The following is a 141,048-nucleotide window of genomic DNA, read 5'->3' as shown; positions in this document are numbered from 1 at the left end:
TCAGCTGTAAACCAACCAAAGCATTCTTTTCTTGACTTTTATTTTAGGAAAGTTAAGGGCCCATTTCCTGCAGTCATCCCAAGGAGTTGGGCCCACCATTGTCCAAGTGACCCTCATGTTCAAGAGGGACAGAAAAGCCCAACTCTCCAAGGTCCACCACCTCCCTTAACAGGTCATTCAGACAACACACTGATTTATGCCCCTTCCATGGTCTTCCATGGTGTTCCACGTGGCTTCTTAACCTGCACTAAGGGTTTTAGATTGCATGTGAGTATTCGCAGAAACATCTGACAGGCTCCTTTGAAAACGCCCATGAATTCGACTTCATTTTCTATGTAGACATGTTCCACAGTCTTCTTGCAGAAAAGGTGGTGGGATGGAGACCCATCTGGGTGAGATTGTTATGCAAATTACACACAAAACACTATTCGTGAAATTTAGGGCTGGGTGGGTCGACAGAGGGTAAAGAAGACGAATCCTTCCAAGTTGCCCCTCAAAACTGACATCAAGGCCATTGGAGTAAGTGTCCGATCGGCCTTCTTGTAAGTCACAGAGACTCCTCCCAAGGAAATCTGCCAGACAAGGGTACATCACCTGGTGTCCATGCAATTACTTCTGAAAATACACAGCGTGAGGGTTCCATCTTTGCTTCTTGGATGTAAGTCAGGCTGTTATTTACAAACTGTGTGAAGTCAGTATGTGAAGTTGAATGCCGCTTTGTTTTCTGCACTGATGTTAAAGGAAATGGGTAGTTTCCACCCTGCCCTCCCCTTCGCATTCCTACGTTCTCCTGAAGCATGCCCTTGTGTATTGGCTCCTAGAATATTTTGAAAAGTATTTAAGATATTTCTTTGTTATGTGCTACCCCAAATGCTGCTGTTTTTATATATTCCATAAGTGCTTTATCTCTCTCTCCTCTTTGTCACAATTGCTTTTTGAAGAACCAAGTAAAATGTTGCCTAAGCAACTTACGAAGTTTTCTTTTGGTTGAAAGAAGCAACATGTTCACCCAATTCCTAAGTCCGTCTTTGCCTGAAATCGACTTAACCAATAAATCAGTCTCCATGTTGATAAGCAAAAATAAAAAAAAGTAATTCTTTTCAGATTTTTTTTTTTTTTTAGGTCATTCGGTGGAAACAATAGTAACTTCACTTAACTTCAGCAGCAACTGAAGCAGTGTTGTCAATTCAAAAACAGGTTTTGCGGGGCGCCTGGATGGCGCAGTCGGTTAAGCATCCGACTTCAGCCAGGTCACGATCTCGCGGTCCGTGAGTTCGAACCCCGCGTCAGGCTCTGGGCTGATGGCTCGGAGCCTGGAGCCTGTTTCCGATTCTGTGTCTCCCTCTCTCTCCGCCCCTCCCCCGTTCATGCTATGTCTCTCTCTGTCCCAAAAATAAATAAAAAAAAAAAACGTTGAAAAAAAAATTAAAAAAAAAAAACAAAACAGGTTTTGCTGTTCTTCCAGGAAATAACTGTATTTGGGAGGAAGTTTGTCAGCAAATGCTTCTGGAATGTCAGGCTGAGGCTGTGTTCCTGGAGTTAGCGAGTGTGTGTGTGTTTTCACTCTGGGCTGAAAAGATGTGCCAGGTGTTTGTGACAAGCTGTGATGAGGACTGTCCATTGTATTCTTTCTCCTTGTTGGAGAAAGAAAGCTTCTGAGAACAAGCCCTTATTTAAAGGAAGCCCCAGTTAATCCAACAAGGCTTTGAATGAAGTCCCTTTCATGCAAACTGCTTCACGAAGGCCATTGGCCCCCACCCCTACCCCGAGAAACCCTATGAGGCCAGAAGCCGGAATCAACACCCCACAGAGGGTTCAGACAGTTCAAAGCTCAGGACTTACTTAAAATGTAACAAATGTTCACTGACCTTGGTCAGAATGAAAACGGCCCAGTAACACAAGCAGCAGCCTTCTGTGGAACACCGACAGACCTCCATCACCATGACTAACAGTTATTAAACATTTACAGGTGCTGGTGAAGGTGCTGACGCCTTCTCAGGGGCTCTCTGCCTTTGCGGTAGGTTTCCTGATTGTTATCCCCATTTTTCCCGCGAGGAAATGGATGCTCCTTCACATTAGCCAGAGAGCTTAACTCTGTACCAGGCCTGCTGGACTGTCCTACTAGAGAGCAGGCAGGTTGAAGTCCCCAGCAGCATTCGCCGGGGGGCTGCTCCCGAGGGCCCGTGTCGCCCCCAAACTCCTAAAAACTATGTAAGAAAAGCCAACCCTTGTGTACCCTGAAAGGATTCGGGGTTTTACTCTGGAAAAATGAATTCAGGGCTGTGCTGGGTTATGATCGAGAGGGGGCCCGACAGAGATGGGCGGGCACGACTTCTCAGGGTGTCTGGCCTTGAGGGTACACAGGACCTGGTTTCACCCTCCTCGCCCTGAAACCCTAGCACCAAGAGCACACAACACAAAAGACTGTTGTCCTTCTGCCTCAAACAATAGCACGCCTCCTTAGATTACAAAGCACGTTTTATGAGAGAAAGCTTCCACCAGGGGCCACAGCCACGCATCCCACAGAATCCACAGCCTGGGCGAGTGATGGGGCTGCTTCCCGCTTGTTCGATCTCATTTCGAATATTGTTTGAGGATAAGAGGTAATGACGGCACAAGGCCATTAGCTCGCATGATTCATTGGTGGTGACACAGGGGTGTCAAGGAAACTTCTGAAGGCAGGGCCCCGACTCCCACCCTTTTCTTGACACACTTTCCCCCTGAAGGCCCGTCGGTGCTTTGCCAGCTCCATCCTGAGGAAGGGACGCTGGTACAGCAACATGGGGCAACATGGGGCGACACGCCTCCTTTCAGCCTTAAGTGGCACCTGCCACCAGAGGATTTCCACACGGGACTGCCCCAATACTCCGGGGTGTCTCAGGAGGGCTCCAGCTTTCCTCCCTCCCCCTTTCTTACCAGAGCCCCATGAGAAAGCGGGACTGTGGGAGAGATGATTGCTCCCCCCTACTGCCTGGGGAGGCGGGGCTGGGAGGGGACAGCAAGATGGGGCCACTCTGTACAGCTGGTCTGCCACCTCTCGCCACATGTCATCCCTGGCGGGGGTGTCCCCTGCTGAGTTCTGTCCTCCTGGACCCGGTTATTCCAGGGATAACGGATCACGGGGGGTGGGGGTGGGGGCTGCAGACTGCTACCTCCTTACACTGGGCACGTATGATCTCTAATTATATATCAAATGAGGCAAGATGGGGCTGGCGACTTGGGAAGAAGAAGATGTTGGATTGATGTGGCAACCATCCGAGGTAATTATACTGGAGTTCCAGGGTGGTGTGGTTGGGGCTATAAGAAGCTTGGTAAAGCTCTCCCTCAGGGTTTCGTGGAATACCGTGGCCCTGGACAGGCTTGTCCGCCTTGAGGAAGTGAGGCAACTTTGGAAGGTCCCATCCACCTCCAGTGTTTCCCTGGTCTCAGCTCTGGATCTGGAAAGTTCTGCTGGGATATAGCCTTTGAGCTTACTTGAGTGAAGTGTGACTTCTTGATGATGGCCAGGTCAGAGGATTTGTTCCACCGAGCTTTGCTTTAAGCCCATTCCCCACTTGAGACTTGGGACGACTTCAGGGATGCTCTGAACGCTGGGCCATGTCCAGGAGGTCAGCCTCAGGAAAGGTGGAGGTTGAATGGAGGGTGGCCCTAAGGAGGTGCTGACTCCACCTCCAGGGGCTTGCAAGAAGAAGGGGTCCTCGGCCTATTTAAAGGGGCCATCTGTTCACAATAGAACAGGTTCCTGCATACAGAGGGCGAAGGGTTAACACCAATTCTTAACCTGGAAAGGCCCGGTGAGCCCCCCAGGAATTCCAACTATTCATCCATCTGACAAGTTTTTGTTTTCTTTTCTTTTTTTAAGTCGGCTTCTCAAGGCTGGGCTCAAACCCTGAGATCCAGACGTGAGCTGAGATCAAGAGTCAGACGCTTAGCAGACGGAGCCATCCAGGTGCCCTCTGCCAAGCTTTTATGGAACACCTACTACATGCAGTCCTGTAAGCACATTTGTGACTGCGAGCACTTTCCTGCTCTCATCAGCTTCTTGAAGAGGGACCGCAACTACCCCAAGGCGAAGACCCCTGGGTCTGCCCCAGGGAGGGGCTCGGTCAGATGGACAAGGGAGTGGGTTCAGGTGGGGAGCAGGACACCTTATTCTTTGCTTGCTCAGCATCTGTTCCCTGTTGTATCAGCAGCACCCTCAGTTTCCTTTGGGAGAGACAATCACATCTTTGAAATGATGGTTGTCTGTCACTACAAATGACCCCTTGATGGTAAGTTGTACTCACAGGAACAGAGGGATCTAGTTGGGGTATAACTGGAAAGGTGCTGGACTTGGAGCCCGAAGACCTGGGTTCGAATCCTGTCTCTTCCATTTACTAATAGAGCTATTAGCATGTAATTATAGACCTCTGTCTAGCAGGTTGAGTTAACATGCTTCAGGGAACAGTGAAACCACCAGTGGTCTGTGTCCGCCCCCCCCCCCGCCCCCCCCGCCGAGGATCACTCCACGTTTCACGTCCTAGGGTGTATCTGTATTAAGACCGGCATCCGCTGGGCAGCCCTCACTCCATGTGCCACATGCTGGCCGCATCCTATTTTTTCAACCCACTCTCTCTGGCACAGCAGCGATTGCTCCTAAAATCCATCTGTCCTCCCACTTTTCCAGGGCTCCTCACACCTCCCGTGCCTGGTCCTCGCTTCCCTCTTTACCCTGCCCGGAGTGCACGGGCCATCATGGCAACCACTCCCTTGCCTACGGCTCGGCTCCCTTGCCCCTCTCTGACTTTATCAGTTTTGCCAGGCAAATCCCCAATCCTGGCCAGACCAATTCTCTGTCCTGAGCCCCAGGATGACGAAATAACACCTTCTCAAACCCCAGAACCAGCACCGCCACCCGCGCTCTTCTCTCTGAGCTGATGACATTGCTTCCTGTTTCTCTGGAAAAACAGAAGCCATCAGAAGGAAACTCCCTAAGGCTCCCATCATTTCACCAGTACACTTCACTTCGTCACAGAGACTCTCCCTGCTCCTGTCCAACCCCAACCCTCCACCTGTACACTTGACCCCACACCCTTTGATGCCTTAAGGATTCTCACTCCCATTGTCCCTTCTCTCTGTGTCATCAATTTCCTCTCTCTCCTGGATTATTCCTATCAGCATACACATATGGTCTAAAAGCCCCTAGCCTTAAAAAAAAAAAGTCCTCCCTGGATCCCACACCTTTCTCCAGAATCTGCCCCACTTCTCTGCTCCTTTTATAGCAAGATTCCTTGAAGGAGTTGTCTTGTCTTCGTCTGCTCCCACACTCATGCATCGCTCATACATCACACATCATGCCCAGCTGGGCATTTGTCCCCACCATGCTGTGAAATTGCTCTTGTCAAGGTGGCCAGTGACTGCCACATGACCAATTTCAAAGTCAGTTCTCAATCCATAGATTAACTGGCCTATCATCAGCATCTGCCGTAGCCAACCAAGCTCCTGCCCTTGAAATGCTTTCTTCTCCCGTTTCCCAGGACCCCCCCCCCGCCCCCCATGTCTGCCTCCTACCATGCTGGCCACTCCTATCCTCCTTCCTTGCTTCTGCTCCCCTCTTTGACCTCTGTTCCCTGCATGCTCCAAGGCTCAGCCCTTGGCCCTCTTCTCTTTCCACACTTCCCTTTGGGGATCTCATCTGGACGACTGACTTTAAAAATCATCCACATTTTGCTGGTTCTGAAATATGTATGTCCAGACCTTACCTTCCTGCTGAGTTCAGGCTAGTTTGTGGTACCGCCCACCTAGGACACGACCTGGATGTGTCATGGGCGTCTCACAACAAACACGTCTACCACTGAGGTCCTGACTGCCCTCCCAAACCTGCTCCTTCCAGAGTCTCCTCATTTCAGTCGATGACAACTCCATCCTCCTACTATTTGCTCAGGTCAAAACTTTGGAGTGATTCCTCATTCCTTTTTTTTTCCCCCTCAAACCTCACATCCAGTCAGAAAAATCATGTCAACTTCAGAATATGTCTAGAGTCTGAGCATTTCTCATTTCTCATTTCTTTTATTTAAAAAATTATTTTAATGTTTGTGTGTGTGCGTGTGTGTGTGTGTGTGAGAGAGAGAGAGAGAGAGAGAGAGAATGAATGGGGGAGAGGCAGAGAGAGAAGAGGGAGACACAGAACCCGAAGCAGGCTCCAGGCTCTGAGCTGTCAATACAGAGCAGGAGGCGGGGCTCAAACCTATGAACCTTGAGACCATCACCTGAGCTGAAGTCAGATGCTTAACCAACTGAGCCACCCAGGAGACCCTCCCCGTTTCTACCCGACTACTCTGATGCCACATTGCCTCTCTCCTGGATGATAGAAATAACCTCCCAGCTGGTCTCCCTACTGCTACCCTGCCCTCCTCTAGTCCCTCCTTCACATAGAGTGAAAGAAGTCAGCCCCTCTCACCCAGGGAGGGAAGGATGGGGCCCCACGTGAGCTGGCCCCACACACCCTTCATGCAGCTCCTTCTGTCCCTCCCCACTGACTGCACTCCCTCCAGCTGGCCTCTGTTCTGTTGCTTGAATAAGCCAGCCAGGCTCCCACCTCTTGGGCTTTGTTCTGGCTCTTCCCTCTTTCTGGAACGCTCTTCCCCCAGATATTGGCATGATTGCCATCTCACTCTTAGATCTCAGCTCGAACATTCCCTCTTCAGTGAGTCTCCTCTTTTCCTGACTGTCTACTGTGCAGTAGCAGTCACCTCTACAGCTCCCTATCACATGAAGCTATTTGACTTTTTTTGTTTTAATGTTTATTTTTGAGACAGAGAGAGAGAGACAGAGTGCGAGCAGGGGAGGGACAGAGAGAGAGGGAGACACAGAATCTGAAACAGGCTCCAGGCTCTGAGCTATCGGCACAGAGCCTGACACCGGGCTTGAACCCACGAACTGTGAGATCATGACCTGAGCCGAAGTCGGACGCTTAGCTGACTGAGCCACTCAGGTGCCCCTAAGCTATTTTACTTTACATAGCACTCACCACTATCTGAATTAATTTATTTCTTTACGTGGGTATTGTCTGTCTTCCCAACCAGAATGAAAGCTGAATGGTGGTGGGAACTTCGTCCTCAGTGCTAGCACTGAGCCTACCACATGGTTGCCAGGGATGCCATGGAAGGTTGTAAAGGTTGTTCACTGCATCAGAGCTCCTGGCTGGGGAGCGGGCGCTGACATCTGGCCTGTTCTCTGCTCTCCATGCACTGGGGGCATCCAGCAAGTTGCCTTCTGCTATTTTGCAATGTGTGCTGTATGGGCTGGTTGTGGCTCTGTGATGGGTGTTCAATAAATATTCATTGAATACATGACTGATGGATGTGCAGATGCTGTCTCCTTCTGTAGGGCTTCACGCAAATTACCTTCTCAGAGCCTTATTTTCATCATCTGTTAAAGGGATAATTAACATCTATCTCATAGTACAGCTATGAGGTTTAAATGAAATAGTTTATTAAAAATCTGGCACAAATGGGATTTGTGGGAATACCCAGAACAGGCAAATCCACAGAGACAGAAAACAGATTAGTGGTTGCTGCAGGCTGGTGGGATGGGAAAATGAGAAGTGACTACTTAATGGGGTGCCGTTCTGGTGTGATGAGAGTGTTTTACAACTAGATAGCTGTGCTTCCGCAACATTCTGAATGTACTAAATGCCACTGAAGTGTGCCCTGAAAATGACTAAAATGGTGAATGCTTTTCATGGGAATTGGGTTATGTTACACGAATACCTCAATTTAAAAAAGAACCAAGGGCAGGGCACCTGGGTGGCTCAGTCAGTCGAGTGACCGACTTCGGCTCAGGCCCTGATCTCACAGTTTGTGAGTTTGAGGCCCGAGTTGGGACTCTGTGTTGACAGCTCAGAGCCTGGAGCCTGTTTCAGATTCTGTGTCTCCCTCTCTCTCTGCTCCTCCCCTGCTAGTGCTCTGTCGATCTCTCTCTCAAAAATAAACATTAAAAAAATTTTAAATAAATAAATAAATTAAAAAGAACCAGCACTGGGACTGGTCGGTCCCAGGTGGGGACTGGTAGGTGTTCAATTGATTATCTTTTGGATCCTAGGATTTCCTGGATTCAAAATCGAAGCAAGAGCCCAAACCTTCCTTGGCCCCTCACTGCCCCATCTGGGGTAATAATCACTTTCCTCTCATTCATTCATTTGAGAAGCATTTATTACTGCCCTTTTAGACATTGGGGATGTGGAGAGGAACAGGACGGACACAGACCGACCCCTTGTTTACTGGTTCCTAGGGAGGTTGGGGGCACGGTGGGTCCTAGGAATAGAGAACAGTTCGGACTGGAGCTGGTACGGAACAGACAAGGCGGGAGAGTTTGGAAGGGGCCAAGGGCAGTAGGACTTCAACTCCGTGCTAAGATATTCAAGGTCCTGCATGAACTGACCTTCACCTTCCAGGCTCCGTTCTACCATGCTGCACTTGCAAACCCCTGACTGTAGCCCTTGCTCTGGCTGTGCCCTGTGGGTCCCTGTGAATTCTTGTGCCTGCATGGTTTAACTCGTCCTCGTAACAGTTTCTCCTTTAAATATTTACTGAGAACTGCCCTGTGCCAGGTGCAGGGAACCCAGAGATGTCAAAACCTGGCTCCACTTTCACTCCACCAAAAGAAGAGGCAGCACAGGGGGTGCTCAGGACAAGAAGGTGGGGCTTGCAGGGGGGAGGCGGTGCTAGTCCGGGAGGACTGGGAGCTCACGGAAGGTGACTCTTGAGCTGGGTTTATTTATTTATTTATTTTTATTTTTAATTTTTATAAGTGTTTATTTTTGAGAGAGAGAGAGACAGAACACGAGCTGGGGAGGGGCAGAGAGAGAAGGAGGCACAGAATCTGAAGCAGGCTCCCAGCTGTCAGCGCAGAGCCCCGGCGTGGGGCGGGGGCGCTCGAACCCACAGAACAATGAGATCATGACCTGAGCTGAAGTCCAACACTTAACCGACTGAGCCACCCAGGCGCCCCATTGAGCTCGGTCTTAAATGGCAAGGAGGCACTGGGCCTGGGGAGGAGGAGTAAAAAGGGAGAGGTTCAGAGAGCCTCTCTGAAGAGCCTCTAAAGAGAGGCTCTCTGAACTCCCAGTATCCTCTGATCCAGATGAAGGCTGGACGGCTCCATCCCGGTAAACACTCTCGCACACAATAACTCCCCAAGGGCACAGATACACTCCCCATTTACCTCCACACCCCTCTATCCGCCCCCCTCTCTCCATCCTCCCCTCAACTCCTGCACAGGCTCACACACATTTTTGCAGGCAACTTTGAGCGTCCTTGGTCCCCGCGGCTTTGCCAGGGAAGAATTCCCACCTCCTCCCCTCCACTTCCGGCCCACAGCCTTCCCAGGCCTGCAAATCTTCCTCTTCCAACTCTGGACTTTGTACCCGTCACGGGAAATTCACTAGCTTATCAGGGCCGTCAGCCCGGGCAGTTGCCTGCTGAGGTGTCTGCCCGCCCATTCTAGGGCCCGCAGGACCCCTCTCTGGATCCCAGCTGCACCAACACCCCTCCCCTCCCCCCACTTGCTGCACCCGGCGCTGGGGGTGCGGGTGGGGCGTGAGCCAGAAGGTTCACTGCAAAAGCTAGGGGTGAAGTGTAATTAGTCGTCCTGATTGGAGGCGTTGCCTGCAGCCCAGCCCTCCGCCCTCCCTGCGGATTCAGCCCCGCCTGCCGGCTGCGTCCCCAGGTGAGTCAGGTGGTGGTGGCTTTGGCCCACCCACCTGTTCTGGTTCTGCCCGCCCCAGCCGGAAGCTTCATCCAAGGACTGTGCACAGTTCCTACAGGTGGGGAGCAGAAGGGGAAGACCTTGGGGGGCCTGGGAGGGGGATCCCACAGATTCCTGAGGGCTCCTGGGAGCAGAAAAGGAACCACAAAATCAGAGTGGGGTGTGTGTATCTGTGAGATCAGAGGGTGTGTGTTTGTCGGTGGAAGAGACGTGGGGGTAGGGTGACAGCCCGTGTCCTTGGGAAGAATTCACAGGGACAGAGCAGGCAGGAGAAGGATTAGGGTTAAACCTTACAGACCTCGAAGTGAATACAATTCACTTCCAGTTAACAAAATCTTATTTTGGGGGGATCCAGTGCCTAGCGTGGGGCCCAGAGTAGGCATCCAATGAGTGAACGAGTGCTTTAGCTCTCCTTTCTTTACAAAAAAACCCAAAAAGTTTATTTATTTATTTTGAGGGTGGGGGAGGAGGAGAGAGAGGGGGGAGAGAGAGGGAGAAAGAGAATCCCAAGCAGCCTCTGCACTGTCAACGCGGAGCTTGTTGAGAGATTATGACCTGAACTGAAATCAAGAGTTGGATGTTTAGCCGACGGAGTTACCCAGGCGGCCTTAGCTCTCCTAATACCCGCTTCACTCTCCAGCTAGCCCATACTCACCTCTCACCCAGACTGAGCTGCTGAGCACCAAGCTGTCTGCCAGAGCCCGGGCACATTTTAATTGACTCCGTCCTTGCCCCCAGACAGCTGCCCATCCAGTAACTGGCCAATCCTGATGGGTGGTTGACTGGGTAGGCCAGTGAAGGGGTCATCTGAGGGGTCAAGGGACAATCTCATAGGCAGGCATGGTTTGATTTGGCCTTGGGGGATGGGGAACTCAAAATACCGAGAAGGGGTGTCTGGGAAACAAGAGAGTGGGTGAGGTGGGAGGTGTGTGTGGGTGGATCATGGTGGGGGGGGGGGTGGGGACTGTGAGGAAGACAAGATCGGCTGCAGGGCCGTGTGCTAGATTGTGGAGCCTTGAAGAACATGCCGAAGAATCTGCGTATAGCCCCGAGGGCCTGGGGAGCTCTGGAAGGATTTTTAAGCGGGAGACTGATGGGATCAGATTTGGGCTTTAGGTCCACCACTCTGGGGAGTGGACTAGAGGTGGGGAAAGACAGGATGGGGGGGGGGCATTGTAAGAGTGAAGGTACAAGATGAAGGTGGCTTGGACTGGGGCAGTGGCTGGGTGCAGAGGAGGGACAGAGTCATTCCGGAGATACTTAGTTCCAGGAAGAACGGATGGGGCTTGGTGACAGGTTGGAGGTGAGGAGGGAGGGTATCATTAAGATATCAGCATTAAAGAATATATGGCAGGTACTCCCCTAAACCAGATGCTTCTCTCCTAGGTGCTTTCCTAGCCTGGATCCTCCTCCCCAGGTACTCCTCTGATTGAGGTGGTCCACCTGCAATAATCTCCGGTCCTAGCTGTTCCTCTGACAGGTACTTCCCCAGGTACTCCTCAGATTCGGGTGTTGCTCCTCCAGACATTCCTCTGACTCAGCTGCTCCTCCTACAGGTATTCCCATGCCTAGATGGTCTTCTTCCAGATACTCCCTTAATTCAGGTTCTCCTCCCTAGCCCTAGTGGTTCTTACCTAGGTAATTTCCTGATCCAGATGATCTGCATTTGGCTACTCGCTGAAACTGCTTCCCTCTGGGCAGAGGTGGATGGACAAGGGATGTGTCTGAAGAGCTGAGGGTCAAGGTGGGGTGGCAGGGGCTCCTGCCTGAGGAGGAGAGGGGCCCCCTGCCTGGGTAGGGACAGGCACCGTCCTCCACGTGTGGTCTCTACTTTTGTTCATTAGTTCTCAGCCGTTGCTGTTGTCTGACCCCTGGGAGCCAGAACTGCCTCTGTCCCATCTTCCCAACCTCAGCCTATCAGGCAGTGTAGCAGATTGGGCTCTGGGCCCTGGTGTCAGAGACCTGGGTTCAAGTCCCGGGACTTTTGTCCGAGTTGGTTCACCCCTCTGGGCCTCCGAGTCCTCATCTACAGAGAGAGGATAATGTTTATACCCACCTTACAGTGTTCTGTGAGGACATCCCGCCCGGTGCCTGAATCATACGTAGTGCTTAGCAAGTTCCAGCATTGATTTATTTGTTTCAGCTGCTTTCTGAGCTGGACCCTACAGTCTTCCCTTACAAATAGCCAATTTCCAGGTACTCAGCTTCTCTTTCGTGCACAATCGGTTATGGTTAATTGTCCAGTGCCCAGAGTTGGTGCAGCGCCCTAACATGGCTGTGAGTCTGCCCTGGAATGTGTACCTGTGGCCTCCCACGACACCCGCACGTGGTGTATATGTTCTAGGACTCTGTGCTCCAGGGCTGCCTGGCATCTGGGGGGTCTCCTTGGAGCTACGGCTCTTCTGGCAGAAGCTGAGGCTCACCGGTGTCTCCAGGCCCCTTCATGAGTGAGGCAAACCAAAGTGAGTGAATGGGAAGGGGGCTGGGGAGGGGGTTGGGAGAAGGACCCTGTCCCCACACCTTTCGGTCTCCCCAGGGAACCCATCTGGGGCCCCATGCATAATGCTGTCCCTTTCTCTGCAGCCACTGTGGGGCCCTCAGAGCTCTCCACAGCATCAGCCATCTCCCCTGGGCTGGGCACTGGGGCCCGGGCATGGCCTGTGCTGGTGGGCGTCGTGCTGGGGGCTGTGGTCCTCTCTCTCCTCATCGCGCTTGCTGCCAAGTGCCACCTCTGCCGCAAATACCGTGCCAGCTACCAGCACCGCCCGCTGCCCGGGACCGGGAAGGGTGTCTGTCCGGAGGTGGGTGAAGAAGATGACGATGGCTTCATCGAGGACAATTACATTCAGCCTGGGGCCGGCGGGCTGGGGACAGAGGGCAGCAGGGACCACTTTTCCTTCTGAGCCCCCATCTTTGGTCACCCCCCACCCATACCTGACAGCTGAAGGACAGTGGATACCACAAGGGGACCGTGAGCCTCAGGGACGGAGGTGTCTAGGGCGTAAGGGCTCACCAGGGGTAGAGCAGTCCTCCCTTCCCTGACACTGCTGCTGCTCTGGTGACAAACTTTCTCTTGCTCAATCACCCTCGATGACTCCCTGCTGTACTCAGGACAGCTACCAAGGGCCGGGCTAGGGAAATAAGGCCTCTGTCAGCCTCTTGGTTCCCTTTCTTGCCTTTCCCGACACCACTCCCTACTAAACGAATTATTTGTTTTTCCTTCTCTCCTACATGGTGTTTCACCATGCACTTTTTGGTCACACTCTCTCCCCGGCCTATACTGCCCTTCTGTTCTTGCCAATCCTCCATGACTGTGATGAAAGTCCCTGGTCCATCAACTCCCTGTAGCCCGTCTACCTGCTAGCATTTCAAATGAGCCCGATGAGAACATTTTAGCAGGTGCCAGTGTGCCAACTTTCTTGTTGAAAATTTTCCCTATCAATAAAGTGAGTCATCTAAACGGTTACAGTATATTACACTTTCCACGGGTATTAATAAATCTATTTTCATTTTAAACAAAAGTAAAAAGGAGTCCCTGCTTCTCAGTTTTCCTGAGTTGGAACCTGTGCATAAAAGCATTCCTTCTCATAGCTGGATAGAACTGCTCGGATGTCCCCTCCTCCGGGGGACGCCTTTTGTGAGCCCCTCCGTCTCATAACACCCTGTGAGTTTCTCTACTATTCTCTTGTCATGGTTTATTTTATTTTATTATTTTATTTTATTTTATTTTTTTATCTTTTTTATTTATTATTCTTTTTGCCACGGTTTATTTTAATCTGTATTGCAATTTGCACCTACCCCTTACCGTGCCCGTCCCCACAGTTAGACAGTGAACTCTCTGAAGACACAGGCTGTGCCTCATTCTGTGTTCTCATTCTTGCGCATGGCAAGAATGCTAAGTAAGTATTGGTCAAGTTTGTTTAATTACTGCAGGCTGAGGAATGAGTAGATGAAAGGTGAGGGAGTGAGGCGACCATGGAAGACTTTGTCAAGAACTGATGAAGAGGAGGAGGGCCGGGTCATCCTTGCTGTTGGGGAGATTGGGACAAGGGAGGCAGCTTTGTGTTTTTTTGTTTTCTTTGTGTGTGATTCAACAGTTCCATACATTAGTCAGTGCTCACGTACTGATACTTGTATCCTAATCCCCGTCCCCTCTTTCACACACTCCCCACCCACCTGCCCTCTGGCAACCATCTGTTTGTTCTCCGTAGTTAAAAGTCTGTTTCTGGGTTTCCTTTTTTCCCCCTTTGTTCATTTTTCTCTTAAATTCCACATATGAGTGAAAGCACATGCTGTCTGTCTTTCTGTGACTGACGTATGTCACTTGGCATTATACTCTCTACCTCCATCCATGTCATTGCAGATGGCAATATTTCATTCTTTTTGATGGCTGAGTAATATTCCCTTGTGTGTATATATACCATCTTCTTATCCATTCATCTATTGATGGACACTTGGGCTGCTTCCATAATTTGGCTACTGTAAATAATGCTGCAATAAACATAGCGATGCACACCTTCTTTCAGATTCTTTGGGTAAATAGGAGTGGAATTACTGGACCATAGGGTAATTCTATTTTTAACTTTTTGAGGAATCTCCATAGTGGCTGCACCATATCACGTTCCTGCCAACAGTGCACAAGGGTTCCTTTTTCTCCATATCCTTGCCAACACTTGCTTCTTGCGTTTTTTATTTTGTTATTTTATTTTATATTTTTTAATGTTTATTCCTTCTTTGAGAGAGAGAGTGAGAGAGAGCACGAGTGGGGGAGAGGCAGAGAGAGAGGGAGACACAGAATCTGAAGCAGGCTCCAGGGTCTGAGCTGTCAGCACAGAGCCCTACACGGGGCTCAAACTCACGGACCGCGAGATCATGACCTGAGCCAAAGTCGGACACTTAACTGATTGAGTCACCCAGGGGCCCTGATTTTATTTTTTAATTTTTAAAATTTATTTTGAGAGAGAGAGAGGCAGAGGATCTGAAGCAGGCTCTGCGCTGACAACAGCGAGCCCAACGTGGGGCTCAAACTCACGAACTGTGAGATCATGAGCTGAAGTCGGACACTTAACCAACTGAGCCATCCAGATGTCCCTGTGTTTTTTATTTTAGCCATTCTGACAGGTGTGAGGTGGCATCTCATTGTGGTTTTGATTTGCATTTCCCTGATGATGAGTGGTGTTGAGCATCTTTTCATGTGTCTATTGGCCCTCTGTCGGTCTTCTACGGACGAATGTCTGTTCGTGTCTTGTGCAAAACTAAAAGACACCTGAGTGGGAGGAGAGATTTGCAAATGACATATCTGATACAGGGTTGGCATCCACAATATATAAAGAACTACAACTCAACACCAAAAAACCAAATAACCCAAGCAAGGGAGGCAGTTTTAAGAAGGGACAAAGTCAAGCTTCTTTCCAGTTGCAAGCAATGGGAGGAGAATTGAAGGGACAGCTGACTCAGGAGGGCAGGAAACAGGTGGCTCTAGCAGCCTGAGGACAGGAATGGTACCTTTTGTGCTCTGTCACTTGTGGGCGTTAATGACGCTCCATGCTTGGGACTCCTGAGTTCTCGATGGCAAGTTTCAAATACTCCGGTGACAGAGTCTCATCGGCCCAGTTTGGGTCAAATATCCACCACTGGTCCAACCCACTGTGACCAGCAGCAGGCTTCTATAGTGCAAATGTGATTTGGGGAGGCTGCCTGTTGGTTTCAGGTCATTCCCAGACAAGGGGAAGTCATCAGGAACCAGGCGGCCACCCCACAGATGCTCACTGAATGCAATGTTAGCCTCTGAGGAAAGAGCCAGCAGAGAAGGAGGGTGAGGGCAGGACTGATACAGGGAGGAGCTTGAGAAAAAGGCAGGAGGTCAAGGGGGGCTGCCGTGGAGGGTCAAGGGATGCCCTCGGCAGTGGTGAAGTTGAAGGGTGGACCAGATCAGCTAGGGCCATCATGCCAAGATAGCTTGCACTTCAACATGAGAGCATCTGAGGCTCATCTGTGGATGTTTTTGGCCAGGGAGTGAGGTAATCATGATAGAAAAGTCATTCTGGATGCTGTGCCAATGGGTTGGAGGGGAGACACCCAGAGAGAGGTGATAAGACCTGCCTAAGCTGAGGCAGGGAACAGAGAGATTCCGGAGACACGAGGGAGGCAGGGTCGGTGGGCTTGCTGGCTGCTGGCCGTGGGAAGTAGAAAGGAGGTAACGAGGTTGCCCTGGTTTCTGCGTGGGGGTCTGGGCACCCTGAGGAGGGGCAGGCTTTGCGGGAACAAGGATTCAATGCCTGACGTGCAATTTCCAGGGGGAGAGGTCTGGGGACAGCTGGGTGCACCCGGGAGGACTCTGGTCTGCGGTGTGTGTTTGGGACTAGTTGGCAGTGGGGTCACCAAGAGCCAGGAGTGAAGAAGATCAGAAGCCTGGGTGGAGTTGAGGAGGTTCTGAGGACTAAACAGGGAAACACTGACATCTAAGGGCTTGTCAGCAGTGGAGGACGTGGCAGAGCCTAGAGCCCATGTTCCCAACCCCAGCAGTTGTTCCTGAGTCCAGAGACAGTCTGACTCTTGCAGGTCTGGCAAGTTCCTGTGTCTGGGACAGCAGCATAGGCTGCCCCAGCCCAAGACCTTGAGGAGGACGTTGAGGAGCAGAACTAAGGGGTGGAGGGCGTGTGTTGAACAAGGGAGGAGCTGCTGGAAAGTCAGCTGGGCCTGTTCCCTGCCTTTACACTCCCTCAGTGCCGACCTGGGGAGGAGGCGGGGTGCAGGGGGACACTGTCCTGCCTGCAGTTCTGGGCCTGGAAGCAGCTCAGCTGTCCCCGTTGTCATGTATTCTTTGGGACCCGAGTCAGAGCCTCTGAGGGATCCAGGCAAGGGAAGGGCTTGCTTTCCCTGAGCCCAGCACCCAGCCAGGGTCAGCAGGGAGGTCTTCTTCTAGGAACCCGCTGTGGGCATCATGCCTGGCTGAGCAGGCCCCTGAGCAGGACCTTGGACCCTGTCCTAAGAGGCCTTCCTAGATTCCTCTGAGGAGTGATTTCCACTGCGCTCTGAGTGCTTGAGCCCAAGCACAAAGAGGGAGCATGATTTGGGCCCACAGGTTCAAAACTGAGGGATCCTAGACTTTGTGGGATACCTGGGACTCAGCCAGACCTCTCTCTTGTCCTCCCTCCTCTGGCTTCAGGCCCTGGCCCCAGCCTGCCTCTGTTCCTAGCCCTGTACCCTGTCCTGCACCCTCAGCAGCTGCCAGCACCTTCTCTGTCCTGAGAGCCTGACCCAGACAGACCTGACTGTGGAGGACAATTCAGCTTCCCAGCTGTCTTGTCCCACTGCCCCCAAAGCAAGGCCACATCCCTCTTCCTTGTATGGAGGCCAATGATGGGTTCACACAAGCCACAGGCATGAAGTTTAAGAAGCTCAGCAGAGCAGCAAAGTGAGCTGAGAGCAGACTACTTCGATTCAAGTCCCAGCTCTCAGTAACTTGCTGTGTGACCTTGGGCAAATTGCTTACTGTCTCAGGGCTCCAATTTCTTCTCAGTAAAATAGGGATGATAATAGGGCTTACATCATATGGTTGCTATAAGGATTAAATGTTAGTATGTAAAGTAGAACACAGCTACAAACCTATGGGTACCCTCAGGGCTAGCTCCCTACAGCAGGGGGCAGTCTTAATCCTGAAGGAGGAGCTTGCCAAGCCTCCTCCCTCCTCATTCACTCTGGGCTGGGGATTTGAATGTGTCGGTTTCCCAGGACTCAGGTCAGAAGATCTGGTGGGGGCAGCAAAGGCCTTGAATTAGAATCTTGGCTACTGTAGAATATAGTCACAGCAAGAACAAAATCAGCCATAATAGCACCGATGCTCTAGCCCTTCCTCACACGGCTCTGCTGGGCAGGCACCCCCATTTTATAGAAAGAGAAGTTGAAGCTCAAACAAGTTAACTGCAACTCGGCTGCTTCACTTCACAACAACGCCGTGATCTCACCCCAAAGTAACGATGAAACAGATCCAGAGAGGGGACCTTTGGTGGTTGGGATTGCTCCCACCCTGCCTGGGCCGACACCCTCTCCCCTGAGTGAATGGGAGCTGAGAATTTTTAGGGCACAAGCTCCCGGTTTGGGAGGGCAGGCCGTGGGGGTGGAAGTGGTACGTTCCATCCTTGGCTGGGCTGTCCCGGTCTCTGGGGCTGACTTCCATGGCCATGTCCAGGGAGCCTCTCAGGTCCCGAGGAACAGTGAAGAAGGCAGCCCCTGTCAGCATGCAGAAAACTGAGTATGAGGGGGCATGTGTTGGTCACCTGAGGCCCAGAGGAAGCTCCTCCAGAAACCTGAGTGTCCCCAGAAGGCCTGAGGTCTCATGGGAGGTGTGACTGGATATGATGTAAAGACCACCCAGATTGGAACAGATCAGAAGTTTCTGGAACATGTTCTCCAATATCCAGGGGTCCAGGTGACACAGCTGAGAATCTGGAATGTGTTGAGCCCAGGAGGAACATGTGGCAAATGCCTCTCTCTACCTCCCCTGCTGCCCAGTGCGGACCTCTGTCTAGGCCCGGATCACTCCACTTCCTCTCTCATTCTCCATAGCAGCTCTTTAAAATGGCCTCTGCATCACAGAGAAAATAGCTGTTGGTCAGGGCCTCCCTCAGCTTCCTGCTACAGACCCCACAAACTTACCTGTGTCCACGTTCTTCCTTCTCTCCTGTCAAAGTGGCACCGTAAGCCCAACGCCACCATCTTGTGCCCTGGAGGCACCCTCCCTGCCTCTCTGTTCAGGGACTTTAAGAACAGCCTCTTCTCTGCCTTGTGTCTTAAACCTGTCTTTCTATCAACATTCTGTCAACCCTTCACACCTCTCCCATCTTAAAAAGCTCCTGAGTCACGAAGACATGTTGGTCCCACCCTCTGAACGTCCATCGAATCTGTTGTGTTTCACTCTGTCCCAACAGCCATCCCTTTGGTCCCCGTCATTGTGCATCTGCCAATGGCATTCGTCAACCAACTGATTCCCCTGCCTCTGTTTTTACCTCTTCCAGTTAATTCTCTGTGCTGCAGGGGGGAATGACTGTCCTAAAACCCAATTTGACCTCTGCTTCAAATCCTTCCCTGGCTTCCTCTTGACCTTAAATGGTGCCACCTGTACAGAGCCTCTGAAAGAGTGGTCCAGGGTTCCTCCCTGGCTGCCCCTCCTGCCTCCTGCCAGTGAATGTTCCAGTTCTAGCCACACAAACCCTTTGTGTTTCCTTGCAGGAGCCAAGTTCTCTCCTCTCTGGACCCTTCTTCTGCTTTTTCTTCTTTCTGGCACTCTTTCTTCTCAACCTCTCTAGCTTGGCCAGCTGCTTCTCATCCCCCAGGAGCCAGCAGCAATGGCACTTCTGGGCCTGATTGGACATTGCTTCTGATTCTTTTTCTCCTAAGGCCCGTTCCTGGCTCTACGCTGCAGCCAGCTGGCCCCAAATCCTGTTCTGGCCAAAGTACTTCCCTAATTAAAAGCTTTCCATGTTTCTCATTGTCCTGAGGACAAAGTCCAAATTCCTCAGCTGGGCTGACGAGGCCATTCCACAGATAGGAGTGAAGGAGGAGCGATTTGGGGGGAGCAAGGTGAAGGCCTCCCACCACATGACCCTCGTTTTCTCCTGACAGGGGAGGTCACACCATCTGCAGGGGGTGATGCTGAGGTGTGAGGGGCGTGGAGAGAACTTGGGGGGCCCCGCTGTGAAAGCAGGAGCTGACCAGGGAAATGCAGCGTAACTGATGAGCAGAATCGCAGACCAGTCGAGATGAGTGATGAGGAATTCGTGGTGACACCAGGCGGCCTGGCCTAATACCTGGTCACTGGGAGGCAGTAGGTGTGGCAAAAGCAGCTGGGTGAACTTCAAAGGAGCGGGGCGCTAAGGGGTTGGGGACTCTGTGAAGGAGTGGGTGAAATGTTGGGCGATGGGATTTTAACCAGAAGGGAGATGAAGACAGGAGGGGACAGCTTTAGAGAGAGAGAGAGAGCAGAGGGGCCAGTAGTTGGCTAGTTGCAATGTAGACCAAGAGAGGATTCAGTGAGATGCTTTGAGCAAACAAGCTTGAGGTTGGCGGTTGTGGGAAGTCTGCTTTAGAGATCCCGGAAGTAGTAGCATTTCTGCCCTGCCTGTGCCTGGACCTCGCTCTCACCCAGACCCATGTTATAGCTGGGTGTGTGGGTGCTGACTTCCACTGCCCTTTGGAACAGCCCTCTGGGGCCACGGGCCATATTCTTCATCTGGCATCTTTCCCAGGAAAGCTCAACAAAGGCCCTGCCTGCAGTAGCTGCTGATCTAGACATTTGTGTGATGTAACCCGTCCCTTCCCCCTTCTCTAGGCGTCTGTGTTTCTGTTTTCCTTTAGGTGTTTTGTTTTTTGTTCTTTAAGGTTTTTTTTAAAGCGCTCTATTTTATTTATTTTATTTATTTTATTTTATTTTATTTTATTTTATTTTTATTTTATTTTAATTTTATTTTTTTTAAGTAATCTCTATGCCCAGCATGGGGCTCAAACTCACAACCCCGAGATCAAGAGTTGCATGCTCCACGAACTGAGCCAGCCAGGTGCTCCTTCCTTTAGTTTTCTAAAGCAAATATGTTGAAAGAGTAACCCTGTCTTAGCTGAAAAGAAATCGCATTTCACCCCATATTATAGGATGGAGAGGCAGTGTGGGGTTCTCTGGTGGCCCTGTAGCTGGTGATAAAGATAGATTTCTCTTGAGAATTTGTGTGGAGGCAGAAAGATTCAGGGCCAACAGTGGGGACAGTGGCCTAAGTTTCCTACCCATTCCTATTCTAGGTGGGTCTTTCCCTGATCCTTGCATACACATTGCCTTCCAACCAAGCTGAGTCCTTCATCCATGCAGCAAAGCACTTGCTATGTGTCAGGCCCACCTTGGGAACAAGGGGTGTGCAGATGGGCAAGACCCAAATCCCCCCAGGAGGAGCCAACCACCTGATTAAGGAGACAGGCACACAGAGAAAGAATTGCAGACTGGTGTCTACAATTACAAGGACAGGCACAGAAAACAGACAACTCATCAGTTTAGGAGGAGAGGGTCGGGAAGAGGCCTGGAGAACCGGGTCTTGAAGGGTATGGAGGAAAGGAGAAGAGAGCACACAAAGGCCGGGAGAAGTGAGAATATGCGGAGGTCACAACAGTTCCGCGAGGCTGGCTCATGGGGTGCTTGGAGGTGTGAGGGAGGCCGAATCATGTCGGGGATCCTGCACAGTAGCCTGCGTGTGGTGGGGGCCCGGGGAAGGACTTTGTTTTAGGACAGTGCTGGGTTGCAACTTGGAGCTTCCCGGGTGTGACCTGAAGCTGGCCCCGGTGCATGGAGGTCAGGCAGAGGCCGAAGACAGAGACAGGCCACTCCAGAGTGGTGACTGGCAGGTGTAACAGGCAAGGAAACTCCCTTACAGGCTTGTCTTGAGTGGCCACAAGTCGAGTAGACCGCTGCACCTGCCTCTCATATCTTAAAAGTTTACATAGAGGGGCGCCTGGGTGGCTCAGTCTGTTGAGCGGCTGACTTCAGCTCAGGTCATGATCTCGCGGTCTGTGAGTTCGAGCCCCGCGTCGGGCTCTGTGCTGACAGCTCAGAGCCTGGAGCCTGTTTCAGATTCTGTGTCTCCCTCTCTCTGACCCTCCCCCGTTCATGCTCTGTCTCTCTCTGTCTCAAAAATAAATAAACATTAAAAAAAAAAATTAAAAAAAAAAAAAAAAGTTTACATAGAGGCCTTAACTGGGTTCCATCTCATGTACAGTCCAGATAGTCTCAATGCTGTATCATTGTCTCAAGGCTCTATCCTTGGGGCAGCTTCTCGGAGCCAGAAAGGCAAGTGGGACAGACATTCCAAGGACAGGGGAAGGGGTGAGGAGCCTCCCATCACCTGGGTCCGGCTCATGGGTGAACAGGTGGTCATGTCCTTCCACCCCACCCCTCTGCCCGCCAATACCTCCCTAACAGTCACTGTGGCTCAGGTGTACGTGTTGGGCTTGGGAGAGAGGTGAACTGAAGAAGAAAAGAGGGGCGCCTGGGTGGCTCAGCCAGTTAAACGTCTGACTTCAGCTCAGGTCATGATCTCATGGTTTGTGAGTTCAAGCCCTGCATCAGGCTCTCTGCTGGCAGCACAGATCTTTGGATCCTCTTGTCTCCCTCTCTCTCTGCTCACACTCTCTCTCAAGAATAAACCAACATTAAAAAAAAAAAAAAAAAAGCAAAAGTAGGGACCCCAGGCGGGAGGCTGCACAAATGAGGCAGAGATGGAGAGGGCGCTGGGGGGTGAGTGTGGAGGGTTGAGCACCGCACACACATCTGTGGGGAAGTCCGCAGGTGATGTTCACTGGACACAGGATAAGGAGGGAGGCAGGGTGCCGTCTGGGACCACAACCGAGCTTTCTAACCCAGGTGCTGGGTGAAGGGTGCCCTCCCCGCCCCCTCTGGGTGGGACAAGAGCTGGTTCAGGATGAGGAGGGGGATCCGATGTTGAATACGTGGGGTCTGAGATGCCACGGGTCCTGGGGAGAGGTTCCACTGTCCTCCTGGACGTGCCCTCTTCTTCTCACTCACCTTGCTCCCTCCTTGGCTGGCAACACCCTTCCTTCATCCATCTGCTCCGCGTTTTCTCCAGGAGGCCCCCTAGGTCTTGACTCCTGAAAGCAATTTCCTCCTGTTGGAGAACCTGTATCTCCACACTTGGGGCCCCCTGGAGGCCTGTCTGGTTTCCCAGCCCATCTTGGTGCCCTGGCGGGGCTGCATGGCATCTGACCTCGAGAAGCAGGGAGTGATGAAACTAACCGTAGCTCCTGTCCTGGTGGAAGGTGCTGGGTGTCACATAGGCCGTTCTGCACCGTAGATGGGAGATCCTGGGGCTGACCCCAAGCTGGCAGTGACTCTTACCGCCCAGGGGGGGTTTCAAACAACCCTCCCATACCCGGGGTGGGGGCGGGAGGGCCCGGAGGAAGGCCAGCAGGTGCAGCTACTACATAGGCCAGGACGATCCGATTCCAGAGGTGGGGTAGGGAGTGGCAACCTCCAGAGAAACTAGCTGATAAAACCCCGGCACTTAAGACTTCATCTTGAACCAGCACAGGAGCAAATGTGAAGGACTCAGGCCACGCTCCTCCCCACCCCCCTTCCCTCACCCCCTCTCCCCTCCAGCTTCCTCATACCTGTGAGGAGAAATCACAGGCCTGATAGGGGACACGTCAGGGTACCTTTTGTCAGCTTGAGGTAGGCAGTGTGCACCGTAGAAGCGGTGGTTGTCGGGGAGGGGAAAGCCGAGGGGGAGGGGAGGGTTTCTAGGTGAGATGGTGAGGTACCGACAGCGACAGTGACAACGGCCACCAGTTTTATTGCACACCTGCCACGTGCCCAGTCCTTCCTCACAATCGATTACCACGACCACGACCGTGACTCTCTGGAAACTGAGGCTCAGAGAGGTTAAGTCACTTGCCCAAGGCCCCCCAGCAGGTGGGGGATTCCAATCCAGTCCTGTCACATTGTGGAGCCCGCGTTCTTTGCACTTTGTCACCGGGTACTCTCCTCAGTGAAGTCGCCGGTATGGTCTCTGGGGTAGGACAGTCGCTCCCGGAAATCTCCGATAGGTGTTCCAAGGCAGGGTTGGATTTGAGGGGGGCTGGGAACAGGGGCCAAGAATCTTCAGGGGCCCCAGGTCGAGATGGGTAGACTCTGACAGTTCCACGGCCACAAGCCCCCAGTTCCACCTTCCTGTGGCATGGATGTGTGGGTACACGCGTCACGCAATCCCACGGAGGGCCGGACGGTCCTGGGGACACCTACGCACTCACGTGCGCGTGCAAGCACACACTCACACCCACTCCCACCCTGGCACGGCGCCGTGGACGCTGAGGCAGGTCGCAGGCAGGGGAACTCAGGCTCGGTCAGATGAGGCTGGCGATGCTGGACGTGGTCTCATGACGCTGCCCGGCAGAAAACCGTCCGGAGATGCTGAAGATGCTGCCGTCGCCACCGTGGTGGGCGTGGGTGGAGGGGGCGGCCGCACGGAGAGGCGGACAGTGTCCACTGACGCCCACCTGATAGAGCAGCAAGCCCAGCAGCAAGAGAGCACCCGAGGCGGCCAGGCCGATGCCCACAGACAGCATGGCGGCCAGTGGCCGGGCCGGGGCCGGGGCGGCGGCCAGCCCGGCCAGAGTCAGGCCGGTGACCAGCACCACCAGGCCGCTGAGCAGCACGACCAGGGCGTCCACCCCGCCGCCGCTCCGCAGCAGGGCCACGTGGTGGGGCTGGCGGAGGCAGTTCATGTCCTGCACGGCGGAGCTCATCAGCTGCTTGACCAGGACCAGCAGGGCCAGCAGGCACAGCACGGTGCCCGTTGCCAGCCGCCACTCGCCCGAGCGGCTGCTGGTGGAGGACAGCAGCGCCACGCCACCCGCCCCGCAGCCCGCCACGAGCGCCACGGCCACGGCGAAGCAGAGCGCCGAGCGCCGGGGCTGCTGGGACCACCACAGCTCTACCTGCTCCGCCAGAGCGTCCGGGGGCGGCCCCCCGCCCGGCGGGGCTTGAGCCTCTCCTTCCGGCATAGAGGGGGTGGGGCAGAGGACAGAGGTCAGTATCAGGGGTCAGAGGGTGCGGGTCATGGCCTAGAGCCCCCCCCACCAGCTCGGCAGCTAGAGGCCCAGAGTCCTGTTCCTCTCCCAGTCCAGGGTATGGCCACCATCACCTGCGGGGGGGGGGGGGGGGGGGGGGAATCGCACTTGTCACCTCCCCAGCCCGCTCGGCCTTTATGGTCTCTCCTGGGAGCCTTGGGGATGATCCCAGGGAATCCACCCCAGTGTCCCCCGACGGCCTCCCCCCGCCGCCTCCCCTCGCCCCCCCCACTGCCACTTGGGAATGCTTCTCCAATGACCCCGGGTACTTCCCCCACGTAGCACACCTCCCACCCCTCCAGGGAAGCCCCTGGCCCGGCCCCTGACCTCTCCGGGCTCTCTCAGTTGCCTGTCCCATCCCGGCTGGCGAAGGAGCTGGTGCCACAGTGGATGATGGGACCAAGAGCAGAGATAAAGCCTCATTCAGGATCCGACTCACATGGCCTCAGCTGTCACCACTGGCTCCTGGGGGGAGGGCTGTGGGGAGGGAGGGGGCTAATGACTTAACTCTTCTGGAACCAGCAGCCTGACCCTGAATCTTCTCTCTCTCGGGGCTGCGGCTACTTCTCTTGTGGGTCAGGATCTAACCCCTAGATCTCTCCTTCCCCAACATCTCATCTGATTTCCATCCACAGCCGCTGGTGCCCTAATCGCTTTCTCCCTCAAACCTGGATCTCCTTCCTGAGCTCCAGACCCCGAAGCCAATTGTCACCTGGATGTTCCACAGTCACCTCTGATGCAACGGGTCGCATCCCAGGCTCTTAGCCCAGACCTCCTCCCCCTCTCATGTTCCTTACTTCCTTGTGGAGTGTAATCCCAGGGAGGCCACCTGCAAACCTCTCTCCATCCAGTCCCTGTTTCCATCCCCATGGCTCCTGCCTCATCACCCTCTTCCACACCCGTCTTCCTGCCTCCCACTCTTCTCCGTTCTCCCCATCACCAATCCCCCATGACATCCTCCTCCACGATTTCTCTAAAGTGGCGCAAAGGGAGAAGGAGGGCTCTGTGCTGGAACCCCAGCCGCTGTTCTTACCACCCATGGGACTTGGGCAAGGGACCTGACGGTGGTCACTCTTTTAACATGTCCTCTAGAGACCAGTCAGCATGACTCAAACTGGGTGAAATAAAGCAGCTGTGGTCTCTGCCCTCAAGGAGCCCGAGTTTACAGCAGGTGTGTGTATGTGATAAATGCTGGATGTGGGTTAGTCAGAAGAGGGGCTCAGGGGAAGGTCAGAGAAGCCCTGGATGACTTCACCTCTTAGAGCCTCAGTCTCCTTATCTGAGAAGTGAGGACAGTAACATTTTCTTGAAGGATGGGGGCGAGTCAGTTGACACGGCCATTTCAAATCTCCAGTGGGAATTCTTGGGCCCGCACAGATGCCCAAAGCGTGCTTTTTGAATAAGAGAACACAATGTTCTCCTCTTTAATTTAGGAGAGGACTCCTGCTTCATATAGGATGCAGGTCCTGGATCGGTCCCGGAATATGATTAATGTGGCTGTGCATGGGTTACACCTCTGATGAGGTTACTGGTCCTTCGCAGCCCCACTCCAGGGGCTGCCTAGCACTTGAGGTGGGAGGAGCAGGTGCAGATGCCCCCAAGGGAGGTGGGGGAGGGGCCGTGGGAGGGGACCTGGAGTCAGTCCCGGCATTCCTCAGGGCTGTGACTTCACGGGGTCGGAAAGTGCTGGCACAGGTGTGCTGGGACAGTGGGGCCAGGCCGGGGGTGGGGTGGAGGTTGTCAGGAAGCGCCAGTGGGAGAGAGTGGGGGCGGTGGGGGTCAGGGGACCATGGGGCACTCACCAGAAACCTGGAAGTGCTGGATCCGACCAGAGCAGGCTGGGCCAGGCAGGTGGGGCGCTCCAGCTTCGTTTCCGGGGAGGCGCTTCACCTGCCTAACCTGCGTCCAGGTGAGCCTCTCGGGTGTGTGTGTGGGGGGGGGGGGGGGGAGGGGGATCAACAGGTGTTTCCAAGGCAGGGCTTGAGCCGATTGGCTGACGTGGCAAAGCTCCTTCGGCTGGGCTGAGGCATTCCTGGGAAGGGAGGGGCTTCTGTCAACTGCTGTTAGGGCTCGAACACAATTCCCAGATCTGGGTAGCTGGAGGAATGTTGTCTATCTGCCCCAGAGCCTGGACCCTGACCCATCCCCTGGCTCCAAGCCCAACTTAACTTTCATTCCAGCCTAAACCTAACCCCGACCCCAGCTGCAGTTTCAAACCCTAACTAGAATTCCTAGCTCCGGCTGCAACCCCTACCCCACATCTCAGCCCCAACCCCCAGCCCCATTTCCAAATCCAATTCCCGTCCCAACTCCAGATCCCGACCCCAAATCTGGCTTGAAACCTCGTTCCAGTTCCTCACCCCAACCCCAGCTCCAAATTCTGGAATTAGGTCCTAGACCACAACCTTGACTCTTGTCCCTCAATTCAGCCCCCAAGTCCCAGCCCCTAACTAAAATCCTGCCTCGCCCCCAAATTCCAACACCAGCTGGTCCCCAAACCCAGTCCCAGTACACTCATCCCTGGATTGGAGTCCCTACAAGCCCCTTGCTCAGTCTCCTTAAAGCCCCAAGTGTGTGACTGCAGTAGGCTTGCCTCCTGGATGTGGTTCCTGCTGGAGGAGGTGGGATGGGAGCCCCCCCTGAGGAGGAGGAGGGAGAGGAAGAAGAGGGGAGGAGGAGGAGGAAGAGGAGGAGGAAGGGAGGAGAAGGAGGAGGGGGAGGAGGAGGAGGAGGGGTAAAGGCTTTTCAGGAGTACACCAGAGCTCCCCTGCTTAAAACTCTTGCAGAATCAACACTTCAGGATATATGCCACACTCCTTTGCAGGGCTCACACAGCCCCTGCCATCTACAACCAGACCAGTCATTTGCCACTGGCCCCCTGCCATCCAGCCAGATTGCATGTCACGTCATTCAGTTCTGCATGCTCTGTCCACTGTTTTGCCCTTCTGGTTGGGTTTTGAACTCAGAGTTCCCCTGCATGGGGTACGTCCTGCCACCCAGGCTCCGTGTGGCCAACTCGAATTCTTTAACTGTGATGTCACCTCCTCCAGGAAGCCCTCTCGGACTTTGAGGCCGGTTTAGGTTTCTCTGGTGCACCCATGACCCCTGTGCTTCCCCCACAGCTGCTTTTGGTGCATGTGCTGTAATTGCCCCTATTTACTTACTGGTCACCCCCCCACATCCCCCCACACACGGTGGCCTTAGTGTCCGTTTTGCTAACCATCATGACCTTAGAAGCCAGCATTTTGCCTGGCACGTGGGAGGTAACCAATAAATATTTGCTGGAGAAATGAATGTGTGAGGTGATAGATGCAGGGAGCGTGTAAGACAATGCTGGAAGGGCAAGTTTGGCGGGTTGCACAGGGAGGTAGACGCCATGGCAAGGCTCTGGACTCACTTGCGGTGCCCCTGGAGGATTCCGAAATATACCAGAGACGTGGCCAGGGCTCTGCTTCTAATAGGGAATCCAGCACCACCCACCGCACATGCTTTGGGTGGGGAAAGGGTGCCTCCTCGGAGGTGGTTGTAGACTGTCCCCTGTCTCCTGGGTGGAGCCCCTTGTAACACCCCTTATTCTCTCTCCTTCTGATATGGATGGAATAGACAAGAAAAACAAAATCAAAGTCTTCTTCCCATTCTTTGCTCGCAAAATAATTCTTAAAAAAATTTTTTTTTAATGTTTACTTGTTTTGAGAGAGAGAGAGAGAGACAGATTGTAAGTAGGGGAGGGACAGAGAGAGAGGGAGACACAGAATCCGAAGCAGGCTCCAGGCTCTGAGCTGTCAGCACCGAGCCTGACGCGGGGCTCAAACTCATGAACTGAGAGATCATAATCTGAGCTGAAGTCGGATGCTTAACCGGCTGAGCCACCCAAGTGCCCCAACAAAATAATTATTCTTGACCCGTCTTAGCTTCGTTCTGTGGAGATGATGGGGGAGCCAGTCACAACCTTAGAGCAGCACTGTCGAATAGAAATAGAACATGAGCTACATGTATAATTTAAAATCTAGTAGCCACTTTAAAAAGGTAGGGAAAAAAAGGTGAAAATATCTTACAATTTTTGTTCAACCCCCAAATATTTGCATTTTAATATACAAATGATTAAGGAGCTATTTCAGTCCGTTATTTTGTGCATCTCAGTTCAGACTAGCTACGCTGCAAATGCTCAATCACCACATGTGGCTCGCAGCTCCCTTCCTGGACAGTGCAGATCTAGATGGTTCTTCCCCTCAAGGAAAAGTTGGGGCAGGCTGGATCTCAGGGACAACCATGTGACTGTGTCACTTTGTGAAGCATTGTAAAGGTGTCCTTTGCCCTGGGAGGAGCTGGGAAGTGGGGTGGGGGGAGGGGGGCCGGGTAGGGTTCACCTCTGTGTACTCCTCTTGCTCATGTCTAGCAATTATTTATCCTTCTGGTCCCAAGGAGGGGTTAGCCCAGCCAGCCAGCCATGGTCTAGCTGTCCTGGATGGAGCTGGGGCAGGGGAACTCATGAAATTTTCCCTCCCTTTCCCCTGGGAAGTTTGAAAAAAACTTGTTGGGTAGGGGTAACAAAGCCTAAAACTTCCTCATTTTAAACATGGATTGTGTGTTTTTGTTTTCATTCTGGGTCTTATCAAGTAACTCGGAGTTCAAGTGGACAGGCAGGCTCCTTGCAGGGCTTTTGAACCGTGTCCCCAAAGCAGAGGCTGTGGGGGCAGCTCAGATGGGCAACAGTGAAAGCCAAGAGTAGGAGGTGGCCATGGGCACAGAGTGCAAAATGTGGGTTCTAGCTGGTTCATTAGATGGTGGGAGTTCTGAGAGGCCTGCCTCTCAAAAGAGAGGCCCTGTGGCCCAGTCTCCCTGCCTCTGCCACATTCCTACCGAAGGCTACTGCCAACCTGGTCGCTGGAGTGACCCTCTCCTAAGGCAGAGCAGGTAATGTCATTACTGTGCTTGCACGCCTCCAGTGGTCCTCTTCCGCAGAGAAACAGTCCTCCCCCATCCTAAGGCCCTCTCTGAGTTCCCTCCCTGGCTTGCTCATGCTAAGAGACTTTGCACAGGCTATTCCCTCTGCCTGGAATGCTTTTTCTCCCCAAGACTCCTTCCTGCACCTTCCTTCAGGAATGTGCTCGAACAACACCTTCTCAGGGAGAAGGTCTTCCCGGCAACTCTGTCTAAAATCACAGCCTTCCCCATACTTCCTATCTCTTTCCCTTATTTTATTTCCTTTGTTCTCTTATGTTTCTCTGTAGCACTTCTCACTGCCCCGTATGCTATATATTTTTCTTACCTGTCTGGAATGTTGGCTCTCTACTCCCCGAAAATGTAAGCTTCATGAGGGAAGGGATTTGAGTCTGACTCATGGTATCTTCCCTGCTCCTAGAATGGGCTTGGCATATAACAGGTGCTCAGGGAATGCATGTTGAATGAATGTTGGAACAGAACATTGGTTTTGGAGCTAGATTGACCTTGAGGTGTCAAGCCCCAGCTCCAGTTCTGTAACCTTAGAAAAATTCATTCTCTTCGGTTGTAAAACGGGGACAATAGTGCTTAGTTGTGTGTGTGATTAAATAATATAATCAATTCTTCTTTTTTAATGTTTATTTATTTTTGAGAGAGAGAGTGCTAGCAGGGGAGGGGCAGAGAGAGGGAGACACAGAATCCAAAGCAGGCTCCAGGCTCTGAGCTGTCAGCACAGAGTCCGACGCAGGGCTCAAACCCATGAACTGTTGAGATCATGACCCGAGCCGAAGTCGGATGGTAACCGACTGAGCCACCCAGGCTCTCCCCCTGCTTTTGGCATTTAAAAAAAAATTTTTTTTTAACGTTTATTTATTTTTTTGAGACAGAGAGAGAGCATGAACGGGGGAGGTCAGAGAGTGAGGGATTCACAGAATCCGAAACAGGCTCCAGACTCTGAGCTGTTGGCACAGAGCCCGATGCGGGGCTCGAACTCACAGACTGTGAGATCACGACCTGAGCTGGAGTCGGAGGTCAACCGACCGAGCCATCCAGGCGCCCCTGCTTTTGGCATTTTAAAATCAGACTAGAGATTCCATTTCAGCTTTGGGGCATGTACTAATGAGATGCTGAAGTACCTAGCCCCAGCTGAACTGGGGATGGAAAGTGGTCTGCAGAGAAGGGGGAAGGACAAGAGAAGGAGGGGTGGTCCAGCCAGGCCCTGGTGCAAGTTTCTTTTGAGGCCTGATTGTATCTCTGCCTTGAGATTCCCTAAGACCGCCCCCCTTCTCGCCCCCAGCCCAGTGATTTCCCTTGTGGTTTAAACTGGCTGGAGTTGGGTTTTGCTACTTGTAGCTCAAGAAGGGCATCCATAGTTCTTCTGTTCAGAACTGGACTCTCCCAGTCCCACTTTTAATACATTTATTACATCAGTACACACAGTAGGGGCTAGGTTAAGTCCTAGTGGACACCCAGCACCCCTGCCAAATCCCACATGAACAACAGGTACACATTCCTGTATCTGACTGGTCATCGTGGGGGATCGGGAATGTTAGTTCTTCCTGCTGCCTGGCACACAGCAGGGTCACCTCCTCATACATTGGCTCCCATTCCAGTTCAGCTCAGGGGAGTCGGTATCTTAGGTGTGCTCAAAGCATAAGTGGATCTTGAACCTTCAATGGTCTAGAGGAGCTCGCCCCCACACAGCTCCGGGGGAAGGAACCCCACCCCTGGTCCGGACATCCTTCTCTCTGATCTTTCCAAATCCAGAGCAGTGATGGCAAGGGAGTCCTACCTGGACACACACATATGCCCAGGCCCACCGGGGCTCCTCAGGCACCTCCTGGGAGCAGCTGTCGGGTAAGGACTGGTCATGCCTTGTGTAAAAAGCAGTGGGGAAAGGTAGATGCTGATGCTAGGACCTCCTGTGAGGCAGGGTCCTCAGTGCCAGGAGAACAGGATGGTGAGGGGAGGCTTGCTTGGGAGCTCACCCTGTCTGGCCACAGCCGATGCATATGGTCTAGAAGAAGGACAGGGGAGCCAATGGGTGTCTGGGGCTCAGAAAGAGGATAGTCATCCAAAAGCACCAGCTGTCCCACCATAAATGAATGACTCCCTAGGTTAACAATGGACCACAAGCAGAAGAACAAGAGTGGAGTTCGTATGCCGATGCCTAGCCACCTGGGTGACAGTAGAGTCCTCTAGGAGGAGGTGACTGCCAGGCCCACTCTGTCAATGAGGGGGTCAACTGGCTCTAGGGACCCTGTGAAGGGGGAGGTTCACCAGTGGGGTGAGAACCTCCCCTAGAGTCAGGATAGGCAAAGTGAAGGGAGGTCTCAGTGCAGCAGCCACCCCCGTCAGGGCCACCCAACAGCTTGAGGTGGGAACGCACAGGATAGACTACGGGAGGCAAACTGGTGTAGCTAAACCCTGACAGTGACTTTTCTCTTTGTAACAAGAGAGCCTGACTTCTCCTTTGATCTCCGAGGCATCCACTTCACAGAGGACTGTCTCAAAAAAACACATTGGCAGCCACTGAGGTTTCTTTGTCTCTGAGATCTTAGTTGATTTTAATAACTGACCCTTTGAGCCACTTTCCCCGCCCCCCTCCCTACCCTTCAAATTCCCACTCTTGTGTTTTAAATAGTGAGCCCACAAAACCCTAGGCCTCACACTTGACCCCAATAAAGCAGAATCCCAGGCCTGTGAGATGGCTTTCTCTCTCTCCCTCCCTCCTCTCTCTCCTTCCCTCCCTCCCCACGACTTTGCTGTGTGGCCCCAGGTGAGATGTATCATTTCCAGGCCCTGTAAGTAATAAAGCTTTATTTTTTTCAAAGTTTCCTGATGGTGGTTGCTGAAGGGTGTCTTGGGATCATAGTAAGAACCACAAGGGTGAGTCTAGCCACAACGTTGGTTATTGATAGGCTGAGACCAGCATAAAACAGCAAGATTGTACCTCTGGCTGCAAATTTGCCAACAAGAGGCCATCTGCCTGCCCCTGGGCAAGTGAGGAAACACCCTGTTGACCTGCTGGCCCAAGTGCCAGGCTTTGCTGGGATGGGGCTCTCCGTTTCCTTCTGCCTTCACCTCCTTCTCGGCCACTGGACTCAGGGGAGCCTAGTTTGGGAGGCATCAGCTCCCTCTACTTCTGGGTTAGACTTGTGGAGCGTCACACTCCTATGACCTCCACACCTGGTCCAGGTTCTGTCTGGTGCTTCTCCAGAGCAGGCTTAATGTGGTTGGGATGTGGAGGCTGGACAGCCTGGGCTGCGAGTCCGGCCCTGCTGGGATGACGCTGTACCAACTATTTCACTCTTCCTGGCTTTGATTTCCTCATCTGTAACCTAACACATCTTTTTTTTTTTTTTTTTTTTAATGTTTATTTATTTTTGAGAGAGACAGAGACAGAGACAGAGAGAGAGCGCGCGCAAGTAGGGGCAGGGCAGAGAGAGAGGGAGACACAGAATCAAAAGTAGGCTCCAGGCTCTGAGCTGTCAGCACAGAGCCTGACACAGGGCTGAAACTCACAAACTGCGAGATCGTGACCTGAGCCAAAGTCGGAGGCTTAACCGACTGAGCCACCCAGGCGCCTCCCCTAAGGCCCATCTTGTAGGTGAAATGTGATGACTTGATTCTAAGGCATTTTTAGGTTGAAAACTCTGTCATTTGAATGTTGCTGCATCCAGCCACAGTGAATTTCCTTCTGGCTGAAGAGCAACCAGTTTTCTCCGCAGGTGCCTTCTTCCCGAGTCTTCCTCCCTCTCCCTGTGCTGGGTGAACTCCCTCAGTCCTGAAGTCAGAAGAATTCACTTCTCAAGGGCACCTGGGTGGCTCAGTCAATCGAGTATCCGAATTCGGTTCAGGTCATGATCTCATGGTTTGTGAGTTCGAGCCCCGCGTCGGGCTCTCTGCTTTCAGCACAGAGCCCTCTTCAGATCCTGTCTCCCTCTCTCTCTGCCCCTCCCTGACTAGCTCTCTCTCTCTCTCTCAAAATAAATAAACTTAAAAAAAAAAAAAAAGAAAGAAAAATTCACATCTCTGCATCTCTGCTGCCACCATCTGGGTCCCAGAAGCTGTCCTCTTACTTGTAGTTAGCCATGGTGTCTTCCCGACAGCCCCCTGCCTCCACTGTCAGGTCCCTTCATCAATACCCCACCCAAACACCCAAGACAGCTTTAAACACAGACACAGCCATGGAACCAAGAGCCTAGGAAGAGAGGCAGCATCACACCATCAAATGGGTATGTTAGAGTGAAGGTTCTGAAGGTAAACAATACGGTGCGTGTAATCTACATGGGGAAGGAGGGATCAGGGACTACCTTTGTGAGCAAGTGACATTTCAGCTACCATCTGAAGGATGAAGTTCACTGAGTGAGGTGTGGGTACAAGAACATTTCAGGCAGAGAAAACAGTATGTGGAATGACCCAGAGGCAAGGAAGAACTTGAACTTTTATAAGAATTGGAAGGAGGCCAGTGTGGCAAGAGCCTGGAAGTGGAGGGCAGTGGCTCTCGGTGGCTTTGTGCTGGCCTCTGGACAGAGTCATATCTGTAATGCACCTTTAAACCCTGCAGCACCTAGCCCCGCTGACCTCCCTGATCTCATTTCAAGTCAGTTTCTTCTGCAAAGGTAAAGCCAATATGCTAGTTCGGAATGAAATCTGTGTCCCAGAGGAGCCCACCTGCCGGGCATGATAATGTAATGGGCTGTCGTCTCTGTGGTTGAATCAATTAGAGGGTGCCTGAATCTTTCCCTACTCTCTGAGCCTGGTCTCCTAGAGCAGAGGACATGCTGGGTACACAGTGGTCTGGAGGGGAGGAGCTGGCCACTGTGACAGGGTGTGGGCTAGGGGTGGCGGTCAGGGAGTTGCTAAGGAGCGAGTCCCACGTCGACTGCTTGGTAACCTCTGCTGTGAGCCTTCCTTCTGATCTCCCCAGGCTTCAGGAGAGCTTTGCCAGGCGTGACAGCTACGTCTCAGCTCTCGCTGTGAAAACTAACCCAAGAGCAGTGCCCAGAGCTGGGGTAAAGCAGATTGGGGAAGATGGGGAAATGTCTTGGAGATGCCAGGTGTAAGACAGCCAGCAGGGACCAGCAGAGACCAGGGGCTTAAATATTTGCTATTTGGATATTAGAAGGGTGTCTGGCCTCTGAAGGTGGGAGAAGACAAGGACATCTGGGTTATGTTCCTTTGCTCGAGTGCATAAAATGTCACTTTTCCTGGTATGTGTGACTGGGGCGCCCAGTACGGTGGCTTAGGGGAAGAGGTACCCTCCCCCCACCTCCATTCAAATGGAGGAGCAGGGCAGGGCCCTGCAGAACAAGAATGACCAGTGTAGAGTGCACAGAGTGCATGGGTGTAAGAGAACCCTCTGTAAATAGAGCTCTGCTTACAGTCCTCACCACAGGGTCAGCAGGGGATGGAAGGCCTGGGGGAACTCTAGTCACTTTGCCATGTTCATTACTTTACTGTCATCTTTGCACAGATGTACAAATCCTCAGAAAATCTCACTATGCTTCATAAAGGAGAAGAAAACGTCGGTGGCTTTGTCTGGTCCTGACTGGGCTGGCAGGGGAAGAAGCCAGCTCAGAAGCGGCAGGCAGTGATACTTAGGGTAGGAGCAGGCAGCCCCATCCCGGGGGCCCAGAGAGGACAGAGGGGCGGCAGGAGGCCGGGCCCAAGTCCAGTGTGATCTCCGCAGTGACAGGCAGCCCTGTGCCTGGACCGGGACAAGCAGCGATGGCTTGGGATGAGTTGAGCCCCCCGCCCCCTCACTTCCTCAGGGTCCTCTCTCTCTCTACTCGCTCTCTGGCTCCCTAAGCAGAGAGTTGGACCTGGTTGTGGGCAAACATCTTTATTCTGACCACGTCCCAAGTTCCCCAGGGCAGGAGAAAGAGGCTGGTGTGGCCAGTGCTGCAGGGACTGCAGGGCCAGCCCAGAGCCGGCCGGGGGACAGAGGCACAGGGCTTCCTCTGATGCAGCTGCAGATGGCTTACCAGAGGGGGTCACTTGGTCTGCACCTCAAAGTCCACTTCTGACTCAAGGAGGGAAGGAAGCCGGACGACAGAGAGCGGGTGGAAGCCTGGGACCTGCTCTTGCTCTTGGATCTGCTCTCGGAGGCGCTGGATTTCTAGGCGTTGCATTTCGATGATTCTCCCAGTTTCTTGTTGCTCATTCAGTCTCATGGTGGGAGCGATGCTGGGCATGGCCTCGCTGGGCACTGGAAGGGATAGAGCAGGACTAATGTGGGCCTGGGCTGCCACAAAGCTCTTTTGAAACCAGCGTATCCCTCTTTCTTCTCCTGTCTCCTCAAATAGTTATGAGCACTTAAGGGACAGACACTCAGTCCCAGATGCCAGGGGTAGAGATGGGCCATTTCACCGTGTAGCAGACCCGGAGGAGTGAAGAGACACATTTCAGAGTGAGACACAAATGCTGGGCAACACCTCAGCCCAGTCTGGCTCCTGAGCCCCTCCAGTGGCCCCCGCTCATTCCCCTGTTCCCCACTCCCCAAGCAGGGTGGTGCTGTCTTGCTGACCTAGGTTGGCTTCCAAGCCCCCAGCCCTCCTCCTCACATAAAACTCCTGTGCCAGGAGCCAGACTCTTGGCACCTCTTCGGCTGGCCACTCACTCCTGCTCCTTGAGGACTCCCCACCCCCATCCTCCTGTCTCAGGTGCTGCCATCATCTTATGTGATCCTGACGTCCACAAGGGTCCGTGGCTCATCCCGTTCCCTGGCCCCCACAGGCTGAATCTCAGCATTTGTGTCCTCCGGCCTCCACGCCACGTCAACACCCATCCTGTGCTTCCCCTCCCTCATCACGCCCAGGACCCCGCACTTTGACGTCTCTACTCTAGTAGCCCATCAACGATTACCACCCCTCTGACAGCCTTCTCCTTAAGATACCCGTTCTCTGACTGAATGTAGATGTCTTCTTCCTGGACCGCTCCATTTTTGACCTACCAAATGGGTTCCTTTTAGATCCACTCCCTTTTCTATCCAGTTAGACCCACTGTGAGTTTCTTCTGCCATTTTCTTGACAGCAGCCTCGATATTCGAGATGCCTTGTCCTTCTGCCCCATACGCCCTGCACAGCCCAAACCCAAGATTGCCCAACCATCCATTGTCTCCATTAACACCTGGCCTGTTGCGTGCTACTGAAAAAAGTAACATATGAGATTCAAATTCTCGGTTTCCAACCCCAGATGAACTTCCTGTCCACAGTCAGCAAACTCTCAGTGACCCCTCCCTCCCACCGCCCCAACCCACCTGCCACCCTGGGCTTTTGAACTTTGGTCTCTAATTCCTTGTCCTCACTCTTTAAAGAAAATTATGGTCAAATGTAACTTAAAATTTATCATCTTACCATTCTAATTAATTAATTAATTAATTAATTAAAATTTTAGTTAACATACAGTGCGATGCTAGTTTCAGGAGAATTCAGTGATTCATCGCTTACATATGACATGCAGTGCTCATCACAAGTGCCCTTTTCAATACCCAACAGCCACCTAGCCCCTCCCCCATCCGCCTCCCTCCATCAACACTCACTTAGTTCTCTATCGTTAAGAGTACCATCTTACCATTCTCAAGTATAGAGTTTAGCAGTGTTAAGTACAATTTACATTGTTGTGCAATCAATCTGCAGAACTCTTGCAAGAACACTTATGCCAGCATTCTGCTTTCCGTCTCTAAGACTTCGAATGCCCTGGGAACCTCAGATAAGCAGAATCACACGGTGTTTGTCTTTTTTGGGTCTGGCTTATTTCACTTAGCACGATGTCCTCCAGGTCCATCTACGTTGCAGCAGGTGTCCGATCCTTCCACTTTAAGGCTGAGTAATATTTATTTGCATGTATACATCACATTTTGTTTATCCATTCATCCGGTGATGGGTGTTGGGTTGCTCCCGCCTTTTGGCCACTGTGAATAATGTTGCTATGGACATGGGTGTACAAATATCTCTTTGAGACCCTACCCTCAGTTATTTTGGGTACGTACTCAGAAGTGGAATTTCTGGATCCTATGGTATTCTACTTTCAATTTCTTGAGGAAGTGCCATACAGTGTGGCTGCACCATTTTATGTCCCCACCAACAGTGCACTACGGTTCCAGTTTCTCCAGATGCTTGCCGACACTTTTCTCTTTGTTTTGAGAGCAGTCATCCTAACGTTGTGAGGTGGTATCTCATTGTGGTTTTGATCTCATTTCTCTGACGATGAGCGAGGTTGAGCATCTTTTCATGTGCTTATCGACCGTTTGTGTATCTTCTTTGGAGAAATGTCTATTCAAGTCTTTTGCCCAGTTTTTAATCTGGTTGTTTTAATCTGGTTGTTTTGACTGTTGAGTTGTGGGAAGTTGTTACAAATTCTGGTCATTAACTCCTTATCACATATATGGTTTGCAAATATTTTCTCCCACCCTACAGTTTGATGCATGTGAGTTTTCAATTTTTATGTAGTCTATTTTTGTCTTTTGTTGTCTGTGCATTGGTGTCACATCCCAGAAATTATTGCCAAATCCATCCTCTCCTCCACTTTTTTTTTGAGTTTATTTATTTTGAGAGAGACAGAGCATGAGTGGAGAGGAGGAGGAGGAGGAGGAGGAGGAGGAGGAGGAGGAGAGAGAGAGAGAGAGAGAGAGAGAGAGAGAGAGAGAGAGAGAGAGGGAGGAGAATCCCAAGCAGGTTCCGTGTTGTTGGCACAGAGCCTGACGTGTGGTTTGAATTCATGAAACTGTGAGATCGTGACCTGAGCTGAAACTGAGAGTTGGACGCTTAACCAACTGAGCCACCCCGGTGCCCCTGTCCTCTCCACTCTTAACAGATGACGTTGCCACCGACTTCACTGACGGTCTGTGTCTCCAAGTCCCTGACCGCCATCAAGCTTCTCTCAGCAGAAGAGGGGTCTCTTTCCTATCCACTGCCAACCTCTTCCCTGCACACCAGAAGTTAACACTAGAAAAGGACACCTGTTGGGAGCCAAGGAAGAGGGCATTTCAAGAAGAAAGCTGTCAGCAATGGCCAGTGGCCAGCCTCGCCTTACTTCTATGTGGTCTGATGATGGGGCCGGCATTCAGAGTGCTCCACGCATCCCACTCTTCCTAAGAGAAGTCTAGGCCCTTCTCTTTTTGCCTTTGCTCCTTGACTCTTCTTCTTTTGGCAATTCCCAGGCTCTTGATCTTTTACTATTTCTTCTTTTTCTAGCTCTTGACCTTCATCCTCTTGTTGCTACTGGTTGACCCTGATCACCATCCTGTCAGTCAAGCTGTGGACTAGCCCTGAGAGAGCAGCATCCCTGGGAAGGTATAGCACACCCAGGCCTTCAAGCCCCTCTGTCTGTGTCACTTGCCTCTGCCTAGTTTCTGTTTGCCTCTCCACCTGCTCCCTCTAACCTGGTTACCAGCATAGTCTTTGGACTAAGCTCTATGCCCTTCCCATTGGCCTTTAGACTCAGCTACTTACTCAGTTACCATCTTATTGCCCAGGGAGACCTGTGTTCATGAGGCCACGGTTCTGGAGACACATACCAGACAGAGCCCGGAAATATGCCAGCACTTTGCATTCTCCTTACTCTGCCCTGCCACTTGCCACACCATCCTCTCTTTGCCCCAGTGCTTCTCCAGGTGTTCTAAGGATCTTGATGCAGATGGCAGCTTTGAGGTCCTCTAGGCTGGGCAATCACTGGGTGAGGTCAATGGACCTCAGAGGTTGGACACTGGGATGTACTGCACATGTACAGGACAGCTCGGGGTTGACATAGCTGCTGGCTGGTGGCTGGCTGCCAGACGCAGTTGTCTCCAGAAACATGCCCGATCTGGGTGACACTGTCCCATGAATGTTCCCAGGGGTGCAGCTCTGCCTCTTGAGACCAGTTCACATGGAAAATGGTTCAGTGGGCTCAATGTGGGGCTTTGGCCCTTGTTTCTTCCCCTGTCTCCTTCCTTGATCTGTGAGCATCTTGAGGGCATGGGCTGGGCTTTTCCTGTCTCTTCTCTTCACTGCCCCAATTCTCTCCCATCCCTTTGATAATGACCTGCCTGCTCATCAGATTTGGTTCAGTCTTACAGGGTCCTCCTTGGATGGTCCTTCCACGTGCTGTGGTGTGTAAACCCTCCTGTCCTCCTCCATGGCTGTGCCTCGTTAGTTCTCTCCTCATGGCCCCCGCCCCCACCTCGCTCCTCATATCCCCCCAAATCCCCTTGGTCTGTGCTCTGCTCTGACCCTGCCATCTACCAGAGCTGGACAGTCTCCTCTCTGCATCCTGCCCACAAGCTTCCTTTGGGAGATCAAGTTCTGATTTTAAATGATGGAAAAATAAGAACGTGATTACTAATACATTTGCATTCATTTGTACTCATTTCTATGCATTTTATGTTTGTGTCACTTTTTCCTTTCCTTTTTTGTCTTTTCAAAATTTAGTTCCACTCCCCCCCCCCACCCCTTTACTGGTTTGGAAGATATACACACTCTCTCTTTCTTTTTCAATAGTTATCCTAAAAAGTTTAACAAGCACATTCAACTTCAAAGGGTCCAAAGTGACTCAGTATCTTTACCTTCTTGCAAAACGATGCAAGACTTAGAATGCTTTAGCTCCGGGCCCCCTTGTTAAATGCTCAGTATTTTAGTTCTATCTTGTATCATTGCTCATATTGTTTTATACAGTTGTTTAGATTGTACATATTTACCTTTTTTCACCCATCGTTTCTTCTTGCATTCAGACTTCCCTCTGGAGTAATTTTTTTCCTGATATACATTCTTTAAAAGTTCCTTTAATGAGGTTTCGTTGGTGACAAATTCTCTCAGTTTTTGTTTGTTGGAAAATTTTTTTTCCTTCTGTTTCACTGGTTATATAACTCTAGGGGGCAGTTATTACCTATTAGCACTTTGAAGACACTATTTCACAACGTCTACACGGTTTACATTGCTGCTGCTGGGAAGTCAGGCATCAATTGAATTGTTAGTCCTTTATATGCAATCTGTCTGTTCTCTCACTGCTTTTAATATCTCTGTCTTTGGTTTTCTATAGTTCAGATACAGATTTCTTTTTATTTATAGCGCTTCAGCTCCATTGGGCTTCCTGGACCTGATGATTGGCATCTCTCATCAATTCTGAAAAGCCTCCAGCTTTTATCATGTTGTTGCCTTTCCCCATTCTCTCTTTCTCACACTTCAGTTAGACGTTGAGTTGGGTTATCCCATCCCAACTATACCTTTTGTCCCTCTGGGCTGCAATGTGGGTCATTTTTTCATTCCTTTAGTTCACAAAGTCTCCTTTCAGATATATCTAACCTATTGTTCAGTCTGAACACGGACTCTAATTACAACCTGCAGTTTTTATTTCTAGGAGTATTTTTGGTTCTTTTTTCAAATCTACCTAGCCAATTTTGGGAGACTCTTTGTCTTATTTTCAAATTTCTTTTATTTCTTTAAACATGTTAAATATCCTTAAATATCTTTGTTGATTTTATTCTGTTTGATACTTTTTCACTCATGGTGATTTATTTCTTCATGTATTTAGTGATTTTTGATTGTGAGTTCATGTTCCTTAGAATGTTATCTATGGGAATTCTTTGGCAACTAGGTTTAAAATGTATTCTTGCATAGAAAATTTGCATTTGCTTCTGCTTGGGGCCTGGGGACACTACCAGTTAAACTAAACTTTCAGCCAAGGTTGCTTGGAGCAACCTTGTAAATTATGTGTAAATTCTGGACTTAAACCTGCCTGAGTTTGGGCTTTTGTTTAGGAGTTCTCAGGGTGAGATCTTTTCTCTTGTTTTTCCTTTCCTTCATCTAGAGCTAAGACTGAGAGATACTAATCTCATATATCTCCCTCTGTGCGGTAGGTTTCCCCCTCTAGTTAGCCGATAGTTTCCCAATTCATTCTATATTGATTTGAATCCATTTCTTCCTTTTTCCCTCCCTCCCTTCCTTCCTTTCCCTCTCAACATCCTCACCAACACTTGCAGTTTTATGCTGTTGTTGTTTGATAGCAAGCATCATAATGGACCTGAAGTAGCATCTCATTGTGGTTTCAATTTGCATATTTCTAATGATTTGTAATGTTGAGCATTGTTTCATATGCTTATTAGACATTTATGTATTTTCTTTGGATAAATATCTATTCAAGTCTTTTGCTCATTAAAAAAAGTTTTTTGTGGTTATTATTCAGTTGTAGGAGTTCTTTATTTATTCTAGGTATCAGTCCTTTATCAGATATATGACTTGCAAGTATTTTTCTCCCATTGTGTGGACTGCTTTTTCACTCTTGCTGATAGTGTTCTTTGATGCATGAAAGTTTTAAATTTTGATGTAGTCCAATGTATTTAGTTTTCCTTTTGTTGCCTGTGCTTCTGATGTCATATTTAAGAAGTCATTGCCAGATCCAATGTCATAAAGATTTTCTCCTACATTTCTTCTATGAGTTTTATAGTTTTAGCTCTTACATTTAGGTCTTTGGTCCACTTTGAGTTAATTTTTGTATGTGATATAAAGTAAGGGTCCAACTTCCTTTTTTTTTTTTTTTTTTTTTTTTTTTTGCATGTGGGTATCCTGTTTTCCCAGCACCATTTGCTGAAAAAATTGTCCTTTCCCCATTGAGTGGTCTTGGCACGCCTGATGAAAATAATTTGACCATATATGTGAGGGTTTATTTCTGGGCTCTCTACTCTATTCCATTGGTCTGTAAGTCTGTCTTTATGCCAGTACCACACTGTTTTGACTACTATAGTTTGCAGTAAGTTTTGAAATCAGGAGGTGTGAGACCTCCAATTTTGTTCTTCTTTTCCAAAATGGTTTTGGCTGTTTGGGATACCTTGAGATTCCGTATGAATTTTAGAATGGATTTTCTATTTCTGCAAAGAAATATCATTGAGACAGCAATTGTACTATCAGTAGATTGCTTTGGGTAGTATTGACAGCTTAGCAATACTGAATCTTCCAAACAGGAGGTGTTTTTCCATTTACTGGTGACTTAATTTTTTCAGCAATGTTTTGCAGTTTTCAGTGAACAGATCTTTTGCCTGCTTGGTTAAGTTTATTCCTGAGTATTTTATGCTTTTTGATGTTAATATAAATGCAACTGTTTTCTTAATTTCCTTCTTGGATTGCTCATTGTTAGTGTATAGAAACGCAACAGATTTTTGTGTACTGATTTTGTATCCTGCAACTGGCATTTTTTATCCTTTGCACGAAACCTCCCTCTATCCTCTTTAGAAGTTTGAAGGATTTTTTCTTCTGTTCTTTGGTCTTTAAGAACTTAATGATGATGGACCTGATCCATTTATTTTTTAGCCATTGTATTGGATACCAGGTAGATCTAACAGCTTCTTAAAGACTCCCTCCTTTTCAGTCATACCTTTACCCCCATTTCCTGAGATATCTGCTTCTGCTAATTCCTGAGCCTTCGTGGGGTTCTGTGATGTATATTACGTTTCTTTTAGGTTCCCCATTTCTGGCTTAGGAGTCTATGAAGTCAGTTACCACTCATCTATCTGTTTTCCAGCTTTCAAAATTTTGTATCTCTTTCCTTTTGTGTTTTCTTTGATCTTATGGGTTACTTATGCCATGTTAGTAGGTTTCTAATGAGCCATCTTTATTTAGAAGTTCTAATTATGTGGTTTTAGTAATTGAAAAACATGCAGGTTTGTCTATTAGACCTGCTAGTTCGTTGTTATGTGAATGAAAACTTAATACAAATGCTGCTAAAGCTAAAAAAGTGATTTGGGGATGGCAATGTGTCCTGTTCACATAAAGAGTTCTTAAAAACTAACTGAATTGGTCAGTCTTAAACAACTTGAGCATGCATATCTTGAGCTGACTTGTCTTGGAGGCCCATGTTCAAAACTAGAAGTCAGACAGGTTCTTCATGATCAAAGCAGACAGTTGGTAACACTTGTCTTCAACTGTTACAAATGAAATCTTCCTTGAGTAAAACTGTATCACACAGATGATATGATGTTGGGTTTGTTTCAGAATAATCCAAGGTGATGTGAGAGGAAGTAGCAGTAACTGGGAACTATGGATCCCGATGAAGCCAGAGTGGCAGGAGCTGATACTTGTTGAAGTCAGGGAATGGATTCATGGGAATTCATTAGGCTTGTCTCTCATTTCTTTTGCATATGTCTGAAAATTTCCACAATAGTAATAAGACTTGGCTATATCAGACAGTATCCTGAGGAGGTCCCAGTTGATTGTTTGCTAGGATGCTTGGGCATATTTGAAATATTTTTTAAAGAGAAGCTTCACAGGGGCGCCTGGGTGGCTCAGTCAGTTGAGCGTCTGACTTCTGCTCAGGTCATGACCTCACGGTTCACGGGTTCAAGCCCCATGTCGGGCTCTGTGCTGACAGCTCGGAGCCTGGAGCCTGCTTTGCATTCTGTGTCTCCCTCTCTCTCTGCCCCTCCTCTGCTCACGCTCTGTCTCTGTCTCTCTCTCAAAAATAGATGAACATGAAAAAACATTTTTTTAATTAAAAAAAGAGAAGCTTTGCAGTTGTTCACAGGCACATTTATGCTTCACCTTTGACGGAAGATGGTTTCATCTCTAAGAAGTATCTTAGACTTTGTAACACACACTGTGCTGTCATGTCAGTTTTTTAGACCTGATATTGCCACTTCAGGTACTACTCAGAGAGTTTACTCTTGTCTCAACTATCTCCTTGGCTCTAACAAAAAGGGCAGATGAGACAACACAATTATATGTATAATTTTGTGATAGTTTAAGACTGCCAAGAAATTACAAAAATGGTACAGAGGGTTCTTGTGTGTCCTTTAGTCACCTTCTCCCAACGATAACCTCTTAGATGGCCACAGTACACGAGGTGACTGACATTGGAGAGACTCAGTCCACAGCCATGGGAGGTGTCCATCCCCTGAGCTTAGGTTTCTAAGCTCTATTCCTGAGTGTAAGCCACCAGAAAACAATATACTTGAACTGCATTGACTTAATTTTCCATAGAAATGCCTTATACTCTTGGTTTTTATCAACTGTCCAGATAAGAAACGCCTACCTGAAGAATGATTTAAAAAATTTTTTTGTTTGTTATTTTTGAGAGAGAGAGAGAGAGAGAGAGAGAGAGACAGAGCATGAGTGGGGGAGGGTCAGAGAGAGAGGGAGACACAGAATCCGAAGCAGGCTCCAGGCTCTGAGCTGTCAGCACAGAATCTGATGCGGGCCTTGAACTCGTGAACTGGGAGATCGTGACCTGAGCTAACATCAGATGTCCCACTGACTGAGCCACCCAGGCGCCCTGTGAAGAATGATTTTTTTATTGTCTGAAGACCTACAGTTAAAGGCTATCCATTGTGTTATTCAACATCCGTTTAATAAGGATCCATGTGATAAGTTTCTTACAAATTGTAAGGTTTGTCTTCCCTAGGAAAAAAGCCAAAAACCTTCTTTTGCCATAAATGAGGACTATGTAAACTCTCATATTTCTTTGTTTCTCTTTTTGCCTCAGCTGTCAGAAATTCAGAGGAACTTTAGGATATGATTGCAGTAATTAACTCATTTAACATTTCTAATGTCATTCTTTCCTCTTTCCATTTAAGTAGTTTCTAATATTTCTTCTTGTCTTTATTTTAACTGTACAGGTCCACAATCCCTTATCTGCAATTCTCAAGTGCCAAAAGCTCTAAAAATGTAGAACATTTTAAAATTTATGAAGTTCAGTGTGAATATTCATGTTTCACTACAGAAATACGAATGTGTTTGATTTCAGGGACCTGCCTCAGACTCCTCTAGGGATGTTATATAATATGCAGTAGATAGTAAGCTCTTTCTAAAATTGGAAAGATTCTGAATTCTAAAACCAGAACTAACCCCAAGGATTTTGGTTGTGCACATGTTTGAATGTGGCAAGGGCCTCAAAGATCTTTTGGACAGCAGGTGTGCGGCATAGAGAGGTTCCCAGTAGGCCATGGGGTAGATGTGACCTGATACAGGAGGACACTGGGGACAGGCAGCTGTGGAAGCCAAACGGAGATCTGCTTGTGGCTGCCATTGGTCCCTTGACCCCCAAGTTCATCTCCCTTGGCCACTGGTGACGTTACCTGTCTCTGGAACATCTTGTGGTCGGATTTTCTTGGTCAGTTTCAGAGCTGCTTCAAGGTCATAGACTTGGGAGCGGGTGAACTTCAGCTCCCTACGGAGCTCATTGATCTCCTTGATCAGGGAGACATTTTCCTGTAGAAAAGAAAGAAGAGAGAGTGAGTATGGATGGATGAGTGATGAATGGGCCCAGGGCCTGCATCTAGACCCTTTCCAGCATCAACGATGTTTTTCTAAGCACTTCATATGAATTTAAATGCATTGAAGTATCATAATAACCCTATGAAGAGATTCTATTATAATCACAATTTTATAGAAGAGGAAACTGAGGCATAGAGAGGTTATGTAATGTGCCCAAATTACATAGAGAGCAGGTGGCAGAGCCAGGATTCTGACTCGGACAGTCTGGCTCCAGAACTCTGAGCTCTTAAAATACTGTGCTATCCTTTATTCATCTTTCCCCATTCATTTGTTGAATCTACGTTTTTTTTTGTTTTTTTTTTTTTTTGTGTGTTTTTTTTTTGAGAGAGAGAGACACACACACAGTGTGAGTGAGGGAGGGGCAGAGAGAGGGAGACAGAGAATCCCAACAGGCTCTGCAGTGTCCGTGCAGAGCCTGATGCGGGGCTCGAACCCACGAAACTGTGAGATCATGACCTGAGCCAAAACCAAGAGCCAGCCGCTTAACTGACTGAGCCACCCAGGCACCCCTGTTGAACCTAAATTTATATGGTATTTGCTATGGCCCTGGGATGAACATAGAAATAAGAAATGGTTTTTGCCTTCAGCAGCATACTGTTTACTGAGGAGCACAGAAAAGCAAATGAATAATTAACATTTGCTATATCCATTGATAGTTCACTTCTCTTGTGTTTGACAAATATCCATCCATCCATCCATCCATCCATCCATCCAATATTTACTGAGTACTTACTGTGCTGCACTGTGCTGATCTGAGGTATACAGAAAGTTAAGACCTGGCCTCTGCTCTTGAGGAGCTTAGGGCTTAGCGGGGGATCTAGGCGTAATTGAGCGTGGCAGCCACCTTGATGCAATGGAGGGGTGGGGCACAGAACTCTGCCCGAATGACCAGGGAAGAGTCCTAGGAATTGACCCCTGGGCTGAGGCTTGAAGGAGCTACCAAGGAGAGGGTAGAGGGGGTCGCACACAACTGGAGCAGCAAGAGAAAGGCACAGAAGTAGGACATGGCTGGTGTGGGGGGACCTGCGGTAGTTCCGTATCCCGGACACAAAGCGAGAGGCAGGTGCAGAGGAGTGAGGATGTGGAACCTGCTGGGGGCCTGGGGTGAGGGCTCTGCACCTGGGACCAAGCAGTCTCTTCTCTCTTCCCTCCTCACACCTCAAATCTGCCTTCCTTTTCACACTCAGCCTGCGGGCATCGAGGGCGGCTCCATGGAGATGTCCTTGTCATCATGGGCCCAGAGAGGGACTGGCTACTTTGCTTTTAGAGTACTCTTTGCTCGGCTTGTCTTCAGCAGTGCCTCTCACGTGACAGTGCAAACGAATCACTTAAGGATCCTGTTAAATGTGGCTTCTGACTCGGTAGGCTTGGGGCTGATCCTGAGATTCTAAGTTTTGAGCCAGCTCCTAAGAGAGGCTGCGGCTGGCCTGAGGGCCAGGCAATCCATGGGTAGCAAGGCCACTGAGGGTTGGAATGCCAAAAAAGGCCAATGCAGGCCACATAAAACGGACCTGTGCCAGGAACAACCACCACTTCGGACACTGTCTCCATAGCGGGAAGCATGGAGTCAGCCCAGAAAACAGGGTGACCCCAAGCACTGTTGTCTGTGAGCCATGACAACCACTTTTCTGTTACGGGGATATGCCTGTGGAGCCCAAGTGGGAGCAGGGCCTGAACTGGGGAGACCCTAACATATTCTTTCCCTCCAGAGCCCCTTTATCTGAGCATGTCAGATATACCTTCAGATTTTCAGTATATCACTTAATTTCAGTATTCCTCATTAAAAAAAAAAATTCTCTCCCTCTTGGATGAGATGCCCAATTATTGCTGATCCCTCGTTTTCAGGCTGGGCTTTGTGCCTTTTTTTCTATAAAGTCAGCAGATTTCTCCATCTGATCTTTTACTATTTTAACCAACCCAGGCTTTAGTGATGAATCTCCCACACTTCCTTTCCAGATGCTCTCCAGCAAAACTCTCTGCCAGTTTCCTCCCCTGAAACCTCTCTGCGCTGACTTTCTGTCATGACGTGATCGATTAAATATGTATGTATTTGGTTCCAAGACCTTGGACCCTACCTTGCATGTAAGAGGCGCTCAATAAATATTTGTGGAACGGATAGCAAATGAATAACTAATGCAGCAATATCAAGCTGAATAAGAGGAGATTCTTACTAACAAGGAAATTACAAACCAGGGGGTAAAGGTTGCGTAGGGGAGAAGAGACAGACGGGAGACACAGGAGGGCCCACGGGGAACTCAGGCAAACTTGCTCTGGCTCAGGGGTCTGTCCACTCCCCTACTTCATGGGCATCACTTAGCTTTCCCTTCTCTTGCCTCATTCGGTAAAGTAACAGTAATCAGATTGAAGATTAGAGACTGAAGGTACCATTTGTCCAGTCCTCTCCGGCCAGGTCTTGAGGTACTTCTGCATCATATTCATCCATTTTATCACTAAGTCCTGTCGATTCTGTGTCTGAACTGGATCTCATGTTCACCTTTCTTGCTGTCCATTTGTAACCCAGCTCTCAGCATCTCTCCCCTCTATTACCATAAACGGCCCCAAGTGGAGCCCTTGCCCTAGTGTCTCCCCACCCCTCCATCCTTGACAGTCCTGCTTGGGACTTGGCTCCCAGTACTTTTTGGTGTGAATGCCTGTTTCTAGCCCACTGCCTCCGTGATGCCTGCCACCCTAATGGGCCTTTAGGATAAGACCCAGTTCCCACTAGAGTGTGATCGAGACCCATGAGTTAATGCAGCCCGGTTCCCCATTCTGTTCACTCATTTTTTTCACTCGTTCATTCATTCACTGACTCTGAAAGCCTACTATGCACTGGTCACCGTGCCGGGCAAAGAAGGTCCAGCTTGGATGCAATGCTTAGAGAGGCCATGAGAGTCTGAAGAGGGGCGCACACCCAGTGGGAGAAGGACTTCCTGGGGAGTTGGGGGAGAGAGAGAAGACTGTTTCAGGCCTGGAACCAAGAGGGAGCAAGCAGGATTTGAAGCAGTAAATGCTGGATGCTGCTGCTGCTGCTGGTAACAAGAGTAATCATAACTTCAAGAGGTGACCGGATCCCTGCACCACGGCAAATATTTTGCATGCAATAACTCATCTAATCCCCGGGACAACCTTATGAAGAAGGTGTTATTAGACTCATTTCCCTATGAGGAAACTGAGGCCGAGGCAGTGCTTCAGTGGTAGTAGAGGTGGGATTTGAATCCGGTCGTGTCTGCCTCCGAGTGCTTGCTCCTCTACAACTGTTGTCTCCCGGACTCTCCTTTCCACCTGTGATGGACATCACCCCATTCCAACACCTCACGTCAGATGACGACCATGGGAGCCCCCAAAAAGTACAAGCTGGGCTCCCTAAAGTGGTTTCTGGGGTGGTCTGTGTTCTGGAGAATCCAGAGGTCACACTGAGGTCCACTGTATATGCCTTGGGTAGCTGTGTGAATTTAAAATGTGGACGCAACAGGTTTGCTGAGTCTTCTGTTCCTGATCCCTCCTTGGTCAGGACCACCTACAAAAGCCCCTCCAACCCTCCAGCCCCCCACCCAGCTCCTCTCCTGCGGGAAAAATGTGACCTGGGGTCCATCACATGCCAGGTCTTGGGGTCTGTAAGAGTGACTGGCTAGGGAATGCTAAGTCCATTTCTATAGACAACCTTCTAAACAAAGGAGCTACACAGAGAGCCCTGGCAGGAACGGACCCTGACGGAGCCTTCGGCCCAGAAAGGAGAAGGAAGGGAATACCAATAGCACCCCCTACTGGCCTTACCTATGTTGGCAGGGCCTGGCTGTGTGGAAGAAGCAGGCAACAGATGTGCTCCGTGGCCTTGGAAGCCCTGCGTCAGTGGTGTCCTTCCGGAACCCACAGTTGGTGGGACGGACATCTGCCTAACCGCCCAGATGAGGCATCTCTCTGCTCCTCTTTCAGTCTTCCTCTCACATCCCACTTCTACTCTGAGTTGTTTTTTGATATCACAACTTACCCCTTCTGAGGTCTTCTCATTTCCGCTGAATGGACAGTCATCTCCAAATGGGGTGCCCCGCCTCCTGCCTTGCGCCAGCAGCCTGTCCACCCTGCCTACCCTGCTACCTGCTTCAACCTTGGGTGGCAACTGCTTCTAAGATAAACTTGCTGCTTCTTGGTGTGGCAAGGAAAGCCCTCTCCGGGGACCCTAAGCTACTCACTCTCCAGTGGGCTTTTTCTTCTTGCCCCGGTGCTCTGCAATAAAGGAGGGTCTGGACGCCCGGGTCCCCAGACACCCCACAGGCCTCACTCTTCCCTGTCTGTTCTCAGGTGTTCTCTCTGCCTGGAAGCCTCTTCCCCCCACTTGCTCCCTGCTGCTTCTACTTCCTGTTCAAGGCACAGCTCAAATGCCTCTTCCCCTAATTGAAGACTGCCTCTATGAGGGGCACACGGCACTGGATATACCATACTAGCAGTGCTTATCTGTATCTGGTTTCAGTTTCCTACCACGAACTGTTGAGGGCAGGTGTACTACCCCATTCATCTTGGAATCTTCCATGGCCGGCACAGAGTGTGGCACGTAAGAAGCCCTCAATATTGTGTCCTGAATGAATGTGTGTCCTAGTTGTTTGTATTCAAAGCAACTCTTATTTTCTTATCGGCAAGCATGCTGGAGAACGAGTGGAGAGGCCCTGCACTCCTGTATGAACATATAAATGAGACAGTGACCTCATTTTCTGTGTTTTCTAATGAGTATCTGCCTTGGCCTTCCTTGACCTCTTTGGACTGAAGCCCCAGGGCCTTGGTATCTGCGGATACAGGTCCTTACCAACGCAGAGCAAGGCATCAGGTCCCCAGGCCACCTGCCTGGTCCAAGCTGTGATGGCCTTCCAGGCTCTCCCACTGATTTCTGCCTTGGTTCTTCAGTAGGTCTTTAGGTTGGAGGACAGGAAGGGAGATAGCATTTTGGAGCACCTATTCCATACCAGGCCAGTGCCTAATGCTTTACATTAGCTTTCTCATTCAATCCTTGCAGTAACTCACTGAGGCTGGCACTTTCTTCCCCAGTTTATAGACAGGAAAGGAGGTTCCTGGAGAAGTTAAGGAATTCCCCCAAAGTCTCCCAGTAAGAGTGGTTGAGGCAGGATGAACCGGGTTTAGACAGTGTCCATTCTTGTTTCTCTTGCCCTGACACCTTGCCTGGTCCTGGCCTGGACCCTCTCCTTCAACTTAAGATCAAAGAAGGAAACAATTTTTGTAAGTAAAAAGAGTAGCTTTGAAAGTCTGTCTCCCTCCCTTTCCTTCCTTCCTTCCTTCCTTCCTTCCTTCCTTCCTTCCTTCTTCTCCTTCTCCCTCTTTTCTCCTCTCCTTTGCTTTCTTTTCTTTCCACCCTCCTTCCCTTCCTTTCTTCCAAACAAACTCTGACCCAGAGCCCACTATGATAAGCAAGGAGTCTCCTTGGTTAAGGGGTGGGGACCCAGAACCCTGCCTGCTGATCCTGTCTTGCTCCATGCAGTTATCCGGGGTATGTTTATGGATCCACAGGGCTCCACAGCACATGAGTTTACAATGCTTCTCCAGAAAACGCTCTTCTGGGGATTCCCCTGGCTGTTGGCTCCCTCCACCAGCCCTCAGGGAGCAGTAGGGCTGGGCAGGGGCCCTGCTGTGTCTCCTTGCCCCTTCTACCATCTCACCCTGCTTCACAGGAGCGGGCACGTGGCCTCTGGGGTACCTGGGAGCCAAAGACCTATGCCTGACCTGAGTGGCCTCGTGCCAGTGCTTGCACCCTCTGCCTGGCTGGCCTGTGGTCTTCACTTTCCTTTTCCTTCTCCAGGGACTGGCATTTGCTTTACCCAAATCCGCTTGGCGTGGAGAGAGGGACCCCACCCCTGGAGAACCCTTCAGGCCTGTGCTCTGCTGGCAGGGCGCAGACGAAGGCACAGTGACGCCACCGGCTGTCACCTGCTCCTGTAGTCGCCCTGGTCCCACTGCCCAGCATGCTGCACTCCGGGGCTCCAGTGGGCTCTCCATGCCTGGGGGGCCTTGACACCACCAGCCAGGGCTCAGTGCATCAGCTGCTGGTGCCAAAAGGGTGCCACCAAATGGATGCGCTCCTCTCTCTGGGCTTCTGACCGCTCTCGCGGCCAGGAGCAGGGCAGTGGTCTGATGGTGTCGGGGGCTGGTTGTGGGATGGACGGCACAGACCCACCACGCCTGGGTCCCACCGGCCTGAATCACAGTGCACCTATGTGGGGACTGGCTGAGCTGGGAACTGGTTTGTTTCAATCTGCGGCCCATCCCCATCCCGGTATTTTAATTATGGCATTAAAGCAATATAAACATAAAAAGGTACGTGCCTTATAAATGTGATTCTGATGTTCTCTTTTGATATTAAATCGCATTAATTGCCTCAGACGATACTGATACTCAAACAGAAATCTGGCAGAAGAATCCTGATCGGCAGTGCTGATCAGTGGAGGCGGCAGTAATGGGGTCAGGCTCTCCGGAGAGCCTGACGAAGGATCCCCGGGGAGGTGGGTGTAGACACAGTGAGGCCAACACGAGGGGTGGGTGTGGTTGGCTTCGGACCCAAGAGATAAGGGAAGGGACCTGAGGCCCAGAAAAGGTAGAAGAGGTGTGGAGATGGGTGTGTCTCGAAATACAAGCAGCAGAATAAAAAGCAACAAAGGAAAATCAGGTGAAATAAGAGTTGGAAACTACAGAAAAGAGGAGAGAGTGACTCTGGAGAGCTGGATGGAGGGCCGGAGCGGGGCAAGGGGGGGGGGGTGCAGGACACAAGAACACTTTGGGTAAAGAGGGGCAGAAAAAAGGAACGGGTGCCTGGTGAAGTGGTCGGGGGGGAAGGGTGATAGGAATGAACGGGTATTGGCGGGGCAGGGGTGGGCATGGAAACACCTAGAAAAAACAGGGAGAGGCTCTTGGCCATGGTCACAGCCAGGTCAGGCTCCGGGAGGTCAGAGGAGAGGGCTCAAAGAGAAAGGTGTAGAGAAAGCTACATCTGGGGGATGCGCACGTACCTGCATGATGCGGACATAATCGGTGCGGCGCAGCTCGCTCTCCTTGACCACCTTTTTCCTGAGAGTGGCCAGGTTTCTCTCCAGGTGCTCCCGCTGACGGGCGTACTCCTGCTGCAGGTCCGTGTTCAGCCCTGCGATCTCCACCTGAGGGGCCAGCCGGGCTTCTTAAGGAGGGAGCGGGGACCCGGGAGAGAAGGGGAGTTGGGGAAAGGGAGGCAGAGCTCACCATGTCTGCCCGCTGCACGTACTTCTCAAAGAGAGCTCGGACCTTCTCCTTCAGGAGCCGGGGTTCCTGGATGTACGCTACGCAGTTGTGAAGGTCTGTCTTAAACCGTCTGACCAGCGCCTCCAGGTCCCGCTCCTGCAATCAGAAGGACTTAGTCTGGCACCACAGGGGCTCTGCAGGGAGCGGGCAAGGGCGCAGGCAGAGGCACATGGCAGCAGGAAGACAAAGGACACCTCATCTGGGACTCAACAGTTGACCGCCAGGGCCCGCAGTGGACACAGACACCTAGGGGGGTGTGTAGCCGAGAGGCAGACGTACTAAAACTCGGGGGCAGCTGCCTGGACAGCCTCATGTTTAAAAGGCCGCACGGCAACTCCTGGATTGCCTCTGGGTCCCTTTCAGGACCACACCTTAAAAGATGAAAGGCAGCGTGAGTGGTCACCCTATTCCTTCCTGAGCCAAGACGGATCGTATTGCTTCTCTCTAGTGGTCCTTAGGCCAGAGCTCCCATGTCCCCCTTCTTAGCTCACCCAGGGTTTATTCTTCCAGACAGTCAGGAGGGCTGCTGTGAGCGAGTAGTGGAAACATGACCAGATTGGGCAGATCGGTCCAGCTGCAAACTTGGGCCAGAGGCTCGTTCTCCCACCCTCCTCTCGCTGATACCCATCCTCCTCTACCCCTGACCTGGAGGGTCTCTCCTCCCTCTTCGCTCCCACGGCCCTTTGTTCAGCTATCATAACCCTTCATCTTGCATTACAATTAATATGCACACACCGCAGATCCCCTAGCAACCTGTTCGGGTTGTAAAGGGCAGGACCTGTGTCACGTTGGTTGCTCTGTGGCTTCTACTGTTACCTAGCCCAGAGTCGGTGCTTCATGTGGGGAACGGAGAAAAATCCATCTGATTCCACAAACACGATGGGGTGCCCTGTGCTAGGGAGTGGCGGCGCAGCCACGTCCCAGCCCGGGACCAGAAGACCTAGTTCCTTCCCAGGGCTGACTCTCAGTATACCACTTAGCTATGGGCACCGGGTGACTTTTCTTAACCTCCTCATCTCTCTGGCCTTATCTACCGTATTTATTACCTAAAGAGACTGGACTAGACAATTTCCGAGGCCCTCCTTGCCTCAGCGTGTTTTTTGTTTGTTTCTTTCTTTCTTTTGGTAGTCAAAACCTTTTGCCACTGACTACAATGACCTCTCTGAGCATATTCTTTCCCCGGGCCAAACAAGCCAATGCTGCAAGCGTCCTTATGAAACCGGCCCCGCTCCCTTTGAGCACTTCACCCAAAGTCATCTTAGTCTCAGTCATGTAGATTTGCATGGGCCTGAAACCAGGCAGGGCTGTGAGCAAGTGAGGGGAGAGTTAAAATGGGAACGTATCTTAGCAATGGGCTGGCGCCGTCTCTCAGAAGCCAGCTGCCCCTTGCAGACAGGTGCCAGATCCTAAATCCAAGATCCGCCAGACTCTGAAAATCCTCACACCTTCTGTCTCTCTCTGTGCATCTCCTGATCAGTGGCTCTTAGTTTCTGCCACAGTTCCATGATGTTCAGCTCCAGCTGCGTGTTCTGCTTGTGGAAACGCTCCAATTCTGCTTCCATCTATGGAGAACAAGGGGATAAAGTCAAGAATAAGAAAGTAAGGGAATACAAACAATATTTGGGAACTGAAGCCTATCGGTGGGAATGTGTCCCCAGCTACCAGGACATTTCTAGCTCCCACCTATGTCGTCTGGAGTGAAACCATCTTCCCAACTCCTGGCCACCCCGGTAGGCCCCCATCCCTTGGTGGGTGTATTAACCCAGATCATGTGTTTCTATAGCCAGCCTCAGAACTGCCCCCTCCGAGTTTCCGTTCCTTCGGCCACGCTGATGACCTTCTTTTCTTGACTCTCACGTACTGGGACCTGGAAACTGAGGCAGGGTTCTGCACAGAAGCACCTTCCTTGCCTACTTTATGAAACTGTGTGAGTGAATCTCAACGCTTTGGGGCCGCAAGCCATCAGAGTCGATCCCAAAGCACAACGTTTTAAGGGACCAGCAGGTAGGCGTCCCCAGCCTAAGGAACCTCCGTCTCATCACTCTGTTGAAAAGGTTGTAAAAGTACAGCTGAGACTATCTCATCTTCAAAAGAGAAGGAAGAAGCCACCAATGAGCTTCTGAAAGATTTTTATTCGTTGTTGCATTTGTATTAACCAAAGACGCATGAATGACAACTGGAGCTTCTGATTAGGACGAGAGCAGGTGGAGGTGAATTCTCAGTTGATCCGATTTCTGCCAAAAGCCAAGGGGGTGAGGTTTGCTTGACACACCGTATCTGGTGGACACTAGTATTCCTGTTAATAGAGAGGGGCGCTATTTTGGGGGGATGGGACAGGTCACTGGGTTCTTTAGTGGCTGGATGGAGTAGCTCCTCTAACCTATCCCAGGCCCTTCGGTCAGATTTCAAGGTTCCTGACCATCTTTGGGGGTATCGGAAAGCCCCGATGCACCACATTCACGTTCTGGACACGAAGGCGCAGCTTGCAGGAGAATGTTATCAAACTTATTGGAAGAATCTGGATAGACAGAATAGCCCTTTGGCTCAGCGCCTGGCATGAAGTCAGCACTCAGTATTCATCTGAACAAGTGAATGCGCGGCCAGTGTAGAAGGCGAAGGGGAGCCACGGTGAGGGAGGAGAGGGGTGCTTGAAATAGCCTGCCTTCTGGAAGAGGAATGAAAAGGTAAACGTGCCACGCTGGTGCTACATCAAACCACCTTGTGCAGGACACAGGGAGTGTGGGGACGTGCGCGGCTAAAGAATGAACGTGTCCACTGGAGAGGGCTGGCGGCCACTACCGGCACGGGGATACAGAACTGATGAAGACAGAGCGTCCGTCTGCAAGAAGCCGTGAGGTCTAGAGGAATAAGAGGGAAGATCCAGGTAGAAAGTACCCTCTGTGTGCAGAGGACGCGGGGAGGCAGTGCCCGGAAAAGGGATGTTCAGTCAAGTTCCACAAGACAAATCGGTACTAGAGGACAAAGTGGAGAAGGGGAGTTCCAGGCGGAGAGAGCAGGCCACGCACAGAGAGGCCCAGGGCCATGGGCAGCCGGGTGCCTCTCTGCCGGCTACAGGTGGTCCAGGGGGCTGCATGTGAGGGAGGGAGAGAGGGGCTGGAGAGGTCAGCTGAGCTGGATCATGCAGGACCCAGGGGCAGAGGCTCACGTGGGGAGAAGTTGTGCCTTCATGCCGCCCAGAAGTTTGGCCATTATCCTGAAATCTCAGAGCCCTGGCAGGTTTTACCCAAGGGGTGGCATGGTTTGCCCTTAGAAGGCCTGATGCGGAGGTCCTACCGGAGACAGCACGACTGGAGCCGGGCACACCAGTCAGGGGTGAGATGGGGCCCAGACCAAGGGAATGGTGGCAGAAAGAGAGCAAGGCGCTTCTCCAAGGTCATGTCTGAGTGCCTACAGCTGGCCGTGCCTCTTTTTCCATGGTCTCGAAGCCAGCAATGACAGATTAGGTTAGAAAGGAAGTAATACAGGCAAAGCCTCAAAAGCCACTGAGAACAAAAATAACGTATTTCACAGAAAAATTGTGAAATACGCTGAGTTTGAATAGCTGGCGGGGCAGCTAGGAAACTAGCCAGTATGTGGGAACAAGTATCCTTTTCCTGGTGGAAAAGCCCCATCTACTTTTCCATGTGTTCTCCTCACACTCAGTGACTCTCGGTGGGGGTGGGGGCAGGAAACAGGTATTCTACCCCCAGAGGATATTTGGCAACATCTGGAGACATTTCTGGTTGTTACAACTGGGGGGAGGGGAGGGTTGCTACAGGCATCTAGTGGGCAGAGACCAGGGATGTTGCTAAATATCTTCTAGTGCAGGGACTCCCTGTGACAAAGAACTATCCGCCCCAAGATGTTAAAATGAGAAAACCTCGCACTGAATGAAAAAACAAGGGGGTGAAGTAAAACGATGAGGTTCTGAACACTCCCTAGGAAGCAGATAGTCCCATCGTACTGAAGAGAAGCTGGAAAAGTATATGTGCAGGGAGGTACCGAATCAAGGAAGTATTAGATTTTCATCCACGGAGGAGGGTTTACAGCTTCCTTCTTGGAGGAAAAAGAACTTCACACGAGATCCACAGCGGGTGGGCCAAATGGGCCTCTGACCTCCTGAAGGTCCAAGGTCAGAGGCCTCCAGGGGAGGAATCAGGTCCGGACTTCAGCCCTGGTGGTAACTGGCGTGGTGTAGGAGGGGCCCTGTTTGAATCACTCTCAAGGTGCAGGCGTATTCCCTGCTGAGGGTCAATGCCGTGGTCGGCCCAGTTACTGACGAGAAAGTGAATAATCCTTCAGGTGTGTTGGGGTGGATAGTAACTGTCCCAACTGTAAATCCACTTGACAAATGAGGAGGGGGCCCATGGGATGGTGATTTCCAGGGGCTGGCAGGACACTGACTTTCCAGGCAAGTGGGGCCTCTACTCTTTTCTGGGCTGCCATTTTTGGGCCCTGAGGTCAGTCAAGAATGGCAGGAGGCCCAGATGAGGCAGCTCTGTGGTTGGCTGGGAACATCCTGCTTTTCTCCAGAGGCCAGGAGAAAGTCACTGGCACAATGACAAACCATCTCTGGACACTCTAGCCCTGGACTGATCCTACCACCTGGCTTCTTTCCTGGGCCTCCTAGAGAAAAGGCTTTGCTTTTCTACACCAGAGCTCCTGGGTATCCAATTCTACTCGGGCCATCGATGCTCTCTGACACACTTTACTTGTATCCTTGCTCAGCACAATGAGCGAACGTGGATGGGGAGTGGGAGGCCATTTTGGATAGGGTAGCCTGGGAAGGCTTCCCTGAAGAGGTGACAAAGGAGCCTCCACATGGAAGATATGGAGAAGCCGCCAGTCATAATCTGAGCACTTCTGGGCAGAGGGAGCAGCACTGTAAAGGTCCAAGATGGGAAAAGCTTGGCGTAGCCTCAGAACTGTCAGAAAGCCTTTGGGCTGGCGCTGGGGGAGGGAGCCTGGAGACAAGATTGGAGAGGGGTAGCGGCTGAATCATGCAGGGCCCTGGTAGGGGGTGTGGATTTTATTCTAGGTGAGATGGGACACCACTAGGGGTTCGCTGTGGCCTCTGTGTGGAGAGATCAGACCGGAGGCTAGACTCAAGTCCAGATGAGGGGTGACAGAGGCTTGCACCCAGGTGAGGCAGCAGAGAGGAAAGAGGGCTAGATTTGGGAGGTCTCTGGGAAGACCATCAGATAGGCACTGGCGATCATTGGATACAGCCATTGTGGGGGGGGGGGGGCGCGGGAAGAATCAAGAAGACTACACTTGTACCTTAAGCACGTGGGTGGATTGTGGTAACTTACTGGGAAACAGGGAACAGAAGGGAGGGGAAGGCAGGAATTTGGTTTTCAATCAACCATGGACCTCACAGCTGCAATCGGCTTAAGGAGATGCACTGTGAATGGGGTGGAGGGACCAACGGGGGCCACTTGTACCTCGATGGAATCTCAGGAGTCCTTGTCCTGTTGATCTTGCTTTTAATCTCTCCTCTCTACCTTCCTCCTGTCTGCTTCCCAGAACACATACTTAAGGCTGCCACTCTCCTGCTCAAGAGACTTTGCATGACTTCCTATTCCTCCTCAGATGGAGTCCAAACACTGCAGCTTTGCATACGCCCCCACCAACATTTCCAGACTGAGAAAAAAAGGTTCATTTGGAGGAGGGTGCTTTCAGATGCGACGGGCTGGTGGCTGAGTACACACCGCCCCCTGGTGGCTGAAGGCCCAAGAGCCGCGGTTTCCCTCGGAGGGCCCGAGCCGGCCGCATGCCAAATCTTAAAGCATTCACTCCTGCACAACTGAGTCCCCGCTGGGCCTCTCCTGTGACATCCTCTACAGAGTGGAGGCCCGCATACCCTGGGACAGGCAGGGATTGGGAGGAGGGGTTTTTCTTATCGCCCCCACCCCACCCCCTTGCTACCCCAGCCAGGAACCGTTGGGGAGGCGACACTAGTCCAGGAGGCCAGAGTGGTTCAGATGGTTCTCACCTCCTGAATCTGTTCCTTCATCACCTTGATCTCATCCTCTCGTGGTTCTATTTGCTTCTTTAGCTCCTTTATTTTGTAGTCGAGTACAAACTTGAATTTCTCCAGTTCTTGGTTTTTCTTTTTCAGATCATAGATGCGCTTCTCCTGTGGGCGAGATGAGAGAGAAGTAAGAGATGGCAGGAGGCTCCGGTATATGGAAACCCTTTAGGGAAAGGACATAAATCCTGTGACCTGACCGAGGAGGCCACAGGCTGCTCTCCCGGCTGGGGGCACAGAGGCTGGCTCCCCCACTAGGGCCGTAGCACTGACTCCTTGGCTTCTGTGCCGGGACTCAGCATTCATTCACTCAAATATAGCTTGTAGGCGACTGCATTTTCTAAAGCTGGCCTCAGCAGCATCTCCCATCCCACAGGCTCTCTGCAACGTGACCATATGCTTCTCCATCAGGAGGGAAGATCTAATTCCTTTCTCTTGCATCTGGCTGGACTTACGGTTTGCTTGTAACCCAAAGAATGCTGCTCAAGTGATGCTGTGTGGCTTCCGGTCTAGCTGAGAAAAGGCTAAGCAGCTTCTACCTGGTTTTCTTAGAACTTGTGCTGTGAGGGAGGCCATCTGCTATGGAGAAAGTTCCCCTACACTGAGAATCCCTGGCTGAGGAGCACAATGGCACTCTGGTTGACAGTACCCGTGGAGCCCAGCCTCCCAGCCACCCTGGGAAGTATGAATGAAGAAGCCATCTTGGATGATGATCTTCTACGCCCAGCTATTTGTGTCATCCCTGACTGAAGCCCAGCAAGGCCCCTGCCATCAGGGACAAAGATAGGCCATCTTGTTGTAGGCTGTCCAAATGCCAGGCCCACAGAACCCGAGAGAATAAAACAGTTGTTACTGTTTTTTTGTTTTTCCTAAGTAGGCTCCACATCCAGCACGGAGCCTGACGTGGGGCTCGAACTCGCAACCCTGAGATCAAGACCTAAGCTGAGATCAAGAGCAGATGCTTAACCGACTGAGCCACCCAGGCACCCCAAAGTTGTTGTTTTGTACCACTAAGTGGCCAGGGTCTTGTCTGTTGGCTTAAAGGGGATTCAGAATGTATCCAGGAGCCTAGAGTTGGCAAGTTATGTATGGCCTTTGGATCAAATTTGACCTGTTTTCATAAACTCATTCATGCATTGTGTATGGCTGATTTTACAACACAGTGGTAGAGCTGAGTAGTGCGACAGAAGCCATGCTGTGTGCAAAGACAAAATATTTACTACCTATGCCTTTATGGAAAAAACTTTGCTGTCCCTGCCACAGGCAATGGGGAGCTATGGCAGAGTTCTAAGGGGAAGAGTGACACAATTACAGGGTATGGTGGCAGGGAGCGGGGGTAGGAAGTGGGAAGGAAGTCCGTTAGACTGGTTAGGAGACTGTTGCAATTTTAGGTCAGGAGGCCTTAACCTCCTTATCAACACCCCCCTTTGAGAATCTGAAGAGAGCTTTGGACCCTCTCTACACAAACACCCAGGTACATACACAAACACTCAACATGCAGAAATTTCATGCGTTTCCCCTTATCAGATCCCAAGGGGGCCCACGTCACAGGTGAGAAAACAAGGCTTAGAGAAATTGCCCAAGATCCTGTGGCAGATAAATGGCAAAGCCTGTGCTAGAACCCAATTAGCCAGGGCTAAAGCCCACCGTCTCAACCACTGGAGAATTCTGCCTACCTGAGGCAGGAATGGCAAGGGGAGAGGCAGGAGGGCACACATCCTGGATTTGCTTAGCAGGGGGCTACGAAATTTGGGTAAGCCTCACAAAATGTGATGTGTCTGTCTTCTAAGTGTTTTGTGAGAAAGGCATTCTGAAAAGTGATCCCAGCTTTCTGGGGAGCCTGGCAGTTGTAGGTCAACCGCAGGGAGTGTGCAACGTCTGTGGGGACGGTCACCCGAGGACACCTGGAGCCGTGGCGAGCAGGGTCCCTGCAGTCAGCCGACTTAGATTCTTATCCCAAGTCTGTCGCCTATCGACTGGATTACCTTGGGCAAGATACCAAACCACCTGGAGCTCAGTTTCCTGAGCTCTACAGGGGGTCCCTCATGGCCCCTGGAGTGGCCGGGAGAACTGAGTGTGGTGTGTTTACAGCAATCGGCCCAGCATCCAGCACCCAGTAGGCCCTTCACAGACCACTCATCCCCATCAGGTTAAATGAATGTGTTTCAAGCAATCAGGGACCCCCCTCTCTCCGGAGCTTGGTTCTCCTCCCCTGGGTCCATTCATCTGGGTGGTGGTTGAAGGAGGGCAGAGGTGAGCCTTCACCTTATCTTGAATCGTCTCATCTCTTTCCTGGATTTCCCGCTTGAGGCCCAGGATGTCCTTCTCCAGGGACTTAATGACCCCTTGCAGCTTCACCTGCTCCCTCTTCAGGCTCTCAATGTCATTGGTTCGCTCTTCAACCTCCTTCTGCAGGCTGCTGAACTGCAGACACAAATGGCAGCAACAGAGACCACCGAAGTCTTTGTGCTTCCCTCCCTGCCTCCCAAATGCCGGTGAACTTAGAGGTCCCCAACACATCACCGACCTGTGACCTGAAAACATGTCTAGTACCCAACATTTCTGGGATTTTAGGAGTGAAGTTTTGGAGATTTGGGACAGTTTGGGGATTTCCCTGGCAGCACGAGTGATGTAGCATTCTGTCTGATGAGATCCAGTCCCATCCCCTTCCGTGAGGATGGGCTGTCGGGGTTCCTGAGCGGACCCAGAGTTTTCCAGGACCTTGCCAACCTTGAAAGGTTGGGATCCATGCCCCATTAAGGTCACAGATACTGTAACTGATGAGCCACCTTGGCCATGTCTAAGAAGGGAAGAAGACATTGTCCCTGGTTCCCTGGATTAAGTAGGGTGATTTCTAATAGGAAGGAATGTGAGTTTGCTTTGAACTTGGCTTCTCTAAGGCTGAACATTTTGGGGAAACTGTGGCAATTCCACAAGGATCTGTGAATTGAATCCCACTTCACCCCAACCACCAGTGACAATAAACATGTGTCTTGCCTTATAAACCAAGCATCCCACACCCCAGTCCTTCTCCTGCCCACAGCTCCCTGCACTGAGACCCTGATGACACCTCCGGCAGGGACTTGACCTTCATCTCCGTTTCTACCCGAGGTTTAACTCTGAAAACTGACTAAATCCTACTAGCCCATAAATGAAAAGTCTGGGGTGTCCATCCAGTGTTGGGGCAAATGTCACTATTCCGGTGAAAAGGACAGAGAAGGGACAGTGCCACGGAGAAATGTTAAGGGTGCATCTGCCTGGCGGTGCAGAGAGATTGGTGATACAGCCCTCGCCTGCGCCCAGGCCTGTCGGGGAACCACACGTGCAATACCTTCTTCCTCATGATGCCGGTTTCTCCTTTGAGTCGCAGGTTTGATTCCTTTTCATCCCGAAGCTTTTTCTCGTACTTGGTTTTGATATCTTGGATTTCTAGGTCTTCATCTTCTTCGATCTGTTTCTTGGTCTCTTCGAACTCCCGCAGCTGCTGCCTGACGTCTTCCTGTGCCTAGTTCAGGGAAGGGGGAGAAAAGGCACTTGACCCTTTTGTGCTGAGAGGGCGCGGGGTGAGATGAGCATGTGGGGCCTATCGTGGGGAGTGGGAGACAGAGTGCTATAACAGAAATGGGAACCAAGGCCCTGGGTCCCCTGACCTTCCACTCTCCTGTCTGTCCTCTGCCTTCCCTTCTCTTCCTACCAGATGTGGCTGCAGGCTCCCCTTCAGTGACCGCCCTCCCAACACCCCCAGACCTGTTCCATCTCTGGTCTTCTTTACAATGACACCCACGCTTCCTCTATCTTTCCTCCACTGAACCTGTGACAGTTGTAATTTTATATTTCGGAAGTACTTGATTGCTTTTTCCATTAGATGTAAATTCCTCGAGGGGCGCCTGGGTGGCTAGGTCGGTTAAGCATCCGACTTCGGCTCAGGTCATGATCTCACGGTCCGTGAGTTCGAGCCCCACGTCGGGCTCTGTGCTGACCGCTCAGAGCCTGGAGCCTATTTCAGACTCTGTGTCTCCCTCTCTCTCTGCCCCTCCCCTGTTCATGCTCTGTCTCTCTCTGTCTCAAAAATAAATAAACGTTAAAAAAAAATTAAAAAAAAAAAAAAGAAAAAAAAAGACGTAAATTCCTCGAGGAAAGAAACCTGGTCTATCGTGCCCACCACTGAGTTCCCAGAGTACAACCGGCACGGGCACACAGTTGGTACTCAATACCTGAATAAAAGAGTGAAGCCTTAAAAAAATCTTTTTGAGAGAGAAAAAGCACGAGTGGGGGAGGAGGGAAGAGCAAGAGAGAGGGAGAAGGAGAATCTCAAGCAGGCTCCATGCTCAGCACAGAGCCTGACGTGGGGCTCGATCCCATGACCCTGGGATCATGACCTGAGCCAAAATCAAGAGTTGGTCGCTCAACTGACTGAGCCACCCAGGCGCCCCAAAAGAGTGAACCTTTAACTCTGCCCTCATGCTCCTTAATCCAATCACCTGCACGTCCCCCATCACGTTGTGTTATATTGCAATTGCCTGTTGGACAGGCTCCTGGAAGCTCCTTGATGGCAGGGCCACATCTCTCTGCTCACCACCGGGAACACCCTGCACAGCAGCTGGCACGTCACTGGCGATGAATGAATGCAAGCCTGGAGCCCGGACGCTGGAAGAACCACCTCTGCCTGGTGGAGTCTGAGAAGTGACTCGGGTGTGACTCCTCTTTGCTTACTGCCCCCAAGTGGTGCAAGTTACAGATCCTTTTTCTCTCACACTGACCCTGGCATTCTCCCAAACTGCATGTACCATCCCTGGAGTGAGTGTTTCAGGGGTGAAGAGAGACAAGATGGTTTTCAAACTGGGTCCCCAAGAAAGGCTTCTCTCTTTCCCCACCACATGTCATCAGGCCCTTGCTGGACGGAAGCCTGGCAAGGTGTGCTCTGTCTGTGTCCCAGAGTCGCCCGGCAGCCACTGCTCTTGCTCTGGTAGATGTCGCTAAAAAGGAGAGTAGGCCAGCCAGGTTGGCGAGAAGGCATGCCAGGTGGAAGCTCCCTAGGGAAGCTCTGAGTTGAAATCTTTGACTCAGAAGAAGAAATGGTTGTGATCACAGTGTGGGTCCTGGGAGGAAGGCCAGTCTCTCTCCCCTCAGGGCAGATTCATTCCCTCTACCTTGGCCCCCAAGGCCAAGCTCAGATCAGTTTCCTGGAGGTCAACAAACATTTCTGGAGCATCTAGGATGTGCCAGGGGGGCCCTGGTTTGAAAATCAGTGATGGGTGAGCCATAGTCCTTGCCCTTGAGAAGTTCCCCTGGAGAAAGAGATATTAACACAGGACGCTACCATGTAGGCCGTAAGAGAAAGGGGTCTGAGGGCCCTGAGCACACAGAGGAAGGCTTGCTCAGGCCTGTGGGAGGGGACAGGGGTTAGCGAAGAACTCCTCCAGGAGTTGGCTCCTGTCCTGAGTCTCTGTAAGGGTGGGGACGAGCTGCCAGGTGAAGAGACATCCAGAGCAGAGGCTCAGAGGTTGTGTGGGAAACGTGGCCATCCCACGTCGTTGGGTGGGAAGAAGCCGGACGGGGCAGCAGGACACGGGGCTGGGGAGGTGGGCAGGGCCAAGGCGGGGGTGGCTGTGCCAGGAAACATCCCCACTGGCTGTTGGAGCTCAGCCTGCTCTGTCTGAGGCCCGTGCTGTCAGGAGACCTCCGCCCTCCACCTCTCACCTTGCTTATCCCCCACTGCCTGCTCACTTCCCAGCTCACTGTGGACTTCTGGGTGCCACCTCAGTCCTCCTTGCCGTAACTGGGGGTGGTTACAGAGGGTCCTATAATGTCCAGGATGCTTTGACCTTTACCTCGCCTCTACCTGAGCTACCCACTCTCAGGTCCATCCCCAGAATGGTGCCACCTCGGAAGCCTGAAAATCCAGGCCCTGCTCTCAGCACAGGTGACTTCTCTGTTGGCCCCCCCAGGTATGCAGGCCCAGCTCTCAGGCTCACCACGTCCCCTGGCCCTGTCTTGATTCCTCCACTATCTTCCAGGCTCTCAGTTCTTTACCCCTCTCTGGCCTGGACCGGATGGCTGTTCAGCAGACCACTTGTATTTCTCGGCGGCACAACTCGGTCACACCCCAGCTGTGAATCAGGGCTGCTCTGCGTCCCCCTCGCTCACACACCTGCTTGCCGAGCCCTGCTGGGGAAAAGCGCACGGCCTGGTGGATTAATGCTGCTGGGACTCACGTTTACAACCTCAGCTGGGCTCTCAGCTGCATACCTGCCAGACGTCTTCTCGGTCATTCCCTTCCAAACTCATTCCACACCTTCAGGACTCTCCTGCCCCCTCACCTACAGTACGCCATCTGCTGCAATTTCATGCAGAAAAGGCGGCCATCTGGCTCTTCTCGGTTTTCTCTTCATCTTGGGAAACTAGGTATTTTGGCAACCCAAACTGCTTGAACATTCCATGACTTTGCCTGCCTGCCCTTCCCTCCTGCATTTCCCCATCTCCTGTTAATTCTAACTCTTATTCTTCCTGGGTCTCATTAGCTCCGGCAAGCCTTCTCTGGCCTCTCAGGGAGGTCTGCATCCCCCAGCTATCCTGTGCAGCCCTCTCTTGAGTATCTGTGTGGCCGCCTCTCTCACATGACTGAAAACCAGGCCCCGGTTTTTCTCTTGGTCACCCAGCACTCAAGCTGAGTTCTAAACCAAGAAGAGACCATCTGTGTTTGTCAAATCAGTGAAGGAGGGATTTCATCTTGTAAGGCATAAGAAGTTGCTAAAGGGTTTCAGGCAACCACCTTCCCCATTGTTTAGGGCCCTCGTTCCTCTCCAGGTCCTACAGGCTTCTAAAAAGGTCTCTCTAGGGGCGCCTGGGTGGCACAGGCAGTTGGGCGTCTGACTTCGGCTCAGGTCATGATCTCATGGGTCTGTGAGGTCGAGCCCCGCATCAGGCTCTGTGCTGACAGCTCAGAGCATGGAGCCTGCTTTGGATTCTGTGTCTCCCTCTCTTTCTGCCCGCCCGCCCCCCACCCCCTCATGCTCAGTCTGTCTCTCTCTCCCTCTCAAAGTAAATAAATATTGAAAAATGAAAATAAAAAGGTCTCTCCAGTCCTTAAGGCTTGAAGGTACAGTTAGGCTAGGACAACAGATACGAACTTAGAATTTCAGTCCCTAACACGGAGCACCTCCCAGCTCACTGGGCCCGCTGGTCTAGGGGAAACAAACGGTGAAGGGCCTAACACAAGGCTGGATGCTAAAAGCAGGGAGTGGGAGGGAAAGGAGTTGAAGTGAGCTTTCCCATAGCTCTTTGGGCTGCTCACAGGCCAGGCCTGCAGGATGCACAGCAAAAGGGAGGTACAGCTCAGCTTCCGGTGAGTACCTCTTCCAGAAGGGTAGTTTTTTCCTGAAGTTTGGCCTCATAAAACTCCGTCAGCTCCTCCAGGGCCTGGCTCTTGGTCTCATCATTATCCCGAAGCTGTTTCTCATACTCCTCCTGCATCCTCTGGGATTTGAGCTGCAATTCCTGGTACTTCTCATATTCTAGAAGCAACTTTTGGTTGTTGCAACACTCTGGAGAGAAGCAAGGAAGGTTATTTCACATTGGACAGGAGCACCCACCTCAGGGCCACCCAGGAGCCTTTGGTGCCCTCCCACCCACCTACCAGCACCAGCTGAGCCTCAAATACCTGCCCAGCTCTTTCTCACCTGCCCTCACCCCATTAGCTGGTCAGGCAGCCAAACTCCCTCCCCTTGTTGGCTAGGCAGAAGATTTCCAGGAAAGGGCTGAGGGGTGTTTTAGGGAACCAGGGCCAAGAAGAATGTCCTGAATATGCAAAACAGTTATCAGCACCTCTTCTTACAGAAGACGAGTGAAAACTGAGGCTAGGTGAGGTTTGGTGACTCCTTAGAATACCCAGAAAGTATATGGTGAGTCTGGGACTCAAGGCAGTCTATCAGGCTCCAGACCTGCACTTTTCTGTAACTCCTACTGGCATGCAGTAATACATGTGTAATGAACAAGGAAATGCACAGGAGTAAAATCCACACTGAGGTCCAGGGGATAAATGCAGCCTGTTTACAGACAAAGCCAGATTACCTGGGACTTCTGTTCGGTCCCAACGGTGGTGGGGGAGGGGGGACACTCTCAGACTTTTGTCCCCACGCTACCACGTGGCCTCTACCTCGGGACTCACCCAGGTCCTGCAGTTCCTGGCTCTGTTTGTCTAGGAGGTCGTCAATGCGTTCGCGATGGAACACATCCTGCTTTTCTTTTTCTGTTTTTAAAACCTAAAACACAGAGTCAGCTGTTCTCATTTCCACGCATCTGCTGAAATCACCCCAGGGCAACAACACATTTTATAAGTGACATCCTCCTTCACTTACAAACGTTTCTCAAGCCTGTCATTTTGCACCAGGCACTGTTCTGTGAGCCACAAGCAAGCTATCGCTTTTTATTTACATTATATTCTGCTCTGTAAGTTCTAGGCTTTATTTATATCCTTTCTACTAAATGGGTCTTGTCAATGATGAGTTCAGTCTTGGACATGTAGCAGATGGATTTTGAGGTGGAAAAAGTAAGGATTCATTTGAATTCTCTGTTGTCTGAACAGTGCTGTCAACTAAATCCTCGGATGTGTTAATGTGTCAGCTTCTAAGAAGTGTTTTCTTTAATCGAGCAGGAAAGCTCCTTGCAGGCAGAGGGGCGCTCCCAGGAATAACTTCGAGTTGAGCTTGTGGAGGGCACCACGTCAGTATTTGTGGACAAAGGAATAAAATAATAAAACTAACAGCCAGGGGCTTTTTTTTCCTTTTAGCTAAACTCTCTGACCCATGGCGATAACATAAAAGAACAAATACCCTCTAAGCCAGGGGTTTTAGATGAAGGGCAAGACAGATTTGTGAACAAAGGGGGTTATTCTGGGAAGTCCTGTAGATCAAATCTGACTACAGGAGGGACCATTTAGACTAATTTTATTTAAACTACTGACAATCCAGAAATCAATATTCTGGTAGCTCTTCTTTTTCTACACTTTGCTTTTCTTGTTACCTTTTTCATTTTGTTTTTAAGTAAGTTTCTCTTGATCACAGAGATAATATATTCTCATTGTAGGTGATTTGCAAAACACAGAAAAGTAGAAAGAACAAAATTTAAATTACCCAGAATCTCAACTTCCTGAAGTAATCACATTGCGGGCTATTTTCTTATGAACTGTTCTATGTGTATTTATTTTACTTAATTAATACCATTCGCTACGGTTTTGTATTCTTCTTTGTTCCACTTCGCACTTTGCTGTAAGCATTTCTGATGTTAGCAACTATGCTTAAAAACCACACGGTATCATATAGTTCATTGTTTGGGCTTGGCTTGGGTAAGGGAGGGCAGTTCCATCTGGAGTAAATTGGCAATGTCTCATTATTTGTGGCTGTTGGCTCAGTCTCTCAGACAGACCTGGTTTTTCGTTTTCAAGGACTCCATTTCCTGCAGGAACTTATCTGTTAGCTCCTTAATCTTCTCAGAATAGTTCATATCCTTCAGTCGCAGCTGATACTCATTCTCCATTTTTAACTCTTCCACACGAGTCTTCAGCTCCAGCATGATCTGAGCCTTTGGGAGAAGGACATCAGAGTCAAGAACATTCATGGTGGGGGTGAAGGGGAATATTTAACCCGGGGCCTGGAGCTCTCTGAGATCTGCGGTTCTGCTCAGCCTCAGACTCATGTGTCTCAACTAGAACCTGTCATCTTTTCCCCACAAGACCCACGGGCTAAAAACGAGGAAACATATAACATATGGGCTTCCTCCTCTGCCCTCACAACATCCATTCAGTGAGCCCTACTGGGTGCTAGGCATGCCGCTAATAATTCTCTCATCTTCCAATACGTGTTAATGTCACCTGTTAAATGAGGTCTACTTGGGCCACACTAGTTAATCCTACGACCCTTCCCTTCCTGTTCCCGGCACTCACGACCCTGCTCACTCTGCTCATTTTTTATTATTTTCTTAGATCTAGGCACTTTCTAATATAATTGACTTATGAATTTATTGTCCTTTGTCTTCTTCCTCATTAGAATTTAAGCTCCAAGGGGCGCCTGGGTGGCTCAGTTGGTTAAGCATCCAACTTCAGCTCAGGTCCTGATCTCACGGTTCGTGGATTCGAGCCCCACGTTGGGCTCTGTGTTGACAGTTCAGAGCCTGGAGCCAGTTCAGATTCTCTGCCTCCCTCTCTCTCTGCCCCTCTCCCCACTCCACTTGCTCTCTCCCCCTCTCCAAAAATAAATAAACATTTAAAAAAAGAATTTAAGCTCCGGGAAGGCTGAAATCTTTGTTGGCTTTGTATACTGATACATGCCTAGTACCCAGAAGAGTGCCTAACACATAGTAGGTACTTGAGAAACAGTGTTAACTGTGATTCCTGCCCCCATCGACTCTATCGTCTACCGAGGAAGCCAAATAAACACATCATTACAAATTGTGATGAGCGCCCAGAGCCAGGCAGCTTCCCAGGACTGTCAATCTGTCCCTCTCAATGTCTGTTATGCCTCTTCTGGCCTCACTAACATTAATTTAGGTCCTAACTCGTCCTGTCTTGCTTGTTCCTACATCTAGTAATTTCTTTCAATCTGTTGCATTCGCTGATGTCAAACTTTTCTAAAAATACTGTGATGTACACACCCTTCATTTCCTGAAAAAGTTAATGTTAATGACAGAGATGGTGAGCACACAGGTGTTTTCCTCTCACTCATCCATGATCACCCTCCCCCCCCCCCCATGCATCCCTGTCTCATCTTTTCTGGTCTATATCCCCCATAGCCATGGACAATTAGAGAATAATGAATGTGTGATGCTCATTTCTGCATTCCTGCCCAGAGGACAAGTGTGGCCCTGGCACATAGGAAGTACTGAGATGAGGGATGAACACAGGTTGTATGTGCAAAGTCAGGGATAAGAGTGAGGACGCCTGGTCAAAGCGCTGTGTGCGATGCGGTGCAGGTGGGAGGCAGAGGGAGAGGAGGCCGAGATGGGGTCAGACCATCAAGGTCGTTGCCGGCCATGATAAGAAATTAGGATTTTCTCCTAGCGGTCCTCTAAAGGCCCTTGTCCAACCTGATTGAGCTCACTCTGGTCTCAGAAAGACCTCTCTGATGGCAGTGTGTAGCCCAGGCTAGATTCAAGCACTAAGACAGAGGGATTGGTGGGGAGGGGGTACCGCATAGTACAGGCAGGGGATGGGCAGGATGGTGGAATGGAGAGATTCAAGAGACAGATTTGAGGGAACACGGTGCCTGGCGGGGTGTGGGGTGAAGGGGACGCGGCCACGGATGAAGATGGTCTCCTTGGTAGGATGCTCCCTACGAGTGGCACTTGGCCTCTCCTGATTCACTGCCTTCTCCTGGGTGCCTAGCACAGGGCCAGCAACATAGCATTGAGTGAATGTTTATCAGATGAGTGGGTCACCCCGGGGTCTGCCTCGGACTATGGAATACATTTAGTGATGGCGACGCTGGTTTCTGACACGTGGTGTCTGGGCCACATGCTCATCATCCTTCCTCAATCCGTGCGCCTGGCCGCAGACGAGGCTCTCCTGAGCTTATTCCCTAACTTACATCTATCAGTGGGTCCTTAGGAACAATTTCCAAGGTCTGAAACACTTTGGAAACACTTTGGGTGTAAAAAGACCCTCCAGCTCCGCACACCCTCTCATCTCTGGCCCCACCTAGCATCTTCCCCGGAGCACCTGTCTCATCCTTCTGCACACTCACCCCTTGGTGTGGAAGAACCTTTCCCATCTGTTCAGGAAGGCTCCATCAAGGCTCACTTACTTCCTCTGGTACCACCTGGCTTGGGTCAGGGTCCCTTCCCCTGTGACCCCAGAGCATCGTTCCTTCATAACACCTGTAACACACTTAGTTTCCCTTTTTAATTTTACCTATACCTCCTTCCAGGCTATGAGCTCAAGGCCCCCACATGTCTTTCATTTCTGTCACCCTAGACCTTAGTATGGTGCCTGGCACATAACAGGGCACCTCTGTAAGTAGTGGTTGGATGAATGAATGAGTAGGTAAATCATGTTGTGAGAGATAGTAACATAGAATATCATAGAGTCTCAAGAAGAAAAAGAGAGCTGGGAATTCTGAGAAATGTGACTTTTAGAGGACAGGTGGAGAGAGAGCAAGGAGGGGGGAGCTGGGAAGGACAGGGAGGTTTACAGGGAGTAGGACTGCGGTCTCTCACATGCAGAGATAGAAGGGGCTCCAGGAGGTGAGCAGAACAAGGCCAAGCTGGGGGTTGGGTCAGGAGTCAGCCCAGACACCTCAGGCCTTTGGCACAGCCTGGTGTCTCCTAGTTGTTCTTTTCCCCTACCCTTGCGGAAGAATGGGGGAGAAAACAGAGAGGAGGAGGAACAGAAGACGTGCTTGCCTTCCTGCAGGAGGTCAGATCCTGACTCTCATAGGCTCTCCCTTATCCTTTCCTCCCACTTTTCCTTTCCTGCAGAAAGTTCCAGGGAGCTCTAGTAGGGATCTCTGGGAATACCTGGGTCTCATCATCCTGCTTTGGGGACATTTTGCCTTGCTGCTCTGATGGTTTACTCGTCTCTACTTGACTGTGTTTCCTGATCACAGGGCCCATGCCTGTCTTTTTATACATGCATCCGCAGTACCTAGCAAACAGTAGGTAGTCAATAAATGCACTCTAGATCCTGGATGAACAGCAATGAATGCATAGCTCTGCCATTCCCTGTAAGCCTCGTGACTTTCCCATCCCTTTGGCGTCTCCCTTAGGGAGCGTGGCACAGAACTCTCAAAACACGTCTTCCTAGAGTGTTTAATGCATTTACAGCAGGGAGGGCCCTTTGGGGTAGTGATGAAGAGAGTGGGCTCTAGAGTAAATCTCGGTCAGAACTCTGGTCCTACTACACTTCACTTCACTCCTCCAGAGTCACTTCTTAAAACATGGGGAGAGTAACAGTATCTTCCTCACAGAGATGATATAAGATTTAAATAAGAAAATACTTATAGAGTAATTAGTGCAGTGCCTGGTTTGTAGAAAACCTAAAAAAAATATGCTGGTTATTATTACCTTTACTGTTTTATTATGAAGAGAACTGGTTTTCAGGGACGTTTTCTAAATAACTTCTTTTTATATAAAGAAGGCTCTACTAGCAATTATTAAGTTTCCCAGATACAACGGGTATAGTCAGCTTGTCAGTTCAACTCTGTAAATACTGATCGACTGTCTTCACGTGTCTAGCATGGGCTAGAAACTGCTGGTCACCCAAGGGAACTGCATGCCATGGCTCCTGTCCTCATAGAGTAGGAAGATGAAAGGTAGTTTCACAGGCTACAAGTGGAGCAGAGTGTAAGTCAAGATGACCACGTGGCAGGATGATGGGCAGGGTGGGGGTGGGAAGAGATGTAGCCGCAGTGAGGAGGGCAGCATGATGGTGGGGGCAGGGAATGTGCAAGAAGCCGGGGGGGGGGTGGGGGGGGGGATCTGTGCTGGGCAGTGGGGGGTAGCCAGGCTACACAGGCCCTCGAATGCCAGTCCCAGGAGTTTGGACACAGTCTGGTAAGGAATTTCCACGTCTCTCTTCGTTAGACCCAATTCTTACCTTCTCTTCCATGTCTGTTTTAGTAATGAGCACCTCTTCGGCAAAGCCCACCTCCCTCTCTCGCTTGATTCCTCGACCATCCTTATCAAAGACCTTCCAGGTAAACAGGCAGCCATCTTCAGCAACAGTCAGCAGGAATTGGTCATCAAAGGTGAGCAACATCTGAGGAGAGAAAGAGCATGGAGAGGAAGCTTTCAGAGGTCGTGGGTGACCAGAACTGAGCTGGCTATGTGCAGGGCCTCCATTCAGGCAACCCTGGGCACATCCTCATGGGAAGGAAGACAGGATCCTGGGTAAGAATGAGATACAACTCACAAGCTTCTGTTCATAAATAAAAGAAGACTGGGTCATGTCCTCTGTGGATTTGGAATCTGAAGAGTTAATTATTATCTAGATTATAAAAAGAACTCTCAACCCTCGGCAGTAAAAAACCCAAACCAACTAGAGGGTGGGCAAGAAATATGGAGACGTTTCACCAAAGAGGTATCCAGATGGCAAAGAAGCACACAAGAAGATGTTCACCACTATTAGTCATTAGGGAAATGCATATTAAAACTACGGGGAGATATTACTACACACGTGTTAGAACAGCTAAAATGAGAAATAGTGACAATACCAAATGCTGGCAACGATGTGGAGAAACTGGATCTTGCACGCATTGCTGGTGGGAATGGAAAATAGCTTGGCAGTTTCTTAAAAAAAACTAAACATAAATGTATCACATGATCCAGCAATCATTCCCCCGGGCATTTATCCCAGAGAAAGGAAGGTCCACACAGAAGCCTGTACGTGATTGGTCATAGCAGCTTTATTTGTAATAGCCCCAAACTGGGAAAACAGTAAACTATCTTGCAATAGGCAGATGGCTAAACAGATTATGGTGCATTCCTGCCATGGAAGAAATGAAGTATTGATACATGAGAAAACTTAGATGGAGCTCGAGGGTATGCACTGGGCGAGAAAAGCCACTGTCAAAAGGTCACATACTGTACCATTCTATTTATATAAAATTCTTAGGGCGTGCTGGAAAAATAAATAAAATTCTTTTTTGTTAAAGGTGTATTTATTTATTTTGAGAGAGAGAGTGTGTGTGTGTGTACAAGTGAGGGAGGGGCAGAGAGAGAGAGAGAGAGAGAGAGAGAGAATCCCAAGCAGGCTCTGTGCTGTCAGTGCGGAGCCTGATGCAGGGCTCGTGAACCATGAGATCACGACCTGAGCCCAGATCAAGAGTTGGACGCTTAGCTGACTGAGCCATCTAGGTGCCCCTACATAAAATTCTTAAAATGACAAATTATGGAGGATGCATGGCATGTTCTCTCTCTGAATAAATAAACAAATAAATAAAATGACAAATTATGGAACTGGAGAACCAACAAGTGTTTGCATAGGACTAGGGAGGGAGGCGGGTGAGGGGTGGGTGGGTGTCACTATCAAAGGTAGCCCGAGGGGGCTCTTTGTGGCCAGGAAGCAGTTCTGTGCCCTGATTGCAGTGCTGGTTACAGGAATCTATACACGTGATAGAACGGCAGCGAAACACACACACATATTGTACCAACGTCAATTTTCTGGGGTGATACCATACTATAGTTACAGTAGATACAATTATTGGGGGAAACTGGGAGAAGGGTACACTGGACCTATGCCATCTTTACATTCCTATGAATTTATAATCGTCTCAAAATAAAAAGTGAAAGCAAAAGAATCAACTATGAAGATGCCTTCTCACCATCAGGAATGTGCCTCAAAACCTTACAAATGGGGGCGCCCGGGTGGCTCAGTCGGTTGAGTGTCCGACTTCGGCTTGGGTCATGTTCTCACGGTTTGTGAGTTCGAGCCCCGCATCAGGCTCTGTGCTCAGTTCAGAGCCTGGAGCCTGCTTCGGATTCTGTGTCTCCCTCTGTCTCTGCTCCTCTCCCACTCATGCTCTGTCTCTCTCTGCCTCTCAAAAAATGAATAAACGTTAAAAAAATTAAAAAAAAAAACCTTACAAATGGCAATGTTCTTTCACTTGGGGCTTTTACCCCTGTCTAGCAATTTATCCTTTAAAATAATCAGAGATGCCCACAGAAATCTGTAGAGCAGAATATTAGAGTTCATAAGGTCATTTAAATGCCCAGTTTTAGGGGCGTTTGGGTGGCTCAGTAGGTTCAACATCCAACTCTTGATTTTGGCTCAGGTCATGATCTCACAGTTGTGGGACTGAGCCCCGTGTCGACCTTATACTGGGCACAGAGCCTGCTTGAAATTCTCTCTCTCTTTCCCTCTGCCCCTCCCCTGCTCATGTTTTTTCTCTCTCTCTCTTTAAAATAAAAAAAATAAAAATAAATGCCGGGGTACCTGAGTGGCTCAGTCAGTTAAGCATCTGACTCTTGATTTCAGGTCAGGTCATGATCTCATGGTTTGTGAGACTGAGCTCTGAGTTGGGCTCTGCAATAACACCACAGAGCCTGCTTAAGATTCTTTCTCTCTGCCCCACTCCTGCTTGCACTCACACACGTGCACGCTCTCAGAATAAATTTAAAAAACTTAAAAAAAAAACCTCTCAGGGCACCTGGGTGGCTCAGTCAATTAAGCATCTGACTTTTGATCAGCTCAGGTTGTGATCTCACAGTTGTGGGATCAAGCCCTGCCTTGGGCTCTGTGCTGAGTGTGGAGTCTACTTGGGATTCTCTCTCTCTCTCTTTTTTTCTCTCTCAAAATAAATAAACAGTAAAAAAGCCTCTCATTAAAAAAATAAAAATAAATGTCTAGTTGTAGGGGAGCCTCGGTGGCTCAGTCGGTTAAGCATCCAACTTCGGCTCAGGTCATGATCTCACGGCGCATGTTTTCAAGCCCCACATCCGTCTCTCTGTTGTCAGCATAGAGCCTGCTTCAGATCCTCTGTCCCCTTCTCTCTCTGCTCCTCCCCAGCTCATTCTCTCTCTTTCAAAATAAATAAATAAACTAAAAAAATAAAAATAAAAATAAATAAAATAAATAAAATTTTTAAAAAAAGCCTAGTTGTAAGAGAAGAATTAAGTTATGGTCCATCATTTACTGGGATATTTGTGCAGTTACTAAAATCATGTTTTTGAGGAACACCTAATTATATGAAAAAAATGCTTATAATAGCATTAAAAAAAAAGCAGCCTACAAGAGTACATACAGTATAATCTCTATTTATTTAAAATGCACACAAAAGTACACAGAAGAGTATGAGAAAAGGCATCAAAACATTAATGAGGATACTATAGGGATTTTTATTTATAAAGTGAATACGTGTTGCTTTCATTATCGGAAAAATAAATACCTTATCCACAAAACTTCACGGCTATGAAGAGAAGAGGGGGAGTTTTCAGTTTAGAGTGCAAGACCCAGGCTCAATACCGGAATGTTCCAGCTGGTAATGAAAAATCCTTTCTTCATAAGGATACTGTCTGCGGGTAAGGCAGTGTAGAGTTTGGGACATAGTTCAAAGCCTTGGGTGTTGGTGTTGTTGGAGGGACAATTTACAAATGTGCGTTCATGTTTTGTGTCTTCAGGGGGACGGAGGGGTTCATCTCCTGGGCTTTGACTCTTTTTGGTCCAGGGCACTTCTGTGGGGGAGGAGAGCTGGATGCGGCAGCCAGCACTCAGCAGATGGGAGATCTGGGTGGATGGCATACAGCGTCTCTCAAATGGCCCATTATTATGCATGGTATTATGGTGAACAACCTTGTGCATGAATCTTTAGGTGTACCTCTGATGATCTCTCCTAAGATATATTCGTGGGAGTAGTTTAAACAAAGAGTATTAGTAGCCAATAAGGGCTCATTGAATGGGTGGTTGGATGAATAAAGAGGGAGAGAGGAATAAGGGGAGAGGAGACACAGAGAGGGGTTGCAAGGATGAAGCAGGGGTGTGGAGGGCAGGATCAGATGGATCCATGGAGAGCTAGTTCTGGGAATGGGCCCCTAAAGAGAGGGTCCCTTCTCACCTTGGTGATAGGACCCGCATGGGCCTGGTACTCATTGAATTCTTTCTGCAGAGGCAGCGGGTACTTCATCGCACGGATGGTTCCCACCGAGGTGCCCACAAACATCATGCGCCCAGAATGCGAGATGACGATGGCTGTGTAGACAACATCAAAGGCTGATATCTCTCGAAGGATCTGGAACACAGACGGGTGTTCAGGGTGAGGGGCTCAGCTGTGGCCCCATGTCATTCCCTCCTCTCCTGTAACAGCAACACTTGGGCAAGTTCTGTACTAAAAAATGTTTCTCTATTCCTTACAGCACCTGGCATGGTGCCTACGCATAAAAGGCACTGATTTCAGCATATCCTGGCTGCCTGACTGGTGAACAAGTATTCTGGGAGTTAGGATTAACGTCAATAAAAGGAAGCCAAGGGGCGCCTGGGTGGCTCAGTCGGTTAAGCATTCGACTTCGGCTCAAGTCAGGATCTCACGGTTCGTGGGTTCGAGCCCCGTGTCAGGCTCTGTACTGACAGCTCAGAGCCTGGAGTCTGCTTTGGATTCTGTGTCTCCCTCTCTCTCTGTCTCTCCCCCACTCATGCTCTGTCTCTGTCTCTCTCAAAACTAAATAAACATTAAAAAAATTTTTTTTACAAGGAAGCCAAGCCCCATTTTATGGCTTTTGCATGTTGTAACTCATTTGATCCTCACAAAAACCCTTTGGGAGCAGTTACCGTTACCCCTATTTTAAGATGACAAAACAGAGCCACAGAGACAGCACCCACCTAGGAAGTGGCAGTCAGGCCCGAGTGTCTCTGCTCGTGACTGCTAGGCTACCTCACATCTCACACTCAGAATGTGATACGGATCATACAGTCATTCAGCAAACAGTTATTAATGCCCGTTACACAAACAAAACTATACTATCAGGAAACTCATTTTGTTTTTCGTGAATTCACTCACCGTGCCTTCCCTCCATCCAATCACCCACCCACCCTCCCTCCAAACATTTAGGGAATGTTTGCGTGGGTCATGCAGTGTGCGCCGGCTAGTAGGGACAGCAAGAGGCGTGAATTGCGGGCCTGGCCTGAAGGGGCTTGTTCCGGTTCAGCACTGTAAAAGCCACCACAGAATTAGGACTAAGCTACTTGGGGGCACAGTGGAGAGACCCCCTCTTCTCAGCTGGGCTCCAATCATGGTAAAACCCGTCTCGGGTCAGTCTGCTGCCATGGTGTCTGTGTGCTTTCCGGCTCCAGTGCCAGGAGGGTGACGAGCACCAAAGAAGATCGGCTGTCGCTGGCGCCTGGAGAAGGATCCAGCCACGTTTGTGTGAAGTGTCTTTGCTGAACTCTTCTCTCCTCCCTCAGCTATTTGGAGCCAAATGTGGTAATTCCTAAATTTCAGAGTTTGGAGGTCTCGAACAAATGTGGTGGCCGAGCCGAGGCGACAGCGGTAACTATACTTCCGTCTCTACCCCAGGGTAAGCATGCAGTTTGGAGATGTTGCTGACCTGTGGGCCTGGAGGGTGGAAGAGACCTGTAGCCAGCCAGCAAAACAGAAGGAGAAAGGGGCCCCATGGTTTAACCAGTCAGGTAGGGCACCGGGCAGGAAATCCCAGAAGTATCAATAACGGAATGACCCAGAGGGTCGTCCCATGAAGAAGGGACCCTGTTCTGACGAGCCCTCTTCCCGTCACACTTCCTGCCGCGCCCGTGGAGGCCGTCTTCTGCAGACCAGCGGGCAGCCCGGAGGTGGGGCCGGGGCAGACTCACCGAAGAGTCTGCAATCTCCTTGAGGGTCTGGTCTGATCCAACTGCAAAGATAATTTTGGCATCGGGGGAGACAGTAACACAGTTGTAACTGCAGGACTTGAGAACGCATTCTGTCTCTCTCTTTCCTGAGGACAGATTCCATTCATAGACAGCACCGTCTGTGCCGCAAGAGATCAGTTTGCTGTCATCCGCGTTCCACACAACCGAGCGAACCTACAGGGGATGAAGGCGTACCCAGTTAAAAGCGTGCATATGTCCCTGTGCACACACGTGCGCACACACACACACACACACACACACACACGCCTCATTAGGGAAAGGAGAATGAACTCCTCACGTGTTCCACTAGACTGAGGCAGAATGTCCTTTCCTGGTGCGTGCCCTTCAGCAAACCCAAAACTGGCTTTATTTGGAACAGAGCATGAACAAGTCTACCCTCTGGGCATTGTCTAAAATGATGGAGATATCGGTGTAGGTCCACAATATGAGCAAATAGCAGAGCATGAGAATTTTAATAGAACGAGGGAAAGACACGGTCAAGGAGAGACCTGCAATCATAGACAACTCCGGGGGTCGGGAAGGCTGTGCGCATGTGCTAAGCCGCCCCACTCAAGAGCAATCGGAGCAGTATATGGGGAAAATTCGAAAGCGTCTTCTGAGCTGCACAGGGACCCATCAACACAGGGCAGAAACCTCACTAGCACAAGGGGTTTAAACATAACATCTGACCAAACCCTAACTGAATAATAATCTCCTCTGGTCCACGGGCATCTCCCAGGAAGCCAGGCTTAGCAATAAAATCACACTTATCCCTGGCAGCCTGGAAGACTGTGTGCATGGCTAGGGCTGCACTCTCTCAGGTACAGAGAGAGAGCCTCCAAACTACTAGAACCTGGCTGAACAAGGAGCAAAAAAACGTGAACTCTGTGAACTGTGACAGCCGCCTCCCAGCCACACAGATCCAATGGTAAAGGGTGAAAGTGTAACTGGCTAAGGGGGCTAAGCCCAATCTGTGACTAATGAGTGGCTCAGGTCAATGCAGGGGCAACCAGAGAAAAGATAAAAAAAAGAACAAAAATCTGAGCAGGGACATCAAGGCTGCACACTGCAGGGGCAAGAAAGACTTGTCAGGATTCGTTCAGCCAGGTCACTAAACAAAGAAACAAACAACAACAACAACTTTCTAGATCTTCCCCTTGTCATATTTATAACTCCCTTCTCCAATAGTGAGAGTCCTGGCTCCCGTTATCTTCAATATATTTGCTTATTTTCTCATAAGGAACCAACCTTCTGACCCACTGGCCACCTCTTTTGCTATTTCCAAGACTGCGACCCTGTGGGGCACGTCCTTAACCACCTCCTCAGCTCCACTTCCACCTCTTAAATTGGATTCTCTGTTTGTTACTATTATGTACAAATACCCTTGAAAAAATATAGTGACGCTATTTCCAACACTATTCGTAGATTCACTAATTTTAATAGTTTCTCTGAAAACCCTTTGAATTTCCTACATACTCAGTCATGTTGTCTGTGAGGATCTATTTATTCCTTTCCAATTTCTACGCTTTTTATTTTGCTTTGGTCTGAATGTTTGTGTCTCTTACTCCGCCCTGCACCCCCCAGTTCGTATGTTGAAATCCTTACCTGAGAAGATGATGGTATAGGGAGGTGGGGCCCTTTGACAGGTGATTAGGTCATGAGGGTAGAGCCCTCATGAATGGGATTAGTAAGTGTCCTTATGAAAGACGCCCCAGAGAGCTAGCTCACCCCTTCTACCATGTGAGGATATGAGAAATCTGCAGCCAGGAAGAGGGCCCTCACCTACCCATGCTGGCACCTGAGTCTTGGACTTCTTGCCCTCCAAACTGTGAGGAAACTTTTCTGTTCTTTATGAGCTACCCAGTCTGTGCTGTTTTGTTATGGCAGACTCATGGACTAAGACATATTTCCTTTTCTTGTCTTATTGCACTGGTTAGGACTCAGTACCAGGCTAACAGAAGGCATCGTCTTTTGTTCTCTATCTCAGAAGGAATGCTTTCATAATTTTAGGATCAAGTATGCTGTTTGTTGTAGGTTTTCTTAAATATCTTGCATAAGATTTTTATAATAGAAGTTCCATTATTTTTTAGTTTGTTGTTTTTTATTTTTTTATTATTTAAAATTTTAAAAATGTTTATTTACTTTTGAAGGAGAGACAGAGCGTGAGCAGGGTAGGGGCAGAGAGAGAGGGAGACAAAGAATCTGAAATGGGCTCCAGGCTCTAAGCTGTCAGCACAGAGCCTGACGTGGGGCTCGAACTCACAAACCACAAGATCATGACCTGAGCTGAAGTTGGATGCCTAACCGACTGAGCCACCCAGGTGCCCCAAGTGTTGTTTTTTAAAATCGTGAATGGATATTAAATGCTATCAATTTTATTATATCTGCATTTACGGAGATAAACATATGATTTTTTCATCCTTATTATGCTAATGTGGTGTACCACATTAATTGATTTCAAATTGTAAAACAATCTTGTATTTCTGGAATAAATCCAACTTGGTCATGTTGTGTTCTCCTTTTTATATATTGATGGATTGGCTTGATAATATTTTATTTCTATGGTCACAAAAAAGACCAGCTTAGCATTTCTTCCTTGTGATGTCTTTGACAGGTTTTGGTATCATGATTACGCTGGCCTCACAGAACAATATTGGGAAGTATTTGCTCTTTTCTCTATACTTTGCAAGAGTTTCTTCAATATTATTAGTGTCATTTTTTTTTGTTTCCTTACAAGTTGATATAATTCTCCAGTGATATGCTCTGGGCCTAGAGTTTTCTTTATAGGAAGGTTTTTAAACGATAGACTCAATTTTTCTAGGAATTTGTTTCATCTATATTATTCAAATTTATTTTCATAAAGTTGTTCATAATATCCCCTCATGATCTTTTTTTATTATATACGATCTGTACTGATATCCCTTTTTCATTCCTCATACTGGTTATTTACCTTTCCTCCTTTTTTTCTCCTTTCGTAATCAGTCATATTAAAGGCTTGTCCATTTTGCATTTTCAAAATGCTAAGTTTTGGGGACACCTGACTGGCTCAGTTGGTAGAGCATGCAACTCTGGATCTCAAGGTTCTGAGTTTGAGCCCCACATTGGGAGTAGAGATTACTTAAAAAAACCTGGGGTGCCTGGGTGGCTCAATTGGTTAAATGTCCAACTCTTGATTTTGGCTCAGGTCATGATCTCATGGTTCATGAGAGCCTCGTATCGGGCTCTGTGCTGATGGTGCGGAGCCTGCTTAGATTATCTCTCTCCCCTCCCCCCGTCTCTCAAAACAAACATACATTAAAAAAAAAAAAAAACCCAAAACCCAAAAACCATGTTTTGGCTTTGATGATCTTCTATTGTGTTTGTTTTCTATTTCATTAACTTCTGCTCTTATCCTTACTATTTCCTTCCTTTTATCTTCTTTGAATTTAATTTGCTGTTCCTTTTCTAACTTCTTTAGATGATTATATCACTGATTTTTATCTTTTTATATTCCTAAATATGTATTTAAGGTTATAAATTTCCACGTGCATGGCTTTATTGTATCCTCCATCTGTATATATATATTTTTAATACTGCAGATGTAAGTCTAACATACAACCCTGGTTAGAAACCAGTGTTATAAATACTTGCAAAGGGATGCAACAAAGGGCTGCTTTCCTGGACTGGTCAGGGAGGGCCTCCCAAGGAGATGCACGTGGTTCTAGAAAGAGCATCAGAATCACCTGGCATGCTTTCATCTGCACCTCCACAGTCACTTGAAGACCAATCGCATTGTTGAAACCGGGAAAGCTCAGTGTTTTCACAGTTCCTGCACTTATGCACCTGTTATTTGCCACACTCAATGGTTAGTTTTTAGTCTTTACAGGACCTCTCTCTGACCTTTACTTATTTTTGGAAATGTTGATTTATTTTTGAGAGACAGAGAGCAACAGAGAGAGAGAGAGCGAGCAGGGGAGGGGCAGAGAGGGAGAGAGAGAATCCCAGGCAGGCTCCATGCTGTCAGCCCAATGCAGGGCTCCATCCCATATACCATACCATGAGATCATGACCTGAGCTGAAATCAAGAGTTGGACATTCAACCAACTGAGCCACCCAGGCGCCCCTCTCTCTGACCTTTAATACCACCAACTACTTTATCTTGGAAGAGTTCCTTCGCTTCTCTGATACAATTCCTTGATTCCAAGTTCTCCTGTGCCTTTATTTGCAGTCCTTCTCTTCTTTAACCAGTCCCTGAAATGTTGGTCACCTGTCTCTGCCCAAGATTCTTCTCAAATTCCAGGCCCTTGGTGATGTAATCTATGCCTCTGACTTCCACTACCACCTAATCCCCTGAATCTTCATTTTCAGCCTTGACTTCTTTCCTGACCCTCGTGCCTGAGTACCATAGTTCTTGGACACATGGCACATAACATATACAAAATGGAACTTAATGTCGTGCTTCTCTCTGTTTCTACTACCAAAGCCATGGTTTATTTTCCGACTCATCTTTCACCCTCACTTCTTAGCTGGTCTCCATCCCTCCAAGTTCCCTCTCCTCTAATCCATCCTCAATACTGTTTGGAGAAGTACCTTTCTAACCCCATTACTTCCTTTCCTGAATCCTTTCAATTGCTTCTCATCACCTACAGAGTAAAGTCCAATTCCTTGGCATGGTGCACACACTGGGATGTAGCCAACCTCTCTGGCTCCTTCCACCACTGCTGGAATGTGCCCAACGTTCCAGCCATGTGTACCTCAAACCACCACCCTATTTTATACTCCAGTTCCATCATCTCTAATAGGTCCCCTGCCTAGCATGCCTTTCAAGTGCTTTTTCTGTCCAAATTCTTTCACCGACTTCTTAAGTCTTTCCACCTTTGGCCCCTCCCTTGTTTTCATGCCCCATCTCCACTCTGTCTGAAAACTACTGGTTTTGCTTGCTAAGTATCTTTTGAATCCACCTCCTTCTCCCTACCTGTACCATCTCCTTTATGGTCCAAAATGGTGTAGACATCCACAATAGTCTCCTTACCATTTCCACCCTTTCAATACATTCTTCTTTCTGCAGCCAAAGTAGTCTAAAATGCGAATCTGGTCATATCATTCCCTCCTCTGAAAATCTTCAGTGATTTCAAGGCACAAGGAGGATATCTTTTTTATAGTTTTTTTATACTTAGGAGGCCTGCAAGGTTCCATGCACTTGGGCCTTTGCTAATCTCACCAATCTCAGCTGGGTCCCGTTTTGTCCTGACACCTATGGTTCCAGCCCCACAGACTTTTCAGCTCCTCTGAAGCTCTATCTGGTTAATTCCTTCCTACTCCTTTAGGACCCAGCCTTTATGAACACCCCACTCTAAATTATGCCAACTCTTTCATTATTTACTCTCATAACACCCCATGTTTTTCTTTCGTTGCATTTATTGCAATTAGTAATTACCCTGTGCTTTTGTGTCATCGTCTCTTTCCCCAAGTAGACCGTGAACTCCAAGAGGAAACACATTGCTTCTCTTTTGTTCACTCGGCAAGCATAATGCTTGGCTCTGTGCCTCCCGTGTCCTTGGACACTGCTCACTCACTGACCTTCCCGGTGTGTCCTTTCAGGTTCGAGATGTTCTCCAGGCTCGTAGTGGCAAAAATGTGAATCACATTTCCACTGACTGCAGCAAACAGGTGACCTCCATTGCTAAAGGAACACTACAAAGAAACAAAGCAAGAGAGCAAGAATGAGAGAAATGAGCCTTCTGGACGTTACAGTCAAGAGCTCTTTTTCCTAAAGAGTTCAGGCTGAAAGCAGGTGTGGAAGTGGGAATGGGGGGGAAAGGTGCAGAGGGACTGAGGACCAGCCAGCATCTTGGCTATTCCTGTAGCTCATACTGGCCAAGATGCTGCCGCTGGTGTGCGCACGGACCATGATGCTGCTTGGATGGTAGAGTGCAGCATTCGTTGTTTGTAGAAGTGTCAGAGTGGGGAAGCAACTCCCGAAATCACTATCTGGTTTCTGCGGTCACCTCAGGGGGAAGTGTGATGGGCGGCCTACTGCCTCTCCTGGGTGACGCTTCTATTCCCAGGCCCCTCCCAATCTCCAACTTCACCTTCCTGACTGGCTCGCGCTCCGATTCTGAGATGACTTCCCTTTTTGACACTTTTTGTTACTCGGCAATCAGAGAGAGAATTAATCACACGTGGGATCTCACAAGACTTGGGGTTCAGTGAAATATCTTGGTGAGCAAGAGAGAAATGGGATAGAGCCGTATGCTCAAGAAGTTTGGGGAGAGGAGAACCCGATCTCTTGCCTTTTCTTCTTTTAAAGCCACCGATGTTCTCTAAGCAGACTTTGGTCCCACTTTGCCAGAGTGTGTTAGTTCTTGATACTTCAACCCCTGGTTTTCCAGGAAACTGAAACTTTATCTCCAGCATCTTACCTCTCTGCATCCTCTGACAGAATATTCTTTGAAAGAACGTATATCATCAATGAGTAGATTCATAAGGCGTAGTTTGTCAGCAAATCCTACGACAACAAAGTGCCCCGATGGATGAAGGCTGATTGCATAAGCCTCTTCCTGGTATTCCTTAAATAGCTCCAGAGTGCTGTGAAAAAGATTATGGAATTCTAAGAAACTCCCTTGAGCCCTCCATTGTATCTGGCACATATTTCTATCATAGCATAGGAGATACTTTGTCGCTTGAAATTTTGGTTCCTCTTTTCCCCAGGTTTTGGTTATTTGAGGAGAGTGTCCGGCAATGAGTATGGGAAACAGGGGAAGTGATCAACGAGTTCTCTAGCGATGCTGAAGGCACAGCTCCCTTTGGATCCCCCGAGTTGGAAGGACCGCACGGTTTCTTTTCGGCAACCCAGTGGCTATACACGAAGGACAGAGAAATTACAGTGGGGGGCCACTCTAGGCTGGGGATCCTCAGGGAATCCATGTCAGGGAGAAAAAGTCACTAGGGAGTTAAGGATGGTCAGGGGCAGTGATGGGGAGAGATGTAGTGGTCTGGAGAGTCCCATGTGACGAAAAGTACATCTGGAGGGAGAGAGGAAAACTGGAAGAACACAGGAGATTATTTAAGAAGGCGGAGTGTTATCTTTATGTCCCCATTGTCTAGCATGGTGTCTGGCGTGTGGTGAAGCACTTAATAAAACACAAAGCCATGTTCTAGCCCGAGCGCGAGCAAAAAGGGAAGAGAAACAGGTAAGTTGACAGACTTGATTAACAAAACAAAACAAAACACCTTTTCCAACTGAGAGCTTCAAGTAATTACATTTTAAAACTCTCTAATTAAAATAATTTACATGAACAAATGTAACAACTGGGATCCTGCACGCTGCAGTCGCGAAGCCTTTCATCCTTACTTTGATTCATAATTCCAGATGCGAACGGATCGATCCAGAGAGCAGGTGGCAATGAAGGGTTTGCGGATGCACGTGGCTAGCCCGGTGATGGCTGCGGAGTGCAAGGGGTACATCAGATACTCGAAGTGAGCAGGCTCCCCCTGGAGAAATCACACAGAGTGAGATCTGGCAGAGTAAGCAAAGGGCTGGCTGTATACTTCAGCTCCATTACCACCTACGAATGTTAGTTAGCCTGGGTGCACAGATATTGGCCGTGGGAAGACTGCTTTAATATTATGCATATTTTCCAATGCTGCTATTATTTTAAAAGCAATTTAAAATGACAAAAAATGGCAATTAAAAAAATTTTTTAAGGATTTTTTTTTTTGAGAGAGAGCAAGATGGCACAAGTGAGGGAGGGTGGAGAGAGAGAGGGAGAGAGAGAGAGAATCCCATGAGGGATAGAGAGGAGATGGGGGAGAGAGAAGCGGAGTTCACCCGAAGCGGGGCTCGAGCTCACAAACTGTGAGATCATGACCTGAGCCAAAGTCAGATGCTTAAGTGACCGAGGCACCCAGGCGCCTCAGAACTCTGTTCTATAGCTATACCAGAATTTAATGTAGCCATTCCTCTACTATGGGAACATTTCAGTGGATTCCATCATTTGTTATTTAGGAATAATATTAGACTAAACATCCTTGCGGGTTAAGTCTTTGTACCTCTCTGATGACTTCCTTAGCTCCTTCAGCGGAAGTATCCAACACTAAGCTTTTGAATGCGGACGCATCCATTTCAAAAGACATCCATCTTAAAGAAACATAGTGCCAGCTGTGTGACACAGTTACCAGGAAAACAACCAGATGAGGAATGAGGCTGCCCCCCCTGCTGCCCATGTTAGTCCCTTTCTCAGAATGCCCTGGATAACTTGGATAACTGGCTGCTTGAGTGATCCCACTTCTTCCTTCCTGTGCTCTTAGGTTTTAAATTAGCCAATAAAGAGCAAACCCACAAAATCCTAGACATCCCACCCCCCACACTCCAGTAAAGGCAAAGCCCATGCCCTTTCTCTCCCCATGACCTTGCTGTGCGGCCCTCACGTGTGCTCCGTACCCTCCAGAGCATGTAACAAACCTGTTCCCCTAAGTTCCCTGGTGTTTTGTGCTGAAGTGCCTCCTGCAATGATCCTAAGAAGGAAAAGGTCCGGTCCAGCCACAACTCTGGCCGTGGTGGGAGAAACGTCTGGGGGTTTGCTATGAGTAATATTGGCCTGGGCAAAGTGCCGCGGGCATTCCTAGCCAAGAGCATCACTATCAATAGGCTGGGACGGACGCAACGGGTACGTTTCTAGAAGGGGAATACTGGGGGAAATGGCATGAATGATTCTAAAGACCTTCAGAGGCCCTGCCAGACTTCTTTCCAGAGAAATGGCATCACTCCACCGCCAGCAGCAGTGAGAGGTGGGTGATTTCACACGGAGATGCTTCCTGTGACACTGGTTGTACAGGCTTCACATTGTTCTATTTTCGGAGGCCTTATACCTGGGACACCTGAATGAGGAGTGATGGCTGGGAAACTCAATTAGGTGCACGTATTTTAGGCCCATTCACAAGCAAACCAAAGGCTGAGATGGGGATTCCCTCAAATTCTGGCCCTTTCTCACTTATAAACTCAGCTGCATCCACTCAACCTTCCCTACTATCTCGGAAGAAAAGGTGCTGTGCTGGGGTGGGGGGCAGGACAGAGTATTCCCCTTCTTCTCCATCCCTTACCCTTTCTTTCTCCAATATCTTCAACTTCCCTGTCTCTACTGGCACATTCCCATCAGCTTTTGAATACACTCACACCTCTTACCTTAAACACAACAGTAATCCTCTTTCGTCCTTTCTCTGCACTTCTGCCTAAGAAGTTGTAGGATGATGGAGAATCAGACAAGCAGGCTTACCGATTTCACTTGGAATTCATGACCACAAGCCTCCAACGGACTGATAACTCCATGTTTTTCAGTAAGTTCACTTTCTGAATCTCCAAGATACCGATTTCATGCCATTTATTCTCTTTCCAGGCCTTCAGACTCCCTTCCTCTTTCTCCCAGCCCCGAAACTTGTCTGATGACCTTGCCTCATATTTCCTTGATTTTGTATCTTTACTTTCTTCATTCTGTAGCTCAGGCGCAGAGTTGCAGACTGTCATAATTCACGTACGGCCAATTTTTATTTTATATTTCATTCCCTTCCTCTTTTAATTTTCACTCTTGTTCCTCCCTTATCAAAGGCACCAATTAATGTGTCTCATTTGTGTCCTTGGAAATTTTTCTTTTTTTTTTTTCTTAACGTTTATTGATTTTTGAGAGACAGAGACAGAGCATGAGTGGGGGAAGGGCAGAGAGAAGAGACACAGAATCGGAAGCAGGCTCCAGGCTCTGAGCTGTCAGCACAGAGCCCGATGCGGGACTCAAACCCACAAAACGGGAGATCGTGGCCTGAGCTGAAGTCAGATGCTCAACTGACTGAGCCACCCAGGCGCCCCTATGTTCTTGGATATTTCTATACATGGCACCATCCTTCAGACTGCATTCTTCAGTTTTACTTTTTTCTCTCAACCATCTATGTTGTCATGTATATGATTATTGCTTCTACCAGAGATTTGGTATTCTGTGGTATGCATCCAGCTCTTTCACTTCTTTATCACTCCTGGGGACGGACAGCTGGGTTGTCTTCGACTCTCCATTGCTACGAACACGAAGGCGAACGTCTTTGTATGTGCTCTCTAATGGACCGGCATGATGTAATTCCTGGTATGCATCCAGGAGCAGACCACTGGGTAACAAGATATATGCATTCTCTATTCGACCAGGAACTATCAGACTGCTCTCTAGAATGTCTATACCAGTTTACACCCCCTCACCATCCCATAAGGATTCCCATTCTCTTTTGCTCTCAGAAATTCCGGGTGATATCTGACTTTCTGATTTTGGCTAATGCAGGAAACAATTATACCACTGCTCAGGCCAGGCTCTCTGGGCTGCTGGTGCCCCCAGCCTTGCCTCTGGTGCACTTTAAAGATCCCAAACCACGACTGACTCCACGAGACTTCACAATCAATAAAAAAGGAGCAATCTTTGAATTAGAGGCTGAACTCAACAATGAAAAGAAAGAAAAAGAGGAAGGAGGCTGGGCAGAAAGCGACTGCTGCCACGACCGGAGGCAGGATGTCAGTTCTCTCTTTCCAGATGTAAGAAACTATACGCACACTGACCATCTGCCTATCTCTATTTGATGAACCTAACCAAGAGTCAGCCAGACGTGGCCATCATGGCTGTCCATAGCTTTGTGAAGGACAGTGAGGATCCCAATCCTCTAATTCAGGCCTTGGCAGGCAGGGCCAGGGGTGCATCCGGGTGGACAAGATGACAGAATAGCTCTGCAAGTGCTTGAAGGATGAAGATTCCTACGTTAGGAAGACAGCGGCAGTCTGTGTGGCAAAATTCCATGATATCGATGCCCAAATGGTGGAAGATCAGGGATTTCTGGATACTCTGTGGGATCTCATTGCAGATTCACATCCAATGGTGGTGGCTAATGCTGTAGCAGCATTTTCTGAAATCAGCGAATCTCACCTAAATGGCAACTTACTCGATCTGAAGCCACAGAACATTAATAAGTGGCTGATGGCCCCAAATGAGTGCACTGACTGGGCCAGATTTTCATCTTGAACTCCCTAATTACAACCCTAAAGATGGCCGGGAGGCTCAGAACATCTGGGAACGTGTAACTCCCCAGCAATCTCACGCCAACTCAGCGGTGGTGCTTTCAGCGGTAAAAGTCCTAAGGAAGTTTCTAGAGTTGTTACCCAACGACTCTACTACAAGGTAGTAAGTAGTAGAAGGTGGCCCCTCCACCTGTCACTTTGCTGTCTGGGGAGCCAGACGTGCAGTACGTTGCCCTGAGGCCACTTCAGCTGCTACGTCCCACTCAATGGTGCTTTTTGTAGAAGATGGCAAAGTGGAGCACCAGGTATTCCTTGCGAAGGAAAGGATGGTCCCAGTGAAAATGAACTTCAGTTTCAGATTAAGGAATGTCACTTAAATGCTGAGACTTTCCAGCAAATTGCAAAACAACAATGTCTGTACTATTGCCAAGAGGAATGTAGAAGGGCAAGACATTCCGTACCAATCCCTGAAACTCACAAACGGCCTCTGGATTTTGGCTGAGCTACGTGTCCAGACAGAAAACCCAAATTACACACAGTTGCTGAAGGGTAGAGCTCCCGAAGTCTCTCAACACATGTAGCAGGCCTATGGCAGCATTTTGAAAAATGAATAGACTGGTCCTGTGCCCTCTGGCCACCCTGTGATTGGTGCAAGCCAAGAACTCTTAACTGGAAGAAATTGGACCGCCGTGTAGAACCTGAACCCAAACACTGAGGCCACCCACCAAGGTAGTGACTAGTCTAACCTGTGTTAACATTAAGACACAACCTGCTGGATAGTTTTAGCTTCCTGTGAACATCTGTAACCACTGCTTCAATCACTTCCCACCTCTTGCCAACTGCCACTACTATCTATCCTTACTTGGGGGCTTCTCCACGGTGTGCCAATGGCTGGCATTTTTAAGGGGTTTGGTATTTTGTAATTGAAAGCTCATTTCAAAAGCAGAAAAAGACAAAAATATTAAAGCAAGGAAAAGTGTCACTGGGAAAAAAAAAAGAGGCATCTCAGACTTGTTTTAATTTGCATTTTGCTGTGCATAGGCAACAGACATTGCCTGTGAGAGTGGCCAGGTATTGGATTTAATGGATGACAACTTCACAGTGGCTATTACAGATCTGTTCAAAGAACTAAAGAAAACCATGATTAAAGAAGGAAAGAAACTTTTGATAACAATGTCACATCAAATAGAGAACATCACTGTTTAAAAAAAAAGCAAATTCTGTAGGTAAAAAGTACGATAACAGAAATGAAAAATACACTAGAGGCACTCAAAAGCAGATCTGAACTAGCGGAAGAAAGAATCAGTGAAGTTAAAGGCAGATCAAGAAAGATTATGCAATATGGAAAACAGAAAAATGAAGAAAAATGGACAGAACCGCAGGTAAATGTGGGACTCCACTAGACACACCAACACATGTACAGTGGGAGTACCAGGAGGAGAGGAGAGAGACAGAAAGGAGCAGAAAAAAATATTTGAATAAATAATGGACAAAATTCCCCACATTTATTGGAAAGTATTGATGCACACATCCATGAAGCTGAAACACAAAGAGATCCACAGACACATGATAGCAAAAATATTGAAAACTGAAGACAAAGAAAAAACCTTGAAAGCAGCAAGCGTAAGATGATTGATCAGTTACAAGGAAGTCCAACAAGGTGATAGCAGATTTCTCAGCAAAAATAATAAAAGCCAAGAGGGAGTGGGATAACATGTTCAAAATACTCAAAGAAAAAATTGTCGATCAAGAATTGTATATCCAGGGGCTCCTGGATGGTTCAGCTGGTTAAGCATCTGACTCTTGGTTTTGGCTCAGGTCATGATCTCACAGTTCGTAAGTTTGAGTCCTGCGTCGGGCTCTGCAATGCAGAGCATGCTTGGGATTCTCTCTCTCTCTCTCCTTCTCTCTCTGCTCCTCCCCCACTCACACTGCTTCTGTCTCTCTCAAAATAAATATACTTTATTTTTTTTGAGAGAGGGCATAAGTGAGTGAGCGGCAGAGAGAGAGAGGGAGGGAGAGAGTGAGAGTGAGAGAGAATCCCATGAGGGGGGAGAGAGAGAGAAACAGAGACAGAGAAGCAGCGCTGTGCTCACCCGATGCAGGACTCAAACTCATGAACTGTGAGATTATGACCTGAGCCAAAGTCAGATGCTTAACCAACTGAGCCACCCAATAAATAAACTTAAAAAAAAAAAAAATTCTATATCCAGCAAAGCTGTCTCTTAAAAATGAAACATAAAAATATTCCTAACAATGGGGCGCCTGAGTGGCTCAGTCAGTTGAGCATCCAATTTCGGCTCAGGTTGTGATCTCGCTGTCTGTGAGTTCGAGCCCTGCGTCGGGCTCTATGCTGACAGCTCAGAGCCTGGGGCCTGTTTTGGATTCTGTGTCTCCCTCTCCCTGCCCCTCCCCCACTCATGCTCTGTCTCTCTGTCAAAAATAAATATTAAAATAATAATAATAATCATAAAAAAAAATTCCTAACAAGAATAAAGAGTTTGTTGCTCACAGACCTGCCTGCCATGGAATACTGAAGGAGATTCTTCAGGTTGAAGTAAGTGACCCCAGACAGTAATTTGAATCCACCAAAAAACACAAAGAATACCAGTAAATGTATTATGACATTATAAAAGATAATATAAATACATATCTCATCCCCACTTTTCTTTCACCTTATTGAGAAAGCAACTATATAAAAAATATGCATATTATGCATCGTTGGGCTCATGGAAGTGTATTTGCCAATAAGAGCACAAAGATGGTGGGTGGGAGCAAATCCGTATCCGGCTGAGGAAGTGACTTCAGATGATAATTCAAATCCACAGGGACAAACAAAAAGAACCCGAAGCAATGAAAATGTTCTAAAACTGACTGTGGTAATGGTTGCAACAACTCTGTGAGTACGTTCAAGACCACTGAATTATACACTGTAAATATGTGAATTGCACGGCATGTGAATAAATACCAATCGATACTCAATAAAACTGTTATTTAAAAAAAAACCACCATTACCAAGAAAGATATGTTAAAATCTCCTCCTATGATTATTGATGGTCCATTTTCCTCATTGTTCTGTCAAATTTTGCTTTATATATTTTGAATGCATGCTATCAAGTGCATAAAGTTTAAAACCATAATATCCTCTTGATGAAGTGACCCTTTTAGAAGTACAAAGTGACCCTCTTTATCTTTATGGTGCTTTTTTGTTGCAGTATCTGCAGTGTATTTATGCTAGTTTTGTTACTTAAAAACAAAAAAGAAACAATCAACTTCTTCATACACATGCATGTTTGTGCACATGAGCAGGTAGAGAGGCACGTGCAGCAGTATGAGGAATTCTCTCAAGTATAATGGCAGGGTTAAAGGATACGTACAATTTAGACTTGACAGCCAACTCCAAGGGGTCCTCGAAAGGGGCCGCAGCAGTTGCAACCCCACTGAGAGCAGCCGAGTGCTTCTACGGGGCACCTTAAGATTCGAGGTTCTTCTTTTTCCAAAAAAATTTTTTTTTAATTTTTATTTATTTGAGAGAGAAAGAGAGAGAGAGACCGACCCAGAGTGTGAGCAGGGAAGGGGCAGAGAGAGAGGGAGACACAGAATCCGAAGCAGGCTCCAGGCTCTGAGCTGTCAGCACAGAGCCTGATGCGGGTCTCGACCTCACAAATTGCGAGATCACAGCCTGAGCTGAAGTCGGCCGCTCAATCGACTGAGCCACCCAGGTGCCCCAAGATTCGAGTTTCTTCTGCTCTTAGGAAGGGGCTAAATGAGCCCCTGCTCAGAAAGTCTGGATTCAAATCTGCCCACGTGGTAGGCAATCCCTGGGCCGGAAGGAAGCGCTGCTGGGAAAGACTTACCTTGCTAATCTCCGTCAGGGACATGGTGATGCTGTACAGTTGGTTCTTGCTGGTGCTGACGACCAGCGTTTCCTCTGAGGGGCTGAAGCACATGCAGAGGACGTCCTGTTTGTCCGACTGACTCCGCTCATTGCTCTGTGGGTCCGTCGGAATCTGCCCAAGATGCAACACAACCGTCAGTCATGTTCCCACATTGTCCACGTGTCCTTGGGCTTTCGGAGTCCTCGCAGATACTTTCAGCTTACAGATACCCAGACCGGCATGCTGCCAAGGATCCCCCTCAGATGTGGACAAGGGAGGGCTTGAGTCACCTCTGTTTCTGTGGGATTTGTATTCACCCTTAAGTGATTAGTGGCTGACTACGAGACAGCAGCAGCCGCAAAAAGGATCACTCTCTACATCGGAATTTGAGATCCCCTCCGAAAACAAGTGTTAGTTTAAATCCCGCTCCCGCCCACCTGTCAGAAGCCCAGTGCGGGTGCCACCTCATCAAGCATGCCAGCGTGCACTTTGGGGCAGTGGAGGGGAAGGGGACAGCTCCTCTTCCACGTGGGGTGGGTGACAGGGCAGAGAAAAGACAAGGGGTCACACGGCGGCCCTGCCAGCAGCCTCTGAGAGGGCCTGGAGTTGCCAAGCAGACCTCACCTTAGGTTTCCTTTCCCCACCACTGCTCTTCACCTGCTAACCATCAAACTTCTCGAAAGGCTGGCCCGCCCATACCACGTCCACTCGGTTCTTCATTCCTTCCACTGTGTCATGTACTGAAATGTCCTCGTCAACCTTAGAAATGCCAGAGGCCCCTGCTCAGTCCTCATCTTCTGGGCTTTCCTAGATCCTGTAGCGGTGATGGCAGCACCTGCCTCTGGGGGGCTCAGGACACGGAGCTCTCATGTTTCCCTCCCGTGGCCTGGAGTTGTGTCTTCCCCCGTATACCCCCGACTCCTTCCCGCCGTCATCTCCCCCTGCTCTGCCAGCACACTGAGGGCTCTGGGAGAGAGGAAAGTCCCGCCCCACCCCGCCCGGGGTTGGGTGAGCCCTAATATCATCTCAGTGTGCTCACTAGGGAGCGTCCGTCTGCCGCCACATTCATCACACTGCGTAAGCGGAATGGGAGCCTACAGACCGAGGGCCTTGCCTGCGTCCCGCTGCTGTGTGCCAGCGCTCGGCAGCGTCTAGTGCACAGCAGAGCTCAGCGAAAGAGTAAGTGTGGCCTCGCTGCTCTCCTCCGGAGGTGGTGGGGTCCTTGGGGGAACTGGCCGTGGCCGACGCCTCTAGCTCAGGCACCAGGCCTGGAGCCTGGCCCGTGGCAGGTATGAGACAGCCATTTGTTAGACGAGTGAGTGAATGACCACCACTTCTCAGTGTCCTCTGCTGGGCTCTCATTCTGTCTCAGACTCTAAATTAGGAAATGTAAGGTTTGTCCTCAGTCCTCCTTTTTTTGTTCTGTCAGTGACTTTGTCCAAAATGAGGGTTTCGGTGAAAGCAACGGTAGTGAAAATAGTCACAATGATAAATTCTTTGAAACAGTAAAAATAAAGCACCAACTCTGTGCCAGACACAAGCTAAGCGCTGTGTGTGTGTGTGTGTGTGTGTGTGTGTACATTGATCCCACTCCCAAAGTCTAAAACCACATTTCCAATGGATTCGCTTTATTCCAGTGTCTGGTCAAACATCAACTTCCTCAGCGAGGCCTCCCCGAGCCACTCTCTCTAGAACAGAACCCCCTCTCACTCCCTGTCCTTCTCCTGGCTTTATCTTCTTCACAATGTTGAGCCCCATGTGACAATCTGTTCACATCTGTTTGTTCTAAGGACAGGCTCGTAGTGTGTGTGCTTCCCCTCCTGCATCCCCAGCCCCTAGCACAGAGCCTGGCACATAGTAAACCCTCAATACATATTTATTAAATGAATAAACAAATGGAACAAACAATTGTTAAAAATTAAAATTTTTTAAAAAAAATTAAAATTAACAAAACATTTTTTTTTTAATTGAAAGTTCCCCTTGGTTCCCACTCACCTTGCTCTTACCCCCAACTTTCCTACCTGTGGCATCTTTCCCCAGACAGCCAGTCTCAAGGCCAAGGCGGCATCTCTACAAGCTCCTTACCTCTGGTCACCCACATCTACTCAGGGCAAGTTCTATAGGCTTAACCTCCGCAAAGGCTCTCTCCCTTCACATTTTCCCTGCTATTCACTGTGGTGACTACATCTCACCACTTCTTGGCTTCAGTAGCAAAGCCTGATTCTTCATCGTGGAGATAATAACGGCTATCACTTATTGAGCATCAAGCATTTCACACGTGATTTACACAGGTGTTGTGTCATCCTTCTGATAACCAGCAGGGCGAGGGGCTACTTTCTCAGAGAAGAAATAGAGGTTTTGCTGGATTCAGCAACTCATCTCAAGTTACTCAGCCAATAAGGGCAGAGTCAAGCCTGGCTCATTCAGAGTGCGTGTAGCTGCCTCACGTCCAGGGCCTCCGGATCCCCCGCCCCATCCCCACCGCAGGCAGATTGCTTTTCTTAAGTGTCATGCTTCTCCGCTCAGAAACAGGCTGGCTGTGGGATTACACACATGCTCCTCGGGCTGGCATTCGAGATCTTTCAACAGCCTCAGCTCCTGGCTTTCCCTTTCAAGTGATTTCAGCTCGTCTCCACTGGGGAGCAGAGTATCTCCCAGACAAACCACCTGCTACCCCCTCCGCAGTGCCTTTGTTCCACCTGTTCCTTCCACGTGCAACTCCTAACCTGTTCCCTCCCGTCAACTGTTACCCCTCCTCTAGGACCCCTCCTCAAAGATTGCCACCACACGCCACCGAGAGCCTCCCTGGTTCTTCCCCAACCGCAGACGATCTCTCTCCACAGCACTTTGTATCACTTATTCCACAAACATTTACTGAATGCTTTCAAGGTGCCAGACAGTGTGTGCTTGACATTAAATATCAATATATATCCTAACACCATTTTTACGGGAACGCTAAGCTTCAAAGTGCAAACATAACTTGCCAAAGTTCTCTGCCAGAATTCAAATCCAGATCCTCCCAATGTCAACCCCTGTTCTGTCTGCTCCATCCCCAAACTTCCCTCAGGACAAATGGCTCGAGTCCCCATTTCCACTCAGCGCTATAGCCCTCTCCTTCCACCAAACTCCCTGTCAGTGCTCTGCTGCTGGACGACACGTGCCAGGAGGACCCCAGTTCTCCCCTCCTTACCCGGATTTCCCTGCTCTCCCGGTAAATATCCTTCTCTTCCATCTTCTCAAACAGGAGAACTCTCCCCGGCCCAGCGGCACAGGCGAATCCCTTTGAATAGGCTGCAATGGCGAACACCTGGGGCATGGCCAGCTGGCTGTTGTTACTGGCCATCATGACCTGCTCATAGGAAGGGACCGGGGAACTGATTGTCGGAAATTGGATCAGGCTAGAAAAAGAAAACAGCATGTAAAGTTTACAGGCAATCCCAAGGAGAGGAGTTCAGCTAGGGATGAGAATGAAGGGCTGTCGTTGGGTGCGGGAGAAATCGCCCATTGCAATTCTGTTCCCCAGGCCCAAACGCCACCCTTTGGCCTGTTATACAAAGTCCAGAGAAAGACTGGAAGGTTATACATTTATTTGGTAGTCTCACCACCCTGTGTGGTCGCCATTATTGTTGTGGTTGTTGCTAGCATTATTATCCCTCTTTCGTTTAGGAAAAAGTGGCTCAGAGAGTTTTCTAGGATCACACGACTAGTAAGTGGAAGGCCTGAGATTTGAATCTTGCCTCCCTCCCTTCCTCCCTTCCTTTCTTCCCTCCTTTCTTCCACATAACAAATATTTATTGGAATTATACTGTGTCGACAACCCTATGAAACAATGGTAAGTAAGACTGACACAGTTCCTGTCCCTTGAAGCTTAGAGTCTAGGGGCAAGTGCTAAGGCCCATTAGGTGGCAGCTGGGTGGGATGGAAGCAGGACTTTCTGAGGACCGTTAAGGAGAGGTGCACCCATCTGAGATGAGCAGAAGCTGAGAACTCCCAGCTGGTCTGAAGAACAAACAGGAGCATGTGGGTATGTGAGTGTGTCCAGAGGAGTGGGGTAGGTGGACCTACACGTGACCAAACTCAGAAGTAAGAGTGTGCAAGATGTGTGTGGTAGACAGAGGCAGAAGCTGATGCTCCAGATGGAAAGAAGGGTCAGAGCAGCAGGGATGGGTGGGCCAGGTTCAGGAGTCTGGGTTTTATTCTATTTTGTTTCAAGTTTATTTATTTATTTTTGAGAGAGACAGAGACAGAGACAGAGCACATGAGCTGAGGACTGGCAGAGAGAGGAGGAGAGAGAGAATCCTAAGCACGAACTCACGAACCATGAGATCATGACCTGAGCCGAAACCAAGAGATGGACACTTAACCAACTGAGCCACCCAGGTGCCCCTGGGTTTTATTCTTAGAGCACTGGACTCACTGCAGGATTAGGAACATGGCAAACTGGAGGGCAGAGGGACTTACTAGGAAGCTTGTAATAGAATCGTGAGAGAAAAAGGAGGTGTCATGGGTGTGGGGGATGGTGAGAAATGACAGACTGAAAGTTACCGAGGAAGAAGAATCTACAAAATGCCATGTGTTGAGGGCTCAGGCTCCAGAGCCAGGCAGACAGGGCTATGATCTTGGGTGAGTCACTTAACCTATTTGAGCCTCAGTGTCCTGTTCTATAAAATGGGCATGATAATATGTACTATATGGGGTAAGACTCAAGTAAGAATACACATAAAGTGCTTGAAGCAGAGTCTAGTGATACAACGGTATATTTCAATACGTGTGAGAGATGACCATTATTGCCTGAAGTAGAGGTAAAATTGACCTGAGCCCCCACTTTACCTCATATTCTTTTGTCATATTTACACCAATAACACTTCCCTGAGCTTCTTCGTTGGTCTGCTGGCTCCTTCCAAACTGCAAAGTCTTTGAGGACACATGTCCCCAGCATCTAGCAAGGTGCCCTGCACACTGCAAGAGCTCAGTGGCCATTTATGTAATTGAATCAATAAATTAGGCAGCCATTAGAAAATACATTTTAAAAGATCTGGAGTTTTGAAGACTAGTCGTGCTAAAAGGCTTATAAAATGCATGTAAACAAAAGAACTGTATGTAGGCTGTGGTCACAACTGTCCAATTTGTGCTTGAATATAGATGAACATGCGAAAGGCAGAGGGAAAATGAAAAGAGTTGACTTGAAGGTGGAGGGGTTCTGAGTGACTTTTAAAGAATCCCGTTTTTGGCACAACGCTATTGGTATGATGAACATATTTTCACAAGAGCACCAGCCCAGAGGGGTGCCATTACCTCTCCGATTCCCGGATGACCTCCAGGTTCCCGGTCTCGCTGGTGGGCTCCTTGACCATTATACTTGTCTCCCAGCGTTGATCTCCAGATTCAAAGAGGAAGAGCTTGCCTGTATCCGTGCCGACAATGATCTTGTCTTCAGACACCCACGTGTGGGCTAGATAGTTTTGGGGTTCTCCCCTCTGAAAATTGGTTTGCTTCAGGGTGCCCTCGGCAAAGCGGAGAAGCTTAAACATCCCATTGCCAGTGACACAGACCTGAGTGTTATCCTGGGGATTGAAGCTCACCTGCAAAATGTAAAAGGATAAAAGAAAACTACTTATAAAACTAATCTTGGTGGAATTACTTCTCATTTTACTAGTGAATACTTGTTTCAGGTAGCATAGAGTATCCTTTAAACATCACTAGGGCATGATTAATTTTGATAGCACATTTGATAAGAGCACAGATTCATTGTATTTGTGGGGCCCATGCATCTTAAACCAGGAAACCTACAAAAATCATTTTACAAAGGCCAAAAAGAGGATAAGCGGTTCTTGACAACAGCTAAACTCTGGGCCAAGAAAGTGACATGAAGACTCAGCTGGAAACGCAGAAAAAGGAGGATCTGGTGGGTCCGGGGGAAAGGGAGTCTCCTACCAACTGGGAGGTACAGTAAGGGCAGTCAACTCACACCCCTACTAGATGGTGAGCAACTGACGGGCTGTAACACCTGCATCTCTGTATTCCCGATGCGGGGTTCATAGTGGGCATCCAGCTGAATCTGTTAGGGAGGATGTGTGTACTCTGCTCTGAATAGGGATGCTGGACTCAGCCTCACCAAGGCCGAGACGAAATAATCTTCCGGCTCTCTCTGCCTCTGGTCTGATTCTGCGATCACCAAGCAACCTCTGATTACTAATTTCACCTCCCCACTTCTCTATTACTAGGGAGGAAATATACCAGATAAATAATGTGAGTGTTCTCGTAGTCACATGCTGGGTTATTCACTGGCCTCTGGTGAGAATAAGGGAGTCTGTTCCTGAGACGCTGGCTAGCTAATATCTCTGAACATGAGCAGAGCTGAGTTCCTGAACTTGTAAAGCTGAGTACCAGATCCCAGACTGGGGTGACCACACCAAGGTAAAACCTCCCTGGGACCCACTGCCCGAGCAGTCAACCAGCCTCCTCATGGGTCCTCTTCATTTTGCCCCCAAACAACAATGGAAAATTCTGTTCCCCACATAACTGTGATTTTGTTGACACATTCCTCAAGATCAACCACTTCATGTTACGTTCCTGAAATCTACCCACTGCCCAGCAATGCTGTTAGGAAGAAGACAGGACCAGCAAGACAAAGTGAGTTATCAATTCATCGCCTGGGCCTGTGAAAGCAGTTCTGGGCCAGGGTAAAGAAGAGGGGTACTGGAGTCTGAGACTCCTGACCCTGCCACTCACTACCTGTGTGATACTTGGGTGGGTGACTCAACCTCTTGGAGCCTCAGTTGTCTCATCTATAAAACAAGGATAATAATTATGCAGACCATATATGGTTGTTGAGAGATTAATTTAAAAATGCATATTAAGAGGGGCGCCTGGGTGGCTCAGTCGGTTAAGCATCCAACTCTTGGTTTGGGCTCATGTCATGATCCCGCAGTTTATGATTTCGAGCCCTGCAACAGGCTCTGCACTATCCGTTTGGAGATTCTCTCTCTCTCTGCCCCTTCCCCACTCATGCTCTCTCTCAAAACAAATAAATAAACTTGAAAAAAAAAAAAAAAGAACTTTTCAAAAAAAAATGCATGTTAAGAAACTGGCAGTGTTCCTGGCACACAGAAAGCATTCAATAAAAGACAGCTCTTACTAGTTTTATAACTTGCACGATACTTGTTATGCTGGGAGGTACCTGGTAGACAGCATTGTTCTGAGAGTCGGTTCTAATAATAGCCATTACTTTCTGTTTTTCCCACAGCCAATAGACAAGGTTTGACTCTGGAGGTGATGTCTGAGTCAACAGGTATTTGGAGTCTGGAGAAAAAGCCATGCTAATAAATCTCTGAACGGGGAAGTCAAAATTATTAAGGATTTTGCGCTTCCGGCAAGGGATGGATGACAGTTCGTAAATGGTGATGACGGGTTTTTCTTGCACAATCTCGGAGATGGCGAGGTATCGCCGATTGGGACTGATGGATAAGGCCAGCATGCCCTGACTCTTGTCTGAGCCTGCGAACAGAGGTAAAGGGGGATAATGAGAGCAGATCATGCTTTCACCGTGACTCGACATGTACCGGGCACAGTGGTGGCAAGGTTGACACATGGGAGAAAAGGCACAGAAACAGGTAACTGTCAATCCCTGCATTCCCTTGGCCCTGCTATGTCTGGGGTATTAGGAAAATGGCTAGGACGGGTACCTTGCAGAGGCTGAGGTAGGAGGAGAAGTCAAGGAACGATGCCAGGGGAGGACAGGTGGGATAGAGTGCAGGGTGGGGCAGGTGGCAGGAAGAGCAGAGGTGTGCGTGTGAAAAAGGGTACAGTGTGGCTGGGGCATCGCACGTGAGCCCGGGGAAACCACAGGTGGGTGTAGACGGGTGGAAGAGGGTGGGCCTCCATGCCCTGAGCAGCCAGCAGGTAGCGCCCCTCTATTTTCGAGGCTGAGACACCAACTGCTGGGGGCCCCAGGCTGTCTCACAGTTAGGTCATCTGTGTGAATCTGGCCAGTCTGCTGGACTGGCTTTACAGTAAAGCTTGTGTTCTCTCGAAAACCAGAGACGGATGCATTCTACCCCGACTTTTCCTGGAATGTGTCAGTGGTACCTGGAGACAGAGCAGTCATCTTGCAACCATGAGGTAACAAGCACGAGAATAAAAGTTGTGGTCTAGAAAGCAAAGGCTGAGGCAAAGATGAAGGGGCAAGAACTTTATTTGGGAGATGAAATCAGGCCCACATTATGATTTTCTTGGGTCCCTTCTTCCATTAACAGTAAAAATTAATAAAGTGGTTTAAAAAATAAGCTGGTAAAAATTGTATCTTACGACTGCGTTAGCATAAAGAATATAATCCAGACTGGACTTAGTATTATTATACTCATTTTCTTGGGTCTCTAACAGTATCATGGGCCCTGGGCTCTGTGCCTACTGTGCCTTGTGCAAAAGTCCGCCCTGATTCAAGCCCAGGGCAGGGATGGTGAGCAAGGCAGCGGAGAAGTGCTAGAAAGTGATGCCCTGGGCCCTGTGCTGTCTTTCCCAGCAAGCTGAAGGGAGTCTGTCCAGCAGCAGGACCTCTGTGGAAGGGCTTCAGGAAGTGACCGTGCCTTGGAAAAGACCCTAGGTTTGGGGTCGCTGGAGACCCTGCATGAGAGTTTGGAGTTTATCACAGAGGCAAATGAAAAGCCACGAGAGTTTGGAGTTTATCACAGAGGCAAATGAAAAGCCACAGAGGAAGTTTTGGAAGGGTCAGATGCATGTTGTAGAAAAATCCCTCTGGCAACTGTGTGGAAGACAGACCTTGAGGGAAGGAAACCAGTGGGCAGATAATTTCAAAAACAGGATGGCAGTGACAGGCGGTATGAAGGCTGGGATGGGGAGATGAGAGAGATGCCAAGTAGGACCCAGTGGCTGCCTGGGTGAGGCAGGGGAAGGAGAGAAACAAGCAATGATTGACGTCTGGTGACTGGGAGTAGGGGTGACAGCTGGGAAGGAACATAGGCCGAGGGAGTTAGGGGTCATGGCGAAGAGTATGTCCATCGTTTTTTATGGAAAACAGCCCATCCAAAGATTTTACTTTTACTCATGTTTATTTGGTTCTAGTTTTTTCTGATTTCATTTTTTTTTTTTTATACTAAAGTCTTTACTTCCTCTCGGGGCATGAAGTAAGGACTTACATTGATTCCTGTTTCCCAAATACCTGACTAGTTGTCCCAGCACAGATTCCTCCTAATGCTACCTTTATGATATATTCAATTCATTTACATATCTACATATATATAACTGGGTTTTGGGGATATTTATACCAGCACTACATTATTTTTGTAATTGTAGCTTTATCATGCATTTGACAATCTGGCGAGGTAGGGTCTTAAGGAAGAGAGGGAAGAAAAGGAAATGACAAATTCAGTTCTGGATATATTGTGTGTGAGGTGCATACTGTGGGACATTTAGGTAGAGAGATTTAGTGGACAACTGGATATGATTCTAAGGCTCGGAGGAGAGGTTGGGACTGAAAATGCAGACGTGAGGTAAGAGTCACCGTGGGAAGTTGAAACTGGGGGCATAGAGGAGATTGCCTGGGGGAGGCAAAGGAAAACTTCTCCCTCTTTCCTTTTGTGCTTTCGTGCCTGGGCTGTAGCTGGCATAGCATCTATCCTGGTCATTTCCAAGTCCTGCTCCTTTGAAAACACACCTGTCTCCATGGCAATACTGAGAGCTTCTAGAGAGCACAGGCCATGGTTTTCTTTATCCATTCACTCATGCAATCCACTCATTCAATCACCAGTGACTGGCACCAAATGGGTGCTTAATATATGTTGGCTGATTGCAGAGCTTGTAAAATGCCTTTGCACACCTAGTTGATGACGGCCACCTCCTTGAAACAAGTTCACCTCGTGCATGAGTCTCCTCCTATCTTTTGGTTCTTTTTTTTTATTATTATTATTTTTAATCTTTATTTATTTTTGAAAGAGAGAAACAGAGTGTGAGCAGGGAAGGAGCAGAGAGAGAGGGAGACACAGAGTCCGAAGCAGGCTCCAGGCTCTGAGCTGTCAGCACAGAGCCTGACGCGGGACTTGAACTCACGAACCGTGAGATCATGACCTGAGCCGAAGTCGGACAATTAACCAACTGAGCCACCCAGGCACCCCATACTGTAGCAGGATTCTTGCACAGAGAGTCGTGACACCGAGGCTTCTCTTTCCATAAGGAAAAAACAAAAATCTTTCCATAAGGAAAATTACCCGGTAATTTTAGTCCTGGCCATGTGCCCTGGAGAACCCACACAAGTGGATGAGCGTACATATATGCAAGAAACTTTACAGCAGGATGCTTTGTAAAGCAAAAAACTGTTGTTTCCCAAATGTCCATCCACACTAGAATGGATAAATATATTTGGGGCATTCCATTCATATGATGGAACACCATATAGCAATAAAATGACTCAGTTAATATATATTAAGATGTATGAGTCTCAAAAGCATGATGTCAAACAAAAGAAGGTCTTGGCATACGTATAACCATGATTAAACTTATAAAACTTGGTAAATAGCAAAAACAAAGATCTATTTTCTATAAGGCCACACATATACATGGTAAAAGTATATAAAGAAATAAGGGAGTAATTACAATATCCAGGATGGGGTGTGAGTATGCGTGGTGAGAACGAAATCAGGGAGAAACACTGGAGCTGGCAATGTTCTATTTCCTACCCTGTGTGGTGCGTTCATGGACCTTCGCTTTATTATAGTTCTTTAGATATTAGATACATGCAGTGAACACTATTTTGTAGGCATGTGTCAAGATCAAACATTTTGAATGCAATAAAGACTGGAAAAAGAGTGACTGAGTTGTGGAAATCAGGTATAACATTAACAGGACCAGTGTGAACAAACACAAATGTAACATTATACAAACGGTTATTTGTGATTTGCGATTAAACCTCCAGGGCCTTCATCATACACGGTTCCAAAACGTGATGTAATGAAGGTACCGAACTCTGGAAAGCTGTGCTAAACAACTCAAAAAGTGGCCCTGGAGATGACGAAGACAATGATATTGCAGAGGCATGAAAAAAGACTCTAAAATAAATTTTTTTCCATTAAATCAGTGGGGAAAAAAAGTACTTTTAAATTAACATCATTTTACATGTGATTTTAACGATGTATGTGTGCTTACTCTGTTAATGCAGGTGGACGTGTACTCCTTCTACCTTTATAAAACTATACGTATATTTAAGTTGGCCAAAATACTTAACTTTCTATAGTCTTGTCGGGATTTTGGGGTTATATTTGGCACGGTCAAACGCATGGGTAGGGATGGAAAGGTTTTTTACCTGGAATGAATTTTTGCCACTTCTGATCCACATTGTACTTCACACAGTGATTTCCTGAAGGAAATATAATGATTTGTTCATCGAAGAAAAAGATATTGTTGGCCACGTGGGATCGAAGACCAAAAACATGCAGCGACTGAGCCACCACGGTCGACATGGTACCCGGCAAAGAGTTTGCTGAACAAGGAGCGCAGCGGTGAGCGTGGAGGCGCGCGTCGCCCCGCCCTGCCCCGCCCCGCCCCGCCCCGAGCACGCCCCTGGCCCCGCCCCCGGAGCCTTCCTTAGTTTCCGCCCCCCCCCCCCCCGCCCCCAGCGGCCCCACACCCCCTTCCACCGCGACAGCTGTTTCTCCCCTTTCCTTCGCTCCCTCGAGGCTTCTTGCTTCTCCAGAGGACCCCCAACTACGCGCTCACACCTTTGGCGTCTTCTCTTTGGGTCACCAGACCACGCGTGTATCCAGGAGTAAAACCCCTATGGGTCCCGAGCAACCCGGCTCTTTCGGACGCCGGAGCGGTTCCTATAGCAACGGCAAACCGGAAGTGTGGGTATACGGCCGGAAGCGGAAGTCCCGGTGGGAAAGTTCTGCCAAGGCACCCGGCAGTCGGCGTTAGTGGGGCTCGGGTCCACGTGGGTCCGCGGCGTGCGAGCAGGGGGCGGGGGGCAGGCAGCAGCAGCGAGAGGCGCCCCTTTCCGGCCGCGCGGGCCTCAGGCCACCCGGCTCCCTCGACTAGAGTGGACGTGCACGTTCGCTGCGACATGGACACCCCCCCGCTGTCAGGTTCGGACTCGGATTCTGATGATTCTCTGGTCACCGACAGGGAGGTAGGTGTCGGCCGGGCTCGCGGGGCTGGGAGCGGGAGAGGGTCCTCATTCCCCCGGTGCTGACTGCCGATTGTACCCTGCAGTTGCAGGATGCGTTTTCCAGAGGGCTCCTGAAGCCAGGCCTCAATGTGGTGCTAGAGGGGCCGAAGAAAGCTGTGAACGACGTGGTGAGCTCGGGCGCCTGGTCGGGGGGTGCTAGGACACGGGATGCTCCCAAGGCACAGTTGTGCTTGGCGGACTGAGTTCTTGTCCCTGGGAAGACGCAGCCTGGGCATTGTCAGGAGGTCCGGATGTTGGGGTTTATTTAGTGCTTTGTCCGTTGGCCTGTGTCCTTCATACAGGCTCAGTGTCTGATGAATTTCCTAGAGTGGCCTGAAGCAGTGTTTGGCTGAATTCAAGCGGGATCTGGAATGGGTTGAAAGGCTTGATGTGACCCTGGGTCCCGTGCCGGAAATCAGTGGACCTCAGTCAACCCCTCAGAACAAGGATCAGAAAGCCTTTGATCCGGAAGATGACTTCCAGCGGGAGATGAGTTTGTATGTTTGTTTTCAAGTGTGGGAGAAGGTGGGGGGGGGGGGGGGTGGCCCTGTTCGAGAAAGGGGGGAGGTGGGAGAAGCAGTGAGCCTGCAGTCCTCAGAAATTGTCATAAGCCTGAGAGTGAGTAGGAAGGCTTCTTTTTTTACTAAAAAGCTCTAGAAGATTGTTCCTGGTTGAGAAAAGAACCCTTTGGTCCACCGGTTATAATCCAAAGTCTAATTTATTTTATTTTTAAATTTTATTTTGAGGTATTCAGTTTTAAAGTTTTTTGTGTGTTTTCAGTTAAACAGAAACTTGCCTCAGAAGGTTCTTACATGACCTTTTTTAAGGACTACATAAGAATTCATGATTGGTATTAGTTTCCTTTTTTTTTTTTAACGTTTTTATTTATTTTTGAGACAGAGAGAGACTGAGCATGAGCAGGGGAGGGGCAGAGAGAGGGGGAGACGCAGAATCCCAAGCGGGCTCCAGGCCCTGAGCACAGAGCCCGACGCAGGGCTCAAACTCACAGAGTGTGAGATCATGACCTGAGCTGAAGTTGGACGCTCAACTGACTGAGCCACCCAGGTGCCCGAGTTGGTATTAGTTTTTAAGTTAAGGGGTACTTTTAGTGTGGTCACTGTCTTAAACTAATTTATTTTTAGCAGAACTTCCCTTCCTCTTTAAAGAGTATACAGTTAAATCTCTCCTAGATACCAAGTTAATGAAGCTTTATTACATTTTCATTAGTGTGTGTGTGTGTTCTTGCTGGTGGAGGTCAGATGTTGAGCATTTTTCTGCCCCTGGATAACTCCAAGGTCATCCTCGTTGGATAAGGCAAGTGAGAGGGAGTGGAAGGTCTCTCTCCCTTCGCTTATTTCACGTTTTGTCCTACATCCTCAGCTACCGGCAAGCCCAGGCCGCTGTGCTTTCCGTATTACCCCGGCTGCATCAGCTCAAAGTCCCTACCAAGAGGCCCACTGACTATTTTGCAGAGATGGCCAAGTCTGATCAGCAGATGCAGAAGGTAAGAAACAAAGGTTTTCTCTGGAAAGCCAAGGCTTTATACTTAAGTGTAGTCAGCTGGCTTATCTCTTGTAATTTAAAAAAGACTAAGCCCACAGTGTTCCTGGGTGGTTCAGTGGGTTAAGTGTCTGACTCTTGATTTCGGCTCAGGTCATGATCTCACAGTTCTGAGTTTAAGCCCTGGGTTGACTGCTTGGGATTCTCTCTCTCCCTCCCTCTCTTGGAGATTCTCTTCCCCTCTCTCTCAAAATAAATAAATGAGCTTTAGAAGAAAATAAAAAGAACTAAGCCCAATAATAGGGAATTGGTTGTCAGAGGACAATTATCATCTTGATTGCCTACTTCAGACTCATGCCAGTCACCACCAGTTAGATAAATAGAAGGATGATTTTTTCCTAGTTTAAGCATTTAAGGGGAGGAGAAGTACTGTAAGAACTGTGGTCCCGAGATCAAGATGGCCTTTTGCATTTCTTAGCTGGCGTGGTCATGGCATGGCATATAGAAAAAACACACTTCTTGTCCAGCCATTGCCAAGGGGCGGTGCTCTAACTTGTAAACAATTATTTTTCTCTGGGCATCAGTTTTCTGTAAGATGAGGGATTAACATATTGCTCAGATGTAGTATAATTTAGGGTTACATAGAACTTGATCCTCATTTAACTCTGGGAGGAAGAGAATTGTCAAAATTTAATCCCAAGATATATTCCGATAGTCCTATTGGGTCTCCAGCTGGATTTTAGGGAGCTCTTGTTTCAGTGGTACTTGGGGAAGCTAATCTAGAGACGAGCTCGGACACCCCTCTGTACACTCACACTGACACGTGCTTACCCCTTGACTGAAATGTGTGTGTCTGATGGAAAAGGTGAGGTACCTGGTACCTGCTTGAGTTTTTAATGTGTATGTGGTGTATCAGAGAAGGGGACTGAGGCTGCATGCTGGTTTGACCTTAGTCTGCAGACAGTTGGGTTGGGGAAAAGTTGGTTTCTCCTGGGAGAATGGCAAGCAGGCAGTTTTGCATAGCAGAACAAACAGCACACTGGGACAGCACACTGGGAGTGGGGAGGTCACTTTCAGGTCCACCATGGATACTCTTGGTATCTTGGACAAAGTGCTCAACCTCTGGGCCTCTTGTCCTCATGTATGAAACAGGACGTACAAGATTCCTTTGAGCTCCAGTTTGCAGAACCGGGAAGATGTGCTCCCTGCTCCAGCACACCCTACGTGGTGGTCAGCCCAGATTCACTTAACACGAGCTGACAATATTTTGTGTTTCAGATTCGGCAGAAGCTGCAGGCTAAACAGGCCGCCATGGAAAAGTCTGAAAAGGCTAAGCAACTGCGAGCGCTTAGGAAATACGGGAAGAAGGTAAGAAGATGTGGGCGCACGGGATGAGGCCGAGTGTTTTGTCAGGCTGGGGTGACTGGGTCAGGTCTGCTTCCATGCCCTGTGTGTGCTCTGTCTTGTGTTTATTATCTCACCGTGGGGAGTATGTGCTCGTATCCACGAGCACAATCTTCCCTTGACACCAGGGTCTCACCAGGGGTAGCATGGTAACTGTAGGCAATTCATTCATTCCACTGGGCCCCATTTGCTCATCTGTACAGTGAAGAGGGGAGTCCAGATCAGTGGAGTCCCAACCTGACCACAGCAAAATCACCTGGGGAGGTTTTTCAAAACAGATTTCTGGGCTTCAGAATGTCTGGGAATCTGGGTGTTTTTTTTTTTCCCTTCCCCGTCATGCCCCAGCTTCTCAGATGATTCTGAAATGCATCCTGCTTTGAGAATCACTGGTCTAGATGATGTGAAGTCCTTGAAAGAACCATATTATTGTGATCCAACTGAGAGGGAAAAATGGCACCCGTGTGCTTGAACTATGAACGTCTGAGTTCTAACATGAAAAAAACCTCAGGTAAAAAAGGGCAGGCATACCATGAAACTCTTTGGTTTTTCTTTGTTATTTCATGGTTATTTAGGAAACATGATGACAGGAATTGAAGTCAGGGTTGTGGGAAGAAGGGAGTGTGAGGAGGGTCAGCAGAAGTGTTCGGACCTTGTCCGCGTTTTGGACATAAACGCTTGTGATCGGGGTGCCGAGCTGCTGTCCACATTGGGAGTCACTTCACTGCCGGATCCTCAGCAGAGTAAGAGTAGATGAGTGTCCTGTCCTGTGCGGAAGGGCAGCTGCGTATTTGTTGGATTGATCTGGTGGTCGATGGCCGGGGCCAGCTCAAAGACGTGGGCATTTGGTGTAACAGAATCTAATTTGTCAGAGCCAAAGAAAACGTCACTGGCGCCTGTTAGCTCACTGTTGCTAACTTGAAGAAACCTCACAGCAGCGATTCTCAACTGGGGATAATTTTGCTTACCAGGCAACATCCGGCAACATCTGGAGACATTTTTAGTGTCACATCTCCATGGGGAGTGTGCTACTGGCATCTAGTGGGCGGAGGGCAGGGAGGCTGCTAAAGCTCCCACAGTGCGCTGGGCAGGCTGTCCACCCCCCAACACGGAGTGATTCCTGTTCGAGCTATCAGTAGTATGGAGATTGAGAATCCCTGCCTTTGAGTATTGGCATCTTCTTTTGTCCTTACAGCCTTTTTTCTTTTATGTTTTTTGAGAGATTGTTTGTTTCTGTTGGTACTTTCATGCCTCATAACGGAGTGGGTTTGACACTTAATCTGCTCACATATAACGAACGGAGAGAATTGGGTGTAGACCTAGACGTGATTTGCCGTGATTTTGTAGGCAGGATGGTGGAATGGGGTAAGAGTGCAGACTGCCTGGGTGTGAATTCAGCTGCGTACTTTCCCACTGCGTGACTTGGGCGAGCTGCTTAACTTCTCTGTGCTTCAGTTTCAGGGGTGATAGGGATTTCTACTTCACTGGGTGGTTGAGAAGATAAAGTAAGAATATGCTTAGAGCCTTAGCATAGTTCTGGCACACGTAAACGTGCGGTGGTGGTGTTAGCACATCGTTGTTACCGAAAGCATGTAGGCACTTACAGCGATGGTCTGGAGTGGGTATGACGGCCCTGTGTTCATGTCCAGGTGCAAACAGAGGTTCTTCAGAAGAGGCAGCGAGAGAAAACACATATGATGAACGCCATTAAGAAATATCAGAAAGGTCAGTATATCTCTGTCCTAAGGATACAGGGAGCAGGGGTAGCTGCTAATTTGAACACATACTGCTCTGGAGCCTTGATTGATTTGCAGCCACGGGGCCTAAGGTTTGGGGACGGTGTGGGGGAACAAGATGTATCTCTTAAAGTTAATTTAGCAAGTAACAACCTTCTTTCGAAGCTCAAGCTCTTCTTAAAATGAACGTGTCAGTGCTGATCAAAGTACCTCTTCCCTCCCAGGCTTTTCTGATAAACTGGATTTCCTTGAGGGGGATCAGAAAGCTGCTGCACGGAAAACAAAGGAAGGAGCCAAAGGCCAACAGATGAAGAAGGGGTATGAAGGGTTTTTGTTTGGTTTTGTGATGGGTGCTGTGCAAGCGAGTCACGGGCACGGCAGCGAGTTCCACAGGAGTGGCCTCGAGTTGAGAGAGCACAGTGCTGCCTGTGGCCGGGGCTTACCGGCCCATGTGATGGGTCCTTTTAGCTGTATCAGTCTTGGGAGATTAAAGTAGGGTGGTTTAGGGGGCACCTGGCTGGCACAGTCATTAGAGCATTGGACTCTTGACCTGGGGGTCATGAGTTCAAGCCCCACATTGGGTGTAGAGCTTGCTTTAAAAAATTAATTAACTAAAAACCAAAAAAACTAAAGTAGGGTGGTTTAAGGATTTGGCACATTTTAAGTGGATGCTCAGTAAAAGTTGCTCACGGTGTAGACCGGAGGTTCAGGTCCAGAGCCTGCCACTTTGGGCAGCTTTGAGCAAGTTTTACTTGACCTTTCTGAATATTTGTTTCCTCATCTATGAAAATGAGAAAATTGTATGCACCTCATACCATTTTGCAGATTAAAAGGGTTAATGGCAAAGATTATTATTTTCTTCTTAGTTCACCTTTATGCATCCCTGGACCCCAGGCCTGGGGGAAATGATAATTTCTGTAGAATATATGAATGCTATGATCAAGGCATTTGAGGGAGTAGTGTGGAAGAACATTTTAGAAATAGCTGACCTGGTCTGGTGATGAGGGCGTGAGGATGGCTCCCTGGAGGAGGGTGCCACCTGAGCTTAGTCTGAAGGATGAGTAAGAACCAGGAGAATAGGAGAGACACTGGTTTTGGAAGAAGGAAGAACACGAGAGAGTGAAAGCATAGAGGTGAGAACAGCAGTTTGTGTATGAGGGAAGAGCAAGCATTTGGTGCCACTGGGAGTGCGGTGTGGAGCAAGGAGGAGTGAAATGTAGCTGGAGGGGGCCCTGGGCCAAGTCACAGAGACAGTGTTTGCCTTGTTGAGAAACTTGGGTTTTATCCAGTAGGCACTGGGGAGACATTGAGGGCTTTACTCAAAATTATGAGTAGGTCATATTCATGTTTTTGAAAAATTAAGTGTAGGGGCGCCTGGGTGGCGCAGTCGGTTAAGCGTCCGACTTCAGCCAGGTCACGATCTCGCGGTCCGTGAGTTCGAGCCCCGCGTCAGGCTCTGGGCTGATGGCTCGGAGCCTGGAGCCTGTTTCCGATTCTGTGTCTCCCTCTCTCTCTGCCCCTCCCCCATTCATGCTCTGTCTCTCTCTGTCCCAAAAATAAATAAAAAATGTTGAAAAAAAAAATTTAAAAAAAAAAAGAAAAATTAAGTGTACTCGTATAAAGGATGGACTTGAGGGGGGCAGGATAATTGACTAGGGGGCTATTACAAAAGTCCAGAGAGCAATGATAATGACCCAAAAGGGGTAACGGGGGCAGAGAAGAGAAAACCGATTGAAGAAATATTCAAGAAGTTAAACTAGCAGCACTCAGTAATTGTGTTGGGTGTAGAGAGTGAAAGAAGGAATAATCAAGGCTGGCTCCCAGGTTTCTAGCCTGGTGGCTGAAAAGGTATAGTTCCACCAGCCACCAGCCTCAAGTCACTGCCTTTTTTTTTTTTTTTTTTTTTTTTTTTTTTAAGTCGGCTCCACACCCAGCGTGGGGCTCGAACGAATAACTGAGAGATGAAGGGTCTCATGCTTTACTGACTGAGCCAACCAGGTGCCCTACCAAGTCATTGCCTATATACAGGAGGTGAAACCAGTCTAGGAAGGGAGATGGCATGTGATTTTGGATATGTTGAATTTGAGATTTCCTGCAGGGAGACCAGTTTTAAAATTTATGATATTTGAATGTTAATTGCATGTACTATCCTTGAAGGGAGTAGAAACAACTGAGGATGATCTAGCAAAAATTAGTGAAAATAGAAAACTCTTCAGAGAGAAGAGGTGAGCCACAAAATGTATGTGAAACCTTTCCTGGTTCTTGCTTTGTTTTCTTGATCTAGTGGTTAACACCATAAGTAGATGAGCTTGCCTGGGGGATTTTTAGAGTAAGAATGTAGGGCCAATGATAAGATTCTGGGTAACAAAGTATCTAAGAGATTTTGCTTAGACAGGAAACTAGGGGTAGTCGTAGGCCATAAGACTCATCAGGATTTGCAGTGCTGTGGGTGACCTGTAAGCCGGCATTTTTCCAGGCCCAATGCTAAGCGACGCTATAAAAACCAGAAGTTTGGTTTTGGTGGAAAGAAGAAAGGCTCCAAGTGGAACACTCGTGAGAGCTATGATGATGTATCCAGCTTCCGGGCCAAGACAGCTCATGGCAAGGGCCTGAAGAGGCCTGGAAAGAAAGGATCAAATGTAAGTGAGCCAAGGGGTCACATGAGGGGCTGGATCACCTCCTCTCCCATCCCACACCTACCCGCTCCCTTCCTTTCCCTGGGGCAGAAGATCAAGCTGCTGTGTGACCACATGCGGTATTTTCTTGTTCCATAGAAGAGACCTGGAAAACGAACAAGAGAGAAAATGAAGAGCAGAACACGCTAAGCAGCATCTTTGTATATGAAGAACCAAGAGAAAGGGATGCAGACTTGGGATTTCACAATACAGTTGGATCATCTTTTGGTTTCTTTTTGTAAAAAATTCTTTCATAAACTAAAAAATTTTCAAAGAAACACATCCTCTTGGTTAAAAACTCAGGACTGAAAGATTGAGAAGTTACTTTTATGTATTAAGATTGCTGTTTATTGATGATAATTTAGACTTTGAGCCCAAATTGCCTTCCTTTTATGATATTTGGAGATTTAATGTATACCTTCCTCATCCTTCCAGGTAATTGTATCATGGTTTTAGATAAATCAAGAATCAGTGTTTATACATTATGATTGTTAAAATACCAATCACTGTCAAACTAGTTGTACTCTGATAAAATTTCCTTTGTGATACAGCTTTTGGGTTTTCCTTGAGTTGATTATCACCCTTATTTTCCTGTGTGCCTAATTTTCCTTGTATATCTTTATTTTTCCTTAGACCTATGTCATTTTAACCAGCTTATACTTTTCTGCTCCAACCTAGATCTGTCATGCAGCTGTCACCTTGTGTCTTCTATACCATCTACATCATCAGCTACATCTTAGCTTATGCCTTCCTTTGGTGTGTACCATCTTCTGGTATCTTCTAAGGAAGGGGAACTTGAGAACTTCCTACATTTCTGCAGTTGCCTTTAGTTTGGCTGATGGGTATTGTCCCGACAATGTTGTAGGCATTGCTTCTCTGTTTTGCTGCCTCCTCTCCCCACTGAGAAGTCACTGCCCTTCCCTTTCCTTCTTTCTGGAAGCTTTTCTTCACCCAACGATCTGAAATTCCATGATAACATGCCTTGGTGTGGGCCTGTTTTTTATTCTTTAATTAGGGTATTTAGAAGGATGCAGGTTCTTCAGTTCTGGCAAATTTTATTTGATAAGTTCTCCCTATTTTCTTTGTTCTAATTCTGGAATTTTTGTTAGATTGTGAAACCCTTCCAGGGATCTTCTAAGTTTGTATTTTCATTCTACTTTAGGGGAAAGATTCTTTTGATTCTTTGTCTAATCATTTATCGAGTATTTATTTTAGCTTTCATTTTCCATTTTATTCTAAGCATTCTTTGTTCTTTTATCTCATAATGTGAATTATAGTTTTGGTTTTTTTAAGGCTTTTCTTCTGTTCCCTTCATTCTGTTTCCTTGGGTTTTCCCCTGCCCCACCTGTGCATTATGATCCCCTTTTTCATGTTGAGCTGTGTGGGTCAAGAGCACAGACTTGGGCCAGACTGCTGGGTTTGACACCTGTTTCTGCTGCTTACTTGTTGTTTGACCCTGGGCACATTAATTTTTCTGTGCTTTGTCATCTTTTTATATACATGAGAATAATATCTACCCAAATGTCAGCATTAAGTGAGTTAATATATGTAAATGCTTAGACTGTTGCCTGCCATATGATAGGAGTTTATACCTGCTTAGAATTATTTTGCTGGGGGGTAGTTTCTTCACGTCAGCCTTGGTGGTACATACTTGAGAGGTACTCAGATGCTGCCTGGAAGCTACGCATAGGTTGGACGTGGGTGGGCGGGCCACGTTGCATGTTGGGTTTTACTCCGTGTTGATAGGGAAGTTTACCTGTCCTCCATCTCTCCGTTCCAGTTTAGAAACTGTATTTTAAGGAGGCTAGAATATCTGAGAACTGTGTAGTCTTAAGCAGGAAAAAAATTCATTTTTACATTGTTTCCTTGTGGGATCATTGTCCAAAAAAGGACATTTCTGGTTTTATGATACTTTCCAGTACAAAAAGAATGAATTTCGTTTTTGTAAACTCATTTCGATTAACAAAATTCTGAGCAAACAGGTCCCGTTTTCAGAAGACCAAAATGTTTTACCCTGACCTATTTTTGACAATCTACAATATTAGCGGATGGAGTAATGTATCCATTAAAGACTTTGAATTACGTGTGGAACATAATTGAGAGTTTTAAGAAAGGAGAACAGAGGTTAGCAGTAGTTTCCGCTGCGAAGGCCAAAAGTAAGTCATTACTGCTAGTACTTGTACAGGATTTGAAACTATGTTGCTACCTCCCCCCCCCCCCTTTTTTTCTTATATAGCGAATGGAATCAATTTCAGAGGTGGACTTCATAGAAGTCATTTAAGTCATTTCCTCTGCTGTTTCAGCCCTCAAAGGATCACCAGGGTGCAGGCAGTAGCATCCCTCATATTGCATTAAATTGCAGTCCCATGCATGGAGGGATAGGTGGGGACCTGGCAGTTCTCAGTGCCAAGTGCAGGCTTTTCTTGCGGTGTGTGGATTTCGGTTGTAAGGGCCCTTCTTGCTATGCCTGGATTTCAGTGCTCAAGGTAGCAGTTTCTCAGCCACACTGTCCACATTTCAGTTACTAAAAGTGTTGTTAACTGTGAGTAATGGCAGGAAGTAGCAACTTTGCTGCCAGCTCTCCTGTCCACAAATCCCTACTCGATACTTAGTGACCAACTGTCACTGAAAGTCTGGTGGTGGGTCGTGGCACATCTCAGTTCACGCACAGGTGGCCAAGGGTGCACTTGTGTTGCCTCTTAGCCTCCCAGGGACAAACCCACATGACATTTTACAAAAGTAGACAGAGGAGGATCAGGCAACAAAGTGAAAGCGCAACAAGTAAGCGACTGTGATAAGGTTGGAAGTGACGTTTGAATAGGATGCTAGGATGCGAGTGGAGCCGCAGGAGAAACAGGTGACGAGAGAATGGTGACACTTGCTTTCTGGAGATTGGATACGCAGCCAGAGAAGGAGCAAAAGCGAGCCTATAGACACAATGAGGAAAAAGATGGAGATGTCCCAGAGGAGGGGACACTGGTAGCAAACCTCACGTTAAAGGGACTCCTGGAGGTATTTTGTAACATTGAAAGGCCAAATGATAAAGTGTTGGAGGTGAATCCAAGCTTGGGGAGTCAGACAACTTGCCAAGGTGTAGAAAGGAAGCTTGCTCTGTGTCATACAAGGGAAAAAGGCAAGCACTTTTTTTTCACAAATGAAACACTTGATTCTCAGTGATTTTAATGTTTTAAGTTACAGTCTACCAAATATTAGTTTTACTATTTTTTTTTCATTGTCCGCATTTAACAATAGAAGCTTTTAATACTTTGACGAACTTTAAAAAATGTATTCATCATCGTGGATGTTGTATTTTGAGAGAAGCATAAAAGGTAGACAGTTGATAGGCAGAAACGTGAGTCTAATTTTCTGATCTAGTGTAAATTATAAGATAGATCAGGTCCCTGGTTCTTTCTCGTCACAAAATTGTCAGCTCTGAAAGTGGTCGTTGTGCTCCTACAAGTCTGTTCCTTTAAATACAGCATGTTCAATTCCTTCTCAATGTCACCGAAAACAAAACAAAAAGAAAGCTGTTACTCTGTACCCAGGCAATCCTCACTTTGCACAGCAGTGCAGGACTGTTAAAATGAGCTGCTTGCAGCTATGGGGGTAGGGAGGGTGCTTGGAGCTTTCACCCCCTCTCCCGGCACACACCCCCCCTCCCCACCCCAGCACCTTGATGTGCTCACCAACTGGAAGCTCTCCCAATCCTGCAGTTTGGGTTTGTTTTGTTCTTTTTTTTCTTTTCTTTTCTTTTTTTCTTTAATGGGGTTTTACGGCGTAGGCATGATTGATGAAATCACTGACCATTGGTGATGGTTCACCTCTTGTCCCTCTTCCCTCCCCAGAGGTTGGGGGTAGGGCTAAAGTTCCAAGTTTCTAATCAAGGCTTGGTCTTTCTGATAAGCAGCCCCCATTCTGCAGCTATCTAGAAGCTGCCAAGAGTTCCTCATTTGAATAAAATGTGGGGTGCCTGGGTGGCTCAGTTGGTTAAGTGTCCAACTTCAGCTCAGGTCATGATCTCAGGGTTTGTGAGTTCAAGCCCCACATCTCTGTGCTGTCAGCACAGAGCCTGCTTTGGTTCTTCTGTCCTCCTCTCTCTGCCCCTCCCCTGCTCGTGCTCTCTCTCGAAAATAAACATTAAAAATTTTTACAAAGAATAAAAGATGGCCCTATCACCTCTCTCAGGAAATACAAGGGATTTAGGAACTACGTCAGGAACAGGGGACAAAGACATCTATCTTTCTGTGACATCACAGGTCACCTCCTGTTTCCGTTCCAGCAAAACAATTATAATAGTTAAGAGATACTGGCACATTTCTAGATGCCCAAGTAGTCATTACTAATTAGTCATCATTGCATTGTATGAAAATGTCTCCCAGGGGAAGGCCACTTGGATTTGCAGTCTTGATCTGCAGTTTGATCTGTCAGGTTCCAAAAGCAGGAGTGATCTCAGCAATAGAGGGCTTTGACTTTCAGGCATAACTCAAGAAGGGCCTAATGGAAGAGACACCTGGAGCAAGGTATCCGAGGGAAGATGTGGGGCTGCCGTGCCCTCTTGGGCACGCCCCCTCCCACACCCTCCGTGTGTTCACCAGCCTGGAGTTCTCTGGCTTTTTTTTTTTTTTTTTTTTTTTTTTTTAAGATTGAGAGAGAGAAAGTGGGTGAGAGCAGGGAAGAGAGAGAGGGAATCCTAAGCAGGCTCCAATATGGGACTCAGTCCCACAACCTTGGGATCATGACCTGAGCCAAAAGACACTCAACTGACTGAGCCACTCAGGCGCCCCTCCCCCACCGGCACTTTTCCAATAGGACTTCCAAGTGGTACTACGTGGGGGTCTTTAGAGCCATTTCATTTTTCCAGAGAGGAACCTTCCAGCTTCAAACCTGGGGTAAAAGCGCAATATATGTGTGGACTAGGGGTTCAATCTTACTTTCACCGATTTTCCTTGGTGGTGTCACACCTCACTCCTACCCTGTGTTTTACTTTGTGTCCCGGATCCTTGGGCTTTTTCCATTTCCCTAGGAGTAGACCTCCACTGTATGAGGTGTTAGGTGTCTGGCTGGTGTGTGTGTTGGGGGGGGAAGGGTCTCCCTACCAATGTCCATTCTCAGTTCCCTGCCTCACACCCCTGTCTCTCTGAGTCAGAGGTGTCCCAGTCGGCATGTCCCATTTGTGATGTCCTCACCTTCCTCCATCAGCTTCCCATCTTCTAAATATGTCTTCAGTCTTCTTGGTAGCTGATGTTCCTCTCTCATTCTCTCTGTTGTGCATCCATACCTTTTTTGTCCTTTTATTATCCCTTATTGGGATCCGGGGAGGCAGAGGAAATACTGTATGCATCTTAAACTGGGATTCTGCCGCCAGTTTTAAGATTAAGGATATGAACCGGTGGACTTGGGCAGAAAGGAGAAATGTGAGACTCCAAACAGGAAAAGTCAGACTGAGGCTTCAAAATAATCTTTAGTTATCCAGGCAGCACACACATTGGGTATTAAAGACAGGGCTGCTGTCACCGCTGGGACACTATTTGTGGCGATCATCCTCTCCCAGGCTCCACATTTTAGCCTTGTACAGAGTGATGTCATTGTAGACCCTGAAGTGGTTCAGCCTGCGGTCACCACGTTCGGGGCTGACCTAAAGAGGAGAACACGGGTGTCAGAAGGAAGCTTCTGGAGAGGGGGGATGACGTGGGTCCCGTAGTTGGATGGACCCGGGCCCCCAAAGCACTGGAGGCTTCTCCTTGCTCAGCCTTGTTTGGGAAAAGGAGATGACAGCAATTGCATCAAAACAGTCGTAGGACTGAATGAGAGTACCTATATGCAACGTGGCTGCTCTTGCCTTTCCCAGGCTTGAGTTGGAGGCCACGCCTGTGGACTGCTGGAATGTATGCTCCACGAGGGCGAGTCCCGTATCTGTGGCACTCACTGCTTATCCCCAGCACCTAGAACAGTATCCAGCATACACTAGGGATTCAGTACACATCTGTTGAATGAAGGAGTGGATGTTGTTGAAGCAGTCACACAGGGAACTAAGAGCAAGCACTCTGACACATAAATCTTACAGAAACTAGAAGATTAATTTATGCAATTAACTGAAAGGCTACATTTTCATCAAATGTTACTAGGAGAGCAGAAGCTGAGAGGTATTCGAGTATGGCTTCCCCAGTGTCCTACTATTGGGATTGGGGTTCTCTGCTAGTCTAGGGTCAGGCCCTGCTAGGGGGTAAGGAGCCAGCCCTAAGGTAAGTTAGGCCTGATCAATTCTTCTGCCCCCAAATGTATCACTCTGGAACTCCGGCTTAATTGCCTTTTATGGTTGCAAAACACCTGGATCTAACTTTTTTGGGAGGAATACTTTCTTATTATGCCAGCAGTGCCATCTAATGGCATTGTAATGATGAACAGGCTTGACCTATTTGCAGACCCTTTGCAACTCCACAGTGATGGCTGATCTGGCATGCACAGTTGGTTATCTGCGAGGCCTAGGAGGGTCCCCCTGGCCGGGACAGCCATGCTTGTGCTTCCTGTCATGGCCGGGCGAGCCTGCCATGAGATGTGCTGGTCAAAGATGCATTTCTGGGGGAAGGGCCGAGATGGCAGAGCAATATGGAAGTTTTTTGTGTCTCTTGTCCCTGAAATGCAGCTAGATCAACACCAAACCATCTTGCACACCTAGAAAATTGATCTGAGGATTAACTCAACAATCTGCATAACTTAAGCCACAAACTTGACAGGTATGTGGTGCAGAGAGGTTAACTGGGGGAGAGAGAAGCCTCAGAGGGCAAGGAGCTGTTTTTGCTTGGAGAGAGAGGATGGAGACATGGGGTAGAATAGAGGAAAGGCACTCCTCCTGAAAGCATCTGGAGAGAAAGAGAAAGAGTGGAAACACCCATAAGGTAATTAACAATAAAAGGAGAAAGGAGAGGATTTAAATTTCATTAAGACTCTATAAACAGGGGGAGCACAGAGTCTGAAACTCTGCAGCTCGATACCTGATAGACCTCTGGTGGGAAGGGTGAATCCCCAGGAACAGACAGCGAGATCTGAGGGGTCCTTGGGCCACACAGGGAGAGGCAGTTCCCCAGCTGGGAGGACGTTTGGTAGAGGTTGTGCAGCCTCCCCACAGGCAAAGGTCCCAGCAGACCCCAGAGAACAGCCACATTTGCTGGTGCTGGAACAAGGACGTTGAGGTGGTGAAGACTGGTGCCAGATGTGTGTTGTGATTTTCCATAAACCCTGAAACGCTGTTGCTATGTGATTGCATGAACTTTTCCTGGGGCGGCTGGCACCCAGCCGCCGTCTCTGGGCAAATGCAGCATCACGGTCATGTGAGCATTCCGAGAGGTGGGCCAGCACTTGGCCACTACTCTGTGAGACCCTCCCCCAGAGGGTCTGAATGGGTCAAAACCACAGGGCCCTCAGAAGTGAGGGGTTTGGAAACACAGCCCCATTGAGATAAAACTCAGGATAGGGGTGCTTGATTGCCAGTAGGCGAGCACAGAGTTCTGATACTAGAGACTGGGTAGCTGGGTGACACAATTTTCACTGCTCCTGCACATGCACATACACACGCGCCACAACAATCCACCCCAGTAAGCTAAGCAGCACCATCTAGTGGAGAAATGGAGTTGTTACACCAGCCGCTGGCCAACTGACCAACTGTGCTCTAGAGGAACACAAGTCTCTCCACCTGCTTAGGTACAGACTATAAAGTGCTTCATAGTTTGACTTTAGGGGAAACTGGATGTAATTTCCATCGTATTCCTTTCTGTTTGCCTGTCCATCTATTCCACTTTTTTTCTTTTTCTTTCCTTATTCTTGAATACAGAAAGAGAAAAATTTATTTTTATTTTCTGTTTTTATAAAAAGATTTTTCTTTAAAATTTTCTACTATGTTTACCAGGGTTTTTTTTTTAATTTTTTATTATATTTTACTTTCATCATTTCACTTTATTCTATTTTATTGTATTCATTTTTTAAAACTTTCAAGTGTTTTCTTTTTTTTTTTCTTTTCTTTCCCTTTTTCTTTATTCTATCAAGGTCCTTTCAACAACCAGACCAAAACACACCTAGGATCTAGCATCCTTTATTTGATTTTTTTGTGTTGTTTTTAACTTTTAATTTTTATTTTATTAATTCTTTTTCTTCCTCCAAAATGACGAAACAAAGGAATTCACCCCGGAAGAAAGAACAGGAAGAAATGACAACCAGGGACTTAATCAACAGAGACACAAGCAAGATGTCTGAAACAGAATTTAGAGTCACAATAGTAAGAATAGTAGCGGGGGTTGGAAAAAGCATAGAATCCCTTTCTGCAAAGATAAAAGAAACAAAATCCAGTTAGGATGAAATTAAAAATGCTATAACTGAGATGCAATCTCAAAGGGATGCCACAGCAGCAAGGACAGATGAGGCAGAGCAGCAAATCAGTGATATAGAGAACAAACTTATGGAGAAAAATGAAGTAGGAAAAAAAAGAGGGAAACTGAGGCAAAAGAGCATTAGAGAACTCAAATGAGAATTAGAGAACTCAGTGACTCATTAAAAAGGAATAACATCCAAAAAAAAAAAAAAAAAGGAATAACATCCAAATCATAGGGGTCCCAGAAGATGAAGAGAGAGAAAAAGGGGTAGAAAGTTTATGTGAGCAAATCATACTGGAAAACTTTCCTAACCAGGGGAAAGACATAGACATCAAAATCCAGGAAGCACAGAGAACTCCCACTAAATTCAACAAAAACCGACCATCAACAAGGCATGTCATAGTCAAATTCACAAAACAAAGGAAAGAATTATGAAAGCAGCATGGGAAAAAAAGTCCTTAACCTACAAGGAAAGACAGATCAGGTTCACAGGAGACCTATCCACAGAAACTTGGCAGGCCAGAAAGGAATGGCAGGATATATTCAATGTGCTGAAGTGCATCAAGAATATGCAGCCAAGAATTCTTTATCCAGCAAGGCTGTCATTCAAAATAGAAGGAGAGATATAGTTTCCCAGACAAACAAAAACTAAAGGAGTTCATGACCACTAAACCAGCCCTGCAAGAAATTTTAAGGAGGACCCTCTTAGGGGAGAAAAGATGAAACAAAACAAAAAAGACCAAAAGCAACCAAGACTAGAAAGGACCAGAAAATTCCACCAGACACTACAATTCTACAGGCAACATAATGGCAATAAATTCATATCTTTCAGTGCTCACTCTAAATGTCAATGGACTAAACACTCCAATCACAAGATATAGGGTAACAGAATGGATAAGAAAACAAGATCCATCTTTATGCTGTTTACAAGAGACCCACTTTAGACCTAAAGACATGTTTAGATTGAAAGTAAGGGAATGGAGAACCATCTATCATGCTAATGATCACCAAAAGAAAGCTGGAGTAGCCATACTTGTATCAGACAACCTAGATTTTAAAATAAAGACTGTAACAAGAGATGAATAAGGGCATTATATCATAATTAAGGGGTCTATCCAACCAAGAAGACCTAACAGTTGTAAACATCCCATCATGGCACACCGAAATATAGAAATCAATTAATCACAAACATACAGAAATTCATTGATAATAATACCATAATAGTAGGGGTCTTCAACACCCCACTCACAGCAATGGACAGATCATCTAATCAAAAAATCAACAAGGAAACAACGGCTTTGAATGACACACTGGACCAGATGGATTTAACAGATATATTCAGAACATTTCATCCTAAAGCAGCAGAATATACATTCTTCTCCAGTGCACATGGAACATTCTCCAGAATAGATCACCTACTGGGACACAAATCAGCCCTCAACAAGTACAAAAAGATGGAAATCATAACGTGCATATTTTCAGACCACAACACTATGAAACTCGAAATCAACCACAAGAAAAGATTTTGAAAGGTAACAAATACTTGGAGACTAAAGAACATCCTACTAAAGGATGAAAAGGCTAACCACATTGTTAAAGAGGAAATACAAAAGTACATGGAAGCCAGTGAAAATGGTAACACCACAGCCCGAAACCTCTGGGACACAGCAAAGGTTGTCATAAGAGGAAAGTATATAGCAACCCAGGCCTTCCTAAAGAAGGAAGAAAGGTCTCAGATACACAACCTAACCTCAAACCTTAAACAGCTGGAAAAACAACAGCAAATAAAACCAGAAACCAGCAGAAGATGGGAAATAATAAAGATTGGAGCAGAAATCAGTGCTATTCAAACAAAACAAAACAAAACAAAACAAAACAAAACAAAACAGAACAGTAGAACAGATCAATGAAACCAGAAGCTGGTTCTTTGGAAGAATTAACAAAATTGACAAATCTCTAGCCAGTTTGATCAAAAAGAAAAAGGAAAGGGCCCAAATAAATAATATTAAGAAAGAAAGAGGAGCAATCACAACCAACACTGCAGAATAAGAGATAATTCTTATTCTATATAATTCTATATTCTATATAATTCTATATAATTCTATATATATTCTATATAATTCTAGATTCTATATAAATCTATATTCTATATAATTCTTATAATAATTCTCTATAATAAGAGAATATCATGAGCAATTATATGCCAGTAAATCTGGAAGAAATGGAAAAATTCCTAGAAACATTTAAACTACCAAAACTGAAACAAGAAGAAATAGAAAATTTGAATAGACCCATACCAATAAAGAAATCAAATTAGTAATCAAAAATCTCCCAAAAAACGAGTCCAGGGCTGGATGGCTTTCCAGAAATATTCGACCAAACATTTAAAGAGTTAACACCTATTCTTTTGAAGCTGTTCCAAAAAAACATAAATGGAAGGAAAACTTCCAAACTCTTTCTATGAAGCCAGCATAACCTTGACTCCAAAACCAGACAAAGACCCCACTAAAAAGGAGAACTACACACCAATTTCCCTGATGAACATGGATGCAAAAATCCTCAACAATATATTAGCCAACCGGATTCAACAATACATTAAAAAAATTATTCACCACGATCAAGTGGGATTTATACCTGGGATGCAGATCTGGTTCAATATCTGCAAAACAAACAATGTGATTCATCACATCAATAAAAGAAAGAACAAGAACCACATGATCCTCTGAATAGATGCAGAGAAAGCATTTGACAAAATACAGCATCGTTTCTTGATAAAAAACCCCAAGAAAGTACGGATAGGAGGATCGTAACTCAAGATCATTAAAGCCATATATGAAAGACCCACCCCATATCATCCTCAATGGGGAAAAACTGAGAGCTTTCCCCCTTAAGGTCAGGAACAAGACAAGGATGTCCACTCTTGCCACTGTTAGTCAACATAGTATTGGAAGTCCTAGCCTTAGTAATCAGACAACATAAAGAAATAAAAGGTATCCAAAATCGGCAAGGAGAAAGTCAAACTTTTACTCTTCACAGATGATGATACTCTATATGGAAAACCCCAAAGATTCCACCAAAACATTGCTAGAACTTATTCATAAATTCAGCAAAGTCACAGGATATAAAAATCAATGCACAGAAGTCAGTTGCATTCCTACACACCAACAATGAAGCAACAGAAAGAGAAATCAAGGAATTGATCCCATTCACAATTGCACCAAAACCCATAAAATACCTAGGAATAAATCTAACCAAAGAGGTGAAAAATCTATACACTGAAAACTATAGAGAGCTTATGAAAGAAATTGAAGGAAACACACAAAAAAGGAAAAATGTTCCATGTTCCTGGCTTGGAAGAACAAATACTGTTAAAATGTCAACTACCCAAAGCAATCTATATATTCAATGCAACACCATCATTCTTCACAGAGCTAGAACAAACAATCCTAAAATTTGTATGGAACCAGAAAAGACCCCAAATAGCCAAAGCAATCTTGAAAAAGAAAACCAAAGCAGGAGGCATCACAATCCCAGACTTCAAGCTATATTACAAAGCTGTAATCATCAAGACAGTATGGTACTGGCACAAAAACAGACACTCAGATCAATGGAACAGAATAGAGAACCCAGAAACGGACTCACAAACGTATGGCCAGCTAATCTTTGACAAAGCAGGAAAGAATATCCAATGGAATAAAGACAGTCTCTTCAGCAAGTGGTGCTGGGAAAACTGGACAGCGGCATGCAGAAAAATGAACTTGGACCACTTTCTTACACCATACACAAAAATACACTCAAAATGGATGAAAGACCTAAATGTAAGATGGGAAGCCATCAAAATCCTCGAGGAGAAAGCAGGCAAAAACCTCTTTGACCCTGGCCACAGCAACTTCTTACTCAACACATCTCCAGAGGCAAGGGAAACAAAAGCAAAAATGAACTATTGGGACCTCACCAAAATAAAAATCTTCTGTGCAGTGAAGGAAACAATCAGCAAAACTAAAAGGCAACCAATGGAATAGGAGAAGATATTTGCAGATGACATATCAGATAAAGGGTTGGTATCCAAAATCTATAAAGAACCTATCAAACTCAACACTCAAAAAACAAATAATCCAGTGAAGAAATGGGCAAAAGACACGAGTAGACACTTCTCCAAAGAAGACATCCAGATGGCTAACAGACACATGAAAAACTGCTCCACATCACTCATCATCAGGGAAATACAAATCAAAACCACAATGAGATACCACCTCACACCTGTCAGAATGGCTAACATTAACGATTCAGGCAACAACAGATGTTGGCGAGGATGCGTAGAAAGAGGATCTCTTTTGCACTGCTGGTGAGAATGCAAACTGGTGCAGCCACTCTGGAAAATGTTATGGAGGTTCCTCAAAAAGTTAAAAATAGAACTACGACCCAGCAATTGCACTACTAGGTATTTATCCAAGGGATACAGGTGTGCTGTTTCGAAGGGGCACATGCACCCCCATGTTTATAGCAGTGCTATTGACAATAGCCAAAGTATGGAAAGAGCCCAAATGTCCATCCACAGATGAATGGTTAAAGATGTGGTATATATGTATATATATGTAATGGAATATTTCTCGGCAATCAAAAAGAATGAAATCTTGCCATTTGCAACAACGTGGATGGAACTAGAGGGTATTATGCTAAGCGAAATAAGTCAGTTAGAGAAAGACAAATATTATATGACTTCATTCATATGTGGATTTTAAGATACAAAACAGATGAATATAAGGGAAGGGAAGCAAAAATAACATAAAAACAAGGAAGGGGACAAAACATAAAAGACTCAAATATAGAGAACAAACTGAGGGTTGCCAGAGGGGCTGTGGGAGGGGAATTGGGCTAAATGGGTAAGGGGCATTAAGGAATCTACTCCTGAAATCATTATTGCTATATGCTATATATGCTAACTAACTTGGAGGTAAATTAAAAATAGATAAATACATTTTAGAAAAGGAAATAAAAAAATAGATGCATTTCCACATGCATACTTTGTACCCACGGGAGCCAGGCCTTTTGTCTTTAAGAAAATGAAGACTAACAAGCTAAATTACTTGTGCTTCGTAATATTTTTAAAGTTGCTTAATTATCTATGTTGGATAGTTTACCTTCACAACTCTCTGTCCCTGTCCGTATACACTGTATGTTAGTCCCCCACCCCTCCTCCTCCTCTGTCCCTTTGAGCACTGCTCTCCTGGATTCAGTCCCCTTGTGAAGGTGGGAGGCTCCTGCTGGACCCACTTCTTATCTCCCAGTCTCCTCTCTCTAGGGCAATGCCCCATCTCTGAGGAGGAGCCGTTGCAGCTATTTGCTAAGTCCATTCATTCATTCATTCATTCATTCATTATTACTCAGCTGTTTACTCCAATCTCCCCATTGTAGCGCCTCAGCAGAACCACACGTCCCAGACTAGAGCCATATAAATAGGCGAGAAGACCAGGCCCACGGCAGAAATTCAAGAACTACAGTGTGTAGGCAGTTCTTGGGAAGGTGCACACTAGAAAATTACTCAGTAGCGGAAGACATCTGGGATCAAGCCAAGGGGCCAGGAGAAGCACCCCATCGGTCCTTGGTTGGGCTAAAGCTCTCCTTTCTATTCCTCCTAACCCACATCATAGCAGCCCCCATTTATTGAACACTTACTATGTGCTGGGTACTGCCCTAAGCAGTTTATATACATTGTCTCAGTTAATTCCCACAACAAACCTTCAAGTGTCCATATTATTAACCCCATTTTAAGGTGGGTAAACGGAAGTTGAGAGGTTCAGTTTCCACAGCTAGAAAGTGGTGGAGCTGGGATTTGAACTCCAGCCGCTGGCACCGGAGCCACCATGTTACGTTGATGCACGGAATTGAGCTGAATGGTGCAGGAGCAGGAGACATGTGGTGCTACAGAAACGTACCAGGAAGGTGCCCAACTCTACCTGGGGGGGAGTGGGGGGTGCACATCCCTTAATGAGACTTTATAATGAGGTGCCTCCTGAGTGGTCCTGAAGGCTGAGTAGAACTCCCCAAGGAGTACAGGCTAGGGATCAGGAGGCAGGCTGCAGGAGCAGTAAACTAAGGATACAGGGTGTGCAAGACCTTGGTGCCTTTGAGGTAATGAAGGAAGCTCTGTCAGAGCTGAGGAACAGTGTCTCCAGCTTCACATCAGGTGCGAAATATACAGATGGACTAAGAGCCAAGTGTTAAAAAGACACGACAACTTGGGGGGAAATCTAAAAGGAAAGCTAGTCATTTTGCAACTCTGGATAGTGAAGGTGTTTTCCTAAGCAAGGCACAAACCCCAGAAACTGTGAGGGAAAAGGCTGGCACGTTTGACTACTTAAAAACTAAAACTTCCTAAGTGACAAAAGACACGAGCCAGTTCAAAGACAAACGTGGCAGGAAGTTCTTCAAATTCTCTGTTCGAAACCCTGCTTTTCTTCCTCAGTAACAGAAGCCCCAGCTCATGTTGGGTGACAATGTGCTGATGATTACATTTCCTGGGCTCCTCGCAGCTCCCGGTCCCCTTCCAATCAAATGAGGTGTGTGTTACCAGCATTCCCATTTTACAGATAAGGGAGTGGAACCCTGTGATGTTACGTGCCCAAGATCGCCCTAGTAAAAACTGGTACGGCAAACTCAGGCAGTCACCGGCAACCTTTGGTCAACACTTACACGGCAGTTGCTATGTGTTAGGCACCGTTTAAGGCACCTTACAAATACAACCTCCTCTAATCCTCATAGCAAACGTATGAGGTGATGTCTGTAATATCTCCATTCTACAGTGAGGGAACAGAGTCAGGAAAGAGTTTAGTCACTTACCCAAGGTCACACAGCTAGGAAGTGGTAGCCAGAGTGGAAACCCAGCCAGTCTGGCTTCATATACTGCTTTTTTAGCCACCACCTCTGTTGCCTTTGGGCTCCCGAAGTAAAGGAGCCACACTTACCAAGGGCTCTGAGTCCCATCCGATTTCTTGGCTTTCAGTCTGTGTCTCTGGGTATTTCTTCCTTGGCCCCAGGGCAGCATGGTGAAGAAGATTTAGAAACCTGGCTGGGAGATGAGGCATGAGTTATGAAGGAGGCAGGATTTGGGTCCAAGAGCTCCCATGCTCTTTACCCTGGCCACATCCTTCCTTGGAGATACGGCACATGGCCTCAGGGGCCTGCCAAGGCCTTGCAAAACTCATCTTTCAGCAAGTATTTGTTGAGCACAAACTCTGTGCCAGGCACTGTTCTGGACCCCAGAGGTAGAGCAGTGTGACAGTTATGGTTCGCGCTCTCCCGGAGCTTGTGGTCTAGGTGGGGGGATAGGGGACCCAATACACAAGGGGACAAATAAACCGGATGGTTATAGTGATGCTAGCTGTGTAGAAGGGGGGAGGCGAAGGGGCACGCAGAGACAAGGGTGGCTACTTTAGACAGGATGGTGAGGGGAGGTCTCTCTAGATGCCAAGCAGGAGCCAGCCCTGAGGGAGAGGCAGAGGAAAACCACACTACAGGCAGCAAGAACAAAGGCACTGGGGCACGAGCAAGCTGGGCCAATGTGGCCGTGGTGGAGAGAGGAGGCGGCTTGTAAGAAGGTCAGATCCTTCGCACGGTGATATATATGGCCACCACCCCCACACGTATTTGTAACTCCACAGCTTGAGCACTTTAAAAGTTTCATTTTTCCATTTCTATCCTACTAAGTCTCAATTTGAGAGAGGCGGTTTGACAGTGGGAAGAACCTGGGCTTCGTAGTCAGGCATTCCTGGCCCTTCCACTACGCTCATCTGTAAGATGGAAGGCAAATATCTACCCCAGCAAGATGACTGAGGATGGATGAACGAATGTTAATTAAGGGCTGGCATCGGGCTGAGCTTATCCTTAATATAAGCAGTTAGCAATCAACTGCTGCTTAGCTCTCAGGCCCCTCACCACCTGCTCTTTTCCTTATTGCTGCAAGCCCCCAGCTCCTCTCCTTTCCTCTAGCTGGGCTACAGATAGCACGCTTAATTCCTACAGATAGCTGTAGCTACATATAGCTACAGATAGCTGCTCTATTAGTCTCTTGTCCGTCTCACTATGATACAAGATCCTCCCTCCTCCTACCCACCCCCACCTTCCTACCCTGACCTCCTACATAAACCTTGCGTCTTTCCTCCATCAAATTCTACTCTAAGAAGGTAGAGGGGAGGAGGAGAGCTTGCCAGGAAGGATTAGACTTTCCATCAAATTCTCTTCCATCCTTCCTGAGTGTGGCCCCGCCCACTTGCATATTGCAGCCATGCCAAACTACCCGCAGGTCTTGGGCCGTGCTGGTGTCTCTCATTTCTGTGCCTTTCCATATAACTCAGAATGTCCTTTCAGTCTCCTTTACCTGACCTACTCCACCTCACCATGTTACCACCTCCTCCAAGAAGACTTCCTAGAACTCCACTGTTGGACTAGGGCACCTGTTTTCTATGTTGTTGCCGTCTCAATTTTACTCTCAATTTCCTCGTCTGTCTCCTTCACTATGGTATGAGGTCTCTACCCCGCAGATACTGTTCTAAGTACTTGCATTACTTTGTTATTCTCACAACAACCCTGAGAGATAGGTTCTGAGAAGTTAACAAATCTGCCCAAAGTCACAGCTAATGAGGGGCAGAATCAGGATTTGACTCAGTATGACTTCAGAACCTCTGCTTGTAACAGCAAAGATGTTTGGTGAGTGGATGAATGGATACAGTGTCAAAGCCATTAGGAGCATTTTTCTTGGCTTGGCAGTTAATGAACCTGCTGTATGGTTGAGTATGCCAATCTCCAATGAGCTTCATGAGCGTGAGCCCAATTTTCAGATGATCAAAGTGTTGCCCTAAGGTACCGCTATCCCAAGAGGCCTCCCTAGCCAGCTGCATATCTGTGCTCTATCTCAATGGTGTTCATAAGCCCTGGGACTTACCATCTTCAGGTTCCTCCAGGTTATCATGCCAAGACATGGGCTTTCTGGTGATTGTGTGAACTAGAGAAAAACAGCATCACAAGCTCATGTTAAAACATTCACACCCTGCCGTCTCAACGACCCACCCTAGGCCAGACACCTGCTGAGCATTTTCTGAGTGTTTGCTGCATGTCAGGTATTGTGCTGGGCACCAGGGAATAAGGCCCGCAAGGACCTCACAATCCAGAGAGGCACTGTCCAGCATAGTGGCCGCCAGTCGCATGTAGCTACTTGAATTTGAATATTTGAAATTAAATACCAATTAGAAATCCATTCCATGGGCACACTAGCCACATTTCAAGGGCTCAGTAGCCACAGGGGGCTAATGGCTACCATTTTGGGCAGCATAGATATAGAACGTTTTCATCATTACAGAAGGTTCTCTCAAACAGCGGTGGTCTACAGGGATGTAGACATACCAGGCAGCCAAACAAGGTTGGACACACACTGATATATCAGAAGACTATGTGAAAACAGAGGTGCAGAATCCACAGACATCCGTTCAACCCATAATTACTGTGCACTGGAGACAGGGCTATAAACAGAGAAAGTTCCTGTGCTGATCTTCTATTTGTGGTGACAGTAAACAAATAAATATTTGGGCCAAAATAAGTGAGATGTAGAACAGTAAAGTATTTTACACGGGTAGAGAGTTGATGGTGGGATGGGGAGTGAGGGTGTCTCATCTCTAAGGAGACATATTAGAGCAAAATTTCAAACAAAGAGAGGGAATGTGCTGTGTGAGGACATGTGGGAAGAATCTGAGAGTGAGCTTGGTGAGTTTGAGAAACATCAAGAAGGCCAGAGTACTGCAGTGCAGTGAGATAGGTGGAGGGCAGTAGGAAATGAGCAGAGGCCAGAAGGAACCAGTAGTCTCCCAAGTGATTTTTTACCTCAGACTCCTACCAGTAAAACCTTCCAAGCATGCGCCTAATACATGTATATTTATAGAGTCTCTATATACTATGAGCAGTATAATTTTTCTTTATGCCTAAAAATAAACATAAATACAAGTTCTAGCACAAATACAAGTTCTAATATTTCCTGACTTTGTCCCAATGGATCATATGAATCACGTGCCCAAGGGACAAGAGCCAGGAGATCTAGAAAGCCTGAGTGTTGCCTGAAGGGATTATTTAAATTGTGGGAATGGAACAAGTTTAAACAGAATTGGACAGTTAATTTGCATTCCTGAAATTAGTGGTTGGGAGCTCCAGAGGAAAACTAGATTAGTTATGAGCAAAATGAAGACATTACATTTTCTGTACTCTCACCACACACACACACACACACACACACACACACACAGGGTAACTGAGGAGATGGGTATGCAGTTTAGCTTGACTGTTGTAATCATCTCACTCTGTATATGTATATCAAAACATCATGTTGTACATCTTAAATATATGCAATTTTTGTTTAGAAAATCACATTACATTTTCTCTGCAGAGCTGAGCTGCAGTGGACTACTGTTAATTAGGCCCGGAAGTTGGGGGAGAAATTCTGGAAGAAGAAACAATGGTACCGAGGCAGGGGAATGGTGTGATGTATTTAGGAAATCCATTCTATTTAGACACGGTGGGACAGAAGGGAGTGTGTGGCTGGTACAGAGTGGGCACTAAAATATTTATTAAAGGAGTAGTGTGTGGCTGGGGAGGGGAGTCCCACTGGGGCTGGGTGGGCAGCAGAGCCAGAGTCACAGGGGTCTTCTGTACTGACTGGTTTAAACCTCAGTTCAGAAGCTGTGGGGCCACTGAGGATTTTACAGAGGGAATGGTGGGATGGAACTCACTTTTAGCGTAGCTCCAGGAGGATGGAGAGGTGGGGGTGTGGGGTGAGGAGGGCTTGGAGGAAGAGGGTAGTTATCTCTCTCTCTCTCTCTCTCTCTCTCTCTCTCTCTCTCAGTGCAGACAGAAGTGAGGAGGCTTGGGGGTGGGGGGAAGAGGCTGGAGAGGTGGACTCAGGCCCTAATTAGAGGGTGGAAGGAAGTGAGAAGTAGAGATGCCTCCACAAGCACCACAGTCTTTTGCTGAGGTAAGAACCCGGAAGGGTCAGGTGAGAGAGATGTGACCACTTCCACGTGTTTGGAGTGAGGGAGAGAGAGACTGAGGATGACTTCTAGGCTACTAACGTGGGTTGTGGTAACTTTTGCTCAAAGATATTCTGGAGTAGCAGCAGGGGGGGCGGGAGAGGTGTGGATGCCCCCAGTTTTCCAGCTGGTGAGTCTGAGGTACTCATGGGTTGTCCAGGGGAAGAGAGCTGGGCAGTGGTTGGGTTCATGGGTCTGGGGCTCCTTTTGAGACCCAGAGTCATTCAGGGGCAGCTGATGTTACCGGACCAGATGCAACCACCCAAAGAATGTGCCAAGTGAGAAGAGTAGGGGCAGGGCTGTTTTATCGGGGGACGCTATGGGCCCTGAGTCCACCATCCCTGAACTTTCTGAAGGGCTAAGACATTACTAGAAGCCTGGAGAAAACAAACAATCAAACAAACAAACAACTAGCTTATTAACAACAAACCAAAACACAGAGCAAGACAAAACATAAAATCCTACAGCCCCTCCAGTAACCCTCTGTTTGTTCTCCATATTTATGAGTCTCATGCTTTGTCTGCCTCCCTGTTTTTATATTATTTTTGTTTCCCTTCCCTTATGTTCAGCTGTTTTGTCTCTTAAAGTCTTCATATGAGTGAAGTCATATGATATTTGTCTTTCTCTGACTGACTAATTTCACTCAGCATAATATCCTCCAGTTCCATCCACGTAGTTGCAAATGGCAAGATTTCATTCTTTTTGATTACCGAGTAATACTCCATTGTGTGTGTGTGTGTGTGTGTGTGTGTGTGTGTGTGTATATATATATATATATATATATGCCACATCTTCTCTATCCATTCATCTGTGGATGGACATTTGGGCTCTTTCCATACCTTGGCTATTATCAATAGCGCTGCTATAAACATTGGGGTGTATGTGCCCTTTCGAATCAGCACTCATGTATCCTTTGGATAAATACCTAGTAATGCAATTGCTGGATGGTAGGGTAGTTCTATTTTTAACCTTTTGAGGAAACTCCACACTGTTTCCCAGAGTGGCTGCACCAGTTTGCAACACAAAAAATACTATTTAATCGCGGTGCGTGTGCATTTTAACATATTAATGTATTTGATGGGATGCGGAGTGAGATAACCCTCACCCCCAACAATCAAGAGTCCTGAAATCTAGGAAGGGGGGCGAGGTCAGAGAAGGCGTCTCCTACTGTGCTGCACCCCGCACTTCTGCCCCGCACCCTCAAGGCCCCTCCTTCCTGCCTCGCCCCTGTCCCCTTCTTCTGCCCCAAGCGCCTCTCACCCTTGCGGAGGGGATTCACGTGGTACTCTGTGTAGAGTTTCTGGGTTCTAAGCTCTTTGAGGTACAATTCGCGCAGGATCTGGTTCTGATGGACCTCATCTATGATCACCTCCTTTTGGCGACCGGCCATGACTGTGGCGGGGCTCCGCTCAGATCCGTCCAACTACTTCTCACTGCCCTGGATGGCTTGCGGGTGCGGGGAGACTGCCATCTCCTGGCAACGGCGTCCCACGCTGTCTCCAGGCAACGGCGTCGCCTTCCGGCAACGGCGTCGCCTCCCTCGGACCCCCTCCGGTCCGCCCATCCCCCTTCCCCCAACCTTATACTTTGCCCCACTTCCTTCCGAAGAACCACTAAGCTCGACTCACCTTCCCCAGGTTCTCAAGACCCTGGTTACTAGGACCGCCCCTGCATACGGTCAGGAAAGGATGCCGTCCAGCGGCAGACCCCGGAGCTAATGGGCTTGATTGATCCTCACCTTGGACAGTCATTTCCTAAAAAAGATTTTGAGAGGAGTCAGAAACCTCTCTCCTTTTAAAGCAGATGCCTAGACTCACAAAACAGATAAAGGTCTATCTCACAAAACAGAGGAAGTTCAAGTCTGACAAGTTATTCTGGCCCTTATCACCCATGTGATACAGACAAGAATTATTTCCTAATATAAATAATTTGGGGGACTTTATAGTTTATTTCGTTTAAAAATTTAATTGTGATAAAATACACATAACATAAAATTTACCACCAGAAGCATTTTCAAGGATATAGTTTAGTGTTTAGCGGTTCACATTATGTGAAACCAATTTCCAGAATTATTTCACAGCCATTAAACAACTCCCCATGTCCCCCTCCCCCTAGCCTCTGGCAACTACCATTTTACTTTCTTTTTTCTATGAATATGACAACTCTAGATACCTCCTATAATACAGTTTGCCAGCCCATGCACTTTTCAGCTAAGTGCTTCATGCATTGATCTATCCATCCATCCATCCATCCATCCATCCATCCATTCATTCAGGACACAGTGTGGTCCAGGATGTGTTTAGGTCTGGGACCCAGTGTTGAACACATCAGTTATATGACACACCTGAAGTTTCCTGAGCCCAGCCAGCTACTTAGTGGCTTCTTGTTTTAGCTCCTGCTGCTCCTTGCCCTTGTCCTGGAAGGTTCTTTCCCCCTTGTCTGTCTGGAGAACACGTGTTTATAATGAGCTCACATGTAATCTTTCAGAAACCTTTCTGGACTCTATAGCCCCTAGTCCAATTTTTTTCTGTGCCATGTTCTACTCCCAATCTGTAGTTCCTGGAATACTTTACTAAGCTTCTTTGTTTATAGGTAAGTTACTCGAGAATAAGAAATATATCAGGGCCATCTCTGCACTGCCAGTACCTGGCATAGTGTGGACAGATATAGGTGTTTGGTAAATGTTTGCTAACTGATTGGATGTCTGATCAGTTAGTACTGTGATCTTCTGCTTACATCATTACATAAACCCTTACATGATAAAGAAACGCAAACACACTTTATCACACCACGGCTGAGCCAAAGAAGCCTTTGTTACTCATCATTGTGAGCCACACCTGGGTCCCTTTTTCTTTTTCTTTTTCTTTTAATGTTTTACTTATTTTTGAGAGAGAGAGAGGGAACCAGTGGGGGAGGAGCAGAGAGAGAGGAAGACGCAGAATCCGAAGCAGTCTCCGGGGTCTGAGCTGCTAGCACAGAGCCCAATGGGGGGCATGAACCGTGAGATCATGACCTGAGCTGAAGTTGGACACTTAACCAACTGAGCCACCCAGGTGCCCCTGGATCCCTTTTTCTAGCAAAGGCTCAAACAGCCTTCTAAAGATTTCACTACCAGGGTGCCTGGGTGGCTCAGTTGATTAAGCATCTGGCTTTTGGTTTTGGCTCTGGTCGCGATCTCACAATTTCATGGGTTGAGCCCCACATTGGGCTCTGTGCTACAGCAGGGAGCCTGCTTGGGGGTCTCCGTCTCCCTCTCTCTCTGCCCCTCCTCCACTCACACTATCTCTGTGTCTCTCAAAATAAACAAATAACTTTTTAAAAAAAGTTTTCACTACCTTCCTAAGCCTAAGTAGAGATGAACCATCATTCTAGAAGTATTTGTCCCCTGCTAAACTGACCTTTCTTCAGCTTGGCCCAGTGGTCCAGCATCCGTTCCTCCATACAAGGCTAGGGCTAGGGAGAGGCTCAGAAGGAGGAGAGGTGGGAGTCACTGTAACTTTATCTCCTCTCCACTCCAGTCTCACATTATTATGTTTCCCAGGTGCCCTGATATGGATTCTGAGCACATCACAACCCAGCCCACTACAGGCTAGCCCAGTGACTCTCTGGGGCTACCTTCTGCTTACCTTGGGCCATTCCAAGCCATCAGTGTGTTTCTAAACTCCCCGACTATGTATTGAAAAAGCTGAAGAGGTCTGGCCCTCTAGTTTCTCATCTAGTGTCTGAGGTTGCAGATTTCTCTTGAAATCTCTGTGTTACCATCTCAATTGGAAGCAGATGCAGAGACCTAGGTCATGGAAACCAACTAGAAAAATATAATAGAAAATGCCATTCACATTAGCAACAAACTGAATTATCTAGGAGTTAACCTAACAAAGAATGCATGAAACTTTTATGAAGAAAAAAAAGTAAAAATAGGTATCCCTATCATACAAAATGTCTTAATAAATAAAGAGCTATACGTTGTATGCTGGTGAGCTGCTATGCAGCAGTTAGAACCACAAATTAGATCACTGCAGCAGTAAGGGAAGACCTTAAAACAGGGCTCATTGGAAAAACTATCAAAGGCTAAGGTTTAAGTGTGGAGGTTCCTCAAAAAATTAAAAACAGATCTACCCTATGACCCAGCAATAGCACTGCTAGGAATTTACCCAAGGGATACAAGAGTGCTGATGCATAGGGGCACTTGTACCCCAATGTTTATAGCAGCACTTTCAACAACAGCCAAATTATGGAAAGAGCCTAAATGTCCATCAACTGATAAATGGATAAAGAAATTGTGGTTTATATACACAATGGAATACTATGTGGCAATGAGAAAGAATGAAATATGGCCTTTTGTAGCAACATGGATGGAACTGGAGAGTGTTATGCTAAGTGAAATAAGTCATACAGAGAAAGACAGATACCGTATGTTTTCACTCTTATGTGGATCCTGAAAAACTTAACAGAAGACCATGGGGGAGGGGAAGAAACAAAAAAAAGGTTAGAGAGGGAGGGAGCCAAAACATAAGAGACTCTTAAAAACTGAGAACATACTGAGGGTTGATGGCGGATGGGAGGGAGGGGAGGGCGGGTGATGGGTATTGAAGAGGGTACCTGTTGGAATGAGCACTGGGTGTTGTATGGAAACCAATTTGACAATAAATTTCATATTTAAAAAAAAAGGCTAAGGTTTAAAGTATAATCCTATTACTTAAAACTACAAACAGACCAACTCTATATGGTACAAGATGGGAGTCTACATGGTACAGAGTGAATGTAGGAGATTGGAGAGGCAAAACAGAGGGTAAAATAAGAAAACAAGACTTTTCCTTCTGGGCTTGCTCTCCTGCTGCAAACAACTAGGCAAATGCAGACCCTGGGCACCGAGTGGTGCTAGACTGTGATTCCTCGAGAGAAGGGGGACAAGTGAGATGAACCCTACAGTCGCTCCACATTTCTCTCTGGAGACACTTTCTGAAATATGCAGGGAAGGGAATCCCAAGCTGAGCAGGTGATACTGGCTGGTTGGGGAGACACAGACTGAGGTTCAGGAGTGCAAGGCAGCTGACAATTTGTGGAGCAGGAAATTGGAGGGAGGGGTGGGGGAGAGAGGGAAGGAGAGCCAAAGATGTGCATGGAAACCCCTTGAGTCTTGCCTGATACTAAGAAGGGCGAAACTCAGTGAAGTGACTGGGGAGCTGTGAGCCCAACACCACCCAGAGCTCATATGGGATGGAGAGAAGAGTAAGTTCTGGCCACACAGGGTAGAGAGTCCTAGTTGAAGGTGTTGGGTAGAGGCCCCTGGAAGTTTGCATTTTAGTAATAGGACTAAGCTAGCTTTAGAGAAAACGTTGGTCTAGCCTTTCCCCAACAAAGTTCACAAACAAGCTCTGAAAGTATCAAATGGATCCACAAATGGCCAAGTGGCCTGCCAGAAAGATTTCCAATACCTTTTAAAGAAAACAACAGCGGTGTCTGGGTGGCTCAGTCGGTTAAGCATCTGACTCTTGATTTTGGCTCAGGTCATGATCTCAAGGTTCGGGAGTTCAAGCTCCGCGTGGGGCTCCACACTGATAGCATGGAGCCTGCTTGGGATTCTCTCTCTCCCTCTTTCTTACCCTCCCTTGCTCATGCTCTCTCTCTCTCAAAATAAGTAAATAAAACTTAAAAAAAAAGACAACAAAATCCAGCACTCAACAATGTATCATTCCCATGGAGCAGCACGAATAGAAAAGTATTAGAAAAGCAGACAGTTAAGAAGTAGGAAAATGTGACCTAGAGCCAGGAGAAAAAGCAACAAACAGAAATTTGAAAACTTAGATGAAATGGATAACTTCTGTGAAGGCATAGGTTTCTAGAACTGACAAAGATAGAAAAAAAAAAAGGAAAAGAGAAGAAATGGAAAATCTGCATTGCTTTATATCTATTTTTAAAAATTCAGTTTGTAATTGAAAAATTCCCCACATGGTCCAGATGGCTTCTCTGGTCAGCCTGTCAAACATATGCAGAAAATACCATTCCCACACAAACTCATTCAGAAAACAGAAGTGGAAGAAGCATTTCCCAACTCATTTTTTTATGTGCTATTTTAATTTTTTTAACTGAAAAATGTTAAATAAGCGCCACCCCGCCCCCCAACGTGGGGCTCGAACTCACGACCCTGTGATCAAGAACTGCATGCCAGCCGGGCGTCCCATTTCCTAACTCATTGTGAGGTCAGCATTACATCAACACTGAAACCAGGCAAATTATTACAAAAAGCAAGACTAAAGGTAAATAACCCTCATGAGCATAGATGTAAAAATCCTTAACTAAGTATTAGAAAATTGTATCCAGCAATATATGAAAAGAATAATATACCATAGCCAAGTGGGGTTTGTCGAAGAGACGTAAGGTTGGTGTAGTATTTGGAAATATCAATTCACCATATTAACAAATAAAAGAGAAAGACCATATGATGCCCTCTCTACATTTGGCAGATGGGGAGGGAAGACAAAAGGAGAGAGCCTCTGGGTCCTTTGTGGAAGCCCCTTGCACCTCCTGCCTGACACCACGACATCAGAACTCAGTTATAAGTTAGGGATTCTCGATAAGCACTCATGTTTCAAAATCAAAACAAAACCTTTTTATGGTGAAACATTGCACGTACACAGCAAAGTGCTTTCCTCCAAAAGGGGCAGCTCGTACTGATTCAGCACAAAGTACATCCGTGTAACCATCTCAGAAGCTGACACTAGAACACTAACACCATCCCAGAGGCCTCTCTCACACCACCACCCACCCCCTGAACACTGTCTTCCCTGTTCTCCTCAAAGGTAACCACTATCCTGATGTGGAACACCAAAGATTACTTGCCCTGTTTTTCACATTATATAAATGGAATCATATGGTACACATACCTTTGTGTTTGACTTCTTTTGCTCAACATTATGTTTGTGAAATTCATCTATGCTGTTGTGTGTAGCTGTGATTTCATTGCTGTGTACTGTTCAGTTTTGTGACTATACCACAATTTATTTACTCATTCTACTCCTGATGGACATTGGGCTGTTTCAATATGGACTCTTACAAATAATGCTGTGTGCACATTTTTTAATTTATTAAAAAATTTTTTTTAATGTTTATTTATTTTTGAGACAGAGCATGAATGGGGGAGGGTCAGAGAGAGAAGGAGACACAGAATCTGAAGCAGGCTCTAGGCTCTGAGCCGTCAGCACAGAGCCTGACGTGGGGCTCAAACTCACAGACCGCGAGATCATGACCTGAGCCGAAGTCGGAAGCTCAATCAACTGAGCCACCCGGGTGCCCCTTGTGTGCACATTTGTTATAGATGTCTCTTGGTGCACATGTGCCAACATTTTGTTGGCCATATACTTGGGAGTCCATCCCATTATGGTTTTAATTTGCATCTTTCTACTGACTAAGGAGATTGGCCAACTTTTTTGGTATGCTTATTGGTCATTTGGACATCCTCTTTATGAAGTTCCTGTTACAAATCTTATTCTATTTTTCTTTTGGATTGTTTGTCTTCTCTTTATCAGTTTGTTGGAGGTCATCATGTATTAATGATGGGAGTTGTATGTTCTACAAATTCTTTTCCCGCTGTACTGTTTGCCTTTTTAGTCTCTTAATAATGTTGTTTTGATAACTTGAAAGACACTTTGTAGTATCTTCTTAAAATTTAAATATGGTCAAATATATAAGTTTTTCCCTTTATGATTAGTGCTTTCTAAGTGCCATTGTAGACATTTTTTTCTACCTGATGTTGTGAAGATATTTTCTTATATAACCTTCAAATCAGGACTGTCCAATAAAACTCTGAGGCAAGCCACACAAGTAATTTAAAATTTTCTAGTATCTAATTAAAAGAGCAAAAAGAGGGGCACCTGGGTAGCTCAGTGGGTTAAGCGTCTGACTTTGGCTCAGGTCACGATCTCGTGGTTTGTGGGTTCGAGCCCTGCATCAGGCTCTGTGCTGACAGCTTGGAACCTGGAGCCTGGAGCCTGCTTTGGATTCTGTGTCTCCCTCTCTCTCTGTCCCTTCCCTGCTCACACTGTCTCTCAAGAATAAAGAAACATTAAGAAATTTTTCTAAAAATAAAAGATCAAAGGGGCATCTGGGTGGCTCAGTCGGTTGAGCATCCGACTTCGACTCAGGTCATGATGTCACAGCTCGTGAGTTTGAGCCCTGCGTCAGGCTCTGTGCTGACAGCGCGGAGCCTGGAGCCTGCTTCGGATTCTGTGTCTCCCTTTCTCTCTGCCCCAACCCACTCACATTCTGTTTCTGTCTCTCTCAAAAATAAATAAACATTAAAAAAATTTTTTTAATAAAAGAGCAAGAAGAATTCAATTAATTTGAAAGATGTTTTATTTAGCCCAGTATATCCAGATTCTCATTTCAACATTTTAATTTAGAAACTATTGAGATATTTTATTGTTCTTTCATACTAAGTGTTTAAAATCCAGTGCACCTTTCATACTCAATAGCACATCTCACATGCTCAATGGCCATGTATGACAGAACAATTCTACATGACTTATTTTTACTCTTTAATATTTAGATGCATCTTTTACCTGAAATTGATTTTTGTCGTAGTATGTGATAGGAATCTAGCTTAGTTTTTTCCATTTGACTATCCAATAGACCAAGAACCAATTTATTGAAAAGATAGTCCTAGCCCCCTTGTTCTGCTATGATACTTTTATCTTAAGTCAAGCGTCCACATATGTGTAAACCCGTTTCTGGATTCTTTTCTATGCCACTTGTCTATTGGTTTATGCTTGTACTACTGCTATACTATCTTAATTACTCTTTTTGTGATAAGTCCTGATATCTGGTAGGAAAATTGTTCCTACCAGTTCTTAAGAGAGTCTTGGCTATTCTTGGCCCTTTTGCCACCCAAATTATACTCCATCCAAATTATAATCAGCTTGTCAAGTTCCCTAAAAATGTTTGTTAGGATTTTGGTTGTGAATGCACTGAATCTATGATTAGTTTGAGAAGAGCACTTTTAAGAAAATGTATCATCTGTTCATCTGATGCTCTCATCTGGGTAGGATCTG

At 47.9% G+C, this 141,048-nt stretch overlaps 5 protein-coding genes and 1 long non-coding RNA gene across 13 annotated transcripts; 3 read left to right on the top strand and 3 right to left on the bottom strand.

Annotated features, from left to right (window-relative positions):
* Nucleotides 1–9,703: 9,703 nt before the first annotated feature.
* On the top strand, nucleotides 9,704–13,230 carry CC1H1orf210 (chromosome C1 C1orf210 homolog). Its single transcript, XM_042951950.1, has 4 exons — nucleotides 9,704–9,805; nucleotides 11,134–11,227; nucleotides 12,092–12,209; nucleotides 12,331–13,230. Exons 3-4 carry the CDS (start codon nucleotides 12,191–12,193, stop codon nucleotides 12,648–12,650), a joined length of 339 nt encoding a protein of 112 aa, XP_042807884.1. The 5' UTR covers nucleotides 9,704–9,805; nucleotides 11,134–11,227; nucleotides 12,092–12,190; the 3' UTR covers nucleotides 12,651–13,230.
* A 9,855-nt stretch (nucleotides 13,231–23,085) lies between these two features.
* TMEM125 (transmembrane protein 125) lies at nucleotides 23,086–26,298 on the bottom strand. Its single transcript, XM_042950614.1, has 3 exons — nucleotides 26,172–26,298; nucleotides 24,697–24,846; nucleotides 23,086–24,443 (listed from the first exon to the last, which is right to left on the bottom strand). Exon 3 carries the CDS (start codon nucleotides 24,301–24,303, stop codon nucleotides 23,644–23,646), a length of 660 nt encoding a protein of 219 aa, XP_042806548.1. The 5' UTR covers nucleotides 24,304–24,443; nucleotides 24,697–24,846; nucleotides 26,172–26,298; the 3' UTR covers nucleotides 23,086–23,643.
* A 22-nt stretch (nucleotides 26,299–26,320) lies between these two features.
* On the bottom strand, nucleotides 26,321–104,976 carry CFAP57 (cilia and flagella associated protein 57). Of its 7 annotated transcripts, none has more exons than XM_042950605.1 (24): nucleotides 104,812–104,976; nucleotides 104,397–104,573; nucleotides 100,221–100,579; nucleotides 98,378–98,664; nucleotides 96,273–96,480; nucleotides 93,062–93,214; nucleotides 85,518–85,657; nucleotides 84,586–84,751; nucleotides 83,744–83,857; nucleotides 78,146–78,358; nucleotides 76,398–76,571; nucleotides 72,443–72,604; nucleotides 68,281–68,436; nucleotides 67,025–67,118; nucleotides 66,211–66,401; nucleotides 62,189–62,362; nucleotides 61,123–61,281; nucleotides 58,822–58,965; nucleotides 54,272–54,388; nucleotides 52,788–52,922; nucleotides 52,562–52,705; nucleotides 45,356–45,488; nucleotides 35,301–35,524; nucleotides 26,321–26,401 (listed from the first exon to the last, which is right to left on the bottom strand). In XM_042950605.1, the coding sequence occupies exons 2-23, from the start codon at nucleotides 104,551–104,553 to the stop codon at nucleotides 35,310–35,312; spliced, it is 3,795 nt and encodes a 1,264-aa protein (XP_042806539.1). In that variant the 5' UTR covers nucleotides 104,554–104,573; nucleotides 104,812–104,976; the 3' UTR covers nucleotides 26,321–26,401; nucleotides 35,301–35,309. The 7 variants fall into 7 exon arrangements, 6 of the variants coding, with proteins under 6 accessions (XP_042806539.1, XP_042806540.1, XP_042806543.1 ...); XM_042950606.1 differs by lacking the exon at nucleotides 26,321–26,401 and adding an exon at nucleotides 28,212–28,330; XM_042950604.1 differs by lacking the exon at nucleotides 26,321–26,401 and having other exon boundaries at nucleotides 35,048–35,524.
* Nucleotides 37,003–51,834, top strand: LOC122226821. The gene is made up of 3 exons (XR_006205784.1): nucleotides 37,003–37,043; nucleotides 47,511–47,596; nucleotides 51,358–51,834. It is a non-coding gene; the product is annotated as an uncharacterized LOC122226821 (long non-coding RNA).
* EBNA1BP2 (EBNA1 binding protein 2) lies at nucleotides 104,891–113,119 on the top strand. Its single transcript, XM_042950613.1, has 9 exons — nucleotides 104,891–105,218; nucleotides 105,302–105,385; nucleotides 105,585–105,754; nucleotides 106,638–106,761; nucleotides 108,036–108,125; nucleotides 109,808–109,883; nucleotides 110,119–110,212; nucleotides 112,371–112,533; nucleotides 112,669–113,119. Exons 1-9 carry the CDS (start codon nucleotides 105,153–105,155, stop codon nucleotides 112,717–112,719), a joined length of 918 nt encoding a protein of 305 aa, XP_042806547.1. The 5' UTR covers nucleotides 104,891–105,152; the 3' UTR covers nucleotides 112,720–113,119.
* Nucleotides 112,133–133,551, bottom strand: FAM183A (family with sequence similarity 183 member A). 2 transcript variants are annotated; one of them, XM_042950616.1, is made up of 6 exons: nucleotides 133,262–133,513; nucleotides 129,874–129,933; nucleotides 127,898–128,001; nucleotides 117,756–118,204; nucleotides 112,595–112,675; nucleotides 112,133–112,513 (listed from the first exon to the last, which is right to left on the bottom strand). In XM_042950616.1, the coding sequence occupies exons 1-4, from the start codon at nucleotides 133,389–133,391 to the stop codon at nucleotides 118,094–118,096; spliced, it is 405 nt and encodes a 134-aa protein (XP_042806550.1). In that variant the 5' UTR covers nucleotides 133,392–133,513; the 3' UTR covers nucleotides 112,133–112,513; nucleotides 112,595–112,675; nucleotides 117,756–118,093. The 2 variants fall into 2 exon arrangements, with proteins under 2 accessions (XP_042806550.1, XP_042806551.1); XM_042950617.1 differs by lacking the exon at nucleotides 117,756–118,204 and having other exon boundaries at nucleotides 133,262–133,551.
* Nucleotides 133,552–141,048: the final 7,497 nt, after the last annotated feature.

This window comes from Panthera leo, chromosome C1 (assembly GCF_018350215.1).
Source record: "Panthera leo isolate Ple1 chromosome C1, P.leo_Ple1_pat1.1, whole genome shotgun sequence".
Classification (NCBI taxonomy): Eukaryota; Metazoa; Chordata; class Mammalia; order Carnivora; family Felidae; genus Panthera; species Panthera leo.
Note: the sequence above shows the minus strand (reverse complement) of the source record. Positions and strands in the feature narration are given on the sequence as shown.

Bases quoted from the DNA above. Each gene is read 5' to 3' on its own strand.
- TMEM125 (XM_042950614.1), bottom strand. From the start codon at position 24,303: ATGCCGGAAGGAGAGGCTCAAGCCCCGCCGGGCGGGGGGCCGCCCCCG.
- CFAP57 (XM_042950605.1), bottom strand. From the start codon at position 104,553: ATGTCGACCGTGGTGGCTCAGTCGCTGCATGTTTTTGGTCTTCGATCC. The intron at 58,966-61,122 runs GTGAAGGCTCAC...TCTCGCCCACAG, and splicing joins ATGAGACGATTCAAGATAAG to GAGAAGCGCATCTATGATCT. The intron at 35,525-45,355 runs GTAACGTCACCA...TATCCCTTCCAG, and splicing joins ACAAGATGTTCCAGAGACAG to TGCCCAGCGAGGCCATGCCC.
- EBNA1BP2 (XM_042950613.1), top strand. From the start codon at position 105,153: ATGGACACCCCCCCGCTGTCAGGTTCGGACTCGGATTCTGATGATTCT. The intron at 105,219-105,301 runs GTAGGTGTCGGC...TGTACCCTGCAG, and splicing joins CTCTGGTCACCGACAGGGAG to TTGCAGGATGCGTTTTCCAG. The intron at 105,755-106,637 runs GTATGTTTGTTT...CTACATCCTCAG, and splicing joins TTCCAGCGGGAGATGAGTTT to CTACCGGCAAGCCCAGGCCG.
- FAM183A (XM_042950616.1), bottom strand. From the start codon at position 133,391: ATGGCCGGTCGCCAAAAGGAGGTGATCATAGATGAGGTCCATCAGAAC. The intron at 129,934-133,261 runs GTGAGAGGCGCT...GTTTTTCTCTAG, and splicing joins CGTGAATCCCCTCCGCAAGG to TTCACACAATCACCAGAAAG. The intron at 118,205-127,897 runs GTAAGTGTGGCT...TCTCCTCTTTAG, and splicing joins GATGGGACTCAGAGCCCTTG to GTCAGCCCCGAACGTGGTGA.